Here is a 144,179-nt window from a genome sequence, read left to right on the forward strand (position 1 = left end):
AATAAATATAAGTGATATAGTGCCCCCTTAAACATAAATGTTAGTGATAAAATCCCCCCCCCAAATGCACTGCATTGCACCTATCAAATACCATGCCCCGCACTGCACCCATACTATGCCCCGGATTGCATACTGTACTAATCCCTGCACCAAACACAGAGGATACACTTTAGCCAGCACAGACCCTACACTTCAGCTACAGATCCAGCAATGCGCCCAGCACATGCACAGCAGAGCCCAAAACAGCCTGCAGAGCCCAGGTCAACAGAGCCCAGGACAACACAGCAGAGCCCAGCACAGCCTGCAGAGCTCAGAACAATAGAGCAGAGGCCAGGACAACACAGTAGAGCCCAGGACAGCCCGCAGAGCCCAGGACAATACAGCAGAGCCCAGCACAGCCCGCAGAGCCCAGGACAACACAGTAGAGCCCAGGACAGCCCGCAGAGCCCAGGACAACACAGCAGAGCCCAGGACAACACATCAGAGCCCAGGACAGTCCGCAGAGCCCAGGACAGTCCGCAGAGCCCAGCACAGCAGAGTCCAGCACAGCCCGCAGAGCCTAGGACAACAGAGCCCAGGACAACAGAGCCCAGCACTGGAGCCATCATTGCCCGAGCTCTACTCTGTGCAGGGGATTGGTACGAAATCGTGGTGGTCAGAATCCCGGTGGTCAAAATCCAGACACCGGAATCCCGACTGCCGAAATCCTGACAAGGGGGGGAGGAGAGGATCACTCGCCCTTACGGGCTCGCGGAGCTTGCCATGCAGCGGGCCCAGGGCCTCGCTATGCTCGGTACACTAATTTATTCTTCCTCTATGGGTGTCGTGGACACCCATAGAGGGAGAAAGTGTTGGGATTTCGGCGGTTGGGAATTTGACTGCCAGGATTCTAACTGCATCCCATATGCAGCATTCACAGCCGCTGGGGCGCCGAGGCAGAGTGCTGCCAGTGCTCATGGTGCTCTCCACGCTGCTCCTGCTCCATGCACTCACTTGCCTCCAGGCGTCATGGGGGCTCCGGGCTGCTGAACGCTCAGAAGGCCACCACACATGCAGAGATGTGTGGGCCTTCTGAGCGACAATAACAAGCAGGTCTGTTATGTATGGCGGTCCTGTGGCGTCGCACATGCCTGTCACTGTGACACAACAACACACAGCGATAGTCAGCCACTTTCTGAGCGATTATGTAAAATCGCTCAGAAAGTGGCTGAATATGGCTGTGTGTAGGCCCCTTTAGAAAGTAAACACAGGTCTCCCTGTGTGTATGCCCCGGGCAATTATGCTATCACTTGCTAACTAAGTCAGTGCATGCAGTCAAAATCTGGTCAAATTGCTTAGCAAGTGATTGCAGATCTCTCTATGTGTACAGAATGAGCAATAGTGATCGCAATCTCTCATTCTGAACCACTACCCGGACTTTTTTTTTTGCTTATGCAAAATTGCTTAGCACAAATCTCTGCATGTGTATGTGCTCCCCATGGGCGCTCTGGACACGGGAATCAACTACCCTAAATACTGTAGCTTAGCAAAATAGCTTAGCACTCATCTCTACGTGTGCCACTTTAGAGTTGGGAGGGTTGTGTTCAAACTGAAATCTCTATTGCTGTGTAAAAATAAAGCAGCCAGTATTTACCCTGCACAGAAAAAATATAACCCACCCAAATCTAATTTTGCACTAGATGATATGCATGATAACTATATCGTTAAAGATATTATCAGGCAAATCTTCTAGTGTGTAAACACTAGATTGCTAACGATACGCAGTCCCATGGGTCGAGAACAATGTTCTCTGTCACCTTGCATGTACAGACGAGAGAGGTCTTTGTTAATGAGGATTCTGCAGCAAGGCCCTGCAACCACCCTTCCCCGCCTTTGCTAGTCGCTGCCAGCATCAGCAATGTGTCCCCAGCACCTCAGATATCAATGGGTACACACCTCTCTGCACGTTACATCTACCCCACCTGCAGTGCAACATGGTTTTTCCCCTTCTTTGATTTGCTAACAGAGCTAAATCAGACCCATTGTTTGTAATCATAAGAGGATGGAAGATGAGGCAGTTGACTCCTCAAATTCTGTTCCATGAGGCCCATTTAGATGTAATTAGATGAGAAGCTGTAATATTGTTAGGTTTGGTCATTTTTTTGAGAGCTGATAGCCTTAATGAAGACAATTACAGCAATGCCAATACAGGAAGCCGGATTCTTCACAGACCTGTAATGCTAATCATCACTCTAGAATCCAGCCCTCCCGCGCCTGTGTATGGACTCCTGGTGCATCACATTGCCGCGCACCTCCACTGTGGAGTCACATGTTCTCCAGGCCGCTTGTACAGTGTGTTATTTCCAATTTCTCTCCATTTTTTTTCTTTCTCTCTGCTGGGATCCTGGACCCTCTGCTTCTGCTGTAATTATATAATTACTTCACAACACGGCTGGTAGAAATAACCAGGCAGACAGCTAAACCACCACAACAATAACGACAACGGAAACATTAATTTCTAGAGTTCTCTTAATTAATTCATCAGGAGCCGTGCTGTGCAAAATGATTACGTTAAAGTGTTTAATTACAAATTTATATGTAATGATGCACTTTAATTACTTTGGACGGTTACAATATTATCGGGCCTTTTTCCCAAGATTCCTGGCACCGTGTCTGGGTTTTGCAGAGAACCGCCACAAACACTTCTGCCTCTCAATTATTTACATGGCGTGTGAAAAATCTGGCTCGGAATTATAAAAGGAAGCAAGAAAAAAAAACAACTCTTAAGCTGGATGGTAACTCAAACCACCCCCAGGAAAATACAGTCAAAGAGTGTCAGGTCAGGCAGAAGATTCTCTGTGCTAGAGCAAACACTAATCCAATAAAATGAGATTATAGGAACTGCAGGAACAAAACAACGTTTATTGGAAAGAATCAGGATACATGACATGTTTCTGGATCTGATAAAATACGCTGATACAATGTAATCCCTTCCCATATCTAATTACAAACTTTCTGTGCAGAAACATTTCTAAAATTGGTTTCTCGATATATGTACCATTTAAATGTGGAGCCTTTTGCAGCTTCTGTAGCTAGTGAATGTGCAATACTCGTTCTTCCTGTAACTATATTTCTATAGTAATGCAGAACAACACATGGGAATAAGGTATTTTACTTACATCCACCCCTGTATTTCTATTGGTGTATGGTCAATAGATAGACCAATGAAATCGGTCCACATGGCTAAGCTTGACAGGGTTGGAAGGTCAACACAAGCATTAGGTCGACAATGGCAAGGTCGACAGTCAATAAGTCGACATGAGGTTTTCACTTTTTTTTTAGCCAACATGTGCCGACCGGTGGTATTTCATGCCCTACCATCCATCCACTAGGGCGTGGAGGGAGAATAGAAGAGTGTGCGGAGCAGCATAGTCAGTGCAGAGTGCCGTGTGAGGGGGCGCAGTACACTTTGACGGTGTCCATGTCGACTATGTCAACATTTGTCACAAAAAATGTGAAAAACTCACGTCAACCTTTTGACTGTCGACCTTGCCATTGTCCACCTACTGCTTGTGTTGACCTTCCAACCATGTCCACTTTAGCCATGTCAACTTTCTGTGGTCTACCCAATGCATGTCAACCTAATATGGTACAATCAATGACCCATACCCTTTCTATTTGCCCAAGTACACCTATTTGGGAGTAAGACCGAAGTGCAGTTGTGGAACGTTTTAGGTACTGTAGCTTCCTAGGGGCATTAGTATCTGAGGAGTGCCCCTGAGTCTATCATAAAATTACGAAGGACTCTGAGAAAAGCATCATTGTTGAACTTAATCTAAATGGCAAGTGAGGTGACAACTTCTAAGATTCCATCTCCACCCCTTCAATTGAGGTTCAGCAACTTCTAAGATGCCACCTCCACCCTTTCAGCTGAGGTTCAGCAACTTCTAAGATGCCACCTTCACCCTATCAGCTGAGGTTCAGCATCTTCTAAGATGCCACCTCCACCCTTTCAACTGAGGTTCAGCAACTTCTAAGATGCCACCTCCACCCTTTCAATTGAGGTTCAGCAACTTCTAAGATGCCACCTCCACTCTTTCAACTGAGGTTCTGCAAAGTCGGTATTGGTGTGTGGTTGGTGGTGGGAGCAGTAAGCTGACGTTTTGCCCAGGGTGCCGATAAACCATGCACCGGCTCTGTATATCTATGCAGTGGCTGTCAGTATCAGCAATTTTGTAGGCATTCATTTTATTTATATTGGATTTTATATTTTATTCCATGGATTTTTTGAAGAGGTCATTCCATATTCCTAGTAATATTTGTACACACGAAATGTAGTTCAGTCTGTTTATCTTCCTCATGCTATATCTATATCTACCTACAATACCTATCTTTCATGGGGGGTCATTAACATTTCTGTTTTCTGCAATTTAGATTTTCTAGGCTACGGAGTTACTAATGAGAGCAAGAGAAGTTGCCACCCAGGAATAAAAAGAGACACCCACCGAAGCCATTGCAAACTCATTCGCAATTGCGTACACATTCACAGCCTATATTCAATAAACACTGGTAAGGTAGCAAAGCTGGTGCCATGTTTCTCTGTTTACATGATTGCAGCTAACTACATAATATACACGCAATGTGCCGTCCGCATCTTTGCCACCAATCCTTTCCCCTTGATCTTGATGTGAACTCGTTCAAACAGTCACTTCATGTCAATCACTTTCCCATGAAATCCTCATTGTTAGCCGGAAGGCAGCAGCACCTTGATTCATGCGCAGTCTGCCGATTGCATGAACATTGGCTGCACAACGGGCGTTACTAGATATTTGTAGGCCCCAAAGCAAATGTTTGTAAGGGTCCCCTATTAAGCAAATGATGGTGATAAATGTATGTAAAACATAATACTTTGACGGTAAAAATGGGCCCTCTTCAGCTCTGGGCCCCATCGCAGCTGCACCCCTTGCACCTTTGGTAGTTACACCCCTGTGCACAAGCATAAACTAGGCCCATTATCTGATCCACCATATCTATTACCTAACGTATCATACACTGTAAATGTTTTTTAGTATTGTCTAAATATATTTGTTTTTGTATTTTTACATGCACTTTATTGGGAAATTATCACATGTGCATTGACCTCACACTTCAGCTTCCTCTTCTTCACTGCAGATGTAATTTGTGATAAATGGGGTGATTCAGACCCATCTGTTTGGGTCCGAATTCGTCCCTGTCCGCGATGTCCGGGGTTTTGCCCCCCAGGTAAAATCTGCCACTGTAGTGAAGCTGTGTGAGACTGCACTGGCTTCACTGTGACTGGCAGTGACTTCCTATTGGAAGTCCGACCTGCCAGTCACCCATTGGGAGGTGTTCCCTCCCCCAGGATGCCTTTCTGTGAGCTGCCGTGCAAAATCGGCAATTGCGCATGCGCAGTCCCTATATCGGTACTGCACACACGCTGGTCCCGGTGCCTGTCATTTATATTGTACAGGTGCCGGGACCAAGATTCCTTCTATGGGCTGTTGCTGAAGCAGCCCATAGAAGCTGGCCACATGACAGGCGCTAAGGACGGGAGAGCGACGTCAGGGGGTGCCTGCGGCCAGAGGCAGCGCCCCCCCCCCCAAAAGGTAGGAGCCGCCACTGGTCTGGACTGACTTTTATTACTGGTGGCGAGACAATTCATTCGATGGTCAGATCAGGGAGGGCAGAAACATCCCCATCTGGTCCATAGGAGGTTTCGGTATCTATATGTTTGTAAATTTTATAATAATTAATGGCATATTAGAAAAGGTAAGGATTTGAGTTCAGTAGGGTGTTACTATCAGATCCATTTATTAAGCTTGTAACTTGTGCCAATCCATTATTAAATACTGTATCTAGTTCCTAACTTCTTATAGTTCCAGCAGAAAGAGATTAGATGCCTTTTTAAAAAAAATATATCTGGGAAATCCATTTAAAATCACTTGTGTACAATTCCAAACCTGAGTAAATGAAAGCTCTATGCTATTTCCTACCACTTTACTTAAGGAAATTTCTTTAAGCCTCATATTCCAAATATCAAACACCTCGTCTCTGCATGTCATCTGCTCTTTGTGTCTGTTCTATTATTGTTATACTAGTTGAATTCTTCACTGACTTGTCAGCCTACTGTGATCTTAAAGACACGCCACTGATATCACTACCGATGTCTCATACAAGACTGCGAGATGGTTTTCTTGTGTGTATTATGCCACAGTCTGTTGATTCCAGCTCACCCTTGAATCTGTCATTTCTCGTTACTCATGAGGAATGATCAGTGGTTACATCAGACTATTCTCTACAATGTAGAATCTGTATTAGCCATTGCAGATAGACTAAGAATAGAGGAACAACTTTACCATGAATAACGGTTCAGAAAAACAATATGCAATTATTTTTCATATCAGTCAAAACTTGCTTGACATTGAAACAATTATAAATATGTTATATTCAGTGAAGGTCATTTATGAATCAATTGCTCAAGTGCACCTTGGACTCTGCCAAAGAGTGTTGGTTTGGAAAGCAAGTTGGTGGCATTTGAGGGGGAGTGAAATCTTAAATAGGCCGAGTCAAGGAGTTGGATGAAGGGAATGGAGTTCTTGGCTAATTACGTAGTAGGCAGTATGGTTGTTAAAGCAGTCCAAAACTTAAAATACATTTTGCGGAGCTTGATTACTGAAATGATAGAGTATATATTTTTATGGGTGCTCCTCGCTATGTGGAAGGTCATATGTAGATGTTCATGCCTTCGGAACACATTGTTCAATGGGCACATTTTGTACTGCCATGTTTCATAAATTGGACAACTATACCTACATGTCCACTCCACTGCCATTTGATATACCAGTATAACAGGACAACAGTGTGTCTTGTGTAGGGCAATTATATATATATATATATATATATATATATATATATATATATATATATTAGAGATGTGCGGCGGCCACTTTTTCGGGTTTTGGTTTTGGTTTTGGATCTGGATCTCCCTTCGTGTTTTGGATCTGGATTGGTTTCGGCAAAACCACCCTTGCGGGTTTTGGTTTTGGTTTTGGATCTGGATTTATTTGGAAAAATGCTAAAAATTGCTAAAATAATAGTTTTCGGGCCTGTTTTTGCCCCTAAAGTGTTATTAAGCTCAATAACATTAGTTTCCACTCATTTCTAGACAATTTTGATCACTTCACAGCTCACAAAATCGTTTTCATATACTGTAGTAGGGCCATAAGGTTATCCCGAGGTAGCTGGATGACTAAGCTAGGCGACAGCAGTGGGCATCACATACATGTGGACCTTACACTTGTGGACCTTGTCACACTGGACACAGGATATATGTCGTCACACTGGACACAGGATATATGTCGTCACAGTGGACACAGGATATATGTCGTCACACTGGACAATGGATATAGGTCACGCTGGACACAGGATATATGCCGGCACACATTACATGTCACACTGGACACAGGATATATGTTGTGACTTGTGACACTGGACACAGGATATATTGTCGTCACACTGGCCACTGGATATATGTCGTCACACTGGACACAGGATATATGTCAGCACACTGGACAATGGATATATGTCACGCTGGACACAGGATATATGTCGTCACACTGGACACAGGATACATGTCGTCACACTGGACACAGAATATATGTCGTCACACTGGACACAGGATATATGTCGTCACACTGGACACAGGATATATGTCGTCACACTGGACAATGGATATAGGTCACGCTGGACACAGGATATATGCCGGCACACATTACATGTCACACTGGACACAGGATATATGTTGTGACTTGTGACACTGGACACAGGATATATTGTCGTCACACTGGCCACTGGATATATGTCGTCACACTGGACACAGGATATATGTCGTCACACTGGACACAGGATATATGTCGTCACACTGGACACTGGATATATGTTGTCACACTGGACACAGGATATATGTCGTCACACTGGATATATGTCATCACACTGGACACAGGATATATGTCATCACACTGGACAATGGATATATGTCACGGTGGACACAGGATATATGTCGTCACACTGGACACAGGATATATGTCGTCACACTGGACACAGGATATATGTCGTCACACTGGACACAGGATATGTCGTCAGTCGTCACACAGGACAGGACACAGGATATATGTCGTGAGTGACTTGTGACACTGGACAATGGATAAGATATAGGCCGTCACACTGGACACAGCCCCTTGTATTAATGCTGCCCCTGTACACAGTGTACTACTCAGCAGCACTGCAGCCCCTGTGTGTGAGCACTGCAGCACTGAGTTAGTTAGTTAAATCACAAAAAAAACACAGGGTTCAGGGCTAAATAAAATAAATCACAACACAGGGCTTAGGGCTAAATAAATCACATCAGGGCACGGGCCACAGGACAGCCCCTGGACAGTGGACACTGCAGCCCCTGCGTGTGAGCACTGCAGCACGACACAGGATATATGTCGTCACACTGGACACAGGATATATGTCATCACACTGGACACAGGATATGTCGTCAGTCGTCACACAGGACAGGACACAGGATATATGTCGTGAGTGACTTGTGACACTGGACAATGGATAAGATATAGGCCGTCACACTGGACACAGCCCCTTGTATTAATGCTGCCCCTGTACACAGTGTACTACTCAGCAGCACTGCAGCCCCTGTGTGTGAGCACTGCAGCACTGAGTTAGTTAGTTAAATCACAAAAAAAACACAGGGTTCAGGGCTAAATAAAATAAATCACAACACAGGGCTTAGGGCTAAATAAATCACATCAGGGCACGGGCCACAGGACAGCCCCTGGACAGTGGACACTGCAGCCCCTGCGTGTGAGCACTGCAGCACGACACAGGATATATGTCGTCACACTGGACACAGGATATATGTCGTCACACTGGACACAGGATATGTCGTCAGTCGTCACACAGGACAGGACACAGGATATATGTCGTGAGTGACTTGTGACACTGGACAATGGATAAGATATAGGCCAGGGGTCTTCAACCCATGGCCCGCGGGCCACGAGTGGCCCGCCGAGTTGTTTTAGGTGGCCCGCCAGTGAATTGCGTTTTTTTAATTAAATGCCGTGCTGATTAAAAAAAAAAAAATCCTTCCACGCGCTGTCCCCTTAAAATCCTTCCGCGAGCTGTCCCCTTAGCAGTGGGATGCAGCGGAGGTGGATGTGCTGGCTGGGGCGGGCAGGCGGGACTGTGCGCGAACATGCGCATTGTGTACTTCCTGACGCCGCGCACCCGTCCCGCCCGTGCCCTTTCAGACAGCTGGGAGACTGAGTGAGTGTGACAACCGCCGGCAGCCGCGCACCAGTCCCTGCCTGCTCCTTGGCTGTTAAGACAGCCGACGCCGCCAGCAGCAGCCCTCTGAAGGAGACCTCTGCAAGGGACACTAAGGCAAGTGTCTCATGAGAGGGTGATGCTGGCTAGCTACTGCGGTGCTGACTAGGGGGGAGGGAGGGCTGGCAGTGCGATGTGGCCCTGTGTATGGGGAGGGTGCTGACTATGGGGGAGGGGGGCTGGCAGTGCAATGTGGTGCTGACTAAGGGAGGGCTGGCATGCTGCGCAATGCAGTGCTGACTATGGAGGGCAATACTAGGGCATTTTGTGAGGGACACTACTGGTGGCATTTTATGAGGGACACTACTGGTGGCATTTTGTGAGAGGCACTGCTGGGGGCATCATATGCATAAGCAGGAGTATTGGGGGCCTTATAGTGCACAGTGCAATGGGCATCATGATGTGAGTCATAATGTGCAATGGGTGTCACGGTGTGTGGCATAATGTGCAATGGGCATCACAGTGTGTGGCATATTGTGTAATGGGCATCATGGTGAGTGGCATAATGTGTAATGGGCATCATGGTGTAATGGGCCTTCATGTTTATATGTCACTGTGCGGCGTTTGGACAGCCAACTTAAGCGTGGAAGGACAACAACCATTCCTGCGGTAACCAATGTCTGGTCATGCAGGTTGCAAAAGTGAGATGTCAGCTAATTTTTTTTCCTGCTAGTTCACACTCTTATAATTAGACCACACCCCATTTTGGGATACCCGTCCCGCCCGAAAGGGCATGGGCGGGACGGGTGCGCGGCGTCAGGAAGTACACAATGCGCAATTTCTTAAATACCAAATTATGTATGGGGGGGCTGCATTTTTCTGTTCGTACTGGGACCCTAATTGTTTAGAAATAGCCCTGGTGCAGACTATATATTGGGGGCAGGGTTTATATGTATGGGCAGCTGTGCCAACTATCTATGGGGGGGCTGTGCTGTCTATCTATTAAGAGCTGTGCTAAATACCACAGTACAGCTTAGTGGCCCTCGGGCTTCGTTGAATTTTTTAATGTGGCCCACACTGTCTTAAAGGTTGAAGACCCCTGATATAGGCCGTCACACTGGACACAGCCCCTTGTATTAATGCTGCCCCTGTACACAGTGTACTACTCAGCAGCACTGCAGCCCCTGTGTGTGAGCACTGCAGCACTGAGTTAGTTAAATCACAAAAAAAACACAGGGTTCAGGGCTAAATAAAATAAATCACAACACAGGGCTTAGGGCTAAATAAATCACATCAGGGCACGGGCCACAGGACAGCCCCTGGACAGTTGACACTGCAGCCCCTGCGTGTGAGCACTGCAGCACCTAGTTAGTTAAATCACACTACAGGGCTCAGGCCACAAGTCTACAACACAGGGCAGTGAGGGCAGGTCACGGAGCACAGCACAGCACGGAGCACATGGCACGGAGCACAGCACAGGGCAGTGAGGGCAGGTCACGGAGCACAGCACGGAGCACATGGCACGGAGCACAGCACAGGGCAGTGAGGGCACAGGTCAGGTCACGGAGCACATGGCACAGAGCACAGCACGGAGCACACGGAGCTTCCCAACCACCCTCTTCCCTCTCCAAGATTGGAGTGAAGATGGCGGGCGCGCGTGCGTCTTTTATAAGATCCCGCTCCCGCGAGAATCCGACAGCGCGATGATGACGTTCGGCCTCGTTATTGGTCCGGAATTCAGGCGGGAACACCCGAGCCGGCTCGGATCTGGCCCGGATCCCCGATATTCGGATCTGTCGGATCTCGGGGATCCGGACCCGCTCATCTCTAATATATATATATATATATATATATATATATATATATATATATATATATATATATATATATATATATATATATAGTGGGACACATTGGGGGCATGGCCTTATTCAGGAGGTGTGGCCAGAAAGCTAGCGCACTACTTATCAAATGTCCTGTATAATGCACATACTGTACATCTTCTCAACCTTCACTGTCAGTTCCTGCACACTGACACACCACGATTGGTGGATAGAACAAGATATTCGGCTGCTGTGAACGTCTTGATGTCATAACATGTGGCTAGGTGGTAGGGGTCTTGTCTATGTCACCAAAACCTTCACTTCCGTTCTCTCCTGAGTGCCTTGCCCCAGAACCGCTTATGCCACCCAGTGCCCTTCCCAGCTTGAAAGCTTCAATGCTTTCTGGAGCCGATTATGCTTTAGAAGTTTATTGACCAGTATTGCCTGATAAGCTAAGGTGCATACACACGGTGAGAGTTTGGCTATTTATGATATATGCTGATTCCCTTGAACCCCTGGAGCCCAGACCATACAATTTTGACTATATTTACTTGAGATTTTTTACTATGGCCGATTTTGACTATACTATAACACTAGTCTTTACACAATATTGTCTTGCCTGCATAGTCTATTTTTTCTCGCAATGCCGTTCCCACCGGGGAGAGCATTGGCATCGAAAGCTGTATACACATATTTGTGCGATTTGTGCTAACTTTTCTTCCAATTTTGACTTTAAAGGAAGCTCAAATCGCATCATGTGTTTACTTTAGACAAAAGTCGAGTATTACTGTTGTTTGTTATTTGGCTGCTTGTTGTTTTAGAATAAAGTCTTTGCTGGTTTTTGATTGATCACTCAATTGGTACACTCGCAATGCCACACCCCCTGCAGGATCCCCATAGAATCTCTCCCTCCAGGATTCCCCAGGATGGAGTCTCACAGTGTCAGTGACTATGGGCGGGATTCTCTAAAATCCGCAGCCCTCTTCGCCGGCCACCGCATTTCTAATGACCGCATATTCTCTAAAATATGCGGTCATTAACGCAAGGGACAGCTCTTGCAGTAAGAGCTGTCCCTTGCGATGCGGCGCCGTTGCTGGACTTCCGGGTCTATGACCCGGGAGTCCGTCTGCGCATGCGCAAACTGATGCGCCGGCCGCAGGGCATGCTGGGAGGGATCCGTGACGGATCCCTCACACACCGCTGCGGTAAGAAGCCTATAGGCTTCTGCAGGGAACCGCCAGCTTTTGCTGGCGATTCCCTCCGCAGCGGTGACACTGCGGAGGGAGGTTAGAGAATACAGAAATGCGGTAAAAACCCCGATAACGGGGTTTTTACCGCATTTCTGTAATAGAGAATCTCGCCCTATACCTCCTATCTGTCCTGATCTGTCCGACTTTGCAAGTGGGAGGTAGCTGTTTGGTAAATCTATCACACATCATTCTACATGACCTGTTTACTTTGGATGCTATTTTTACTTGTGTGTTTAACTTTACACATCTGCTTAAAATAATGCAAATCTGATTAGTTTATTATTTAACAAAAAATTATATTGTATGCCATTTTTATATCGCTATGAATATTTATTGAATTATTGATTACAAACACCATTACAAAATAAAATAATGACAATAAAAAAGCAAAATAAACTAAATAAATATGTGTACAGTTTCGAAAGCACATTGCTGTTACAGGGAAAAAAAAGAACCACCTTAGAACATTTATCTGTCAAAGGCAACATTTCACATGCTGTCATCCCATGGGCGCAAATAGTGAGTACAAAGGTTACAATTGTGGCACAGAGGCTTAGGGGGTCCTTCATCTGGGGTATAATGTTGCTTATCAATTTCCCAGATTTTCCTGCTGATCAGAGGTCTGATCTGATCCAGCCTGAATTGTTAATGTTATGATAAGGGGGCACTGTAATTTGTCTTCATTTTAACTGGAGGCCACTGTAATGTGTCATAATCTGATCTGCTTGTTGTAATGTGGAGGGCACTATAATGTTACATAATAAGAATTGGGGCACTGTAATGTGACATAATATGCACTAGAGGGCACTGTGATATGTCATAATCTGATCTGCTTGTTGTAATGTGGAGGGCACTATAATGTTACATAATAAGAATTGGGGCACTGTAATGTGACATAATATGCACTAGAGGGCACTGTGATATGTCATATCTGATCTGCTCAGTGTAATGTGGAGGGCACTATAATGTTACATAATAAGAATTGGGGCACTGTAATGTGACATAATATGCCCTAGAGGGCACTGTAATATGTCATATCTGATCTGCTCAGTGTAATGTGGAGGGCACTATAATGTTACATAATAAGAATTGGGGCACTGTAATGTGACATAATATGCACTAGAGGGCACTGTGATATGTCATTATCTGATCTGCTTGTTGTAATGTGGAGGGCACTATAATGTTACATAATAAGAATTGGGGCACTGTAATGTGACATAATATGCACTAGAGGGCACTGTAATGTGTCATAATCTGATCTGCTCAGTGTAATGTGGAGGGCACTATAATGTTACATAATAAGAATTGGGGCAATGTAATGTGACATAATATGCACTAGAGGGCACTGTAATGTGTCATAATCTGATCTGCTCAGTGTAATGGGGAGGGCACTATAATGTTACATAATAAGAAGAATAACGTAATGTCTGCAATAGGCATGGAGTGGGTTAAACATCCAAGACTGTTGTGTGACCTAGGGAAGCATGTGACTCGGTGGTCCAATAAGGACTTAGGGAAGGGCAGTGTTAGCTGGGATATCAGGGCAGGAAAGTGAGGAGTATTTCTCTCTTTCCTGAAAGTCCGGAGTTTTCTCGCTTTTTGCCTGAACTGACGGACTGAATTTGATCACTCTGATTCGGCTATAGTCTCAATTAAGAGTCCCTCAGCAGGTCCAGTCGTTTTTTCTCCGGCCGAGTACACCCGTTTTTTCCTTATACCCTTCCATTACCTTGCCCTCCCCCTGTTTGTCTCTTTCCATCTTTGTTTCCTGGTATGGCTTCAATTGGTATTGGAGCATGTCTTAAGCACCTAAAATTGTGCTTCAACAGAACAAATTTATTTTCTTTTTTGGCAGATCCTCCTATTATACTTAGGTCAACCCTTTAATATAAATACTACTAGTCTCCTCTTATAGCTTCTCCTTTAGAGGTATGGGGAAGGATAGGCTCAGAGTGTGCATAGTTGAACATTCATTTGTGTATTGGGCAGCCGGCTGGGCCTCATCTGGGGGTAGGCCGTTTGCGAATTCTCTGTTAGTCTGGTGGCTTGGAGTTCGAGAGCTGTACTGGTTTGAGTTTAGAGGCGTTCCTTGAGGTGAACGTCCGCCAGTGTCTGAGGTCTTTGGTACTTCAGCTGGAGGCAACAATTTGGGAAAATGTCCCGATTGAAGCTGTCGGCCTTGATCTTGAGTGATCTTGCAGCCATTAATACAGCTTGGTTTTTCTGCACCTTGGTTGGTCTCCAATTGTTTCCCCGACTCCGTTTTTGAGAGATGTTAGAAATGGTAAGGCTTCAAATAAGGCTCGGAAGCAGCTATATCGGCGGTGGCACAGTGGGTTCTAGCTGCCAGAGGTGCTGTTGACCCACAGGAGAGGATTAGGTTTTGGTGCCATCAGGTCTTCCTGCCTAACGGAGTGCATTTGGTTAGGGATGGTTCATTAATTTTGGAGGATCCATCTCTGGTTGTAGCTCAGTGCGTTAGATTGGTGGCCGGGCGGGGATTCTGGGCTCAGAGTCCCCGCTTTGGCGGGAAAGAACGGCAGGTGAATAGAATTAGTTCTTATTCAAATGATGATGCTACGTATATGTTTGCTTTTCGGTGCGCTTGCCTCTCATTGGCTTAGGCCTTCGCTCGATCTCCCGCTCGGGGGGCAGCGAACCCATCAGATGGGTGGGTAGTCAATGCAGTAGGTCGAGCGGATACCGCTTGTTAGGGTAGGCTTGATTACGTATGCAGATTGTGTGGGTGGAGCTTAGTTAACTAGCCGTTCTTTCTGGGCCACCATTAATTAATTAATTATTAATAAATTAATCTAGCTTAAAAGTGCTAAAATAAATCAGCTAACAATTTCTGCCAAACCTAAGTCTCCGAGTCTTTATTTCAGGTTTAGTTTGTAAGTTTTGAAATGTGATGTATACACATGATAGAGGTCACACACATCAGATGCTAGGATGTTTACTGGGACAGTGCAATGTGACATAATCAGACCTGCACTCTGTGACACAGAATGAACAAGGGGCATTATAATGTGGCATAATATGGGGACACTTTATAAGATAACATGAAATAAGGATACTGTGTGGCATAAATGTGTGCTTTGACATCATAAACTATAGAACGATGATGGTTTCATAAAATAAATGATGGCACTACTATTCAGCAAAATATTAACTAGGGCACTACTATGGTTCAAGACATAAACTAAGGCACTATGAAGCATACAATTAATAACTAGCATTGGGAATATGGAGCCCACCTAGTTCTGGTTATGCCCCTGCCCAGTGCATTGGACTTGCGGAACACCTTGCTTTGTTCTGGTAGAGTAGGGCTTTCATTACTCAGCCCTGCCGATCTCCAGGTGAATCTAGCACATATATTACCTACATAATCACATATGTATGGGTGTGTTTTATATGTGCTAAGCGTTCCCCCCTGCACTACTTAGTTAGCGCCACAGCCGCTGCTGGTGAGCACTGCACTACTGCATTAAAGTGCAGGTTGTGTCGTCTCCCATATCCAGAATTCCGAAATACAGAATTTTTTGAGTGTGACTGAGATACTAAATGTTTTGCTTTCTGATGGTTCAAACTTTATTTATTGAACACAATTATTATAAATCTTGAAATGAACTTCTCCATTTGTCTCAGGCACAAAGCAAGTTTAAGATTTGTAGGGACCACTACCACTAAACTGTCCATAGGATATAATGGCTATATTACTAAGAGTATAATGTGTAAACACACCCAGCACCACAAATGCATACACAGAAAGTCCAGTCCAAGCAGCCGATAAAGGTAAGTGTACACACTTACCAATCAGATGCTCAATGTGTCATTAGCAACACGAGCTGGGTGCGCATTTGAATTTGCCCGCCCAACTGTGGCTTCAGCCGCCCAAGTGTATGGGCAGTAGGTGGACCACCCTTACACACAAACAAATGACCGTATATATCTGCTAGGATCAACTGTGTTCTCCACCACTCTGGCAGCTTCCTGGCGACTCCTGCTCACGAACGGCCCCTGGCGCAGGACACAGCCCCCCAGCGGCAGGATGCTTTTTTTTCCTTTTTCTTGTCTACCTATTTGGCTGGTGCATTCACTATGTGGCACCACTGAATGGCTGCCTTGGTGCTGAACAGCTCAGTAAAATATAAGTTCCCCATGTCCATGTCCCCTATTAGAGTACATCTAGTATATATCTGTAGGTGTCCTATATCTGTACTGTTACTTGTCTACCTATCTGGCTGGTGCAATCACCATGTGGCGCTGCTGAATAGCTGCCTGGGTGCTGCACAGCTCAGTAAATATATGTTCCCCATGTCCGTGTCCCTCAGTAAAGTACATCTAGTATATATCTGTCCATGACGGATCCCTCACACAGCACTGTGGTAAGAAGCCCATAGGCTTCTGCAGGGAATCTCCAGCTTTTGCTGGTGATTCCCTCCGCAAGGCTGACACTGCTGAGGGGGGTTAGAAAATATAGAAATGCAGTAAAACCCCCGATAACAGGGTTTTTACCGCATTTCTGGGTTAGAGCATCCCACCCTATGACTCTTGGTTTTAGTAATGTAATTAAATTATGCATGTGACCTTATAATGCTTTGTACAAGATTAGGCAATAAGGAGTGGAGATGTTTCCCATATCAACCAATCACCTTTTAGCTATCATTTATTTAATACAGTCTATAAAATCACAGATTCTGATCGGTTGCTAAGGGCAACACCTGCTTTTGCACTATTTAGACAGTTTGACATCTCTCCCCCAGGGCCTTATTCTAGTTCACTCTTTCTGACAAAATCCTTCTTAGATGGACAAAACCATGTGCACTGCAGGGGGTAGATGTGCAGAGAGAATTAGATTTGGGTGAGTTATTTTGTTTCTGTGCAGGGTAAATACTGGCTGCTTTATTTTTACACTGCAATATAGATCTATATATAAATCTAATATAAACCCCACCCAAATCTAATTCTCTCTGCACAAGTTATATCTTCACCACCTGCAGTGCACATGGTTTTGTCCATCTAAGATGGATTTTGCCAGAAAGAGTGAACTAGAATAAGGCCCCCAACGAGGTTTGCTGACATCACTAGGATTGTAAACAATACAGCACGGGATCTGTCTTTCTTATTTAGAAAACGTTATGGAGGATGAGTTCCCATTATCCCTTGAAGATGAGGGGCAGGTTTATTAAACCTGCCGAAGTGATAAAGTGGCTGGGACTTTATCACTGACCAATGGGCTCCTAACTGTCAAGTTACAGACAGGGCCGCCAAGAGAAATCCTGGGCCCTGGTACAACAACTTCCTAGGGCCCTCCACGGACAGAGCTCCCCGCACACTCTGTTGACCCTTGTTATGCCACTGGTGGACACAGGGACAAAAATTTACACCTTAATGCCGATTACACATGTCACACACCCATTACATATAACACATGCCATAATGCTCATTACACGTTATGCCACACACTGTAATCTCTATTACATATAATACCACACATATTATGCCACATACTGTAAGTTCCAAATGCTCATTGCTATGGGATTTATGCTTGATGCCAGGGGTTAACATGCTCTACCAGGGGTTAAATGCTCGTTGCCACGAGTTTACATGCTCTGCCTGGAGTTACATGCTCTGCCAGGGGTTAACATGCTCTACCAGGGGTTAACATGTGCTTGGCCATGGGATTAACATGCTCTGCCAGGTGTTACATGCTCTGCCAGGGGTTAACATGCTCTGCCAGGGGTTAACATGCTCTGCCAGGGGTTAACATGCTCTCTGCTATGGGATTAACCTGCTCTGCCAGGGGTTACATGCTCTGCCCAGAGTTACATGCTCTGCCAGGCGTTACATGCTCTGCCATGGGTTACATGCTCTGCCCAGAGTTACATGCTCTGCCAGGCGTTACATGCTCTGCCATGGGTTAACATGCTCTGCCAGGGGTTAACATGCTCTGCCAGTGGTAAACTTCTAAATCACGTGGCGGGCTCTCAGCAGGCCCTGGAGTCGGAGAGCGGAAAGACCTCTGTGATGCTGCTGCCCCCATGCCGGCCCACATCCGCCCACATCTGTACTCCCAATGCTGTCACTGAAAAGTTGACTACGGCGCACTCAGACCCAGCACACTCGTCACCAAAAAAAAATAATAATTGTGTGTTCAGACCCGGGCCCCCTGACAGGCCTGGGCCCGGGTAAATTGTACCTGCTCCCCCTCCCTCTCGGCACCCCTGGTTACAGACAGGGGGCCAGAAGCACTAAGATTCAAAATTGATTCAAAAAGTTGATACAATGGAGAGTGATAAACAGCCAGCCAATCAGCTCCTGTCTGACATTTTTCAAACACAGACTGTGACAAAGTAGGTAGGATCTGATTGGCTGGCTGTTTATCATTCTCCATTTTATCACTTTTGAAGCTTAGTGCATCTGGGCCCCGGGTCTAAAAATGACAGTTAGGAGCTGATTAGCTGGTGCGTTATCACCGGCCAATTTAACACTTTACCAGGCTTACTAAATCTGCCCCATAGTTATTAAGGAGTGTACACACAGCAGGCAAAGCACTTTTGACTTAGCAGATTTTGGCTAAGCCCATGGGCGATTTTGACTAGGCCCATAGGCCAAATACTATGTGTATCCGGCTTAGTCAAAATTGCCTTGCCTGCACAGTCTATTTGGCCAGGTGATAGCAACGCTGTGCATCACTATAGCCCACAGTGTACACACAGTGCTATTCAGGCTAACCTTGCTAGGAAATTTCGGTACTTATGTAGTATCTGGGCGTCCGATTTAAAAATTGGATCGGATCGCATCGCATCGCATCGCATGCGACCAAATCGTATGCGATGCGATGGTCAAGATTTTTCCATAGGATTCAATGTTAAAATGGTCTGAGTCCATTTTAACATAGAATTCAATGGGAAAAAGGAGTCCTTTTCCTTTCCCCACTATCCAAGTGGGCATGGAGTTGGATATAAACCTGTGGCGAGCGTAGCGAGCCACCGAGCCCGAAGCGTGGCGAGCGTAGCGAGCCCCGCGAGGGGACACAGAATACTTTTTAAGAAATATGCGTCCCCTCGCGGGGCTTGCTTCGCTCGCCACGCTATATAAAATCAACTCTATGCCCACTTGGATAGTGGGGAAATGAACAGGACCTTCTTAACATTGAATCCTATGCAAAATCGCATTGAATCGCATCGCATCGCATCTGATTGTATGCCTTAAGGTAAGGCATACAATCACAAAATCGGACGCCCAGATACTACATAAGTACCGAAATTTCAACTATCTAGTCAAAATTGCGTAGCACATCATGACGTGTGTACGTGGCTTAATTGAACAGTGAAATAGAAGAGCATCTGTAGCTGATCACTCTAAAGCCACGTACACACACAGTGAGATAGTGGCTAATGGCCAATTTTGAGAAGAACAGATTTTGGCTAGATGCCCTGGAGATTTTGACTAAGCAATTTTGTCTAAATAATGATAGTCTAAAGACCTAATCAAAATGACCTTGCCTGCACAGACTATCTATGCTAGGAGATACTGACTTAAGGTCCATATACACTGGGCGACTATGCCCAGTGTGTATGAACAGCAATGATCACTATCATCGATGTGGGGAAAGCCGCTCAGTGCATACACACTGCCCGGTGCCTAAGGAGGGGGAGGATGACTTTACATAGCGCAGCGCTATGCCAAGCTGTCCTCAAAGCCGCTCATCTGCTGGTATTACCAGCAGATGAGCGGCTTTCCTGGAGATGATGCGGGAGCGCGCAGCAGCGCTCACCGTTCATCGCCGGGGCATACACACACTGGGCGGCTGTGAGCTGAAAGCCTCTTAACCCCTTCCTGACACAGCCAGTTTTTGCGTTCCTGACAGAGCCCTTTTTTTCAAATCTGACATGTATCACTTAAGTGGGGATAACTTTTTTTTGCTTTTACTTATCCCAGTGATTTTGAGATTGTTTTTTCGTGACACATTGTACTTCAAGTTAGTGGTAAATTTTCGTCGATACAGTCTGTGTTTTTTTGTGAAAAATACCAAAATGTCGGAAAAAAATGGAAAATTTAGCAATTTGCAAAATGTTAAATTTTCTGCTTGTGTGACAAATAATCATACCACTCAAAATAGTTAATAACTAACATAGACCATATGTCTACTTTATGTTTCCATCATTATTTCAACTTCCTTTTAATTTTTTTGGACACTAGGAGGCTTACAATATGAATAGCAAATTTTCAAATTTTCAAGAAAATTTCAAACACTGATTTTTTTAGGGACCAGTTCAGTTCTGATGTGACTTTGAGGGACTTGTATGTGAGACACCCCCATAAATGATGCCATTTCAAAAACTGCACCCCTCACAGTATTCAAAACAGCATTTTGGAAGTTTGTTTTGGAAGTTAGGTGTTTCACAGGAATTAAAACAAAGTGTAGGTGAAATTTCAAAATTTCATTTTTTTTGCAGATTTTCAATTTTAATACATTTTTCTAAGGAACACAGTACATTTTACTAGAGAAATGTGACTAAAAATTGATTCCCCCAATTCTTTTGTTTTCATAAATATCCTATATGTGGCCCTAGTGTGCACGTTGACCAAACCACAGGCTTCATAATAGAAGGAGCACCTACTTGATTTTGGAGCCTCCTTTTTATGAGATTATTTTTTAGGCACCATGTAGGTTTCTAGGCACCATAAGATGCTAAAAGTTAGGAACCCCCCCACAAGTGACCCCATTTTGCAAACTACACCCCTCAGGGAATTCATCTAGCGGTATAGTGTAAATTTCAAACCCCCAGGGGTTTCACCAATTGTGGTACAACTGGGCAGTGAAAATGAAAAATTAATTTTTTTACACAACAATGCAGTTCTGGCTCCAAATTTGTCATTTTCACAAGGAATGAAGGAGACAAAGCACCCCAAAATCTGTGCCCCAATTTCTCCCGAGTACGGCAATGCCTCACATGTGACCAAAAAATACCAGTTGGGTGCATGGCAGGACTCAGAAGGGAAGGAGTGATTTTTGGATTTTGCAGCTCAGATTCTGGTGGAATGTTGGTGGGTGCTATGTCGCATTAGCAAGACCCCCGAAGCACCAATACAGTGGAACCCCCCCCACAAGTGACCCCATTTTGCAAACTACACCCCTCAGGGAATTCATCTAGGGGTATAGTGTACATTTCAAACCCCCAGGGGTTTCACCAATTTTGATACAACTGGGCTGTGCAACTGAAAAATTACATTTTTTACACAAAAATGCAGTTCTGGCTCAAAATTTTTCATTTTCACAAGGAATGAAGGAGACAAAGCACCCCAAAATCTGTGCCCCAATTTCTCCCGAGTATGGCAATGCCTCACATGTGACCAAAAAATACTGGGTGCATGGCAGGACTCAGAAGGGAAGGAGTGATTTTTGGATTTTGCCGCTCAGATTCTGGTGGAATGTTGGTGGGTGCTATGTCGCATTAGCAAGACCCCCGAAGCACCAATACAGTGGAACCCCCCCACAAGTGACCCCATTTTGCAAACTACACCCCTCAGGGAATTCATCTAGGGGTATAGTGTACATTTCAAACCCGCAGGGGTTTCACCAATTTTGATACAACTGGGCAGTGAAAATGAAAAATTAAATTTTTTTACACAAAAATGCAGTTCTGGCTCCAAATTTGTCATTTTCACAAGGAATGAAGGAGACAAAGCACCCCAAAATCTGTGCCCCAATTTCTCCCGAGTACGGCAATGCCTCACATGTGACCAAAAAATACCAGTTGGGTGCATGGCAGGACTCAGAAGGGAAGGAGTGATTTTTGGATTTTGCAGCTCAGATTCTGGTGGAATTTTGGTGGGTGCTATGTCACATTAGCAAGACCCCCAAAGCACCAATACAGTGGAAACCCCCCACAAGTGACCCCATTTTGCAAACTACACCCCTCAGGGAATTCATCTAGGGGTATAGTGTACATTTCAAACCCCCAGGGGTTTCACCAATTTTGATACAACTGGGCTGTGCAAATGAAAAATTACATTTTTTTACACAAAAATGCAGTTCTGGCTCAAAATTTTTCATTTCCATAAGGTATGAAGGAGAAAAATCACCCCAAAATCTGTGCCCCAATTTCTCCCGAGTATGGCAATGCCTCATATGTGACCAAAAAATACCAGTTGGGTGCATGGCAGGACTCAGAAGGGAAGGAGTGATTTTTGGTGGTGGAATGAATGGTGGGTGCTATGTCGCATTAGCAAGACCCCTGAAGCACCCATACAGTGGAACCCCCCCACAAGTGACCCCATTTTGCAAACTACACCCTTCAGGGAATTCATCTAGGGGTATAGTGTACATTTCAAACCCCCAGGGGTTTCACCAATTTTGATACAACTGGGCAGTGAAAATGAAAAATTACATTTTTTTACACAAAAATGCAGTTCTGGCTCAAAATTTTTCATTTTCATAAGGTATGAAGGAGAAAAAGCACCCCAAAATCTGTGCCCCAATTTCTCCCAAGTACGGCAATGCCTCACATGTGACCAAAAAATACCAGTTGGGTGCATGGCAGGACTCAGAAGGGAAGGAGTGATATTTGGTGGTGGAATGAATGGTGGGGGAGGGGGGCTGGCGCTGCGGCTGGTGGGTGGGTGGGAGGGGGGGCTGCCGGGTGGGAGGGGGGGGGGGCTGGCGATCGGTGGGGATCGGTGCTGTACTTAACAGCACCGATCACCACCGATCACTGTGTTACCGAGCGGCTTAGCCGCCGGTAACACAGAAAACGCTGCAATTGGCTGTTCACATTTGAACAGCCAATCGCAGCGATCGGCGGCGAGGGGGGATGTCTGCTGTCAGGGACAGTTCAAAGCCATGACGTATATATACGTCAACGGTCGGGAAGTACCTCCCGACCATGACGTATATATACGTCATATGTCTGGAATATCTATCTGTCTATATATATATATATATATATATATATATATATATATATATATATATATATATATATATACATATATATATATATATATATGTGTATATATATATATACATATATATATGTGTATATATATATACATATATATATATATATATATACATATATATATATATATATATATATATATATATATATACATATATATATATATATACATATATATACATATATATATACATATATATATACATGTGGATAGCAGTTGTGGGTTGGCGCCCCTTTGAGTGACCTTCAATAATTAGATCTGTACAGCCTTTAGGTATAATTCCAAAACACAAATAAGTAGGTAAAGTCCAAAATTCATATAGATTTATTAAAAAGTCTTTTGTCCCACACTGTGGTGGTGGTTGAATCAGACCATAAAAAGTTCAGTGGTATATTTCATTACAGCACTTTAAAAAACGATCCCAACGCGTTTCGTCCCCACACGGGACTTCATCAGGGGTTCGCTACAAATGCAAACATACATACAATCATAGTTTAATATTTCGTATGACAATATAAACAACAGTTATATTAATAATATTTAAAAGAATTCAGAGGACTTTACTCAAATAGCATTTTCACAATATTGTAGGCAAAAATTCATTGACAAAACGTTGTTTAACAAAAAGATGGAGAACAGGTGATGAGAAGAAAAAAGAACATGAGAGTAAGGGTTCTGAATTTAGAAATAACTTGAGCTGGGAAGGTAGTTTTGACATACCAAAAAAAGGGTTAGGAACAATTTCCACTACTATCTTGGTGAAGATGTCTTCCACCCGGGTGGAAGACATCTTCACCAAGATAGTAGTGGAAATTGTTCCTAACCCTTTTTTTGGTATGTCAAAACTACCTTCCCAGCTCAAGTTATTTCTAAATTCAGAACCCTTACTCTCATGTTCTTTTTTCTTCTCATCACCTGTTCTCCATCTTTTTGTTAAACAACGTTTTGTCAATGAATTTTTGCCTACAATATTGTGAAAATGCTATTTGAGTAAAGTCCTCTGAATTCTTTTAAATATTATTAATATAACTGTTGTTTATATTGTCATACGAAATATTAAACTATGATTGTATGTATGTTTGCATTTGTAGCGAACCCCTGATGAAGTCCCGTGTGGGGACGAAACGCGTTGGGATCGTTTTTTAAAGTGCTGTAATGAAATATACCACTGAACTTTTTATGGTCTGATTCAACCACCACCACAGTGTGGGACAAAAGACTTTTTAATAAATCTATATGAATTTTGGACTTTACCTACTTATTTGTGTTTTGGAATTATACCTAAAGGCTGTACAGATCTAATTATTGAAGGTCACTCAAAGGGGCGCCAACCCACAACTGCTATCCACATTCTCCTTGTCCCCATCCAACAGGGGTCCGTGTGAGTTCGGCAGCCCTAACAAAGTTTACACCAGTATCAGTGGCGCGATAAGAGAGTCTGTTCCCCATATATATATACATATATATATATATATATACACATATATATATATATGTGTATATATATATATATATGATTTCATTTTATACATTTTTTAAGCGTTTTACATGCGGGGGGGTTGGAGCTGGGGGGGAGCGCTGCGGCTGCTTCTAGCTGACAGGGAGCGAGGGAGGGAGAGCGGCTGCCGGAGGGAGAGCAGCTGCCGGGCGGGTGGGAGAGCGGCTGCCGGGCGGGTGGGAGGGAGAGCTGCGGATCGGTGGTGATCGGTGCCAGCACCGATCACCGCCGATCCCTGTGTTACCGAGCGGCTTAGCCGCCGGTAACACAGAAATAGCTGTGATTGGCTGTTCACATTTGAACAGCCAATCACAGCGATCGCCGACCGGTGGGGGCATCCCTGCCCCCCCCGGGCGGCGAGGGGGGATGTCTGCTGTCAGGGACAGCATACATCTCCAAACTGTCACCGCGTCTATAGACGCGGTGACAGTTAGAAGCCATGACGTACATTTATGCCATGTGTCGGGAAGTACTTCCCGACCATGACGTAAATGTACGTCAAATGTCGGGAAGGGGTTAAACATATACTGTTTTGAGCGGCTTTCAGCTCAAAGTCGCCCAGTGTGTATGGGCCTTTAGCATCGGTGTCTAAGCAGAAGAAAAATTGGGAGATTTTGGCTAAACCTTCTAGTCAAAATCTCACTGTGTGTACACCCCTTAAGGAAAGCATGAGATTTCTGTTGCAATCTCATGTTAAATGGAATGCATGGGTTTTTCCAAGCTGTCTACCCTGATTTGTGCCACCCCAAACTTGGCAGCCACATTCAGTCTGAACTTTATAAAAGAACATTAAAACTGAGTGTTAAGCCATTGGCCACACATTAGTGTATGCTAACATAACCTAGACCATGTGTTTATGGAATTAACAATCTTGGTTGATTCTCACTTGGCTCCAGGACGTCCATCTGAAGCTCCACTATTTCCTGTTGGTCTGGTGTATGTAGAGCCTCTTCTGCTAATGTAAAGGGTGCTGCTTACAGCCTGCGTGTGTTCTGTGCAGCTAATGAGCATAGAAGAGTGTCTGCCCATTCACATAATGGTTTCACTGGTGCTGGGTCTGCCAATGGCAGATGGTGTTTGCGAGCAGTGCCAGGTCCCAGTTGAGTAGTGCCCTGGGAGACACTAACAGAAGCTGCCTCTGCAGAAAGCACTGCCAAACGCAGTGGCATATGCTCCACTCTGCCCTACACCTGTCTATGGGTAGAATTCACACACAACTCTCATGGCACCGGCTGGAAGGAAAGGAGAAGATCTAGTATCCATCTGGAATGTGTTTAACAGATAAACAAGCAAAAAAAAAAGACAAAGAGAAGTATGTCCTCAATACCAGAGCTGCGCATCAAACCCAAACTACAGAATTGTGTTGTGCCCCGGACAGTGTAGATGGGCTCCTGTCAGGCTTCGTGTTGTGCATTGTGTTTGCGTCAGGCAGATGCCCCGCAGTGAGGACTTGGATGTGGCATTTACTGACAACATGGCTAAGTTGGTGCAAATCTTTTGAATCAATGGGACTTGCGTCACCTATGAATGGAAATTGTCAGTGTGAGGGCCTGTTTTAAAGTGAGTCAGTCACACAAATGATCATCAGAAGTTTTTTATGTGTCATTTTGTATGGTTCCTCACCTGTGTACCTAATTCGTGGCTTGCTTCGCTCCCCCGCTTTGGTTAAAGTTGCTATTCATAATCATAGTGCACATGGCTGGTAAACCAAGGAAAAGTTGATAAAATGTGTGTCGACCGTATGTGTGTTGACCTTTTGTAACCCCTGACCTTTTGACTTGTCCTGCTTTTAACCTAAGGATCTTTTGAACCTGTTGACTGTCTATCTAGACAGTTCCTATGCATAGTCCAGAACCATGAGCATAGGCCCTTATTCAGATCTGATCGCAGTACAAATTTGTTCTCAAAATGGGCAAAACCATGTGCACTGCAGGTGGGGCAGATGTAACATGTGCAGAGAGAGTTAGATTTGGGTGTTGAAACTGAAATCTAAATTGCAGTGTAAAAATAATGTAGCCAGTATTTACCCTGCACAGAAACAAAATAACTCACCCAAATCTAACTCTCTCTATACATGTTACATCTGCCCCACCTGCAGTGCACATGGTTTTGAACCTATAACCAGTTCACAAGGAACCAGTGACATCATTGAGGTCTGAGGCTCATATGCCTGCACTTGTATGTATGTCGTCAGGAATCCCTCAATTACTTGTAACTTCCCAATAAAGCGACATTGACACACAGTGATGCGGTTGTTTTATTAATGTATAAATGGGAAGTTGCATTGATGTTGAACAAGCATATATCTCGCAGTATTCCCAATTAGAAAAACAGAACAAGACTATTGTGTCCCGTGTTTTCCATTTGGTGCTTAATGCAATGGATCCATTATTGGAGGTTATCGATTTCCACTAATTTGATTAACACAGTTACAGAAATGTCTGTTAATGCTTTCCAGCGGCAATAATCCCACATGGGAACCCGGACCAGAGCCCATGTATTTCACACTTCCTGAGTATGTGGTAATGCAATTTCTCCTGTCTGTTTTTTCCATGAGGTGTGTGATGTGCATTTCATTATGGACGCTGTTACAGCGAGTGCTATTACATAAGTGCATGCTTATTAAGGACTCTCTACAGTAATAGGCAGAGTAGATATCAAGATATCAAAGGGAAGGCGCTTTGAAATGAGTGTGTCTACAGCCAAGCAGCAGTTAGAGTAAATGGGTAGTCACTCCCAATCGTAAGTAAGAAGGTCAGGAAGGGTAAACTGCGCTAAACATACGTTAAAAACATATCAGTAAAAAAACAACATTTAATAGGTGAATGGCATCAGAATAAACATTGTATATAATAAAAAATGTTAAATATTTATAACAGACACTTGCAAAGTCAGTTGGGATAAACTTTATATGCACTCAGGGCAGGATCAAGGACCACATGGGCCTGGTGCTGAAAATATCCCAGGGCCTATTAGGTTAAGTTGAGGAGGTGAAGCCAATGCCATGTAGCCACTAGGCATGTAGAAACCATACACTATAAAAGGCCTAGCCAACATGTTGCTCTCCAGCTGTTGTGAAATTACACATCCCAGCATGCCTTGCCACAGTTTCAGCATACCCTAATAGCAAAACTGTGGCAAGCTATGAATTGATTTGGCACACCATGAACTAGACCATTGATGGTCTAACTGCAATTTTGTGGTGGGAAAGGGCGTTATCGCAAAGCTTGTTGTAGGAGAATGGTGGGGCCCCAGGTCAGCTGCTGAAGAAAAAAAAAATAGATTACCCATAATGCACTCAGTGTTTACCCAGAATGCCATAGTGCACATATGCAAATTAGTTGACCCATAACGCACTCTGATTTTAAACGATGTCAGGTTTCATCGTTCTTTTCCTTGTGTAATTAATAGAAATGGTGATCAGCATACAGTACTGTAAGTATTTTGCAAGACAGATATAATTAAGCACCCTCCCCCCGGGCACCCATGCCCCCCCCCCCACCCTGTGCCTTACCCCTTCGCTTAGCAACAGGGACCCGCAGATCTTCTCTGCGATGCGGTCCCGACTCCCCCTCCTGGCTACTGCTGCTTTGGAAACAGACCATCATAAAATGTCCGCCCCCATACAGCAGACTGTTCTATGAAACTGTCTGCTGTATGGTGGCAGACATTTTGTGAGGGTCATAGCAGCAGACGCAGATGGGGAGCCAGGACCGCACCGCAGAAAAGATCTGTGGCTCCCTGTTGCTAAGCGGAGGGGTAAGGCTCGGGGGGGTCATGGGGGGGGAGGGTTGCTCATTTTACTTGGGGGGGAGGGGAGGAGTTGCCGAAATGTTCGGCAGGGGGCGCATTTATTATAGTTACGCCACTGGGCGTGTGACAGTTAAAACTGCTGTTGGCTGCTGCTGGAAGCGCCTCATACATTAAGCGCTTTTGGATTAAATCACTGTTTTCTTGAAATACCTGAGAGCTGCTCCTTTACTTTACTTGGGCCCTGCACCAATTTTTTTAACCCTATTAGAGTGCCACCTTGTCCGCAAATCCAATATATATATATATATATATATATATATATATATATATATATATATATATATATATAAATATATATATATATATATATATATATATATATATATATATATATATATGTTTCCACATATTTTACACATACACAAACGTGACTGAAATCACAATATGGCAGGTGGATCTACAGCTCCAGGCCCTCCATTTATTTTGGGCCCATATAATTTCAATGGATTTAGGTATGGGGTACAGGCCAGTAAGCTGCCAAACAGCTTGCCCACTGTTCTATGTGCTGAAATGCTGGTTGGCTGTCCATGCACTTAAATTAATTACTGAAGGTTTTTTGACTGGTTTAACCCTTTAAATGCCAAGTGAATTTGTCAAAACAGGTGTGAAAATTGACAAGCAAACATTTTTACTCATCATAATAACCTGTAATGTTTACCTTATATTGGAAATATGAGGATTATGGGAGAGTTTGGCTGGTTATGGACTGTTACTATGTCTGATTTCAAATATCTACATTTTGGTAGTTATTCTTTAGTGATCATATGGAACCTGATTTATAGTAAGCTGTTATTTCTCTAGTACAGGGATTCCCAAAGTTATGTGGTAATGGACAGGATTCCCTTCTGTTTGTCCACAATTTGACTATTATAATGGACATAAAAAAACTTGAATTGGTCCTGCACCACCAACCCAGGGCACCCCTGCAAGTCCCCCAAGGCACTCCAGGGTATACTGTGGGCCGGCGTACCACCATTAACAAGGCAGGATCTGGTTCACTCGCAAGGATGAGAATTCGCATCCGAGGGAATGAACCTGAATGCTCTCCTATGTATATAAGCGGCACTGCTGTTTTTAATATGTTGTGGAATATGTAATTTACACAGTAAAGGAGTTCTCAGACTGAGGTAATTATGGTCCATGAATACACAGCACAAAGGTATTATACTGTACTGTAGCTTGTCTGAGTAACTAGGCTAAATTGTGGTCCCAGGTAATTTTGTCATTTTTTTAAGATTGTAATATTGTTTTATTCATGCAAATACGAGATAGCGTTCTGACAATTTCCTAGCCTGTATTTGACCTTCTGTTGCTGTTCTACAATCCTGGAAGCAGATTCATGTGTATTGACATGTCCACATCTGCATTTGTTACTTCTTCATAATAGTAAATACCAAACTGCAGAGTATATTGTTAGTGCCAGGGTCGCTGTTCTTATACATCTATATAGAGGGAATTTAATATTGTAGGTTTGAAACTGCCAGCTCCCTAGTATTTGTCACAGCGAGTTTGCCAATTTTGTTATAGCCACAATCCTCCCTTATGTTCGGGAGAGAACAAGCCAAAAATACAAGGCCTCATATAAACAGACACGTACATGTTACATTTACTGGCACTATATAGATGACAGAATCCGTGTCAGTATTTAGACGGCCCATTTCCTCTTGTACTATTCCTTTTTCTAACAAGCCAGAGATAACGGGGAGGTGCAACATCCTTAAAAACTTTTTCAATTAAATTTCTAGTATTAAATGTTTTGTAATATTCAAAGACTTAACAAATATGGCTCCATGAGCGCTATCCAGCATTGGGGGCTTTTTACTGGAGCCTGATTAAGATGGAAGCAGAAGCCTACGTTACCTTATGGATGTCTGTCTGTGCTTTCTCCTACTCTGTACCATACTTGCCTGCTTTTACTTTCACCTCTCCGGGAGAAGCCCGGAGAGGCAACCCGTCAGGGGGAGGGGGCAAGGCTGACATCACTCTGCCCCGCCCCCCCCATGTAAAAAAAAACCTCAGTGATTCGCGGGCTGCGATGAGGGGGCGGGGCTTAAATGATGCTTAATGCAGCGATCGCGTAATTTAAGTCCCGCCCCCTCGCCACGGACCCGCGATTTGCGCTAATTAATCCAGTGGGCATAGGGAGGAGCGGGGGCTGTGAACAAAAAAACGGGAGACTTGCCCACCTTCCCGGGAGGGATTTTCGGGAGGCTCCCGGCCATTCCGGGAGGGTAGGCAAGCCTGCTCTGTACACATGTTCATCTAACAGTTTGACAACCGATACAATCTATAGTAGTTAAGAGAAGCATTACATAAATGAACCAGTCCACAAAACATGGCAGAACTTAGCAGTGCTCATCTGCCCAGGTTCTTATTCATTTATAGCTTACATCATTAAGGGAAATGTTATTGCTGCGACAATTGCCAACAAATACTGAGAGAAAGGGGGTCTATTCATACATTGGTCCCTTAGCCCCTAATTAAGGCATTAGGAACGCCAGTAGATAGAATAAGAAGACCGGGTTGTGAGCTTGGATAAATTGGGTTATTCTGGTTGATTTGCTTGGATGCGAATTCGCACCCTTGCGAGTCAACCAGAAACTGCCCTAAATGGTGGTACGCCCGCTCCCCCTCGCTGCGTGTGTTTGCACGCAGGGCCTGCCAATGGATGTTTAACATAAAGATCCATTCGCAGCCTGTGGGTGATCACCCACATCATTCGATGGTCGCCGACCATCGAATGATGTGGAACGTGAATGCATATCTAAGTGACTCTCAGGTCACTTAGATTTGCATGCACCTGCCCGCCCCTGGCACCAACGTCACTGGCAGGGCCGGCGCCACCACTAGGCAAATCTAGGCATTTGCCTAGGGCACCGGCCACTGGAGGGCGGCATTTCCCCCCCCCCCCCCGTGCCGCGGGGGTACCTGTCCTGCGGCTGTGTATATAAAGCTTGCGGCGGCGGCAGCGGTGGGTACCTGCAATCAATAAGAATTTAATAATGAGCGCTATCCGCCTGGCTACGCGGAAGCGCTTCTGTTGTGGAAACACTGGCCGCACGCTGATTGGCTGAGATTCAGCCAATCAGCGTGCGCCGTGCGGCCAGTGTTTTCACAACAGAAGCGGTTCCGCGTAGCCAGACGTATAGCGCTCGTTATTAAATTCTTATTGACTGCAGGGACCCCCAGCTGCCGCCGCCGCAAGCTTCATATACAATATACACAGCCGCAGGACAGGTACACCCCCCCCGGCACCGGGGCGCTCCGGTGCCTTGCACAGGCCCTGGTCACTGGTCAGTTACCATGGGAACGCCCAGCATTTACATGGGAACGCCCATGAATCTCTGGGCGTTCCCATGGGCGTGACTATTCCCCACCTCCATGCGCATCCGGCATATGCACATGCGCAGAAATTCGGCTGCGCATGCGTATACGCCAAACATCGGTCCCCGTGCGAATGAACGCTGGCTGCGAACGGACCAGAATAAGGTCCAAAGGGTATGTCGTCCCCTGGTCGACAATGTCTACGTTGACAGTCACTAAGTCGGCCGCTAATGGTGGACAGTGACTAGATGGCACCTAAGAATGTTCTGCATAGCCTAGGTCAACATTGACAGAAGGTCAACACAAGCTTGAGGTCAACATGGTAATGGTCGACATGAATATGGTTGACATAAGTTTTTATCTATCCAAGTAGAGAAATAGAGTGGTGACCGACCATGTTTATGTCGCCTTAAAGCTTGTGTTGACCTTCCGTCTGTGTCAACCTATGGTATGTCGACCATTCTTAGGTGTCGACCTAGTCACTGTCAACCATTAGTGGTCAACCTAGGCATTGTCTATCATCTATACTGTAACTGGATAAAGAAAGTTGAATGAATATTTGGGAAATGATTGCAAAGACCTAGAGCTCTAGTAAGGTGTGGTACAGTATATGTGTAATCTGGGGAAAATAGTTACTTTTTAGGGATTAAACCCTATGATGAGCCCTAAACACGGGGCGATATTCAACCATTTTCTGAGCGATTTCACATAATTTTAATAAATCGTGGCTCCTACACAGTGACAGGAGCCACGTGCTGCATGTACTGTTACGGCGCAGCACATAGCTCCTGTCACTGAGGAGGAGCCGGCACTTTTGTGTTATTATAGATAAATAGGTAGATAGATAGACAGACATATATTTTAGATATACAGTAGTGTTCCTGGAACAAGTGGCTCGGTAATACATATACTTATGCTGCATATTTCATTTGTTATAACTAACCCTTAGCCTGGACATTTACAGCTGACAGTGCAGCATGTCTGCTAAATGTTTAAAGATAATAATTTAGCTGAGCACTAACCTTTTGGAGCTACACTTTCTCTGACAGCTTCACGTCATCGCCATGTTCCTGAACCTGTGTCTATAAGGCTGCCTCTAAGCACCCCGCGATGATACCCTTCACTTTCACTTTCATTTATATGCAACTCAATGAGATAGAGAAAAAAGTTCATCCATCTTCAGCTTTTAATTTATTGATGAGTTTAAAACAACTGTTTAATGTGGAAAAGCGAAGCAGATCGATAGCAGGGAGCACAAATAAGTACTGCTATTGACACATCCGTATTTTAAGCCTAATTGCAGCCATATGCACTTTCTAAGGACATCTCACCCAGTAATTACGCCCTGGGGAATAGGTAGTTTATTGATGCATCTGTTTATTTTGCGCACACGTGTTCCTGATTATAGTCTCTGGGGGTCATTAGTGGAACCTGCAGTCCATCTTGTATTTATCTCTGAGCTGATATCAGACGCTTTAGCATCATGAATTTAAATTGTGTTCAGCCCAATTGTTTCTCCATTAAATTGTAAATAATTGTGGTGTGACACAGCTTCCATACAAGTTGTCTAGGATTAGTGACAACATTCCTACTGTGTTACAAAGAGCTGATGGAATCTATGTTTCACTATAAAGGTCTACAGTATAGAAACTTCTGTGTATGAGGTGGAATGGTGTCAACTTTGCTTTGCTTCTGTTCATCAAAGACTTTAACCCCTTCCTGACGCAGCATGTTTTTGCCTTCCTGACAGAGCCCTTTTTTTCAAATCTGACATGTATCACTTAAGTGGGGATAACTTTTTTTTGCTTTTACTTATCCCAGTGATTTTGAGACTGTTTTCTCGTGACACATTGTACTTCAAGTTAGTGGTAAATTTGGGTCGATACAGTCTGTGTTTTTTTGTGAAAAATACCAAAATGTCGTAAAAAAATGGAAAATTTAGCAATTTTCAAAATGTTAAATTTTCTGCTTGTGAGACAAATAATCATACCACTCAAAATAGTTAATAACTAACATAGACCATATGTCTACTTTATGTTTCCATCATTATTTCAACATCCTTTTAATTTTTTTGGACACTAGGAGGCTTAAAATATGAATAGCAAATTCTCAAATTTTCAAGAAAATTTCAAACACTGATTTTTTTAGGGACCAGTTCAGTTCTGATGTGACTTTGAGGGACTTGTATGTGAGACACCCCCATAAATGATGCCATTTCAAAAACTGCACCCCTCACAGTATTCAAAACAGCATTTTGGAAGTTTGTTTACCCTTTAGGTGTTTTACAGGAATTAAAACAAAGTGTAGGTGAAATTTCAAAATTTCATTTTTTTTTGCAGATTTGCAATTTTAATACATTTTTCTAAGGAACACAGTAGATTTTACTAGAGAAATGTGACTAAAAATTGATTCCCCCAATTCTTTTGTTTTCATAAATATCCTATATGTGGCCCTAGTGTGCACGTTGACCAAACCACAGGCTTCATAATAGAAGGAGCACCTACTTGATTTTGGAGCCTACTTTTTATGAGATTATTTTTTAGGCACCATGTAGGTTTCTAGGCACCATAAGATGCTAAAAGTTAGGAACCTCCCCCACAAGTGACCCCATTTTGCAAACTACACCCCTCAGGGAATTCATCTAGGGGTATAGTGTACATTTCAAACCCCCAGGGGTTTCACCAATTGTGGTACAACTGGGCAGTGAAAATGAAAAATTAATTTTTTTACACAAAAATGCAGTTCTGGCTCCAAATTTTTCATTTTCACAAGGAATGAAGGAGACAAAGCACCCCAAAATCTGTGCCCCAATTTCTCCCGAGTACGGCAATGCCTCACATGTGACCAAAAAATACCATTTGGGTGCATGGCAGGACTCAGAAGGGAAGGAGTGATTTTTGGATTTTGCAGCTCAGATTCTGGTGGAATGTTGGTGGGTGCTATGTCGCATTAGCAAGACCCCCGAAGCACCAATACAGTGGAACCCCCCCACAAGTGACCCCATTTTGCAAACTACACCCCTCAGGGAATTCATCTAGGGGTATAGTGTACATTTCAAACCCCCAGGGGTTTCACCAATTTTCATACAACTGGGCTGTGCAAATGAAAAATTAAATTTTTTACACAAAAATGCAGTTCTGGCTCCAAATTTGTCATTTTCACAAGGAATGAAGGAGACAACGCACCCCAAAATCTGTGCCCCAATTTCTCCCGAGTACGGCAATGCCTCACATGTGACCAAAAAATACCATTTGGGTGCATGGCAGGACTCAGAAGGGAAGGAGTGATTTTTGGATTTTGCAGCTCAGATTCTGGTGGAATGTTGGTGGGTGCTATGTCGCATTAGCAAGACCCCCAAAGCAGCAATACAGTGGAACCCCCCCACAAGTGACCCCATTTTGCAAACTACACCCCTCAGGGAATTCATCTAGGGGTATAGTGTACATTTCAAACCCCCAGGGGTTTCACCAATTTTGATACAACTGGGCTGTGCAAATGAAAACTTACATTTTTTACACAAAAATGCAGTTCTGGCTCCAAATTTTTCATTTTCACAAGGAATGAAGGAGACAAAGCACCCCAAAATCTGTGCCCCAATTTCTCCCGAGTACGGCAATGCCTCACATGTGACCAAAAAATACCATTTGGGTGCATGGCAGGACTCAGAAGGGAAGGAGTGATTTTTGGATTTTGCAGCTCAGATTCTGGTGGAATGTTGGTGGGTGCTATGTCGCATTAGCAAGACCCCCGAAGCACCAATACAGTGGAACCCCCCCACAAGTGACCCCATTTTGCAAACTACACCCCTCAGGGAATTCATCTAGGGGTATAGTGTACATTTCAAACCCCCAGGGGTTTCACCAATTTTGATACAACTGGGCTGTGCAAATGAAAAATTACATTTTTTACACAAAAATGCAGTTCTGGCTCCAAATTTTTCATTTTCACAAGGAATGAAGGAGACAAAGCACCCCAAAATCTGTGCCCCAATTTCTCCCGAGTACGGCAATGCCTCACATGTGACCAAAAAATACCATTTGGGTGCATGGCAGGACTCAGAAGGGAAGGAGTGATTTTTGGATTTTGCAGCTCAGATTCTGGTGGAATGTTGGTGGGTGCTATGTCGCATTAGCAAGACCCCCGAAGCACCAATACAGTGGAACCCCCCCACAAGTGACCCCATTTTGCAAACTACACCCCTCAGGGAATTCATCTAGGGGTATAGTGTACATTTCAAACCCCCAGGGGTTTCACCAATTTTGATACAACTGGGCTGTGCAAATGAAAACTTACATTTTTTACACAAAAATGCAGTTCTGGCTCAAAATTTTTCATTTTCACAAGGAATGAAGGAGACAAAGCACCCCAAAATCTGTGCCCCAATTTCTCCCGAGTACGACAATGCCTCATGTGTGACCAAAAAATGGCAGGACTCAGAAGGGAAGGAGTGATTTTTGGATTTTGCAGCTCAGATTCTGGTGGAATGTTGGTGGGTGCTATGTCTCATTAGCAAGACCCCCGAAGCACCAATACAGTGGAACCCCCCCACAAGTGACCCCATTTTGCAAACTACACCCCTCAGGGACTTCATCTAGGGGTATAGTGTACATTTCAAACCCCCAGGGGTTTCACCAATTTTGATACAACTGGGCTGTGCAAATGAAAAATTACATTTTTTACACAAAAATGCAGTTCTGGCTCCAAATTTTTCATTTTCACAAGGAATGAAGGAGACAAAGCACCCCAAAATCTGTGCCCCAATTTCTCCCGAGTATGGCAATGCCTCATATGTGACCAAAAAATACCAGTTGGGTGCATGGCAGGACTCAGAAGGGAAGGAGTGATTTTTGGATTTTGCAGCTCAGATTCTGGTGGAATGAATGGTGGGTGCTATGTGGCATTAGCAAGACCCCCGAAGCACGGTGAAATGATGAACCTAATAATCCATAGATGTGTGGTATATTTTAAAACACTCCTTTATACATAGGCCGGGTTTGTCGGGGCAAGTTTCACAGTGGAAAATAGTATCCTTTCTTATTCCCTTTTTATAGCAAACTTTGCACCTTTTTTGTGTCCTGCCCTTTCTTGCAGTGGAGGGGATTTCGTTCGGAAAATGCTGCCCTGGTACAATACGGGGGCCAGTACTAGAAGTACTGGGGCCCTCTGCCTGCTGGTTCCCAAATATTAGGCCCTTTATGACTTCCTCTTGAAAGTGCATAAATGTCCCCCTCTGGCTGGTAGAACGGAATAGCACGTAAGCGTTATACAGTGCCATCTGGATGATATACACGGCCAGCTTCTTGTACCAGATTTTTGTTTTCCGCAGGGGACTGTACGGCTTCAGTACCTGATCTGAAAGATCCACTCCGCCCATGTACTTATTGTAATCTAGGATACAATTAGGTTTTGAGGTGTGGGTACTGGTACCTCGTACAGGGATGGAGGTGGTACTGTCTCCATGAATTGTTGTCAGTATAAGGACATCCCTCTTGTCCTTATATTTGACCAACAACATATTTTCGGTGGATTGTGCCCTGCTTTCACCCCTTCTCAGTACTTGGGCAATGTGCGTTTTTGGGAGGCCTCTTTGGTTCTTGCGCACAGTACCGCAAGCTGCTGTACCTCTTGAACCAAGGGCCTTAAACAGGGGGATGCTATTGTAAAAGTTATCCACATAGAGGTGATAACCTTTATCCAGGAAGGGGTGCACTAAATCCCAGACAATTTTTCCACTAACACCTACGAGGGAGGGGGGGCATTCTGGCGGTTCAATTCTTGAATCCTTCCCTTCATATACCCTAAACCTGTGGGTGTACCCTGCGGTGCTTTCACACAGTTTATACATTTTTATGCCATACCTTGCCCTCTTACTGGGAAGGTACTGTCGGAATTTAACCCTTCCTTTAAAATGTATAAGGGACTCGTCGATACAAATAAATTTTTCAGGGATGTACATCTCTGCAAATTTGGCACTGAAATGATCAATGACCGGCCTGACTTTGAATAGCCGGTCAAAGGTGGGATCATCTCTGGGTGGGCACTGTGCATTATCGGTGTAATGTAAAAATTTAAGGATTATCTCAAAACGAGTCCGAGTCATGGCCATACGGTAAAGTGGGGTGCTGTACAGAACATCTGTACTCCAATATTGCCTAATTTCTGGCTTTTTTACTATGCCCATATGTAACACCAGACCCCAAAACGTCATCATCTCTACTGCATCTACAGGGGTCCACCTAGCAAATGATGACGTGGGGTTTTGAGCAATAAACTGCTGGGCATATAAATTACTTTGGTCCACCATTAAATTTATAAAATCATCAGAGAAAAATAATTTGAAAAAGTCAATTTCTCTGAGACCTGTTGAATCAAATTGGATTCCTGGGATGGCCAAAAACTCAGGAACCCGGGGCTCAAAATTGTCTGGTGGTGGGGTCCATACGGGATCAATCATTTGGGGGGGGGGTGTCTCAGCTGCTCTACGGGGGCGTCTTTGAGGGGTTCCCTCATCACTAGAGGAGGAAGAGGAGCTTAAGACGAATCCTTCAAATTCCCCGCTTGCATCACTGGCTGTGTCAGAGTCAAAGGCAAGCATGGCATATGCCTCCTCCGCTGAATACATTCTTCTGGATGACTGGGATGACATTTGGGATGACATTTGGGATGCCATTTTTATTTTTGTGTTTCTGTAAGTGTAATGTTTCAACACGTGTATAGTGTAGGGGGGGTACAAACTTTATTTCAACACGGGGGGTATGTAGTGTGTAGTGTGTATGTAGTGCAGAAAAAAAAATACTTTATACAGGAATTTGATCCCAATAAAAAAAAAAAAAATTGAAGGGGTTAAAAAAAAAAAAAAAAAGGTCCTGCGCCAAAAATTGAGCACAGATGTTGGTCAGTAACGTCCGTCACTGAACAGCGCTCAAAGGCAACAGGACACCCACAAAAGCAACGTGGGTGTAAAAACAATAAAAAAAAAATAAACCACAGCACTCTCCAAAAAAAAAACAATTACAAAAAACTGCAGAAAAAAAATGATATCAACCCTGTGCCAAAAATGCTGTTCAGTGATGTACGTCACTGATCAGTGGCCACAGGACACCCACAAAAGCAACGTGGGTGTAATAAACCACAGCACTCTCCAAAAAAAAAAACAATTTAAAAAAACTGCAGAAAAAAAATGATATCAACCCTGTGCCAAAAATGCTGTTCAGTGATGTACGTCACTGATCAGCGGCCACAGGACACCCACAAAAGCAACGTGGGTGTAATAAACCACAGCACTCTCCAAAAAAAAAAACAATTAAAAAAAACTGCAGAAAAAAAATGATATCAACCCTGTGCCAAAAATGCTGTTCAGTGATGTACGTCACTGATCAGCGGCCACAGGACACCCATAAAACAAAACCCCACTGCAATCCCCCCCCCCAAAAAAACTGCAGATCAGTGATGCAGTGATGCGACACTGATTAGCAGTGAGGGGCAGCAGGCAGACAACTGTGGGTGCAACCTGACAGGGTATATATAAAAAAAAAAACCCTGGACCTCCAAAAAGTTGCTGATCAGTTAATTAATTTAAACTGATCAGCACAAAAAGGGGGGGGGGGGGGGGCAGCAGTCAGTTGCACAGGCAGCACAACCTTTGGTGCAACTGACAGGTATATATATATAAAAAAAAAAAAAAAAAAAAAGTTGCTGATCAGCACAGATATACTGATCAGCACAAAAGGGGTGCAGCAGACACAAAATATAGCACTTTCTATCACTCTCTATCACTCTCTGTCACTCTCTGTCACTATCTGTCACTATCTCTCACGATCTGTGACTCTATGACACTGCAGCAGCAGGACACAGGAAGTCACAAGATCCAGGAAGCATCCAGCTGCTGGCAGCACGCTACCAGCGGTGATCAGCGGTGATCAGGTAAGTATCAGGCAAGGTTCAGGTATGTATATCACGACAGAGTGGCCGGTGACCGCTCTGCACGCAATTCCAGACCGGAATGGCGTCTGCAGCGCAGTCACCGTTAGTTTAAATGACGCGCCTTGGCTGTGATTGGTCCGTCGGTCCGACGGACCAATCACAGCCTTGGGGGCAGGTGGGGTGAGGTGGGGTGAGGTGTGGTCATCACCGGTGACCCCCTCATGCCCCCTCACACCCGGCGGTGATTGACACCTGTGTTACCGAGCGTCTGATTCGCCGGTAACACAGGAAAACGCTGCGACTGGCTGTTCACATTGAACAGCCAATCACAGCGATCGCCGACGGGGGGGAGGCATCGCCACCCCCCCCTGGGCATGCAGGGACATGTCTGCTGTCAGGGACAGTTTAAAGTCATGACGTATATATACGTCATGTGTCGGGAAGTACATCCCGGCCATGACGTATATATACGTCAAATGTCGGGAAGGGGTTAAATATTATGCATGGAAGCATGGGCGCCGGAATGGGGGGGCGAGGGGGCAGCTTGCCCCCCCCAAAATTACTGAGGCGCTAAAGTACCGTTGTCTGGGTCGCTGTCAGGGCCGGCGACAGGGGGGGTCAAGGGGGACATGTGTGATGGGCCCCGGCGATCTGAAGGGCCCCAGAGCCCGGCCGGGGCCCGTCTGTGTCTTGATGTATGTGTGAGGTCTTTTCTACACTCACATATCCTGCAGTTCTATGCGCGCTGGCGCCGCTGCGCCGGGTCTCTCCATCCGTCCTCCCTGTCAGACTCAGTCCCCTCCCTGCCGGTCGCCCTGCCCAGCGGTGTTTGATTGACACTTACAGTGTCCGACGCCGCGGCCGCCCGCCCCCTGCTGCTTCAGCGACGAGCGTCGCATGGGCATGGCATCCAGCATCCAGGTCCCCAGTGCGCTCCAACCCCATCCTGCTGCGGCCAGCGTGTCTGCCTGCTGTGTATGGGAGGGATCCAGGCAGCAAAACAAAAAAAGTAAGTTGAGGAGATCTCTAAACTTGCTCACAATTTGAGTTAATGTACATTGGGGATGTATTAAGTTATGGGGAGTGTGTGAACAATTGATGTTCTGGGCATATGAGTGGTGTGGGGACATGTTCTGGGCAAATGAGGGTTATAGGGACATGTGCTGGACATATGAGGGATGTGGGGGCATGTGCTGGACATATGAGGGATGTGGGGGCATGTGCTGGACATATGAGGGGTGTGGGGACATGTGCTGGACAAATGTTATTTTGTTACTAATAAAACTATAGTGTTTTTCTGTTACTCTATTACTATTGATGAAAACATATTTCATTAACTATCAGGGGGTAACATATAGCAATTTAGGGGGCGCCAAAATGAGATTATATCTTGCCCCCCCCCCAACCTAAAAACGTTCCAGCGCCACTGCATGGAAGATATCAGACAATAAGACATACAGCATAATGATCATTTACAAACCACTGCCCACAGAACATGGTTGGAGGAATTGTCTTGTTCTTCTTTTGACCTGCAGTGAGTCGCACTGCCTTTTATTTTGCCAGGAACGAACTATTGAAGAATAGTTGCCTTGCCGACTTGTGGGTGAGCTGCGGAACTGAGAGGACAGATGTGGGCATTCATTTTCATTTAATAAAAATAATAAAAATGCTTAACAGAACAGACAAAAAGAAACTATTTAAAAAAATAGGTGTAGTTTATAAACTCAACATCGGTATTCTTATGCATAAAAACCTTAACACTTAAATTAGCTTATCTAACTAAAATAACGACACGGACACAACTGCTGGCGTTTTAAATAATGAATGTCAAATTTATTTATGACAACTGACTATAAAACTATAAAATGGTGGCGGCACCAAAGAACGGTCAGAGGAAAGAAGGAGGGGGGGGGGTTGTAAGATCACCATAGCATTCACACACCGCTGGTGATCAACTCTCCCAGCCACCACCTGGGTCTGTCGTGGCAGCCATCTTCCGTGCAAAGAAGTATGGTTCCTGACAAGCGATGTCGGGAGAGCACCACCCACTATTTACACACTATTCCATCTACACAAATGACCGTTCTTTACCGCCAAGCTAGGCCCTAAGCCACAGCACCCCCACCAACTAACAAAACACGCTCAGCACCAAATTCTCAACCATAAAAATAAATCGGGCAAAAACAAAGCCAAGCCTTCCGGGCTCAGATGCACTCAATCATCCCTATACAGCTCTTCCCTCTAAAAAGACAATGCCATCATGGCAGATGACACCACCTCCAGTAGCCAACATGTAACGCTCCACAGCTGTATTCACTTTCTTACGTGAACTATCCACCCATAGGCAAGATCGTGCTGATCTCCATACTCGTCTGGGTATCACAGCAAACCACGCCAGCCGACAGGCTGGCCAAGCCTGCGCAATGATGTGCAGGTCCCTAATAATAAGGGACCTCAATTCCAAAGTTGTACACTGCCCGACATCATTGCCTCCTAGATGAATAATCAAGACCCTGGGGATGCCATATCTCCACAGGGCCCTCAACAACTGTTCACGCAAGGCACAGCAACGCATGCCTCTCACACCCAGCCACCTAACCAAGCTTGCTTCGGGATACATGCACACATTAGAAGCCAATGCCGACCTCAAGGCCCAATATATGAAGGAATGGCCCAAACGCTCCTGGTATCCTGTCGACTTGCAACATGGTACAAGAAGTTAACAACAACGGTAACAACGGCAAACTCACCACATGCATACACAAGGGTAAAGGAGAAAAGTTTTTAGGACCATGGCACCAGACCTTAAGGCACAAAACACAAAACCCCCCGGAGTAATCTATCAGGTACACCATGACAAATTATAAATTAGGCCGAATTGTGCCCCCGGGGGAATGTGAACACACCTCAAGACCCCCACAGTAAGTTGACGAGTGCTTATGCGTCCAGTGAACCATGACCCTATAAGACTGCGGAGCGCTATCGACCCAGGGACTGAATCTCTGCGTCGGAGCGCCCCCCGCAGTTGCAGACGTAGCAGCCCCGGTCCTAAAGGAATGCGACCCAAACTCCTTCGGATCGAGGCCCAAGGCCCCCAGTGCCCGGCCCAGGACATGACAGAACTGGTACTTAGTAAGCGGAGACCCGTCCTCGTGCATCAACCATGCGCCATGTAGGTCGGGACGCACCGAGGAGAAAGCGAAAGCGAACTCCACTGGGCACACCCCTTCCACGGCACACGGGAGCAAAGCCCGGTTCCCAGCAGCCGTGTCATCACTGAGCACCGCGTGCATGCGCACGACTTGCACCGGATGCCCGCCCGCGAACCAGCACGGCACTAACCTACCGCACCTGGCCGCGATGTCTCCCCCTGCCAGCCGCCCACTGCATCATTATCCGATGTCGGGGGCCCGCCGGGTGAGTCTGATGTCAGGGGCCCGCCGGGTGAGTCCGATGTCGGAGGCCCGCCGGGTGAGTCCGATGTCGGGGGCCCGCCAGATGAGTCCGATGTCGGGGGCCCGACTATTGCTGCTATTTTAATCTATAATGTTTGTAATTTCTAAATGCTGTTTTTCTCTTTTTATTATTTGTTTACAGTTTCTATGGCAACCTTCTTCTGTGGTCGTGGCCTGCAGTCCCTGACGGCAGAGGTGCGGATGACGCTGTGCGTGCAAGCGTGGTCGCAGTAATGTTGACACACTCGGGACGTCAGTATGGGGCGCCGGCTTGTCCGGTCTCATGACCAGGGTGATGTGCAGGTGTCAGATACAGGTGAGGGGGTTGCTTGTCATTATGGTTTGTGGGTGGGGATCTCTGAGGGGTATATTATGACGCATTGTTTCATGGATCTGGTTGTACTATATATATATATATATATATATATATAGATATAGATATAGATAGTTAGATATATATATATATATATATATATATATATATAGACTGTGGTGTGCGGTCCGGCACTCTCCCCTCCTGACAACAGCCCCGGTGCCTTCCAGGCATAAACGATATGAACACACAAGTAATAGGCGGCACTCCGAGGTCTTCTTAAAACAACTTTGTATTTGGATCAGGACACCAACGTTTCGAGGCTTACGCCTCTTTGTCAAGGTGAAGTAAAACAGTGAACAGTGAAGTAAAACAGTTCACTGTTTTACTTCACCTTGACAAAGAGGCGTAAGCCTCGAAACGTTGGTGTCCTGATCCAAATACAAAGTTGTTTTAAGAAGACCTCGGAGTGCCGCCTATTACTTGTGTGTTCATATATATATATATATATATATATATATATATATAGGTTGATCAGGCCATGGACTAAATAGATTTGGCCTCGTATGCGCAAAATTAGGCTGCTCTGTATTTGACCAATGTTGCTGAAAAGATACAATATCAGTTTTACTGTGAATGATATACTGTGTTATACAGCAAATTGAGAATAAGTAGCTGCGGTGTAACAGATTATATGGAAGGCCAAAGCCTGACATAAGCATAGCCAGTACTATTAATGTATGCCACACTTATACAGTAGAACTAGTGAATATGTTTCAGCAGTCAAGATACCAATTACACCTCTGCAGGTATCTGCAGCTAGTGTGGAGTGTTGATTGTATTAAATAGGAGTTAATGCTTCCTCTACTGTAGTCTAAAAGTATATTATAAGCTACAAAGAATTGAGGTGCAGGTCAAGTTACTATGCTAGTTACAGGGTCATTGCTATAATGAACTAGATAGACTATATTATTTATTCCATTACTACAATTGTGCATTTAGAATACATTAAATAATGCAGTGAGGAAATGTATTGGATGTATTGTTTAGTAAGTGGTTATTTTACAACTGAAATGTAAAATAAGTATTGGGATAAATATGAGGGTGCGGGCTGCGGCGGAGAGGAGGATGGCGCACCCTCATGCCTCCGCCCGCACCCTCCAGCACTTTCAATTTGAAAACATCTGGATGCGAGTTCCGGCGTTACTAAAAATCACACCTTCAGAATGTGCGATTTTGCGGCAAAAACCATTTGCCACTATTTGCCATTTTTTTCCATTAACTATGAGAATTTGGAAAAACGTACGATTTTGGCCGTTTTTTGCCTAAAAATCGTACAAATCACATTTTCGCATCTGATTAAATGTCACCCATTCTGTTCATATTATGCATCAATACAACATAATTTGGAAGTGTTAGACAAATGTAGACATACAGTACTAGGTTTTGAAGAGCAACTCAGCAGCTGTATAGAAAAGGTGCGAACATGGCGAATGTATGGGATGAGTATGTGTGATTGAGAATGTATTTATAATCAATGTGTTGCTCTTGTGACATCACAATTAACCATTTAAACATTATTATGCCCAAATATATATATTAATAAAAGTGTATAGTATGTATTATAATTTATTACAAAGTAACTTTGGGTTGGCAATAGCAGATGGGCAGCTATTATGCCACCTGTTAGCACATTCCCGCTGTATTAAAGTGAACCGCAGAGAGGGGTTCCAGGTTATGATTTTTTGCTGAATATTGCCTCACAAGTAACATTGCTTATTTCTCATGATGCTACTTATTGTAATGTATTTTCAGGGTTGACTATTTTGGGTGACTCCAGGAAACAGGCTCCGAAAAGAGGCCACCCAGACAAAGGCTATAAAGTGCCTATAATGCCATAATAGGTCATTGGTACGACCTCATTTAGAATACTGCATCCAGTTCTGGAGGCCGTGTCTCCAATATATAAATACTCTAGAGATGGTACAAAGAAGGGCAATTGAAATAGTACATGGCCTACAGTGCCTTGCATAAGTATTCACCCCCCTTGGCATTTTTCATGTTTTGTTGCCTCACAACATGGAATTAAAATGGATTGTTTAGAGTTTTGCATCATTTCATTCAAAGATCATGCCTACAAGTTTTTGTTATTATTATTATTGTGAAGCAAACAAAAATCAAAAATATGACAAAATAGCAGAAAACTTCAGCATGCATAACAATTCACCCCCCTTCCCCCCAAAGTCAGTATTTTGTAGAGCCATCTTTTGTGGCAATTACAGCTGCAGGTCACTTTGGATAAGTCTCTATGAGCTTTTTACATCTTACCGATGTGATTTTTGGCCATTCCTCAAGGCAAAACTGCTCCAGCTCCTTCATGTTGGATGGTTTCCGCTTGTGAAAAGCAATCTTCAAGTCTGACCACAGATTCTCAATTGGATTGAGATCTGGGCTTTGACTAGGCCATTCCAACACATATAAATGTTTACCCTTAAACCACTCGAGTGTTGCTTTAGCAGTATGCTTTGGGCCATTGTCCTGCTGGAAGGTGAACCTTCATCGCAGTCTCAAATCAAAGGCAGACTGAAACAGGTTTTGCTCAAGAATATCACTGTATTTAGCCTCATCCATCTTTCCCTTGACTTGAATCAGTTTCCCAGTATCTCCTGCTGCTGAAAAATATCCACCACCATGTTTCACTGTGGGGATGGTGTTCTTGGGGTGATGGGATGTGTTGAGTTGCGCCAGACTTAGTATTTTCCTTGGTGGTGGCATAAAAGTAAAATGTTAGTCTCATCTGACCAGAGCACCTTCCTCCATACATTTGGGGAGTCGCACACCTGCCTTTTGGCAAACTCAAAAGGTGCCTTCTTATTTTTAACACTAAGTAATGTTTTTTGTTTTTGCTGATCACTCTTCCATAAAGCCCAGCTCTATGGAGTGTATGGCTTACTGTGGTCCCATGCACAGATACACCAGTCTCTGTTGTGGATCTCTGCAGCTCCTTCAGGGTTACCTTTGGTCTCTGTGCTGCCCCTCTGATTAATGCCCTCCTTGCCCGGTCTGTGAGTTTTGGTAGCCGACCCTCTCTTGGCAGGTTTGTTGTGGTACCATGTTCTTTCCATCTGAAGATGATGGATTTGACTTGTGCTTCTCAACAATTTTGCCCCTGACTTGTTTTTAGAGCTCCTTGATCTTCATGGTGTGATGCCTGTTGCTTAGAGGTGTTGGGCCTTTCAGAAAAGGTGTGTTTATACTGACAGATCATGTGACACTTAGATTGCACACAGGTGCGCTTCATTTCACTAATTATGTGACTTCTTTAAGTAATTGTTTGCACCAGACCTTTTGAGGGGCTTCATAGCAAAGGGGGTGAATATATATGCACATGTTAATTTTCAGATTTTTTTTTATATATAGTTTTCTAATTTCACTTCACCAATTTAGACTATTTAGACTATCTTGTACAGACCCATCTCATACAATTCAGATAAAAAAAAAAACATTTAAATTACAGTTTGTAATATAACAAAATAGGTAAAAAGCCAAGGGGTGAATACTTTTGCAAGGCACTGTGCATCATAACACTTATTCAGAAAGGCTAAAAAATCTCAGTGTGTATAGATTGGAGCAGAGAAGGGAAAGGGGGGACATGATAGAGACTTTGACATATAGCGAAGGGTTTAACAAAGTCCAGGAGGGAAACATTCTGCAAATAAAGGGAAGTATTAGAACATGAGGACATGCACTTCAGAGGAAATCTGAGGAAAAATTACTTCACAGAAAGGGTAGTATATAAGTGGAATAGCCTCCCATCAGAGGTGGTAGAAGCTAGGACAGTAGAAATTTTTAACCCCTTCCTGACAGAGCCAGTTTTTGCGTTCCTGACAGAGCCCTTTTTTTCAAATCTGACATGTCTCACTTAAGTGGGGATAACTTTTTTTTGCTTTTACTTATCCCAGTGATTTTGAGATTGTTTTTTCGTGACACATTGTACTTCAAATTAGTGGTAAATTTGGGTCAATACAGTCTGTGTTTTTTTGTGAAAAATACCAAAATGTCGTAAAAAATTGGAAAATTTAGCAATTTGCAAAATGTTAAATTTTCTGCTTGTGAGACAAATAATCATACCACTCAAAATAGTTAATAACTAACATAGACCATATGTCTACTTTATGTTGACATCATTATTTCAACTTCCTTTTAATTTTTTTGGACACCAGGAGGCTTACAATATGAATAGCAAATTCTCAAATTTTCAAGAAAATTTCAAACACTGATTTTTTTAGGGACCAGTTCAGTTCTGATGTGACTTTGAGGGACTTGTATGTGAGACACCCCCATAAATGATACCATTTCAAAAACTGCACCCCTCACAGTATTCAAAACAGCATTTTGGAAGTTTGTTAACCCTTTAGGTGTTTCACAGGAATTAAAACAAAGTGTAGGTAAAATTTCAAAATTTCATTTTTTTTGCAGATTTGCAATTTGAATACATTTTTCTAAGGAACACAGTACATTTTACTAGAGAAATGTGACTAAAAATTGATTCCCCCAATTCTTTTGTTTTCATAAATATCCTATATGTGGCCCTAGTGTGCACGTTGACCAAACCACAGGCTTCATAATAGAAGGAGCACCTACTTGATTTTGGAGCCTCCTTTTTATGAGATTATTTTTTAGGCACCATGTAGGTTTCTAGGCACCATAAGATGCTAAAAGTTAGGAACCCCCCCACAAGTGACCCCATTTTGCAAACTACACCCCTCAGGGAATTCATCTAGGGGTATAGTGTACATTTCAAACCCCCAGGGGTTTCACCAATTTTGATACAACTGGGCAGTGAAAATGAAAAATTACATTTTTTTACACAAAAATGCAGTTCTGGCTCAAAATTTTTCATTTTCAGAAGGTATGAAGGAGAAAAAGCACCCCAAAATATGTGCCCCAATTTCTCCCGAGTACGGCAATGCCTCACATGTGACCAAAAAATACCAGTTGGGTGCATGGCAGGACTCAGAAGGGAAGGAGTGATTTTTGGATTTTGCAGCTCAGATTCTGGTGGAATTTTGGTGGGTGCTATGTCGCATTAGCAAGACCCCCCAAGCACCAATACAGTGGAACCCCCCCACAAGTGACCCCATTTTGCAAACTACACCCCTCAGGGAATTCATCTAGGGGTATAGTGTACATTTCAAACCCCCAGGGGTTTCACCAATTTTGATACAACTGGGCAGTAAAAATGAAAAATTACATTTTTTTACACAAAAATGCAGTTCTGGCTCAAAATTTTTCATTTTCAGAAGGTATGAAGGAGAAAAAGCACCCCAAAATCTGTGCCCCAATTTCTCCCGAGTACGGCAATGCCTCACATGTGACCAAAAAATACCAGTTGGGTGCATGGCAGGACTCAGAAGGGAAGGAGTGATTTTTGGATTTTGCAGCACAGATTTTGGTGGAATGAATGGTGGGTGCTATGTTGCACCAATACAGTGGAACCCCCCCACAAGTCACCCCATTTTGCAAAGTACACCCCTCAGGGAATTCATCTAGGGGTATAGTGTACATTTCAAACCCCCAGGGGTTTCACCAATTTTGATACAAGTGGGCAGTGAAAATGAAAAATTAAATTTTTTTACACAAAAATGCAGTTCTGGCTCAAAATTTTTCATTTTCAGAAGGTATGAAGGAGAAAAAGCACCCCAAAATATGTGCCCCAATTTCTCCCGAGTACGGCAATGCCTCACATGTGACCAAAAAATACCAGTTGGGTGCATGGCAGGACTCAGAAGGGAAGGAGTGATTTTTGGATTTTGCAGCTCAGATTCTGGTGGAATTTTGGTGGGTGCTATGTCGCATTAGCAAGACCCCCCAAGCACCAATACAGTGGAACCCCCCCACAAGTGACCCCATTTTGCAAACTACACCCCTCAGGGAATTCATCTAGGGGTATAGTGTACATTTCAAACCCCCAGGGGTTTCACCAATTTTGATACAACTGGGCAGTGAAAATGAAAAATTACATTTTTTTACACAAAAATGCAGTTCTGGCTCAAAATTTTTCATTTTCAGAAGGTATGAAGGAGAAAAAGCACCCCAAAATATGTGCCCCAATTTCTCCCGAGTACGGCAATGCCTCACATGTGACCAAAAAATACCAGTTGGGTGCATGGCAGGACTCAGAAGGGAAGGAGTGATTTTTGGATTTTGCAGCTCAGATTCTGGTGGAATTTTGGTGGGTGCTATGTCGCATTAGCAAGACCCCCCAAGCACCAATACAGTGGAACCCCCCCACAAGTGACCCCATTTTGCAAACTACACCCCTCAGGGAATTCATCTAGGGGTATAGTGTACATTTCAAACCCCCAGGGGTTTCACCAATTTTGATACAACTGGGCAGTGAAAATGAAAAATTACATTTTTTTACACAAAAATGCAGTTCTGGCTCAAAATTTTTCATTTTCAGAAGGTATGAAGGAGAAAAAGCACCCCAAAATCTGTGCCCCAATTTCTCCCGAGTACGGCAATGCCTCACATGTGACCAAAAAATACCAGTTGGGTGCATGGCAGGACTCAGAAGGGAAGGAGTGATTTTTGGATTTTGCAGCACAGATTTTGGTGGAATGAATGGTGGGTGCTATGTTGCACCAATACAGTGGAACCCCCCCACAAGTCACCCCATTTTGCAAAGTACACCCCTCAGGGAATTCATCTAGGGGTATAGTGTACATTTCAAACCCCCAGGGGTTTCACCAATTTTGATACAAGTGGGCAGTGAAAATGAAAAATTACATTTTTTTACACAAAAATGCAGTTCTGGCTCAAAATTTTTCATTTTCAGAAGGTATGAAGGAGAAAAAGCACCCCAAAATATGTGCCCCAATTTCTCCCGAGTACGGCAATGCCTAACATGTGACCAAAAAATACCAGTTGGGTGCATGGCAGGACTCAGAAGGGAAGGAGTGATTTTTGGATTTTGCAGCTCAGATTCTGGTGGAATTTTGGTGGGTGCTATGTCGCATTAGCAAGACCCCCCAAGCACCAATACAGTGGAACCCCCCCACAAGTGACCCCATTTTGCAAACTACACCCCTCAGGGAATTCATCTAGGGGTATAGTGTACATTTCAAACCCCCAGGGGTTTCACCAATTTTGATACAACTGGGCAGTGAAAATGAAAAATTACATTTTTTTACACAAAAATGCAGTTCTAGCTCAAAATTTTTCATTTTCAGAAGGTATGAAGGAGAAAAAGCACCCCAAAATCTGTGCCCCAATTTCTCCCGAGTACGGCAATGCCTCACATGTGACCAAAAAATACCAGTTGGGTGCATGGCAGGACTCAGAAGGGAAGGAGTGATTTTTGGATTTTGCAGCTCAGATTCTGGTGGAATTTTGGTGGGTGCTATGTCGCATTAGCAAGACCCCCCAAGCACCAATACAGTGGAACCCCCCCACAAGTGACCCCATTTTGCAAACTACACCCCTCAGGGAATTCATCTAGGGGTATAGTGTACATTTCAAACCCCCAGGGGTTTCACCAATTTTGATACAAATGGGCAGTGAAAATGAAAAATTACATTTTTTTACACAAAAATGCAGTTCTGGCTCAAAATTTTTCATTTTCACAAGGTATGAAGGAGAAAAAGCACCCCAAAATCTGTGCCTCAATTTCTCCCGAGTACGGCAATGCCTCAAATGTGACCAAAAAATACCAGTTGGGTGCATGGCAGGACTCAGAAGGGAAGGAGTGATTTTTGGATTTTGCAGCACAGATTTTGGTGGAATGAATGGTGGGTGCTATGTTGCACCAATACAGTGGAACCCCCCCACAAGTGACCCCATTTTGCAAACTACACCCCTCAGGGAATTCATCTAGGGGTATAGTGTACATTTCAAACCCCCAGGGGTTTCACCAATTTTGATACAAGTGGGCAGTGAAAATGAAAAATTAAATTTTTTTACACAAAAATGCAGTTCTGGCTCAAAATTTTTCATTTTCAGAAGGTATGAAGGAGAAAAAGCACCCCAAAATCTGTGCCCCAATTTCTCCCGAGTACGGCAATGCCTCACATGTGACCAAAAAATACCAGTTGGGTGCATGGCAGGACTCAGAAGGGAAGGAGTGATTTTTGGATTTTGCAGCACAGATTTTGGTGGAATGAATGGTGGGTGCTATGTTGCACCAATACAGTGGAACCCCCCCCACAAGTCACCCCATTTTGCAAACTACACCCCTCAGGGAATTGATCTAGGGGTATAGTGTACATTTCAAACCCCCAGGGGTTTCACCAATTTTGATACAAGTGGGCAGTGAAAATGAAAAATTACATTTTTTTACACAAAAATGCAGTTCTGGCTCAAAATTTTTCATTTTCAGAAGTAATGAAGGAGACAAAGCACCCCAAAATGTGCCCCAATTTCTCCCGAGTACGGCAATGCCTCATGTGTGACCAAAAAGTGGCAGGACTCAGAAGGGAAGGAGTGATATTTGGATTTTGCAGCACAAATTCTGGTGGAATGATGGTGGGTGCTATGTCGCATTAGCAAGACCCCCAAAGCACCAATACAGTGGAACCCCCCCACAAGTGACCCCATTTTGCAAACTACACCCCTCAGGGAATTCATCTAGGGGTATAGTGTACATTTCAAACCCCCAGGGGTTTCACCAATTTTGATACAAGTGGGCAGTGAAAATGAAAAATTACATTTTTTTACACAAAAATGCAGTTCTGGCTCAAAATTTTTCATTTTCAGAAGGTATGAAGGAGAAAAAGCACCCCAAAATCTGTGCCCCAATTTCTCCCGAGTATGGCAATGCCTCATATGTGACCAAAAAATACCAGTTGGGTGCATGGCAGGACTCAGAAGGGAAGGAGTGATTTTTGGATTTTGCAGCTCAGATTCTGGTGGAATGTTGGTGGGTGCTATGTGGCATTAGCAAGACCCCCGAAGCACGGTGAAATGATGAACCTAATAATCCATAGATGTGTGGTATATTTTAAAACACTCCTTTATACATAGGCCGGGTTTGTCGGGGCAAGTTTCACAGTGGAAAATAGTTTCCTTTCTTATTCCCTTTTTATAGCAAACTTTGCACCTTTTTTGTGTCCTGCCCTTTCTTGCAGTGGAGGGGATTTCGTTCGGAAAATGCTGCCCTGGTACAATACGGGGGCCAGTACTAGAAGTACTGGGGCCCTCTGCCTGCTGGTTCCCAAATACTAGGCCCTTTATGACTTCCTCTTGAAAGTGCATAAATGTCCCCCTCTGGCCGGTAGAACGGAATAGCACGTAAGCGATGATATACACGGCCAGCTTCTTGTACCAGATTTTTGTTTTCCGCAGGGCACTGTACGGCTTCAGTACCTGATCTGAAAGATCCACTCCGCCCATGTACCTATTGTAATCCAGGATACAATTAGGTTTTAAGGTGTGGGTACTGGTACCTCGTACAGGGACGGAGGTGGTACTGTCTCCGTGAATTGTTGTCAGTATAAGGACATCCCTCTTGTCCTTATATTTGACCAACAACATATTTTCGGTGCATATTCCCCTGCTTTCACCCCTTCTCATTACTTGGGCAATGTGCGTTTTTGGGAGGCCTCTTTGGTTCTTGCGCACAGTACCGCAAGCTGCTGTACCTCTTGAACCAAGGGCCTTAAACAGGGGGATGCTAGTGTAAAAGTTATCCACATAGAGGTGATAACCTTTATCCAGGAAGGGGTGCACTAAATCCCAGACAATTTTTCCACTAACACCTACGAGGGAGGGGGGGCATTCTGGCGGTTCAATTCTTGAATCCTTCCCTTCATATACCCTAAACCTGTGAGTGTACCCTGAGGTGCTTTCACACAGCTTATACATTTTTATGCCATACCTTGCCCTCTTACTGGGAAGGTACTGGCGGAATTTAACCCTTCCTTTAAAATGTATAAGGGACTCGTCTATGCAAATGAATTTATCTGGGATGTACATCTCTTCAAATTTGGCACTGAAATGATCAATGACCGGCCTGACTTTGAATAGCCGGTCAAAGGTGGGATCATCTCTGGGTGGGCACTGTGCATTATCGTTGTAATGCAAAAATTTAAGGATCGTCTCAAATCGAGCCCGGGGCATGGCCATACGGTAAAATGGGGTGCTGTACAGAACATCTGTACTCCAATATTGCCTAATTTCTGGCTTTTTTACTATGCCCATATGAAACACCAGACCCCAAAACGTCATCATCTCTACTGCATCTACAGGGGTCCACCTAGCAAATGATGACGTGGGGTTTTGAGCAATAAACTGCTGGGCATATAAATTAGTTTGGTCCACCATTAAATTTATAAAATCATCAGAGAAAAATAATTTGAAAAAGTCAATTTCTCTGAGACCTGTGGAATCAAATTGGATTCCTGGCATGGCCAAAAACTCAGGAACCTGGGGCTCAAAATTGTCTGGTGGTGGGGTCCATACGAGATCAATTATTGGGGGGGGGGGGGTCTCAGCTGCTCTACGGGGGCATCTTTGAGGGGGTCCCTCATCACCAGAGGAGGAAGAGGAGCTTAAGGCGAATCCTTCAAATTCCCCGCTTGCATCACTGGCTGTGTCAGAGTCAGAAGCAAGCATGGCATATGCCTCCTCCACTGAATACATTCTTCTGGATGACTGGGATGACATTTGGGATGACATTTGGGATGCCATTTTTATTTTTGTGTTACTGGTAGTGAAATGTTTCAACACGTGTATAGTGTAGGGGGGGGTACAAACTTTATTTCAACCAGGGGGGTATGTAGTGTGTAGTGTGTATGTAGTGCAGAAAAAAAAAATACTTTATACAAAAAAAAAAAAAATGAAGGGGTTAAAAAAAAAAAAAAAATTGAAGGGGTTAAAAAAAAAAAAAAAAAGGTCCTGCGCCAAAAATTGAGCACAGATGTTGGTCAGTAACGTCCGTCACTGAACAGCGCTCAAAGGCAACAGGAATTTGATCAAAAAAAAAAAAAAATAGATCAACCCTGTGCCGAAAAAGATGATCAGTGATGTACGTCACTGATCAGCGCACAGCGGCCACAGGACACCCCCAAAATCACAGTGTGTGTAAAAAAAAAATTAAAAAAAGACCCCACAGCAAACACACAAAAAAAAAAGGTGATCAGTGATGCGACACTGATTACCAGTGAGGGGCAGCAGGTGCACAACCTTTGGTGCAACTGACAGTGCAACTGGCAGGTATATATAAAAAAAAAAAAACCTCTGCACCCCTAAAAAGTTGCTGATCACCTCAGACATAGTGATCAGCACAAAAGGCGGGGGCAGCAGACACAAAATTTAGCACTCTCTATCACTCTCTGTCACTATCTCTCTCTATCTCTCTCTATCTCTCTCTATCTCACTATCTATCACTCTATGACACTGCAGCAGCAGCACTGACAGTTATATATATGAAAAATAACCCCTGCACCCCCAAAAAGTTGCTGGGGGTGCACAAAAGGGGGGCAGCAGACAAAATATAGCAGTCTCTATCACTCTCTGTCACTATCTCTCTCTATCTCTCTATCTCTCACTATCTATCACTCTATGACACTGCAGCAGGTATATATATATATATAAAAAATACCCTGCGCCCCCAAAAAGTTGCTGATCAGTTAATTTATACTGATCAGCACAAAAGGGGGGGCAGCAGTCAGTTATATAAAAAAATATATAGCACGATCTGTCACTATCTCTCTATCTCTCTCTATCTCTCTCTCTCTATCTCTCTCTATCTCTCTATCTATAACTCTATTACACTGCAGCAGCACAAAATATAGCACTCTCTGTCACTAGGCCTCTCTATCTCTCTCTCTCTATCTCTCTCTCTCTCTAACTCGATGACACTGCAGCAGCACAACACAGCACAACACAGCACAGGATGTCACAAGATGAAGCAAGATCCCAAGCAGTGATCAGGTAAGTATTGAGCAAGGTTCTGGTCAGTAAATGGCGACAGCTGGGCACGGTGACCGCACTGCACGCTATTCCAGACCGGAATGGCGTCTGCAGTGTAGTCCCCGTTAGTTTAAACCCCCCTCCATGGCTGTGATTGGTCCGTCGGTCCGACGGACCAATCACGGCCTTTGGGGGCGGGCGGGGTGAGGTGGGGTGACACCAGTGTCACCCTTACACCCCGCGGTGATTGGTGCTGTACTTTACAGCACCAATCACCTCCGATCCCGTGTCACCGGCGAACGTTATTCGCCGGTGACACAGAAAACGCTGTAATTGGCTGTTCACACTTAACAGCCAATCACAGCGATCGCCGACGGGGGGGCTGCATCGCAGCCCCCCCTGGGCATGCAGGGACATGTCTGCTGTCAGGGACAGCAGACATCGTCCCTCTGTCACTGCGTCTCTAGACGCAGTGACAGTTAGAAGCCATGACGTATATATACGTCATGTGTCGGGAAGGGGTTAAACATACATGGGATAGAGATAAGAATATCCTTACAAAAAATAAAGATCAAATAGGGTTTAATGGTAACAATATGGTTAAAAAGGGACAGAATAGATGGGCTGAAAGGTTTTTATCTGCTGTCAAATTCTTTGTTTCTATGTTTCTAAGTGATTCGGCCTGGCTTCTTTATTCCATATGCACAGCCTTCAGCACTTGTGGAAATGAAATCTATAGGTATAGCACCATCTTGCCAAGGGTTACATGCTTGTTGCCATGCGTTTCATGCTCATTGCCAGGTGTTTTATGCATGCTGCCAGGGGTCACATGCTCATTGCCAGCTGTTACATGCTCATTGCCAGGGGTTACATGCTCATTGCCAAGGGTTACATGCTCATTGTCAGGGGTTTCATGGTCATTGCAATGGGTTTTATGCATGCTGCCAGGGGTTACATGCTCATTAACATGGGTTACTGCTCATTGCCAGGAGTTTCTTGCTTGTTGCCAGGAGTTTCTTGATTGTTGTCAAGGGTAACATGCTCATTGCCAGGGGTTTTATGCTCGTTACCAGGGGACTTCCATGAAACTTGCTGCACTTCCCTTACAGTTGCTATTTATTTATTATTTATTAACAGTTTCTTATATAGCGCAGCATATTCCGTTGCGCTTTACAAAGGGGACAGTGATACAACAAAACAGGGTATTTACAGACAGTCAAAATGTAGGAGGGCCCTGCTCGCAAGCTTACGTCCAGTATGGATTTTGAAAATGAAACTTTCATAGACCACCTGGTGCCGGCTCCCCCAAGTCACCACTAGGGATGCAGTAGCATTGCTACCCCATTACCTATCATCTACTATGTGGTTTGCATGAATGTTTTGGATCATATCTGTCTTAAGACCCTAACAGTTTTATGATTTACTGTCCTTGGCAGTCTTATACTAATGTTTTACTATTGTTTATGGCTTATGATCACTTGTATTAATAGGACTGATGTGGCCATACGACCAATCACCCCATCGTCACTCAGTGCAGAATCAGTTCTAGTGAAGAAGAGCGTGCTGTATTAGCCATTGCCTCAGTTTCATATGTACAGAATGATGCTCATTTCTGCTCCGGTCTTTTGTTCTCTCTCTCTAAAGTGCATATTAGAAGTTTGTGCAGAATGCTAAGAACTTGTTTCATTTACAGAAATCCAGGCTTGAAAACAACTTAAAAAAAATAAATCCAAAGAGCATTAAGGTGCAAAAAGATCAAACCCCAGAGATATGTGAGCTTCAATTCACACCTTTAATTGCCAGCAGACACTAGAACAAAAAACACACAAGTGAGCAAATGACTGGCGGGCAATAAAACTCAGCTGACTGTAAAATGAGTCAGGATGCTAGCACAGAACCGTACTAGAAGTAACTTCAGGATATTCATCAGTCTCTTTAAATGAGCTATTTAAAGTTAAAATTCCCACCTATCAACACTTTGGGAAAGAAAGCGGGTAAAACACAATCTGCCATACATGAAACTCTATGCTTTGCCTTTAAGGCATTACAGTCCCATTCACAGGTAGACTGTGAAAGTTGTAATACTGGTGCGGGGTCGCTTAAAAGATCACAACTCAATTATTCCCATGTTGTCTCTTGTATCACCCTACAGTGCTGGCACTAGCACATTAGTGGTGCACATACTAGAAATGTAAATATGTCCAGGGAAGCATGCTATACACAAGGGCCTGACTCACTGCACTGCATCAGGTCCTTGTACAGATGGAGCGTGCCTCTTCCTTGCAGGCAGTCCCGTATCGCCGACACCTGCCCCCACCTCCCCGCCTAACCCTGCCCGTCTCCCTGAAGCGGAGACAGGCAGGGTTCCCGTCCCCCGCCACCAGGAAACTGGGACGCACGTGCATGTGGGACACGAGCGCGGCCCAGTCAGATGTAGCGCCGGCTCGCCAGTGGGGGCGGTCTGGCGAGCCACAGCACTGACTGAGCGGTGCTACATCTGTACACTACACTACTGTAACACACACAGCCGGGCATGCATATAGAATATATATATAGTTTCTATATGCAATGAAAAAGAATTCCTGGGGGTAATAGTTGGTTGCACTGCCGAGACACAGCCAGTCATGCATATAAATTCATATGCATGCCCGGCTGTGTCTCAGCAGCACGTCTGTCCATTACTCCCAGGAATTTCATTTTTAACCCATTTGGGGTAATTTACCCCTGTTCACTGACCACTGAGTTAGGGGATACTTACATATTGTGGGGTGTTTGGACAGATTTCATGCAAATTAGCTTTAATAAATATGGCCGCATATGTTCTAATGAAAGAAAAAATTAAAAATTCTTGGTATTCGGTTTGGATTTGAAATTTTAGAATGTATAGAAATAAAATGATGGGCACTACATATAGGAAGGTATCACACCCATAGAAATCGAAGGTGTATACATTGTATTTATTTATTTGGAAACACTATAACTATTATAAACTAGCGACCCGCCCCGGCTTCGCACAGGAAGCACTAATTATCTATAGCCAGATGACTTCGGATTTTTGTAGTTGATTGTTAGATTTGGGACTACCTTGTCGACAACGGCTTGAATATTCAGTTGCATTTGACGGGAACAAAATCTCATTCATGGCATGATCAATTAATTACCAAAAAAAAACCAAAATTTCTGTTGATCCGACCGCTACCAAACTTCACAGGATCACCCGCTGGGCTAATCTGAAGATTGCCTGAAAATGTCATCAAAATCAGTCATGCCGTTTTGGAGTCCATAGGGAACATACACACATACACACATCCATTATCTCTTATATATTTGACTACATCTGTCACTCAAAGTGTGTCTGGAGCTATAAAGCTGGGTGGAGCCTCTGACTCACATGACTGACTCACATGACAGAGAACCAGCCCAGTGAGCCCACAGACAGTGCCACTGCCAGACACCCTCTGCCTCTCCATGTTACACAGCAAAGACACAGCTACTCACCAGACACACCAGGTGAGCGCCCCACACCTCCATATCTCCCAACATGACCCTCTCCAGGAGGGACAGAATGCTCTGTTTGTGGACTTCCATCTTAATTTATGATTGTCATCACCTGTCATTTTAAACAGGGTAATTGATAAGAAAGGTTTTTAAGCACAGGTGATGGTAATCCATAAATTAAGAAGAAAGTCCAGAAACAGAGCAATGTGTCCCTCCTGGAGAGGGTCATGTTGGGTATGCACCTCCCTCCCCCCCCCCATTCACGGCATCCCCACGATTAAATGGCACATGCAAAACACTGACATGGCTATGGTCGACAATGAAAAAGGTTGACAAGATTTATTTTTCACTTTTTCAATGTTTTCATATTAATTCTCATGTGTCGACATGGACACCAATGAAGTGCCACACTTATGTCAACATTTACATGTGTTGACCTTTCTGTGTGATTTTTTCTTGTGGCGATTCGCGGCACCCCCCGCGACCCCCCTCCCGCGATTTGCAGCACACCCCCCGCAATTCGCGGCACCCCCGGTGACTCCCGCGATTCGCGGCCCCACCCCGTGACACCTCCCCCTCCTGCGATTCGCGGCACCCCGCGACCCCCCCTCCCACGATTCGCGCCAACCCCCCGAGCCCCCCCTCCTGCGGTTCACGGTGCCCCCCACGACCCCCCCCTACCGCGATTCCCCACCCCCTGACCCCCCTCCTTTAATTGCGTCAACCCCCCGCCCCCGCGACACACCCTCCTGCGATTCACTGCAACCCCCCGCGCCCCCCCATCCCACGATTCGCGGCACCCACACCCCCCCCGCGACCCCCCCCTCCCGCAATTCACGGCATCCACCCTTGAACCCTCCTCCCGTGATTCCCCCTCACCTCCTCCCCCCCCCACCCCCGCGCGCGATTCACGGCAACCCCAGGATTAAATGGCACATGCAAAACACTGGCACGGCTATGGTCGACAATGAAAAAGGTTGACATGAGTTTTTGAAGATTTATTTTTCTTTTTTTCTAATGTTTTCATATTCATTCTCATGTGTCGACATGGACACCGAGGAAGTGCCACACTTATGTCAACATTTACATGTGTTGAACTTTCTGTGTTGATTTTTTCTTGTAGCAATTTTTTTCCAGTGACAACTATGAACTATGTGCACGTCAACCTACACATCATCAACCAATTCTTTGTATAATATATAACACCTGTTCTGTTTTACTGTAGGTGTTTTAAGTCAGACCTTTTACTGCTACTATTACTGTTTATGTAAATGCATTCTGAATGACAGCAACATCCTACCATCCTTCTACAAGAATAGATAACCAACTAGGTGATTCATCGCGCCCCGTCCCCCCCCCTCCCGCAATTCACGGACCCCCCGCGCACCCCCCCTCTCGCGATTCGCAACCCCCCCTCGCGCAATTCACGCCACCTCCCACGCTTTGCGGACCCCGCCCTCTCCCGCGATTCGCCAACACCTGCGCCCCCTCCCTCCCTTGATTCACGGCACCCCCCGCGCCCCTCCCGCAATTCACGGCACCCCTAAGCCCCTCTTTAGTCCCCTGTATACTCACAGACCCCTATCACTACCCAGCTTCCTGCTCTCCTGAACCGTAACTTCCACCACTGGGGAGTCGCTGATGCTGTTTTGCCCACATGCCCCTATCATGCCTCTTAGCCCAGCCTCCTGCTCTCATGCACCCGAACTCCCACCCAGTAGGAGGAGACACTGACTAAGGGCCACCATCCTGTACTCCTGTACTGCCACGCTGGACCCTCACCCACTGGCAGAAGCTGCACAGTATCTCCCACCCTTCTCTTTAGTCCCCCTTATGCCCACACACCCCTATCACTACCCAGCCTCCTGTTTTCCTGTGTCGTGACCTCCGCCACTGGGGAGCCGCTGACTCAGAAACACCCTACTATACTATTGCACACACACACACCTAAACAACATGCGCACACAGCCCCCACACCCACAAATGTCACTGTACCATCCATACTATCAATGTACATCTTACTCTGTAACCGCTTTTTAATTAAACAAAACAATACACACCCCCTTCCACATCATATGCTCTCTATTTAGTACATTTCACCTATAACTCAAGTTGCAATACAGGCCATCTTTCATACAATTCTAACCATCTTTCTCATATACAAATGTTCACAAATTAAGGGGGCGCAGCCCCTTACGACGGTGTGAAGAGCGCCCGTAGGGCGCGATGAATCACCTAGTATATATATATATATATATATATATATATATATATATATGTCTCCAAGCTTTGTTTTACACTTCCCAAGTTATCTTAAGTGTTCGTTACTCCCTTGCCTCATTCCAATAACACATTACACACAAGACCACGTGTTTTCCAATCCGTTCATCAGTATCATTATCAATTTCAATAGCATTTTGCTTTCTTCTTTCAAGATTAATGTCAAACAAAAAGGTTTTTTCTTTTAACTAATGGTCATCGCTAACATCAAATACTCCAGTTGGACAAAAAAAAAAGTCTATTCTAAGATGCAAATAATTCTTCCACTGCAAATTCTTGTCCATTAGAGTCAATTTGAAGAATATTGAATTTAATACACTCGGTTGGGGAAATCACTTGTGTCCTGTGTAATCCACAGCCCAGGCTAATCGCGGCCATTACTTCGTAAGTGAAATGCGTTTTGCTCTCAGTAAAATAGCGGCGTTTTTCTTTCACTTTAACTAATAAACATCTGCCTGGTGCCTGGTGAAAGCAATGCTTTTTATAATAATCAACCAAAAAAGCTTCCCGATAAAAACCTGGGGGAGCATAGTATGTCCTTGACAATAAATCTAGCAATCCCTACACCATGATATCTGTGATCACTTTAGTTTAAGCTTTTTCCTCCAGGAGAAAAAAAGACTTAAGAATTGAAATGAATAACACAGAGCAGTGAAAACCTCTTAAACTCTCAATGCCTGTTCGGTTCCTTCCTTAAAAGGATTTTCTAGACACGGAGCTGTATTCCAGCCTGATGCAGGAGAATAGATAACAGATGCATACAGGAATGAATAGAGGACAGACACTTGCATTTGAATCACTTTTCCGTTGCCTCTGTGAATTACGTGCTTTTTCTTGCATTTGTAAGTGGAGGGTGGGACAGATGGCAGCGGCTTAGCCTAAAGTGATGTGTCTGTTAGGAAGCGACTGCTGCCAACTGAGTTTGAGTAAAGAAGGAGCATAAAGGTTCTGCGGATTCTTGTTACAGCTGGGAATCTTCCAGCCTCTGTTCTGTTCTGAGAGGGAAGCGTACGTAATACATACTTGCCAAATCTCCCTGAATGTCAGGGAGACTCCCTGAAATAGTAACAATCTCCCTGACTCACTGAAGAGTGTTTCAATCTCCCTGATTGTTCCTTATGTACAGTAGCTGTTATATACTTATGGGAAAAAATAAAGCAGAGATAGAAACATTGAAATGGGATTGTTATGATTATCTGGGGTGAACTTGGAGTTAACCCTCGCTCCGACTGGCAGGTCTGCAAGATGTTGATAACAGCCTGAATTGTGCTTCTGTGGCCGAGGAGCCACAGCAGCACCTGACCCTGACCCTAACTCTACCACTATACCCTGAGTTGGCTGGCAGTTGCAGAGGTCTTAGACTTTGCCACTAATACAGTAGCTGCCTTTCCAGGGCAGACTAGCTCCACCCTGTACTCGGATGCCACCTGTACTTTCGTGGTGACACAATGTCCCAACTGAGTCAGGGTACTAGGAAGAGAAAAAACTAACTAGACAACACAAAGATAAACTAGGCTCCGCACATGAACATAAACTAAAATATGCAACCAGGATTTGCGGCCTTTACCACTATAATGTGAATCCGTCGCAATAAACCAAACAAAAACTATAACCAAGGTATTGCGGATAGGTTTGTAACCTAACCGCCTATGTAACACCATCACAAGGCTAGACCAATGTCTCTGGCATCTGCCGTGAGACAAACAAACAAACAAGTAGCATGCGGTAAGGCCTGCGCCCTAACCACCTCCATTACTCTATCGCAGTACAACACCTATGGCTCCAGCTGGCGCTGTGGGAGTACCAGTGGCAGATAGTAATGAAAGGTGTGAACTCCTTCACAATGTGTGGGGAAGCCGCTGGTACTCACAGAAGCTGGATACAGACAAGATCTCACAGACTGGATGCAATGGTTCTCTGACACAGGCAGGATCTCACAGGATGCATGGCAGGTATGATTACTGGTATAGTCAGACTCAGGTTGGAGCAATCTAGGACACAGCTGCTACACTGAGGCCCAAGATACTGTATACAGGCTGGAATTCACTGAACTCTGAAATAATCTCAGACAGTAGTGTGCATGGAACTCTGAGAATCTCTGGGAACATTGAAAACACCAGGAACAAGGAATATAATAGCTGTTTCTTCTACGATCCCGATGGCAGCCAAGACCTTGGGATTTCATCCCTCTCCTCCTAGTTAGACAGGCTGTTTTTTTCCTTAGGACCTCCCCCTTCTAGTATAAATCCCAGCTCCTCCTTATCCACCTTGTCTTTTTTTCCTGTCTCCTTGTTAGTTAGAGATAGGCAGAGCAGGTTTTTTTTGTAGGAGCTTACCCTAGGTTCAGGGAGCACTCTGGGGGCAGAGCGGCATGGGAGCGTGGACCGAGGGGTTTCCTGCCCATTACAAAGCCTTGGGAGCGTGGTCACGTATGACTCCTGTCCAGGGGAGAATGAAGCACGGAGCTCCGGCGGTGGGTAAGTCTCCAGAGCTTCTAAAACTCCAGTAGCAAACAGCGTTCAGCATGGCCGGGACTTCCGGGGCGGCGCTGGGCAAACTACAGCTCCCAGGAAGCAAAGCGTTACAGACGCGACTTCCGGGAGCGGCTTAGATAGCCGGACACCAAGACCCATAAGCCTTTGCGCGTGACGCACTTCCGGTGCGGGCGGCACGAGGATTCAGCGTGTAGGCTATAAAAGCCTAAATGAGACTGACAGCAGCATGCAAGCGCTGCTGCAAAGAGAAGTTGCAGCATTTATACTGGTTCAGCGTTCTGAAGGTATTGTGGACTGTTGGGTTTTTGTTTTTTCAAATGAGTGAAGCTAATTGGGGAAATCTATTCCTAATTTAAAGTATTCATTCTAGGACTGCTCATACTGTATTACAATATGGATTCGCCTTCCCCCCCAAAGTCAGATAGTGATCCTGTGAGGTAAGCTCCGGTATTATTTTTATGTTAGGCAGAAATTATTTATTTTTATATATTTAGTGACAGGCATTTACTCTCATTTTAGTGTGTCTGCCAATCCAGTGGTACCAAAGAAGAAAAATATTGATAAAAGTTGCATTGCCTGTGATAGAGTCTTTTCTGGATCTCAGACAAAATCATTATGCGATAATTGTGACGTTCAGCAAATTCCCATTCCCGAGCAACCAAATAAGATCTTGCTAGATCTGATGGAATGGATGAAAAAATCTTTTGTGTCCAAAGAGGAATATATGGGTGCACAAGGTAAAATATCCAGGGATCAGGCAGGGTTCGATGATGATGAACAGAAGAAATCCCGGATCCGGATTATGTTTCCTCTGAAGAATCAGGCGAGATTAAAGAGGAGGTCAGAAGTTTTAGTTTTGAGAAAGTGGAAAGTGTTCTTAAGGCTATCTACAAGACGATGAACTTTAAAGAACCAGTCACTGCTGAAGCAGGAGAAAATATCTTTTTCGAAGATAGGTCCAAGAGGGGCAGGCTTTTCCCAATTCATAAGGTTATGAAGGATCTGATTACGAAAGAATGGTCTAATCTAGATAAGAGGCAAGGTAAACTATCTAGGATAGATCGAATGTATCCGGTTAAAGATGATCTTTTTCTGAACTGGTGTTCATTGCCCAAAGTGGACGCGGCAGTGGCAGAACTTACCTCTAGGACCACGCTGCCGTTAGAGGATGGGGCCTCATTCAAGGACCCTATGGATAAAATAATGGAGGGTGCCTTCAGGAAGCTTCATTTTTCATCGGCAGTGTCCCTTAAAGCTGGAGTGTCAGTAGCATCCGTTTCTAGAGCATTGAGACTGTGGGGAACAGAGTTGCAATCAGACATTGAGAAGAGAATCTCCAAGCAATGTTTGTTAAATAAATTAGAAACCATGCAGAAGGCTACTGAGTTTTTCTGTGAAGCTTCATTGGACATTGTTTCTTTTGCAGCCAGGTCGATGGCAGCAGGGGTTACAGCAAGAAGAACCCTATGGCTGAGATCGTGGGCAGCTGACGCAAACTCAAAAAACAGATTGGTAGCGCTTCCGTATGAAGGTTCTCATTTATTTGGATCCTAGTTGGATGCATTGATCCACAGGATTACTGGGGGAAAATCGCTGAGGTTACCTCAAGATAAAAGAAATAAGTTTCCATATCCGACCTCTTCCAGACAGCAATACATGGAGGCAAAATCCTACAGACCAGGGAGACCATATGGTCAAAGAGGTTCCTTTCCATTATCAAGACAGTCCTTTCAGCAGTCAGCAAGAAGAGGAGCTCGGCAATGACAGTCACAGTGTCCCAGAGGTAGGGGCTCGGCTACTACTTTTTGCCAACCTCTGGAAAGGTCTGATTCAGGACAAATGGGTGATGAACATTGGGAAAGAAGGGTACGCAATAGAATTTCTGAGAAGGCCAACAAGAGACACCTTCTGGGAATCAAGAAAACCCAAGACAGCGGTAGAAAGGTTGGAGCTAAGAAAGCTGATAAACCAATTGAAAGGAATCAAGGCAATAGAGTTAGTTCCAGTCCAGCAGGAAAAAAGAGGTTTCTACTCAAATATATTCCTGGTGAAGAAAAGTACGGGAAGTTATCGCATTATTCTAGATCTGAAAAGGTTGAACAGCTTCATAGATGTAAAAAGATTCAGGATGGAAACTCTGAAAACTATTCTGGCAGGAATAGAGAAGGGAGACTTCATGGTCTCTTTAGACCTAAAAGACGCTTATTACCATGTACCGGTCAGGATCCAGGACAGGAAGTTTCTAAGATTCATTGTGATGAAAGAACATCTTCCGTTCACATGCCTACCCTTCAGACTAGCCACATCGCCTCGAGTATTTACAAAAGTTTTAGTCACGATCATTGCAGTTCTGAGAAAAAAGAAGGTCCGTATCTGGCCCTACCTGGACGATTTGTTAATAGCAGCATCCTCAAAGGAGAACGTGTTGAAAGATCTAGGGCTAGTAATAGACATGCTTCAAGATCTCGGATGGGTGATAAACTTTCAAAAAAGTCAGTTAAACCCGACAAGGTCAATCCAGTTTCTAGGGGTCTTGATAGACTCAAGAAAATTCAAAATTCGTCTGTCAGGAGAAAGATGTCAGAAGATCAGGAATCTGGCGGAGGATATTATGGAGATGGAATCTTCACAACTGAGAACATGTCTCCAACTTCTGGGCATGATGATGTCGGCCATCGGTACAATTCCGTGGGCTCATTGGAGACTGAGAAAATTCCAGTGGGTGCTCCTACCACTTATAAAAAGAAAATGGCCTCTAACAAAGGTTGTCAAGCTAGAAATATCTGTGAAGGACTCTCTGTTATGGTGGACAGATCAAGAGATGGAGAACAGAGCAGTGTCCTTAAATCTCCCACGTTTCTTAGTAGTTACAACAGACGCGAGTGCCCTAGGCTGGGGAGATCATATGAGAGACCAAACGATCCAAGGATCTTGGACAAAGGAAGAAAGTAGAAAGTCTTCAAACTGGAGAGAAGCGGAGGCAGTCTGGAGAACCATTATAGGTCTAAGGCACAGAGTCAGAGGAGAACATCTAAGGATCTTCTCAGACAACATGACTGTGGTGTCAAACAATCACCAAGGGGGCACCAGAAGCTGGGCTCTGATGTCAGTAATGTCAAATATCTTGATGTGGGCAGAAGAGAATGTTCTATCCCTGACGGCAGTACATGTACCAGGGAAAGAAAATATAATAGCAGACTTCTTGAGCAGACGCGAGATCCTTCCATTAGAATGGGAGCTGAATGGGGAGGTGTTCCAACAGATAATCGGTCTCTTCGGGGGAACCAGACGTAGATTTGATGGCTACAAACATCAACAGGAAGGTGAAGAAATACTTCTCAAGGTATTATCTGCCTCAGACATCTGCTGTGGACGCTTTCTTGATACAATGGGACTGTCGACTGGGATACATCTTCCCTCCATTTCCTTTGATTCACAGAGTGCTCAAAAAGATAATACAAAATAAAAAATAAGTCATCAATATAACAGCCATAGAGGACCAGGCGTGCGCCGAGCTCATTCCCCCACACATGTTGGTCCTCAAATTGACCCATGTATAGGCTCGCATAGCTTGGTCCCCATGGCCGTTCCCATCACCCTAAGATCGTGTTTTCTTTGAAATAAAAGTGATTGCGAGTTAAAATAAATATGATGGCATCTAACAAAAAATTATTTTTTTCATCTGAAAGATCACCATCTTTTATTAAATGAGACTCTATTGCTTTCACACCAAAAATCATGTGGAATATTAGTATAAATACTTTGTGCGTGAAGAGTCAAATATGCATAGGACTCCTGCCATTTTATATTTTGAATTAAATTAGGAAAGTGGGTAGTGTCCTATATATGTGATTTTAACTGTGAAACCTATGATTGAAGGTGTGAATCTACAAAGTCCCAATTTTTGGCTAGCCGAAAAATCCAGATATGATTGAATACCCTTCTATGGCTACCTGCATTTTCAAAAAAAAATTCCCATGGTCACTTGGAAGTCAAACTTCAACAGCTTAGGTTTACATTTGGATACAGTTACATCCACTTTAACATGCCGCACTCATAGGTGTTGTATTCACAAGACTTTGGGGCTTGGATCTATCATTTTAAAGTGGAAATTCATCTGTAAAGCCATGTTCTCTTATTTATTTCTGGGTCTTGAGTCAATTTAACCGTAGGAAACTGATGTTCTCAGTATATTGCTATTAGATTCTAACACATTACAAATGTAAACTAGTAAAAAGTTATAAACTGAGCGCAAAAAAACAGGTTAAGGTCCAACCTGCTGTTGTTTAAAAGGGTTACTCAACACTTTTAGAAAACGAAGACAAACATTAATCTACAAACATTACAAATGTAATGTAACAAATTAATTCTCCTTTTTTTTTCTTTCCTTACTTATACTATCGTCTACTCCAGGGGGTGGCCAAACCTGTCCTCAAGAGCTACTTTACCAACAGTTCATGTTTTTCAGGCAACCTGTGGATCTAGTATAAATGAATGCAGCAGGTTTGAAAATGTGACAGGTAGTAATGACTACAACTGTGCACCCGCAAGGTGATCTGGAAAACATGGACTGTTGGTATATCTCGAGGACCGGTTTGGCTTGCCTTGGTCTACTCCATACGCCCTACAACGGCACCGGTTTCTCCCATCCTTATGCTTATTTCAGTTTTATAACCACTGGTGCAGAAATAATTATAGACCATGTACTTGCATTGCAATGCCTTGTGTAAATGGCTGTTTTCTTGTTTTGCTTATCTGTTTATGTACTTTTTTAGGCACTTTAGAAACCTTGTGGCACCAAATAGATAAATGCTGATAATAATAATAATAATAATAATACAAAATAATAATAATAATACTAATGTTAAGATAGGCCACAGCTTTCTTTGCAAATCTAGTATATATATACTACTACTACTACTACTGATACCTGGCCCACTGGTCTCTGCCCCCCCTCCCCCCCATTCTACCATAAGGCTGATCAGGGTTTTACATGGGCATAGAGTGTCAGTCATCAGTGGCCCAAGGCCTCCAGGAGTGAGGTAGATTGAGAATAGGCATGTGCTCAGGGTGTATGCACTTGTGTAGGGGTCATCCATTTCCCCTGTAGCTATGTTACACATTGTTTAGATGTAGCATTTACATTAAACTACTGCAACCACTTGGCAATCAGCATTTATAAGTCTAGTGTTAGGTATACAGTGGAGTGCAGATATTGCATCTTAGTGCAACATTAGTATTTTGGCCATAATGTCTCCTCAATGATTACACAGGTCCAAATTGCGGAAGGTCTCAGTACGAATGCTTACACCTTCGATTGCTGCCGAGGTTGGTGTAAATCACCCTGAAGCCAAACTAAATTATGATGTGTAAGATGCAAAGCCATCCATAACACTCTTAATTGAATTGGCCCCAGAGTCTTGTTGGATGACCTTGGCAGAACAGATCAGATCACCATTATCTCCTACCAGGGGTGCATGCACTCAATCAGCGTCTTTCTATGGGGAGAAATACTGTAAATCACTGGTGTAATCAATATGAGTGCACTGCTAATATAATTCATATGCTGATATTAACATATGTGTGGCCACCTCCTGTATAATCATAATGTGTGCTACTTTCCCATCTATAGGTTGTTTGCTTGTGATAATCATAGGCGAATCTAGGGGGTGGTCCGGGGGTGCACCGGATCACACATTAGCCAATTTTGTAGCTGAGGGATGGGGCTTCCAACGAGCCCAGCTCTGTGTCACTAGTCCCCTGGGAACCGGAGATACTGCCAGGAAAAGCTGGAACGTTTTCCCGATAGGATAACATGGGACCCGCAAATTCCGACCCCCACCCAGTTCAACGGCTGCCAGTTCCCCCTTCGGCATCACTGAAGTTCAAGGTTGATCTCAGTCGAACCCAAATCGCTGGGCCTTCAATCTGATACCAGGCTGGATTCATATGGGTTAATTGGTTCCAGGGATATTGAGGTTAAACCTTTTTTTTTCATTTCTTAAATGTAATTTCATGACTGTTTATGTTTTTTGAGGGCAGATTTCTCTGGAACCAAACAGCCCAGTTTCACGGGACCAAAATCATTCTAAGCCAACTCAAAAGTTCTTCAATATGATACTGGTCTCGTGTAAATGGGTCAGTTGGTTCCGAAGATATAGCTGGTTGGTTAAAGGGGGGTAGGGAGAGGGGAGTGGTTGTCTCTCCCCCTCACACTAGAAAATGTCCCTGCATGATCCTTGGACCATATTCCTGGGTAAATCCCTGCATTTTCTGTTGTGAAAGGGGTATTATTTCAAACAGCCGTGACCTGCAGTGCTCTGAATACAGCCGGGCAGCCCCCTGCTCTCTGCCCAGCTGTCAATGACTGTCACCCCTGCAGCTTCCGCTCCAATTCTTCTCCCCGCTTTCACCTCAGCCCGCCCCCCCCTTTAATCATGTGGTGCCGGCGCCCAGCGCACAACAACAGCGCGCACAATATTTCAAATGTCCACTCGGCTAGAGGGGACACCAGGAGGGGAGTGGGAGCGTGCTCTGCGCTGCGCTCTGCTCCTCTCCCCATAGAAGCAGCTGCACCGCTCTCCATCTCTCCCTGCAGCAGCAGCGAAGGCTCATATAAAAATTTACAGTAAGTGGCACTTTTGAAGGCATTGCTTAAGGGACGCTACAAGTGGCGGTATTTGGGGGCATTACGCATAATGTGTGGCTTAATGTGTAAGGGGCATTATGGTGTGCAGCATCATGTGTAAGGGGCATTATGTGTGCAGCATCATGTGTACACTTTTCTGACAAAATCTGATGTGCCTGTCTAACAAAATCTTATGTGCCTGATGTGTAGGACACAATCCACAATCCTGTGCCATTGGGTATAACCAAGAGATTGGAAGAAATTGAACCTCCTGCACATAGGATAAATCTCGAGTCAATCAGGATCAATTTGTTGAACAATAAGTTGAACAAGTGTAAGGGGGCCTTAAGGGACATTATGTGTGCAGCATAATGTGTAATGGGCATTACTGTGTATGGTCTAAAGTGTAATACCCAGGGTTGCCGACACTCCCGCATTTAGCGGGAGTATCCCGGTTTTTGTTCCTTTCTCCCGGTCTCCCGGTAATGTGTGCGATCCTCCCGGTTTTTTAGTGACTGCGCATGCGCAAATCACAAAGTGCCGAGGCAGACGCCGCGGCTGTCCGGCCGGGGATCTGTCAGCAGTGTCTATACTGCCTACAGCGGCAGCGCAGCAGGGGGCAGCCATCGGAGCAGGAGCAGCAGAGGGAGCGGCACAAGCAGCAGAAGGCAGCGCCGCAGATAAGATGGTAAGATAGCGGCTAGCTGCTTCGTGCCTCCCTCCTGCTTCTCTCCCTCTGCTCCTCACTATTTTTCCTTTAATTGGGTTCCTTCCTTTAAAAAGTGCTACGGTACCATCTCAAAATGTAATTTAGATAGCCACGCCCCATTTTTGTGCCGTAAATGGGGCAGGGCCATGGGCGGAGCTATCCAAATTACATTTGAGAGCTCCCACGCCCCCTAATTAGCTGCCCTCTGCCTGGTCTCCCGCAAAGGGGAGATGAAAAGTCGGCAAGTATGGTAATACCACACCCCTTTTTGTAATGCCACGCCTCCTTCCCATGAGGCCAGACCCCCTTTTTGTCGCGCGGCTACGCCGCACAAAGGTCCCCCTACTGTTATGTCTAGATCTGGGACCACCTATTACCATAATTCTAGATTCGCCTATGGTGATAATGTTGCACAAATGTTCCAAGTAACCAACTTTGACAGACATGTTCATTGCACATGATTCAAATGATCTCGAGCACCACTACCCATAGTAATTAGTTAATTAATAATACATTATTATAATAAGTTGATTATAATGCACTATTTTATGCAAAATCTCAGATTACAGCTTTATCATTCTCTTTGTTTTACTGAAATACCACAATGGAAGTTCCAATCCTATTTATATGGAGCTGCGCATGGAAAGCTTCCTATGGGGACTCGCAGTATGAATTTCTCTGTGTCTATTGTTCTCAGTGGGCTTTAATAATATCTGTACTGAGTATTACAACTGGTATCACTCTCATATATTAGCTTTATCATGACATTACCTGATAGTCAATGTTATCTTTAAAAAAAACTAAAACTTGGGAGCAGTAATGCTCGCTTGGAATAATTCCCATGTAAACTGCCCCATAGGAAATGTTGTGATACAATGTAAGTTCTGTTAGGTAACTAGATCATAGAAATTTCTATGTATATGGTGGCTAACTTACAACCCCTACAGTTAATATGTAATATTGTCTATATGCAGATTTATACACGTATAACCATTAACAATAATAGTACCAAGGACCTTATTCTGGTCCACAGGTTACGCTGCAAATTTCGCTGCGTTGTTGTGTGAATTAAATGCAGGGCGGTTTTTACCTATGGGCTGCAGGGTTGCAGCCCCCCCCTCCCCCCCAGGTAAAATCTGCCACTGTAGTGAAGCCAGCTGCAGTATGTGAGACTGCACTGGCTTCACTGTGACTGGCAGTGACTTGTTATTGGAAGTCTCACCTGCCAGTCACCCAAGGCAGTCCCATTGGAAGGTGTTCCCTCCCTCCGGCAGCCCATGAAATCCGGGGTCTACGCATTGGCAGTACCTACGTCGGTACTGCGCATGCATCGGTCCCGGGGCCTGGCATCTGTATTATACAGGCCCCGGGACCGTGATTTCTCTTATATAGGCTGTTGCCCATAAAATCTGGCTACATATGCAGTACAGAGGTAGGTAGGGACCAGTAGGAACGGCAGCGGCAGGGTGGGTGCCGGCATCGCGGCCAGCGGCAGCCCCCTCCTATCAAAAGGAAGCAGCCGTCATTGATTAAATGCCGCTCACACAGCCAACGCCCCCCACCGCATGGCTGCGGATGGATATTTTGCATAAACATCCATTTGCAGCCTTGGGTGCGGGAGACAAATCATTCGATGGTTGCCGACCATCGACTGATTTGAAGGTGCACACAAATCTAAGACACTCTCTGGTGTCTTAGATATGTGTGCTACCTGTATGGGAAGAATGTGGGCAGCTGACTTCCGCTGACAACAGCTGCACGCATGTGCGTCACAGCCGCATTAGCATGGGAGCGACCAGCGTTTTCATGGTAACACCCAAGAATGGCTGGGCGTTCCCATGGGCATAGCCCATCACCCCCTGCCCTACGCCCCCGCACTGCTAGGTGTGAACAGGACAGCAAACTAGTAGTTTGCCATTCCCGCTTGCACCCAGCGTCTGCACATGCCCATAAATGCTCATGTGCGAAACATCGATCCCCTTTATGAACACACGGAGGAGCGATGTAACTAGATTCAGTCCCCAAATCCAGGCTGGGCAATGTGGTATAGGAGGAAGACCAATAATACCTTACATACTTCTGGAAATCTATGGCAGAATAGAGCTGCTTTAGGTTAATATTTTGATGCTTGTACTGTACAGTACTGTTCAAAAGTTTGGGGTCACTTAGAAATGCACTTAACATTAAATTAATCAGAAATACACTCTATACATAGTTTTTTTGGATAAAGTCGGTTGTTAGGGACAAGAATAATTGTGGTACAGATGTAGCCTCTGTCATCCTTGGCCGGGGCTCGCCAGACCCTCCCCTCTGGTGAGCACCAGGGACAGGGGCTACACTGAACTTGGACACACGTGCGTCTTACACGCATGCGCGTCCAAGTCTCTCGACGGCGGCTCTGTGGGTCCCTGCCCGTCTCCACTTCAGGGAGTGGTCAGGGTGGCGAGGGGGACCAGCGGCGGTGGAGGAGGTGGTGGCAGGTACCCGAGGCAAGCTCAGTTGCCACCTCGTACACGCGCGACCCCTGGCGGGAGCCGGCAGCTGGTGGGGGCTGGAAAAAGTATCGCCAGCCCCTGCAATGAAGAGACCGGCTCCATCTGTACAGCATGATCATTAAATCACACCATGGACAGAATACATATAGCAAATATTGTGAAGATGTTAAATAGCCATTCACAATCCCACTGAAGCAAGGAATGTACTACCAGGAAACATACAGTAAACAAAAACAACAAAAAAATTGCGGTAGACGAAGAAACTGGTGCCAGCAGGGCTATATTTGTGGCGGAACGGTCCGGAACGCCGTTCCTGAAGTTCATTTGAAAAATGACCTCACCAGGAACGGCGTTCCGGAAGTTCAACGCCGGGCACAGGCGGCAGCACAGAGATTATCTCCAATCTCTGTTTCCACGGCGGCAAGGAAGATCATCCCTGCCTTGTCTGCTGCTGCCCGCCTGCTGCATTCTGTTCTAAGTCCTGACTGCGCTGCCCAGCCGTGGCTCATACAATATCGGCTGTGTGAGTCACGGCCGGGCGCCACAGCAGTCAGGGCTCAGGACACACTCCCTCCATGGTCCATCATGTACCCGGTCTCCGTCCCGCTGCACACGTGCCACAGCACATGCCCAGGAGAAGGTGCCAGCGGCAGGGACAGGTACCAGCAGCAGGAGCCGCTGGGAGAAGCTGACAGCCGTTCGGTGCTGTAACCCCAGGAGAAGGTGCCAGCAGCAGGAGCCGCCGGGAGATGCTGACAGCCGCTGGGTGCAGTAAATAACCCGAGGAGAAGGTGTCAGTGGCTGATTTAACTAATGGGCTGTGTGATCTAAATGGATAACTGTGTACAACAGTAAATGGCAAATCACACATAGGAGAAGCTGGTACCGGCTTCTATATACAATAGTATATTGCAAGTGTTGGTAGATAGTGTTGGGCATCTTGGTGTGGGCCATATGTTTGATGGGCATCTCTGTGTGGGCTACATGGGCATCTCTGTGTGGGCCTTATGTTAAATGGGCATCTCTGTGTGGGCCTTATGTATAACGGGCATCTCTGTGTGGGCCTTATGTATAACGGGCATCTCTGTGTGGGCCTTATGTATAATGGGCATCTCTGTGTGCGGCATATGTATAATGGGAATCTCTGTGTGCGGCATATGTATAACGGGCATCTCTGTGTACGGCATATGTATAACAGGCATCTCTGTGTGCGGCATATGTATAACGGGCATCTCTGTGTACGGCATATGTATAACAGGCATCTCTGTGTGCGGCATATGTATAATGAGCATCACGGTGTGGGGCATATGTATAATGGGCATCATGGTGTGGGGCATATGTATAACGGGCATCTCTGTGTGGGCCATATGAATAACGGGCATCTTGGTGTGGGCCTTATGTATAACGGTCATCTCTGTGTGGGGCATATGTATAATAACTGTTATGGAGCGGGGCATACTGTATGTATAATGGGCATCTCTGTGAGTGGCATATGTATAACGGGCATCTCTGTGAGTGGCATATGTATAACGGGCATCTCTGTGTAGGCCTTATGTATAACGGGCATCTCTGTGTGCGGCATATGTATAATAAGCGTTACAGTGTGAGGCATATGTATAATGGGCATCACGGTGTGGGGCATATGTATAATGGGCATCACGGTGTGTGGCATATGTATAATGCGAATCTCTGTGTGTGGCATATGTATAATAAGCGTGACGGAGTGAGGAATTATGTTTTTCCTTTTTAAATGTAATGCCCCGCCCCTTTTGTAGCTCCTCCCACATCACCGCCCACAGTTCCTGAACCTATTTTCCTACAAAAATAGCACTGGGTGCCAGCATATGTTAAGGACTGTGCGAAAACAGCTGCACGCGCACTTATGCATGACACTCCAGTTTGCATTTCTTCCCCCTCTCCCAAAACGAATGTAATCAGTAACACCATCCACGCCCCCCTCAAACCCCTCTGAAGAAAGTAACTAGCTGGATGTCTAAATATATCAATATCAATTGTGCTACAGAACCAATCATTTTAACCTATCGCTGCCGTAATTCACAAGTGGCTGGTTACCAAATAATAGGTACAGTATTCTATATGCTTAGTCAGTGTCCTCTTGTGTATCATACAGAGATTCCATCCATTTCAACCAGATTTTCTCAAATTTAACATTGGCTTGTCTACTCATATAGCTATATCACTCATGCTTGATGGTGGAGTTGACTAGAGCCTGGAAGGTGGAGAATGCAGGATCAGTGGAGGCCATCCAGGAGCCGACCTTAGCCAGAGCACATATACTTATAACATATAGCAAGTCTGCCTGAAGTAAACCCTATGCATTGTTAATGTGGTAAATGCCTATACTTGCTGCAAATGTCTGGTTTTTAAAGGAATATATACATAAGGGTATAGAGGCCCATTTCCAGCAACTATCACTCCAGTGTTCTAATGATACATTTTGTTTGCTAATCATGTTATAAGACTAATGGATGATTAGAAAACCATTGTGCAATAATGTTAGCACAGCTGAAAACAGGTTTGCTCTTTAGAGAAGCTATAAAACTGGCTTTTCTTTGAGCTAGTTGAGTATCTGGAGCATCACATTTGTGGGTACGATTATACTCTCAGAATGGATAGAAAAAGATAATTTTCATGTGAAACTCGACAGTCTATTCTTGTTCTTCTAAATGAAGGCTATTCCATGCGAGAATTTCCAAGAAACTGAACATTTCCTGCAATGGTGTGTGCTACTCCCTTCAGAGAACAGCACAAACAGGCCCTAGAGAGGCGGGAGCTCCCTGGTGCATAACTGGGCAAGAAGACATGTACCTGTACATTAGGTAAAATGGATTTTAAGTAAGGATGCCATACCCTGTGGAAAGCGCTTGATTTGAGCCAATTTCCTCCTCCAACAGGACAATGACCCAAAGCACACATCCAAATTATGCAAGAACTACTTAGGGAAGAAGCAGGCAGCTGGTATTGTGTCTGTAATGGAGTGGCCAGCGCAGTCACCAGATCTCAACCCCATTGAGCTGTTGTGGGAGCAGCTTGACCGTATTGTACGCAAGAAGTGCCCATCAAGCCAATCCAACTTCTGGTAGGTGCTTTAGGGTGAAGGTGGGGTGAAATTTCTTCAGATTACCTCAATAAATTAACAGCTAGAATGACAAAGGTCTGCAATGCTGTAATTGCTGCAAAAGGAGCATTCTTTGACAAAAGCAAAGTTTGAAGGACAAAAATATTATTTAAAATAAAAATCATTATTTATAACCTTGCCAATGTCTTGAGTATAGGTTCTATTCATTTTGCAACTCATTTGAGAAATAAAAGTCAGTTTTCATGTAAAACACAAAATATATATCTGATATACTGTATAGTGTTTACAGGAAGCTGTAAAACATTAAAGGGGAGTCAATTATCCACAGAACTCATGAGGTCTGTCCCCCAGGTTATGAGCATGGAGCTATTCAATTGCTGTCAGTGGTAATTACGACACTTAAGGGTGCCAACAGGGGAGTTTGCATTAAGTGCAGCCTCAGGGCTTACTGCATGCAGTATCTGCATAGATCCTGGCATTCAACCCAGAATCTTTGACTTACCACAAATTAGCCACATGGCTTACTGCTTGACATACTGTAGTTGAATGGCTGTGTGCATTTTACCTGGGAGCTAAAAGTCCTCAGTAATTGAATTCCCCGCTCAGGATAAGATATGGGGTGAGATTTAATAGGATGAGAGATTCAGAAAGTGAGAGATTTGGTAAGAAATCTCCAGTTTTTTTAAAGCGGCAATCATTTACACTGCAAAATCAAACTGGTTGAGCCGTGTAACTGATTGCTGCTTTAAAAAAACTGGGGATTTCTTCCCAAATCTCTCACTTTCTGAATCTCTCATCCTATTAAATCTCACCCATGGGGTCTGATACGGATTTGAAAGTAAGGCAGAAAAAGTATGAAAAGCCCCATGCACACTAGACAACCCACACCGCGGCCGATATTGTAATTGATACTGGCAATAGATGGACGATCTTGTTGAGTGACGGCCAGCTAAACATGCAGGTTGTTGGCAATGTATAAGCCAACATGTTCAACCAATCCTTGTTAATAATGCGTAGTAGTGCACATCATTAATGATATTGAGTGTACACAATAGACATTAATAAAAAAAAAAGATAGCACTCAGAAGGGACCAGTTTGTATCTGGAACAATCCATTTTGCAATGCAAGAGGAGGAAATACTTTATTCTATTTCTGTGAAGGGTAAACTCTGGCTGCATTTGCATGCACAGCTTTACACAGCAATTTAGATTTCAGTTTTTACACGCCCCACCCAAATCGAAATCTCTCTGCACATATTACCTGCACGTATCTGTCACATCTGCAGTTCAGCATGGTTTTGTCCAGTTGGCTGCTTCTACATCTGAATAACCCCCATGGTGCTTTAATAAGGTGGTAGTTTCCTCCAGAGTACCCAGAGGAAACCCACACAACCACACAGGGAGAATATACAAACTTTGCACAGAGAGGGCCATGGTGGGAATTGAAGTCATGACCTCAGTGCTGAGAGACAGTAATACCAACCATTACCTCATCATTCTGCCCAGAATGAAAGTAGAACCGAAACACAGGGTATTGGCACGCATCATTATTCTAATAATAATTATCATGCTACAGTATATATTTATCACATGTGATATAGGGTTTGTGGTCCATTAAGGGTCCCCTAGTGGCCAAGGTCATAACTACCATAGGTGCTAGGAGTGCAGCTGCTATGGGGCCCAGAGCTGCAGGGGGCCCATCTTTGCTGTTTAAGTAATATGCTTTACATATATTTATCACCATCAGTTGCTAAATAGGGGGCCCTAACAATCTTTTGCTATGGGGCCTATGAATATCTAGTTACACCCCTGCTAGTGGCTCTCGCGGCCAGTAAGAGGTAAGTGGTGACTTGTCATAAAATTCACCACTTGTCAGTACCTGGAATTTCTGTGGGCCCGGGAGACAACCAGGAACGGTTGCAGCTTTAAGGATAGCTGGGAGTATATAGGTCCTTCTCATACGGGTCCTGGGAGGATCTTGGAGCCTTGGACACTTAAAGAAGAGGAGTCTCAGGAGTAGCCACGGGAAGGATGATTGAAGAACAGGGAATTCACAGGAGTCAGGAACCAGTTGTAACCAGACTGGAGGTACACAGGTGTCAGTAACAGGTAGCACCCAAGCAGGGGGTGCGCAGGAGACTGTATCAGGCTGTAGGCAATCGGGAGGTACACTGGAGATTGCAGCAGGTTGTACCCAAACGGAAGGTACACAAGCGATGACAGCAGATTGTACCCTAACGGAAGGTGTACAGGAGGTTGCAGCAGGTTGCACCCAGACTGAAGGTACACAGGCGATGACAGCAGATTGTACCCTAACGGAAGGTGCACAGGAGGTTGTTGCACGTTGCACCCAGACAGAAGGTACACAGGTGATGACAGCAGATTGTACCCAAACGGAAGGTGCACAGGAGGTTGTTGCAGGTTGCGGGATGCAGTTACGATCCCGGCGGTCGGGATCCCGGCGTTCAGAATCCCGACGCCGGAATCCCGACCGCCGAAATGCCGACACTTTCTCCCTCCTGGGGTGTCCACGACACCCCTGGAGGGAGAATAAATTAGTGTGCCGAGCGTAGCGAGGCACCGGGCCCGCTGCGTGGCGAGCGCAGCGAGCCCGCAAGGGGGGCGATCCACGTCCCCCCCTTGTCGGCATTTCGGCTGTCGGGATTCCGGCGTCGGGATTCTGAACGCCGGGATCCCGACCGCCGGGATTCAATACTGAATCCGCAGGTTGCACCCAGACAGAAGGTACACAGGTGATGACAGCATATTGTATCCAAACCGAAGGTGCACAGGAGGTTGCACCCAGACTGAAGGTACACAGGTGATGACAGCGGGTTGTACCCGAACGGAAGGTGCACATGAGGTTGTTGCAGGTTGCACCCAGACAGAAGGTACACAGGTGATGACAGCGGGCTGTACCCGAACGGAAGGTGCACAGGAGGTTGCTTGCAGAATGCACCCAGACAGAAGGTACACAGGTGATTGCAGCAGATTGTACCCAAACGGAAGGTGTACAGGAGGTTGTTGCAGGTTGCTCCCAGACTGAAGGTACACAGGTGATGACAGCGGGTTGTACCCGAACGGAAGGTGCACAGGAGGTTGTTGCAGGTTGCACCCAGACTGAAGGTACACAGGCGAGCACCAGCCAAGACGCTGGAGGTGCACAGGTAATCAGGACTGATTGCACCTAGAAGCAAGACGCTGGAGGTGCACAGGTGAGCAGGGCTGATTGCACCTAGAAGCAAGACGCTGGAGGTGCACAGGTAGTCAGGAGAGCTCAGGATGCTGGTGTTCCCTAAGGAGTGACAAGCAAAGCACTGGCGCCAGCTTGTTTCAAACATAAGTCTTTTATCCCCCTGGAGAGTCTCTGATAGGCTGCTGACTTCAGCCCGGGTTGCTATTGGAGGACTCCAACAAGATGGCGCCTTTCTGCAGACGCTGCAGCTGAGCTAGTATGCCCTGAGTCAGTGAAGTCCCCACAGGCGGCTGGAAGCACTGCAAGTGCCGCTACCGCCATCCAGGGCGAGGAGACAGAGCCGGAACAGAGGCGACCAGCCAGAGCGGGCACTGTCACCCACGCACAATGGTGACTGCCCAGAGCCCCCTGGCGCCGTGCTCAAGCGTCAGAGACCACGCACCTGGACCAGATCCTGCCGTACTACCCGGACTGGTAAGCGACATGAACGGACTGTGACACCACTGGATTCAAATTGGTGATTTCTCTAAAGGATAAGCCAGGTAAGTTTTGTGTTAAAACAAAATCCCTGCTTTCCATGCCGAGGACAAATGTCCTCATTTGCCGACCCAGAGCCTATTGCATTCCAACCCAAGTCTACAAAGGGTCTAGCAATGCCAAGCTGCCAGTACTGAGCTGTCTCACTCTGGCGGTAAGAGAAGCACACCCATCACACCATGGGCCAGATGTACTAAGCCTTGAAAGGTGATAAAATGGAGAGTGATAAATCACCAGCAAATCAGCTCCTAGCTGTCATTTTTCAAACCCAGCCTGTAACATGGCAATTAGCTGCTGATTGGCTGGTGGCAGAGGGGCAGATTTATTAACCCCTTCCTGACAGAGCCAGTTTTTGCGTTCCTGACAGAGCCCTTTTTTTCAAATCTGACATGTCTCACTTAAGTGGGGATAACTTTTTTTTGCTTTTACTTATCCCAGTGATTTTGAGATTGTTTTTTCGTGACACATTGTACTTCAAATTAGTGGTAAATTTGGGTCGATACAGTCTGTGTTTTTTTGTGAAAAATACCAAAATGTCGTAAAAAAATGGAAAATTTAGCAATTTGCAAAATGTTAAATTTTCTGCTTGTGAGACAAATAATCATACCACTCAAAATAGTTAATAACTAACATAGACCATATGTCTACTTTATGTTTCCATCATTATTTCAACCTCCTTTTAATTTTTTTGGACACTAGGAGGCTTACAATATGAATAGCAAATTCTCAAATTTTCAAGAAAATTTCAAACACTGATTTTTTTAGGGACCAGTTCAGTTCTGATGTGACTTTGAGGGACTTGTATGTGAGACACCCCCATAAATGATACCATTTCAAAAACTGCACCCCTCACAGTATTCAAAACAGCATTTTGGAAGTTTGTTAACCCTTTAGGTGTTTCACAGGAATTAAAACAAAGTGTAGGTGAAATTTCAAAATTTCATTTTTTTTGCAGATTTGCAATTTTAATACATTTTTCTAAGGAACACAGTACATTTTACTAGAGAAATGTGACTAAAAATTGATTCCCCCAATTCTTTTGTTTTCATAAATATCCTATGTGTGGCCCTAGTGTGCACGTTGACCAAACCACAGGCTTCATAATAGAAGGAGCACCTACTTGATTTTGGAGCCTCCTTTTTATGAGATTATTTTTTAGGCACCATGTAGGTTTCTAGGCACCATAAGATGCTAAAAGTTAGGAACCCCCCCACAAGTGACCCCATTTTGCAAACTACACCCCTCAGGGAATTCATCTAGGGGTATAGTGTACATTTCAAACCCCCAGGGGTTTCACCAATTTTGATACAACTGGGCAGTGAAAATGAAAAATTACATTTTTTTACACAAAAATGCAGTTCTGGCTCAAAATTTTTCATTTTCAGAAGGTATGAAGGAGAAAAAGCACCCCAAAATCTGTGCCCCAATTTCTCCCGAGTACGGCAATGCCTCACATGTGACCAAAAAATACCAGTTGGGTGCATGGCAGGACTCAGAAGGGAAGGAGTGATTTTTGGATTTTGCAGCACAGATTTTGGTGGAATGAATGGTGGGTGCTATGTTGCACCAATACAGTGGAACCCCCCCACAAGTCACCCCATTTTGCAAAGTACACCCCTCAGGGAATTGATCTAGGGGTATAGTGTACATTTCAAACCCCCAGGGGTTTCACCAATTTTGATACAAGTGGGCAGTGAAAATGAAAAATTACATTTTTTTACACAAAAATGCAGTTCTGGCTCAAAATTTTTCATTTTCAGAAGGTATGAAGAAGAAAAAGCACCCCAAAATCTGTGCCCCAATTTCTCCCGAGTACGGCAATGCCTCACATGTGACCAAAAAATACCAGTTGGGTGCATGGCAGGACTCAGAAGGGAAGGAGTGATTTTTGGATTTTGCAGCTCAGATTCTGGTGGAATTTTGGTGGGTGCTATGTCGCATTAGCAAGACCCCCCAAGCACCAATACAGTGGAACCCCCCCACAAGTGACCCCATTTTGCAAACTACACCCCTCAGGGAATTCATCTAGGGGTATAGTGTACATTTCAAACCCCCAGGGGTTTCACCAATTTTGATACAAGTGGGCAGTGAAAATGAAAAATTACATTTTTTTACACAAAAATGCAGTTCTGGCTCAAAATTTTTCATTTTCAGAAGGTATGAAGGAGAAAAAGCACCCCAAAATATGTGCCCCAATTTCTCCCGAGTACGGCAATGCCTCACATGTGACCAAAAAATACCAGTTGGGTGCATGGCAGGACTCAGAAGGGAAGGAGTGATTTTTGGATTTTGCAGCTCAGATTCTGGTGGAATTTTGGTGGGTGCTATGTCGCATTAGCAAGACCCCCCAAGCACCAATACAGTGGAACCCCCCCACAAGTGACCCCATTTTGCAAACTACACCCCTCAGGGAATTCATCTAGGGGTATAGTGTACATTTCAAACCCCCAGGGGTTTCACCAATTTTGATACAAGTGGGCAGTGAAAATGAAAAATTACATTTTTTTACACAAAAATGCAGTTCTGGCTCAAAATTTTTCATTTTCAGAAGGTATGAAGGAGAAAAAGCACCCCAAAATCTGTGCCCCAATTTCTCCCGAGTACGGCAATGCCTCACATGTGACCAAAAAATACCAGTTGGGTGCATGGCAGGACTCAGAAGGGAAGGAGTGATTTTTGGATTTTGCAGCTCAGATTCTGGTGGAATTTTGGTGGGTGCTATGTCGCATTAGCAAGACCCCCCAAGCACCAATACAGTGGAACCCCCCCACAAGTGACCCCATTTTGCAAACTACACCCCTCAGGGAATTCATCTAGGGGTATAGTGTACATTTCAAACCCCCAGGGGTTTCACCAATTTTGATACAAGTGGGCAGTGAAAATGAAAAATTACATTTTTTTACACAAAAATGCAGTTCTGGCTCAAAATTTTTCATTTTCAGAAGGTATGAAGGAGAAAAAGCACCCCAAAATATGTGCCCCAATTTCTCCCGAGTACGGCAATGCCTCACATGTGACCAAAAAATACCAGTTGGGTGCATGGCAGGACTCAGAAGGGAAGGAGTGATTTTTGGATTTTGCAGCTCAGATTCTGGTGGAATTTTGGTGGGTGCTATGTCGCATTAGCAAGACCCCCCAAGCACCAATACAGTGGAACCCCCCCACAAGTGACCCCATTTTGCAAACTACACCCCTCAGGGAATTCATCTAGGGGTATAGTGTACATTTCAAACCCCCAGGGGTTTCACCAATTTTGATACAAGTGGGCAGTGAAAATGAAAAATTACATTTTTTTACACAAAAATGCAGTTCTGGCTCAAAATTTTTCATTTTCAGAAGGTATGAAGGAGAAAAAGCACCCCAAAATCTGTGCCCCAATTTCTCCCGAGTACGGCAATGCCTCACATGTGACCAAAAAATACCAGTTGGGTGCATGGCAGGACTCAGAAGGGAAGGAGTGATTTTTGGATTTTGCAGCTCAGATTCTGGTGGAATTTTGGTGGGTGCTATGTCGCATTAGCAAGACCCCCCAAGCACCAATACAGTGGAACCCCCCCACAAGTGACCCCATTTTGCAAACTACACCCCTCAGGGAATTCATCTAGGGGTATAGTGTACATTTCAAACCCCCAGGGGTTTCACCAATTTTGATACAAGTGGGCAGTGAAAATGAAAAATTACATTTTTTTACACAAAAATGCAGTTCTGGCTCAAAATGTTTCATTTTCAGAAGGTATGAAGGAGAAAAAGCACCCCAAAATCTGTGCCCCAATTTCTCCCGAGTACGGCAATGCCTCACATGTGACCAAAAAATACCAGTTGGGTGCATGGCAGGACTCAGAAGGGAAGGAGTGATTTTTGGATTTTGCAGCACAGATTTTGGTGGAATGAATGGTGGGTGCTATGTTGCACCAATACAGTGGAACCCCCCCACAAGTCACCCCATTTTGCAAACTACACCCCTCAGGGAATTGATCTAGGGGTATAATGTACATTTCAAACCCCCAGGGGTTTCACCAATTTTGATACAAGTGGGCAGTGAAAATGAAAAATTACATTTTTTTACACAAAAATGCAGTTCTGGCTCAAAATTTTTCATTTTCAGAAGGAATGAAGGAGACAAAGCACCCCAAAATGTGCCCCAATTTCTCCCGAGTACGGCAATGCCTCATGTGTGACCAAAAAGTGGCAGGACTCAGAAGGGAAGGAGTGATATTTGGATTTTGCAGCACAAATTCTGGTGGAATGATGGTGGGTGCTATGTCGCATTAGCAAGACCCCCAAAGCACCAATACAGTGGAACCCCCCCACAAGTGACCCCATTTTGCAAACTACACCCCTCAGGGAATTCATCTAGGGGTATAGTGTACATTTCAAACCCCCAGGGGTTTCACCAATTTTGATACAACTGGGCAGTGAAAATGAAAAATTACATTTTTTTACACAAAAATGCAGTTCTGGCTCAAAATTTTTCATTTTCATAAGGTATGAAGGAGAAAAAGCACCCCAAAATCTGTGCCCCAATTTCTCCCGAGTATGGCAATGCCTCATATGTGACCAAAAAATACCAGTTGGGTGCATGGCAGGACTCAGAAGGGAAGGAGTGATTTTTGGATTTTGCAGCTCAGATTCTGGTGGAATGTTGGTGGGTGCTATGTGGCATTAGCAAGACCCCCGAAGCACGGTGAAATGATGAACCTAATAATCCATAGATGTGTGGTATATTTTAAAACACTCCTTTATACATAGGCCGGGTTTGTCGGGGCAAGTTTCACAGTGGAAAATAGTTTCCTTTCTTATTCCCTTTTTATAGCAAACTTTGCACCTTTTTTGTGTCCTGCCCTTTCTTGCAGTGGAGGGGATTTCGTTCGGAAAATGCTGCCCTGGTACAATACGGGGGCCAGTACTAGAAGTACTGGGGCCCTCTGCCTGCTGGTTCCCAAATACTAGGCCCTTTATGACTTCCTCTTGAAAGTGCATAAATGTCCCCCTCTGGCCGGTAGAACGGAATAGCACGTAAGCGTTATACAGTGCCATCTGGATAATATACACGGCCAGCTTCTTGTACCAGATTTTTGTTTTCCGCAGGGCACTGTACGGCTTCAGTACCTGATCTGAAAGATCCACTCCGCCCATGTACCTATTGTAATCCAGGATACAATTAGGTTTTGAGGTGTGGGTACTGGTACCTCGTACAGGGACGGAGGTGGTACTGTCTCCGTGAATTGTTGTCAGTATAAGGACATCCCTCTTGTCCTTATATTTGACCAACAACATATTTTCGGTGCATATTCCCCTGCTTTCACCCCTTCTCATTACTTGGGCAATGTGCGTTTTTGGGAGGCCTCTTTGGTTCTTGCGCACAGTACCGCAAGCTGCTGTACCTCTTGAACCAAGGGCCTTAAACAGGGGGATGCTAGTGTAAAAGTTATCCACATAGAGGTGATAACCTTTATCCAGGAAGGGGTGCACTAAATCCCAGACAATTTTTCCACTAACACCTACGAGGGAGGGGGGGCATTCTGGCGGTTCAATTCTTGAATCCTTCCCTTCATATACCCTAAACCTGTGAGTGTACCCTGAGGTGCTTTCACACAGCTTATACATTTTTATGCCATACCTTGCCCTCTTACTGGGAAGGTACTGGCGGAATTTAACCCTTCCTTTAAAATGTATAAGGGACTCGTCTATGCAAATGAATTTATCTGGGATGTACATCTCTTCAAATTTGGCACTGAAATGATCAATGACCGGCCTGACTTTGAATAGCCGGTCAAAGGTGGGATCATCTCTGGGTGGGCACTGTGCATTATCGTTGTAATGCAAAAATTTAAGGATCGTCTCAAATCGAGCCCGGGGCATGGCCATACGGTAAAATGGGGTGCTGTACAGAACATCTGTACTCCAATATTGCCTAATTTCTGGCTTTTTTACTATGCCCATATGAAACACCAGACCCCAAAACGTCATCATCTCTACTGCATCTACAGGGGTCCACCTAGCAAATGATGACGTGGGGTTTTGAGCAATAAACTGCTGGGCATATAAATTAGTTTGGTCCACCATTAAATTTATAAAATCATCAGAGAAAAATAATTTGAAAAAGTCAATTTCTCTGAGACCTGTGGAATCAAATTGGATTCCTGGCATGGCCAAAAACTCAGGAACCTGGGGCTCAAAATTGTCTGGTGGTGGGGTCCATACGAGATCAATTATTGGGGGGGGGGTCTCAGCTGCTCTACGGGGGCGTCTTTGAGGGGGTCCCTCATCACCAGAGGAGGAAGAGGAGCTTAAGGCGAATCCTTCAAATTCCCCGCTTGCATCACTGGCTGTGTCAGAGTCAGAAGCAAGCATGGCATATGCCTCCTCCACTGAATACATTCTTCTGGATGACTGGGATGACATTTGGGATGACATTTGGGATGCCATTTTTATTTTTGTGTTACTGGTAGTGAAATGTTTCAACACGTGTATAGTGTAGGGGGGGGTACAAACTTTATTTCAACCAGGGGGGTATGTAGTGTGTAGTGTGTATGTAGTGCAGAAAAAAAAATACTTTATACAAAAAAAAAAAAATGAAGGGGTTAAAAAAAAAAAAATTGAAGGGGTTAAAAAAAAAAAATTGAAGGGGTTAAAAAAAAAAAAAAAAGGTCCTGCGCCAAAAATTGAGCACAGATGTTGGTCAGTAACGTCCGTCACTGAACAGCGCTCAAAGGCAACAGGAATTTGATCAAAAAAAAAAAAAAATAGATCAACCCTGTGCCGAAAAAGATGATCAGTGATGTACGTCACTGATCAGCGCACAGCGGCCACAGGACACCCCCAAAATCACAGTGTGTGTAAAAAAAAAATTAAAAAAAGACCCCACAGCACACACAAAAAAAAAAAAGGTGATCAGTGATGCGACACTGATTACCAGTGAGGGGCAGCAGGTGCACAACCTTTGGTGCAACTGACAGTGCAACTGGCAGGTATATATATAAAAAAAAAAACCTCTGCACCCCTAAAAAGTTGCTGATCACCTCAGATATAGTGATCAGCATAAAAGGCGGGGGCAGCAGACACAAAATTTAGCACTCTCTATCACTCTCTGTCACTATCTCTCTCTATCTCTCTATCTCTCACTATCTATCACTCTATGACACTGCAGCAACAGCACTGACAGTTATATATATGAAAAATAACCCCTGCACCCCCAAAAAGTTGCTGGGGGTGCACAAAAGGGGGGTAGCAGACACAAAATATAGCAGTCTCTATCACTCTCTGTCACTATCTCTCTCTATCTCTCTATCTCTCTATCTCTCACTATCTATCACTCTATGACACTGCAGCAGCAGCACTGACAGGTATATATATATATAAAAAATACCCTGCGCCCCCAAAAAGTTGCTGATCAGTTAATTTATACTGATCAGCACAAAAGGGGGGGCAGCAGTCAGTTATATAAAAAATATATAGCACGATCTGTCACTATCTCTCTATCTCTCTCTATCTCTCTCTCTCTATCTCTCTCTATCTCTCTATCTATAACTCTATTACACTGCAGCAGCACAAAATATAGCACTCTCTGTCACTAGGCCTCTCTATCTCTCTCTCTCTATCTCTCTCTCTCTCTAACTCGATGACACTGCAGCAGCACAACACAGCACAGGATGTCACAAGATGAAGCAAGATCCCAAGCAGTGATCAGGTAAGTATTGAGCAAGGTTCTGGTCAGTAAATGGCGACAGCTGGGCACGGTGACCGCACTGCACGCTATTCCAGACCGGAATGGCGTCTGCAGTGTAGTCCCCGTTAGTTTAAACCCCCCTCCATGGCTGTGATTGGTCCGTCGGTCCGACGGACCAATCACGGCCTTTGGGGGCGGGCGGGGTGAGGTGGGGTGACACCAGTGTCACCCTTACACCCCGCGGTGATTGGTGCTGTACTTTACAGCACCAATCACCTCCGATCCCGTGTCACCGGCGAACGTTATTCGCCGGTGACACAGAAAACGCTGTAATTGGCTGTTCACACTGAACAGCCAATCACAGCGATCGCCGACGGGGGGGCTGCATCGCAGCCCCCCCTGGGCATGCAGGGACATGTCTGCTGTCAGGGACAGCAGACATCGTCCCTCTGTCACTGCGTCTCTAGACGCAGTGACAGTTAGAAGTCATGACGTATATATACGTCATGTGTCGGGAAGTACTTCCCGGCCATGACGTATATATACGTCAAATGTCGGGAAGGGGTTAAGCTTGGAGAAGAGATAAACTGGAGATAAAGCGGAGAAAAGGTAAAAGGAGATAAAGCACCAGCCAATCAGCTGTGTTTGAAAAAGACAGTTGGGAGTGGATTTCTCCGCTTTATCTCCAGTTTATCTCTTCTCCAAGCTTAATAAATCTGCCCCACTATTTTATGACTATTCAAGCCTAGTACATCTGACTGTCGTCTGTAGCCATGAGCCAGATCAAATATATATTAGATTGTGATTTATAGATCACCAATGTTCAATTCATCTTATTTAAGTAGTCAATTAGTAAGTAATTCAAAAGACAAGAGAAGCAGATGATGTTTACTGGTAAATACTAGCAAACATCACCCTACAGCAGAGCTTAGACTCTTCTTCATAAGTATTAGGTGACCTCTTGTTACGCTGTGAAAGAATATCTCACAAACCGTGGCAAGAGGTCAGTTCTGCACTGAGATAAACTGACAGCATCCAGTCATAACATGGTAATAACCAGTAACAAAACGTGTATCCACGTGTGAGAAAACCATACACACACACGTACTGTATATAATGCAGAATACACATTTATTATATTACCATGTATAACATTTATAAAATAGCAAATATATATATATACACACACACACACACACACACACACACACAGTGGCAGCTCATGCCATTGGTAGGGGGGCTGCTGCTGTCCCGCGGTGCAGGCACTCCCCTGCCACTGCTGCTACTCCTCCTGGTCCTTGCCAGACACAGGTGCATCGTTCCCAGCAAAGGGAATGGGGGTAGGGGGGGGAGGGGGGGTTACACTGCGCTATACAATTCACAATAAAATAATTATATTGTTAGTGCCAATTGGGTAGAGATATTACATAATTATTTATTAAAAAACATATAAGACATGACATACCATATTAAAAAGGGGGGATTTGGCAATGAAATAGGGGAGTAATTCAATTCAGTCCAGTACATACGGTACCGTATTTATAGAATCCACTGGTTAATGGGTCCGTTCCTATAACGTCTCCTTGTTACCATTGGTAACCAATATGTCCAGAAGGGCCCGCGGTAGGTATTTTGTGGAAGTAGCACTCTCCCTTTTTGTAAATCACCTCTGTCCGGGTTGGGGCATAAATAAGCCCTGTATGGGAAAACACCAAGTGGTAGCCGCTGGTCATAGAAAGACTCTGGGTCTGGAGACTGGTCCGGATACAATAGGTGAGATAGTGGCAAGCTAAAGAACTTGGTGTGGGTTATCCTCTTGGTCCACCAACGCGTTTCGCCAGGAGCCTGGCTTTATCAAGGTGTGCAGGGTGTTGGTACTCCAGGGTTTATATACCTATCTAACAATGTCAATCACAAACCCAATTGGCACATGTGTAATTAAGGCAAATACATTAAAAACTGTCCTAAGACTTATATGAGGCGTATGAGCAAGAGGAAACTATTAATAATATAAATAAAGTATAAAAAACCGAGCATAATAAATACCATAAAAAAACAAAATTGTTTAATTAATAAATCGGATGTACAATTCCGGCACACAGTGGAACGCATATCGTTTCCGGAGTATGATGCGTGTCACACTCTGGGGTTTTGTAGGGACTGACGGAGGGTTGGTGGTCGAATGTACTGCCTTCTCATATACCAGGATAGAGGATGAACGAGGAGAACTTGGATATGATTGAAGAGTTTAATGAAAAGGTCTTAGCATACAATGAAATACGAATAATAGCATACAGCAAGTAATGACATGAATGAATGATAACAGTAGCAATGGTAACAGTTTGTATAATGACGAGACTATGATGAGAGACTTGTTAACACAACGATTATGAGATTAAAGATGATGAAGTAGTTTGGAGACCACTGTAAAAGTTCGTAGTAACGATAAAAGACCTTTGTAGATAGCTATGGCAACTTTGGAAGACGTGGAAGACTTGATACTGTGATATACTGTGAAGACTTGGTACTGTGGAATACTGTGAAGACTTGATACTGTGGAATACTGTGAAGACTGGATACTGTGAATACTTGATATTGTGGAATACTGTGAAGACTGGATACTGTGAAGACTTGATACTATGAAATACTGTGCAGACTGGATACTGTGAAGACTTGGTACTGTGGAATACTGTGAAGACTGGATACTGTGAAGACTTGGTACTGTGGAATACTGTGAAGACTTGAAACTGTGGAATACTGTGAAGACTGGGTACTGTGAAAGATTCTAGCACTTGACCACACTGAATACTCTTTAGTACTTTGAAGACACTGTAGATACTTTAGTGCTTAGATGGCACTGTAGACACTTTAGTACTTAGAAGACACTGTAGACACTTTGGTGCTCTGTCGACACTTTGGTATACTGTTGACACTTTAGAAGACACTGTAGACACTTTGGTATACGGTTGACACTTTAGAAGACACTGTAGACGCTTTGGTATACTGTTGACACTTTAGAAGACACTGTAGACGCTTTGGTATACTGTTGACACTTTAGAAGACACTGTAGACGCTTTGGTATACTGTCGACACTTTAGAAGACACTGTAGATACTTTAATACTTAGAAGATACTGTAGACAGTTTGGTACACTGTCGACACTTTAGAAGACACACCGTAGACTTTAGCATACTGTAGACTTTAGCATACTGCAGACTTTTAGCATAGTGTAGACCAGTGGCCCTAGCCCTCGAGAGCTACCAACAGTGCACATTCCAGACAACCTAGCTGCTGCACAGCTGCACTCATTAATCACTGACACATTTTAAAAGATACACAGATAGAGCTAATTAGCTCACTTGTGATTCTGTGAGGAGACCTGCACTGTTGGTAGCTCTCTAGGACTAGTGTTGGCTACCCCAGGTGTAGACTTTTAGCATAGTGTAGACTTTAGCATAGTGTAGACTTTGGAATACCTGGGTATTTGCTGAGAGCGTCTGAGGAACTTTGAAGGTAACTGAGAGGCACAGAACGGCAATCCCAACAGGAAAGAGGTGGGTCTGCTGCGGCACGCTGGAAGGTCACTGCGGTACTAGGACTTTAAGGTACACCAAACAGAAGCAGCAGCAGGTTAGGCAGGAACACTGTGGAGCACAGTCACTGAACCACTCTCCAGGAGGTAGACTGAAGCACTGGCAGGGAGACATGGGCCAGACCCCTTTTATCAAGGAAAGACATACGGGATTGGCTGGAGAAACCCCTGGCAGGGGATTGGAGAAACCTTGGTCTCCAACATGGCTGCCCCCACACTGGAGACACCACGAAGAACCAGGCACACCTCTCACAGCAACAGACATGTAGCAGGTCTGCCCCTCCACTGCACTGTGCTACAATGGCAGCTTCTGCTGCCGCACCACGCTGCCCTGAACCTGCCTCCTGTGCGCCCCTGCTCCCCGTCCTGACCATACCACGCGGCCAGCAAGACAGACAGCGCGACCCCTAACTGTGGTTAGCCTCTGAGCGCTGGCAATGCGCTTCCTGTATATGGAACGCACAACATTTCCGGATGGGCGGCCGTAGTGTGGGCGCCGAGTTTAGCACAGATCATAGCACTATTCCGCACTGTTCCGCCGGAAGGCAGGGGGTTTCTTGCGCTTCCTGTCTGTGAAACGCAAAGCTCTTCAGAATGTGTTCCACAGATGCATTATCACAATATAAATCAAGAAGCGCCACTCACTAAACACTTTAGTGTTTATCAGCAGAACTGGACCAATAATTCATATCCATAAGAGTGGTATTGGGGATTAAAAGATGTACACATATTTTTATAGTAGTTTGTGTCACTCGGTCCGGCCATGTGACCAGAAATAGAGAATCCGCCATCTTTGAAAAGGGAAAACAATATATAAATACACAGATATAGCCCAATTTCAAAATCCCATGATAGATAAATGGAAAGTTGTATACTATACATTTTAAATAGCCTATATTCCTAGATTTTTCATCGCAAAGTAACCACCAAATAAATATATAAAAGTATATAAAAATGAATTCCTAAAATATATAAAATATATATACTGTATAGATGAAAAATGTTTTTTCAAATACATATGTGTAAAAGAATTTGCATAAACATTTCTAATGCATTTTTGTCTTATTTCTACATTTTGAGAGCATCACAATACCACATATGTCTAGCAATATATATACTGTATCCTATTGATGAAATATGGTACAATAAGTTTTAGGGAAACATTTATTTACTGAAAAAGAGAGAGAGTGAGTTAACAAAAATTATCAGAATATACTGTATATACGTATATATTGTCTAAAACCATAGTTACGGAACAGTTTTCTAGCTAAGGAGGACCTACAGTAATCAAAAATATACAGGGTTTTACGAAGAGAAAAAGAGAAGAAAGAAAGAAGAGAGCAGCACAATATCTACGCCTGTTATCTATATCGGTTAGGATATGTATACGTATGTCCCTCAATCTATGATAGCATTTAACTCTATTGCCTCATTGAGCCCGTCAGGATATATAGTACAAAGGTTGTACATCCAGTAAACCTATTATCCACAGAGTCTACTGAAACGGTCTCCACCTCTAGATGTTCTTGTGATGTGTTCTCTTGGTGAGACCTTCTGGATTTCCAGCATGCATCTCCTGAAAATGTCTCGAGATACTGTGATTAACAAAATGTTTAGAAATGTTGCGATGATGTTCTAAGAAGCAAATTTGTATTTGCCTTGTAGCTCTTTCTACATATTTGAGTTGGCAAGGGCAGCTCAGTAGATAAATGAGGCACTCTGTATTACAGTTCATAAACCCACTGAGCTGTACTATTATTGCCCTCTCCATCTGTAAGAGTTTCAGTTGGGTGGACTTTGATGTGGTTACAAGTAATACATCTACTGCTCCCACAGCGAAAGAAGCCGTTGGGTTTGGGGCCCAACCATGTTAAGTTGGAAGGTGTTGGGTCTATTTCATTTAACATGCTGGGAGCCAGTTGATTTTTAGGAGTTCTGTTTTTTTTTTTTTTAACACTGGATCAGAGGGCAAGACATCCTTAAGTAAATAGTCAGATTTTAATATATTATAATTTTTTTAAATAATCTTTTTAATCTGAGCTGATTGTTCATTGTATTGGGAAATATACATCGCACTAGGTGATTCATCGTGCCCTACGGGTGCTCTTCACACTGGCGTAATTTGTGAACTTTTGTATTGTGAGAAATATGGTTAGAATTGTATGAAAGATGCCCTGTATTGTAACTTGACGTATAGGTGAGTCGGGGGGCGGGGGTGTTTTAAATCGCAGGAAGGGGGGTTGCGGGGGTCCACGAATCGCGGGAGGGGGTGTGGGGGTCCACGAATTGCGGGAGGGGGGTGCGGGGGGTGCCATGAATCGCGGGAGGGGGGTCCGCGAATCACGGGAGGGGGGGTTCGGGGGGTGCCGTAAATCATGGGAGGGGGGGGGGGGTGCGGGGGTGTCTGTCATCTGGTGGCTGTGGAGTAATGGTGGGTGGGGTGCGTGTACTGTAGCCCTGGCTGGACGGGGGAGGTGATGTCAAGGGGGTGGTGGTGTGTATAACACTGGTCTTTTCCCTAGGGGGGGCGGGTTTGTGTATAATGCTGGGCGGGAATGTCATACACACAGGGGATGAGTGACAGATCTGGCTAAATATATAAGAGATGAGTATCCCACCCTGTATTTTGCATTGATCTCTATGGGTGTGATGTTAAAAGTTGGGCTCTGTCCGTTGCTACAACTTCCTCGCATGCTTTGTTTAATAGGGGACTTGGATAACCCCTTTGTTTAAATGAGGTAATAATCTTTTTTTCCTGAGTTTCAAAGGTATTAAATTTGATGCAATTCCGATAGAGGCGTAATAGCTGGCCCTTCGGAATTCCTATTTTCCATGGAAGATAATGGGCGCTATTAAGTGGAGGTAAGCATTTGAACCAACTTCTTTTGTATAATTAGAAGTGACAATTCTATCTCCTATTGTTTCAAGGGTCAGATCCAGGAAAGAGGTCCATTTTTCGTGGTAGGAGTGAGTAAACTGTAAATTAAATTAAATGAAACTGTAAATACGGTACTGTATGAACTGGACTAAATTGAATTACTCCTCTATTTCATTTCCAAACCCCCCCCCTTTTTAATATGGTATATCATGTCTTATATGTTTTTTAATAAATAATTCTGTAATATCTCTACCCAATTGGCACTAACAATATTATTATTTTATTGTGAATTGTATTGTATAGCGAGGTGTAAACCCCCCCCCCCCATTCCCTTTTCTCTAGAAGGGGGCTAACTACCTCCCATTTTCACTGCAGCTTGGCAAGGCATCCCAGTTTACGGACAGCACCGCTGTGGGTCCCTGCCCATCTCCACTTCAGGGAGACGAGCAGGGATAGGGGGGACAGCGAGGCAGCGAGGGGCACCGGGGGAGGTGGCGGCCGGCGGAGAAATCACTGTAGCCACAGGGCGCGCGCTAGCATCTGATACGCCCCATCTGTATATATATATATATCAAACGATAATTTGGCAAGCTGGATAAACTGAGAAAATTCACTGGGGTGCCATGCTAGCAAGAACAAATAAGCAACAATAATAGTCGGCACTCCACAGTTTTGAAATAGTAGCTTTGATGAAGATTAAATGTGGTAATACATTACATATGACACCGTTTCATGGCCCACCGGCCATTTCATTAAGAAGCAGTCTGTATTAGGAAAGTGCAAGTGCAAGAGTGTGACACACTCTGTAATTCCATACCCTCCAACAGTACCGAATTTGCCGGTACAGTACCGTTTTTTTACGGTCTGTACCGGCAAATTAAACATGTACCGAATGTACCGAATTCAGAGCCGGGCAGCGCACAGACAGCAGTGAGCTGTCTGTGCGCTGCCCGGCTGGATTTAGTTTCTGCCCTCTGCTTACCAAAAGCGGCGGCAGCAGCAGCATAGTCTCTGCCGCGTAATTCAAGGCCCAGCCCAGGGCAGGCTCTTTCTCCCTAGGCTCAGGCTGGAGTCAGTGGACAGCTGCGAGCCAATAGGAGGTCGCGGTCTAGCAGCCGCTCATGATTGGCTGTCTGACCGCGACCTCCTATTGGCTCGCGGCCGCGGCGCCCAGCGGGAGAATTGAAAATAGTGAGGGTCAGGGACGAGGATGCTGCCGCTGCTTACACTATACAGCCGGGCAGCGCGCACAGCCTGCTCTCTCTGCCCGGCTATCATTTTATTCAATTGTGTGTGTCCGGCGGCTCCCCCTTGACAACGAGCAATCCCCCCCCCTTGACAAGAGCATTTTCTCCCCCCCTTGACAACGAGCAATTCCTCCCCTTGACAACAGCATTCCCCCCCCCCCCCCCCTTGGCAACGAGCAAGTCCCCCACCCTTTGCAATCGGCATTATAGCATTATATTCCCCCTTGGCAACATGCCATGCACTCCCTCTTGGCAACAAGCATGAAGCCAAATCCTCCTTGACATCAAACATGAAGCCCTGGCATCAAGAAAGAACCCTCTAGCAATGAGCATGTAGGTAAGCAGCATTTATGCATCAAATATGTAATGGGCATTATGGTTTGTTATTTAGTATGTAATGGGCATCACGATGTGTTGTACAATGTGTAATAGGCATTACGGTGTGTGGCCTTATGTGTAATTGGCATTACGGCGTTTACTAAAATGTGTAACGGGCATTACGATGTGTTGTGTAATGTCACGCCCCTTTTGTGTTGTGACACGCCCCTTCCACATGGCCACGCCCCTTTCTGAATGTGTACCTATTTCTGCCCTTCAAATGTTGGAGGGTATGCAATTCCTGTTTACCCAGGGCCGGCGCCACCACTAGGCAGCATTAGGTAAGTGCCACTAGAGGGCGGCATGAAGTGAGGTCATCGTCACCAGCACGCCGCCCTGACTGGAACTGGTGCAGGTGAGCGGCGGGTCTGCCTGCACCCCCCTCCCCCTAGCTGGAGCAAAGGGTCTGTCCGCACCCTCCCCCCCGATGGAGCAGCGTGTCTGTCCGCACCATCACTACTGCCCCCCCTCTATGCCTGGGGCGGTGAAAGGGCTTACACCGGCACTGTTTACCCGGTGGTTGAAATGATCGTAAAGGGTGGTTTGTCTCTTGGTTTCAGTTGTTCATTCTCAACAAAAAAATGAATCTCTTAAATACTGAACCGATAGGTTTATGGATCACCCTACTTTGAAGTAAAGCAAGGGGCCTTGCTTTTGAGAGAGAACCTTGAGGAACATGAGGACTTTTTTGAACCAATCAACCCATAGGCAGTTTTATCACAATGTGTTAAAGGTTGAGGGGACCCCCCCCCCTCCCCCCAAATAAAAAAAATATCAAATATTTTGAAAAACCACGGTTTTTGGTTTTCTAAATATTTTGGTGTTTGGAATACACGTATAAGGGAGACCCAACTTGTACTACCAAGTTCACTTCAAAATGCGGTGTAATTATACCTCATGAGTAACTGCCCCATTTTAAAATTCTGGTATTGGGAGAGATAGTTAGATAACAATTGTGTTGCTTAAATAGAGGATAACTTGAAATTCTAAGGTGCAAGGCCATCATGCAGTGTCACATTGCGTTAAATCCCCAGTATTAGGCAAGGAAATGCTTAATGTGCTTTTGGAGAATTTCTCAGTAATAAATGTCTGTTTCAATTGTTTCCCCTGTTCTTCTCTGTCTGTTCCTCTGCTCCCTTCCTGTGACTGATAAGTTCAGTGGTTCTGACAGAAAATTCATTACTTGTTTTTTCCCCCCTTCTCTTTTACCCAGACAGCTTCGCGCCTGATCTGTCAGCCTCTTCCATCCTGATTATCTGGAGACGCCAATTTCAAAGAGACATCTTAATAGTGATGTCAACAAATTAATTAGATGTGTTAATGAGCTAAAAGCAACTCAAATTAAATTAATGCAGTAATAAGCACAGACAGCAAAATTAGCTCCAATTTCTGTAAATGACTCTGAACTGTACACAACATATCATCCTGCTAGTACATTACCATCCCCCACAGCTAATCAAGAACTCCAGTGCAATTAACTGCTTAATTACAAAACACACACACAGCCTGGAGTTCCAAAGGCAGATGAGAGGCTGTGTTCTACCTGGGAAAAAGAGATATCGCAGTCAAAATTAAACAATGTTCTAACATTCCCCTTTCCGCAGAACAGCAGGGTACGTGGCGGTGTGGCTCAGATCTGAGGCAGGTTCTACAAAGCAGTTATATAGAATATGGAGGAATTATTTTTTTTTTTTAAATAAAATTCCTCTGTGGTACAGATAGAGACATTCTCATCTAGCCCTTTAATAGGTTTAAGTGGGCCAGAGCCATCAGATTATTCGTTTGCACGGGGTCAATGTTTTTTGATGCGTGCACCTTCCACATCTTTCGGCGAATATCAAAAGATGTGGGAGGGTCCCAGTGGCATGCGAGTGGATGTTTATGTGAAAAGTCCATTTGCAGCCAGTGCGAACGTACGCCTGCGCCTCAGAAGTCCGGAACCCCAATTTTGTTGTATAGTGCGAACGTACGCGCCTTGCGAATGGTGGGCCGGCGTACCACCATTCACAAGGAGGGACCTGGTTCACTCGCAAGGATGTGAATTTGCAGCGAATGAACTAGAATAACCCCCTTAATCCTATGCTAATCCCCTACTGTATTGTTCTATGTATTATATTGCAGCTGAGAACAATAGGCCTTGGTGAGCGATGGCTATACAGAGAAGGCTAGTTGAAGAAGGCTCCATCTGTATATCAGTTAGAATTGCGGCTTCAACACTCAGGGTCCATCAGAATCAGAATCAGCTTTATTGGATTTCGATGTAACCGAGGCCCTATCTGCGTAGAGTTTGGAGATTTTATTTTCAGTCACTCGAAATTTGCGCATATGTAAATGTACGTAATTTATTAATGACTTACAGTATGCAGGATTGTGGGATGTTACAGGACGTTTCACTACACTGTGAGTACGGGAATGGGTCATAGGGTCAACAGAACTTAGGTCGACATGCTCGTTAGATCAACACAAGCATTAAGTTGACATGGAAAAGTACGAGGTGAAAAAAAGTTGGCATGAATTTTTCATGTTTTTTTGATGTTGACTCAAGTTGACATGGACACCGTATAAGTGTACACTCGGCACACTAATATATTCTTCCTTTATGCCCGCTTAAATAGTAAAGTATGAAAAACCACCTTTTTAAGAAAGAAAAAGAAAAAAAACATGAAAAACATATGTAGACCTTTTTCATGTCGTCCTTTTACATGTCGACCTAATGGCAATGTCAGCCTAATGCATGTCAAACTATTTCCTGTGTCGACCTAGTGACTGTCAACGTTTAGTGGTTGACCTACTGACTGTCAAGCTAATGCTTGTAGACCTAGAGGCCGCATCCGGTGAGTACAGATGGACAACATTTTTGTTTTTGTATTTGCAGATTTAATAGAGGCTACATCAAAAGTACTGTAAAATCGTATATAGAACAACATCCCACGCAAAATTGAATTTTGGCAAAACATCTGTCATTTTACATAGATGAATATAGAATCTCCTGATTTACTAACAGTCAAATTTAAAATCTAGCACAAAATTGAACTGTAAATTCCCAAAATAATAGACTAATGACAGACAGCCGATTTGATCTTTATAGACAACATTCCATTGCCTAAACCTTCATATATCTGTAAGACTAGAGACGATGGACCCTATGGGGGGTATTATTTATTTATTTATTATCAGTTTCTTATATAGCGCAAACATATTCCATAGCGCTTTACAGAGTATAGTTGAACATTCACATCAGTCCCTGCCCCAGTGGAGCTTACAATCTATATTCCCTACCACATGTACACGCACACACAGACATTCTAGGGTTAATCTTGTTGGGAGCCAATTAACCTACCAGTATAGTTTTGGATTGTGGGAGGACAGGAGTAACCGGAGTAAACCCACGCAAACACGGGGACAATATACAAACTCCACACAGTTAGGGCCATAGTGGGTATTCAATCTTGGCCGCTATTTCTGACAGGCGAAATACCAACCACCGCCTAGTCAATGCTGCCGTTTCCAACAGCATTGTAGGCAGATTCTGACAAAACAGATCCACCTTTAAAACAAGCCGCGGATTGTGGAATTCAGGGCCATTTTTTGACAATCCCCATCCGTTTTTGCTGGTACATGGTACATGTCTTGTACATGCGCAGTTCCCCAGATCTGGAGATGCATCCAAACCAGAATTACAGAAACCACAACAGCTTCTAACATGTGATATATAAGGACCAGTAGGATGGTTATTATATAGGTGATTTTGTATAGATGATTTCAAAATGGAGTCAAAGTCAAACATCAAATTCAATTTTGAAATCTATTTCAGAATAAAATCTTAGAAAATGTGGGATTTGATCAGTAAAAAAGAATATTGATTTGATTGAAGAAAGGGAAACCTTACTTAGCGGTAGTGGATTTACCAGCTCGGCAACAAAAGCGGCCACTTAGTACCCTGTGGATCGCCAACAGAGATGTATTATATCGTTCTCCTGGCCCATGAGGATTGTAACTAGTAAACAAAGTTTGGGGGGTTGGTAACAGGACACACACATGATAACTTATATCAATAAGCTATTCTCTAGTTTAAGCACACTGAGAGATGAAATGATACATAATATATCATTGCATCTCTCAAATATTTTTTTTACAAAATGCTACATACAGACAAAAGGCAAAAGCATTGCCCCTCAAAAAACATTGAAAAAGCAATTTCTGCTCAGAGAAAGTCTGGGGATTATGGCTACAGGCAAAACCCCATCAACAAAAAGACACTATGCAGCCAACTCCTGGGTCTGTTGGAAGACTTGTCAAGTCTAAAACAAGAAGAGAAAGTTCAAGTAATGGTAATTGCACAGCCAAACCCGAGCAGCGCTGGGTACCTCAGCTAGTTATATATAAGTGCCCCCCTACAGCCTAGCAGGTTTACACAACTTCCAACAGTCCCTGACCCTTTGTCCCACCACAGTGCAATCTTCAAAAATTGGGGGGAGCACACACCTCTGCTATGCATTCACAGTACAGAGTGGGCCAGGGAGCATCTCAGGGAGTTGTAGGCATACCCCTAAAATGATGAGAACAGGGGTGTCGCAAGGCTCCAGTCCTTTTAATGATTATCTATCCCCTTTTTATGCATGCACAGTGGGGGTTATTCCGAAGGACTAAATCAGCCGCTGGTACTTGCATCAGTCTTGGGTCCATTCATTTGGTGATAGTGGGTGAGTAATGTTTAAATCCTCCGACCACATTTCTCTTGATGTCCGAGACTGGCCCTATATCCACTTCATACTTCATGTTGTCGAAAAAAGTTGGAATTGAAGATTTTTATTGAAGAGCAGACACCAATCTTTGAAATCAAATACCAGAATTATGTTTTTTTAAGTGTCTTAGAACCCAAAATATTTCTTCATCCGGAAAACATGCAGCCAGCGGCAATAATTTTACTCTCACACAATTTCTGCATTGGTTGAAACTGTTAGCATCGATGGTGCCTACCACTTAATGATGTATCTTTATACCAAAATGTTTGCTGAGCAGAAGACAGGGAAAAAGTAAAGTAAATGCCAGCCGGTTTATAGCAGAGACCTGGATGCAGGTTGTTTATCACTTACATCAGAATCTGAAGAGCATCTTAGAGCCTAATTGCCCAATATCACTGATTTCCCACCGGGGCGGAAAAATTAATAGCGCTGGAAAGCTGTGCGGGCTTCTGATTATGTCCACAGACACTAATTGCACAGAGAGGTTGAAGAGGGAAACAGTGCAATGATGACTATCATAGAAAAATGGAGAATTGATATTGATGACAATAATCGAACAGAATGTTGGGAAAGCATCACTGCATGGAGATTAATGCTCCCTGTAAAAGTAGCCGGTGGAATCTATTGTGTTGAGAACAGACAGGCAATGAATGAAAGCTCACTGCAACATAGTGTTTTTTATACATCCGTAAACTTATTTTTAGATTTTAAATTGGTTAAAAAAAGATAAGCATATTCAATGGGTGCTGGGTGCGCAGAGTGGGCCCCTTTGACCCATGATCCCATGTGCATCATTCATCCTGCACCCATTACGACAGTACGGATGGTGTAATGGTTAGCATTACTGCCTTACAGCACTGAGGGCATGGGTTTGACTCCCACTAACCCGGTTTTCTCTGGGTAATGTGGTTTCCTCCCACAATTCAAAAATTAATGATAGGTTATTTGTCTCACAACAAAAAAACTTAACCCTACCCTATGTGTACATGGGCAACTGGATGAGCCAAGATGTTGTTATCTGAGAAAGAAGTAAGAAGAAGAAATAGACATTGACATTGGCTGATATTACTACAAAGTATCTGTAGGATGGAAGAACTCCATGTATGTATGTTACAATTTGAAAGTTTCCAGACCCCCTGCACACTACATTTTTTTTAATGTAACTGTGGTTGCTATAGTAATTGTGTGATACTTATCAAACTATAGATCTTTCGTAGCAGTTTGAAGAAAAGCTTATTTTAGAAAAGCATAAATCTTTATTAATCTCCTAAATACATATGAAATCGTCTTCAAGTAGTCTCACAGCAATAACATAAAACAAGATAATGAAACATAAACCACAGTCTATAGCATGGGATTTTTATTGCAGTTAACAGTGGATAAATTGTAACCAATCAGCTCCTACTTCTATTTTATTTAGAATTTACTTGATAAATGCTGCCTTGAAGCTGATTGCTTACTATGGACAACTTCTAATTTTGTCCACTCTTTACACTGCTTGATACATCTCCCCCCATGTGATCTAGCTATCAAAATGATCAGAAAAGTACAATTTTTTGTAAACGTGAGACCAAACAATAGCAAGGACCAGGGCTGGTGTAAAGTTCTTGGATCCCTAGGCAAAACTTCAATCTACTGTGCCTCCCACCCCCCTCAACCCCACCAATACCCACTCTCCAACCCCTCAAATTAAATAGAAGTGTGGAAGTGGTGTCTAAGATGTTCCATGGCTGCCACCTGCATTAACATTTTGAGTGCCAATTGAATTTGTCAAAATTGGTGTGAAAATTGCCAAGCAAACATTATTACTCGTCATAATGACCTGTAATGTTTAACTTATATAGGAAAATATAATCTTATTTTTACACAAGTTTTTTATTTGAGTTTATATAACAAATGTGAGCGACGCCGGCATTTTTATCGGATATTTTGCACATCTCTCAAAGAGATGTTGGCACTTGAAGGGTTAAGTACAACAAGGAAGAGATACATGTTAATAACGCTGTTAAAAAAAAAATACATAACTGAACACAGTAAATCTAGCCAAGGTGGCACGTAAACTGTGAGTCCAATCCAAATGCCCCCTCTGCCCTGCCCTCAACTATAAAATGTAATATACCCATCATTATTGATCACTTCTGTCAGCCTTAGCACATTCTGAGTATTAAGACAAAGCTTTCTCAAAGGATGTTTAAAGTATCGGGATATATCATCTATGTGACAAGATTCGTGCTATTGATTTGGAGTTCTGTAATGTTGTTACTGCAGCTGTCCTATAGGCCTTTGAACACACAACAAAACTATGTCATGTGGGTCACTTAACCCTGCAGATCCCTGTCAGTTGGTGGCGACAAACATACATATGAGGACACAGGCATGGAGCCAGAAGATGTCTCCTTTTCTCTGTGTTAATTCCTCTCATCTCCTTCATGTTTTCCTTTTTTTCTACTGCAATTAGTTAGTCTGCTAATAGGCAAAGGATATTTTTAGTTAATTTCAGTTCCACCTAATTGATTCTAAGTGAAACCTAGCAACTGAGTTAATTGATCAGTGTATTACACAGTAACTGCGAGGTAACTCCCTTAGCAACCGCCATCCTTGGGACTCATAAAAAAATAATGATGAAAACAATGGATATACCGATGACAGGATAAACCCATAAAATTACTCCTGGGGTTTTCAAAGGGTGGGGGGGAGATGTTCGTTTGGCTTCCGTTCACGGAACAAAGGCTGTGAATATTAAAGTGAGGACAGAGGAAGGCATACTGTGAAGACATTTATCTCTGATCTTTAGACCTCTGCGGCATCTCTGTACAACCTGGGCATGCAAACGTACAAACCCATAATAGAAAATTTACATAGGGCAAAATATGGAGTCTCTGTGTAACCAGATTAAATTAATTCTATTGAGCATTTGACACCAAGAATGAGCCTGATCCTTATAATCCAAGAAAACTTGTTACATAGGGTAGCCATTCCCGGGATCGGGATTGGCGGGTCCCGGGATTTGGTCCCAAAATTGCCGGGATTTCTATCCAATCCCGGGATTTTGGGATTAGACTGCACATGTGTGATGTTCTCGGCTGTGCAGCTCTGCACAGCGTGATGTGGTCAGAGGTCATGTTGCAATGGACACACCACCCTCCCGCCTCACACTCTTCCGCATCACTCTGCCGGTTCCTGGCCTCAGCCGTCCACCTGGCTACTGGCCTCACCCGCCCATGTAAGTAACTATGCGGGCGGCCGGGATGTTTCAAGGGATTAAAAAAATGAGGCTGTTGTTTGTTTTGGTTTGGCACCATTGGAAGCATCTTTTGGCCATGATAAGAATAAGTCCCTTGTCATGTCTGCTCATAGGATCAAGAAATACAAATGTATTTTGTTTTTAATTTTTTGCATCCAACTGCACACAATATGCACCCGACTGCACCCAACTGCACACAATATGCACCTGACTGCATCTAACTGCACACAATATGCACCCAACTGCACACAATATGCACCTGACTGCATCTAACTGCAGCCAATATGCACCAACTGCATCCAACTGCAGCCAATATGCACCTGACTGCATCCAACTGCACCTAATAAGCACCTGACTGCATCCAACTGCACCTAATATGCACCGACTGCATCCAACTGCAGCCAATATGCACCTGACTGCATCCAACTGCACCCAATATGCACCTGACTGCATCCAACTGCACCCAATATACACCTGACTGCATCCAACTGCACCCAATATGCACCCAACTGTATCCAACTGCACCTAATATGCACCGACTGCATCCAACTGCACCCAATATGCACCAACTGCATCCAACTGCAGCCAATATGCACCTGACTGCATCCAACTGCAGCCAATATGCACCCGACTGTATCCAAATGCACCTAATATGCACCCATATCTCCCAACATGACCCTCTCCAGGAGGGACACAATGCTCTTTTTCTGGACTTCCTTCTAACTTTATGATTGCTATCACCTGTTTTAAACAGGTTAATTTATAGCAAAGGTGTTTCACCACAGGTGATAGCAATCTTATATTAAGAGGGAAGTCCAAAAAAGCATTCTGTCAATCCTGGAGAGGGTCATGTTGGGAGGTATGTGCACCTGACAGCATCCAACTGCACCCAATATGCACATGACTGCATTAGGTACAAAGTGACTAATAATGTGACAATTTCCAAAGAGAAAATTTTAGAAAAACAAATGAACATTTGATTGCAATCAGCCATGTCCTGGGATATTCTGTTATCTGGTAACATTTTCCTATTTCACATAATATACTGGAGTCATGTCTGTTCAGCCTGTTCCTCTCACTGTACTAGGATATTGCTCATAATAGTAATAAATATGGTAATTAATTCACACAAAATACATTATGGAATTAAACAGTATGAGTTACATTACGGGCTGCGGCACATTTTCCATTGCACTACATATTTAAAATTGTTTCAATATTTTGTACAACTGCATCTGCTTTCCTTATATTTCCATACTAATTTGATTATGTGATATGGCAGTGGATGGTGATGTAATTATTAAGTAACTTTATGATAAGAGAATTTGTGAGGTGTAAATTCAATCTTACTGTCTCTCCTTGGTATAACAGCGGTGAGATTGGAGGGTCGGGAACTGGGAAGGGGTAGCAGGAAATCTGAGACTTCTCTTTCTTGTTGAGACTGACAATCTGATTACATTCATTTCAAAATTATAGGTGGTCCCGTGATGTCAGAGCCGGCATCGATCCACCTGATCTCATTGCAACCACTGAGTAAGTTCAAGGGCTACTCGTCAGCTACGATCAGTGGTGACCAGTGGTAAATCATTCGATGGCGAACAGCTTGCGAATGGTTTTAATACTATTCGCACGCCAGCGATACGCATTAATCCCCAGGGGGGAATTAACTTTTTACAGGGAAAATATCACTGAAATAATTGTATTTTTATTAAAATATATAAATTAAAAAAATATATATAATTTGCTCGGCACGCCACAAGATTTAATATAAAAATGACCTATTTGGACTCCCGGTTCCGGAGCTGGAGGAGCAAGCTGCTTTAGCTTAGAGCTCCGTGCCTCCCAGCCTTAACATCGCCGGACCGGACCCGCAGACACCCTAGCAAGCCTGCCTGACACCCCGCTAAACATCCTGAGACGACCCCCGCCGCCAACCCGATTTGCCTGAGGCACGCTCCAGCCGCCCTGACACCGCGATCCCGGCTTCCTCCCGCAAGCCGCCATTGCTCTCAGCCGGCCGCGTCCACGTGACCTGAGACGCGGCGACTGCCTCGCTGCTGAGAGTGACAGGGGGAACGGACATTACCGGCGGGGCGCTCCGGACAATCGCCCTGCTTGAATCCATTTGCCCAGCGGCCCTGACACCGCGATCCCGGCTCCCTCCCGCAAGCCGCCATTGCTCCCAGCCGCCCGCGACCACGTGACCTGAGACGCGGCGGCTGCCTCGCTGCTGAGAGTGACAGGGGGAACGGACATTACCGGCGGGGCGCTCCGGACAATCGCCCTGCTTGAATCCATCTGCCCAGCGGCCCTGAATGAGACGGGCATCAGAGACCCGCACCCTGTGATCGGCCGCCATTACGCCTAACTGCCTACACCCAGAAGACCGGTGACACGGAGGAGCACGCATACAGCACTGCTGGGGGACCTGGAAAGGACTACACCTGTTGTACCAAGCACCCCAACCTCACCCCATAGAACTGTGAGTACCCCAAGGGCGGACGACATGCCATTACTGCTCCCTCCTGACTCCCCCTCCACCTCCCACTGCCAAGCCACTGAGAGACACAGAGCTCAACATACCCAGCCATCTCACTACCCTCATCCCCTGGCTGAATATTATAACAGCCCCGCTACAATGGCTGCCAACAAGCCTGATAAGACACAGGGAATCCCAGCTCTTGAAGATACCCCTAGGCACCGCTCCTCTAGTCGCAACACTAGAGACAAGATGGCGCCCGCCCCAACTACTCAGCCCCAGAGCAAGCAGCCACAGCCTACTGGCAGAGGGAGGAAGGGGGCAGACACTCTGGAGACTCTAGTGCCTGCACCACTATCCACGAGCGAGGACTCATCCTCGATACCAGACCCTGGATCACCTGCCCTTTCTAGTGCTGGCGATAACCCCCCCCCGACCCACAGGTGTATCCCCGCTTCCACCTCCCCATCAACAACAGGAGCCCCCTATAACATACTCTGCAATGGTGAAAGCCATCCAGGACACAATTAGTCCTATAATGGAGGCCCATGCAAACAAGGTAACACAGGCAGTGCAAGACTTAAAGTCACAATACAAGCAGATATCTAAGAGACTCACCACCACCAAACAAGTGGTGGGAGGAGTTTTCCAAGACGTCGCAGAGCTAAAAGATAAGACGACGCTTATGCAGAGAACACAGTATCAGATCCAGGCCAAACTGGATGACCTTGAAAACCGATCCCGTAGGAATAATTTGCGAGTGGTGGGCCTCCCTGAGTCTCTGAAGGGTCAGGCCCTCTTTATCTTTATCCAGACCACACTCCCTGAGCTCCTAGGAATCTCCGAGGAATGTGCGGGAATGACTGTGGAAAGAGCTCACAGAATAGGCCCGCAGAGACCCTCAGCTGACTCCCGCCCGCGCCCCGTAATATTCCGATGTCTGAACTTTGTTCATAAGGAGGCGTTGTGGACCGCGTCCCGACGCAAAAGAGATCTTACTTGGAATGATACAAAACTGTACATCTTCCAGGACTACTCGGCTGAGGTAGCCAGGGCAAGGAAGGAGTTTGCCCCCTTATGTTCACGCCTAGCGAGGAGCAACCGAAAATTTGCTCTGATGTACCCGGCCCGGCTTCGCCTGTTCTCTGGTTCAACGTTTAAAGACTTCTCCACAGTAATGGACGCGGAGTCCTTCCTACAAGAAGAGAACACCGGGCCGGCCTCCCCATCTTTGTTTTCCCAGGACCAGCCTGCTGATGAAAATAGTGAGGCCTAGGACGTTTTAGGGTTCATCTATCATCTAACGTTAAGTGTTGTTGAGATCTAGAAGTTACTTGAATTGTTGAAAATTCATATAATGCTGTTTTGATACGGAAATGTCGGAGTGGGAGGAGGGGGGTTGGGGGAATTCCCCCCCCCCCTTCCCAACTGAACATTATTAAGATAATTGTTTTTTTTTCCACGTTTAATTGGAAACAGGTTTGCTAGGATTATAGATTAAGCAAATTAATACATTGATAATTGATCGGGTCTGGAATGGCGGGCGAAAGCCCAAATTGACACCTAATGGGTGCCAAATTGTACCACCTTAATGAGGCAGAAGAGGCCCATGGTCTGCTGGCTCGGATCTTGGGGCGCCTGCCTGATCTTGCCACACCTGCCACTTCCCGGAGGTTACTTAACCGTAGATTGCTATATTTGTATTTGTGTTTATATGTTTGTTTGTCTGTCTGTTTATCTGTTTGTCTATAACAGACGAGGATGGTGAGAGGGCCTCTTGTGGGCCATCTTGCTGGCACGATAATTTTAACCACCCTTTCTACCCTCATGTTTTTTCCCCTCTTGTGTCAGATTCTGTCTAATGTCATAATTTTTATCCGTAGAATGTTCATGTTCACAACTAAGCTCATAATGTTAAGCTCAGAAGACGTGGTGGACTCCAGGACCTGTAAGTTGCCTCCCCCTCCCGACTGACAAATGACATTCATTAAGGTTGGTACGATTAATGTGGGGGGCTTCCACTCCCCTGCCAAGCGTAAAAAAATATTACTATACCTATCCAAACTGGCCCTAGACATAGTATTCATCCAGGAAGCCCATCTGATCCCAGCGGAGATCCTAAAACTAAATACCTTGGGATGGGCTGTATTATCTTCAGCCCCATACAACTCGAAAGCTAGAGGGGTGGTCACGCTGATTAGAAGAAACATTCCAACAACAACTCATTCAGCTCAGATAGACCCTGAGGGTCGCTATTCCATACTAGATGTAACTGTAAACAACTCCAGATACATTCTGGCTAATATTTACGCACCTAATACAAACCAAAGCCAATTTTTCATCACTCTAACGGCTAAACTGCTCCCTTACGCCCACCAAAATATAATTCTAGCAGGTGACTTTAACTCAGTGGCATCTGCTGCCTTAGACAGAAATACCACGTCCTCTACCAGACGTGCTAACCCCAAGTATGGGATCCAATACCTCCTCGCGCAGCTGCAACTAATAGATGTGTGGAGGGCATGCCACCCTATTGAAAGGGAATACACTTGCCTTTCGGCAGCACATGGCACTCTCTCGAGAATTGATTATGTCCTGATCTCCTCTTCCCTTTTCCCTGGGGTGGAGGGGTCAGAACTTGAACCCATAACAATATCGGTCCATGGTGTCTGCTGGATGGCAGTGGCAACATCTGTAGAAAGGGGACCAGTTAAACAGTGGAGATTCCCATCCCAGTTGACAGATACCCCATCTTTTTGTAACATGTTAGAAGCGTCCTGGATGGACTACACAAACAATAATCCCCAAACAGAAGAAGACTCCCCCTCCCTATTTTGGCAAGCCTCTAAACCTGTCCTAAGAGGAAATATCATGTCTTACACGGCTAAGCATAGAAAAGACTCCCAGAAGCTATATATTGAAGCCCAATCCTGCCTCACTGAGGCATACCACAATTTCCAGACCTCTCCTACCCTAGCAAATAAAACCAAATACACCGAGCAGAAAGCACTCTTTGATGCCCTACTGGTTCAACTAGAGACCAAACTCACTTTCTTGTCCCGGGCAAGATTCCATAGATACGGCAATAGGTCTAACCGACTGATGTCTAACTTGCTTAGAGGCCAACATCCCCCCTCGATCATACAAGCCCTACGCAGAAAAGACGGCACAGTGATCCATTCCGGACAACAAATAACTGAAACACTACATGATTTTTACGAGACACTCTACGCCCCCCCCACACACAGAGGAACAACAAAGAGCAACATTTTGGGAACCACTCTCACACCCAACACTAGATACAGACTCATCTAATACTCTGATAACCCCTATTACAGAGGAAGAGATACTGGCCACGATTCAGGCACTCAAAACAGGCAAGTCACCAGGTCCGGACAGCCTGTCCAACGAATATTACAAACTACTTGCTCCCAAGATTGTCAAACCACTTTCGGCCCTATTTAATTTAATACTACAAGGCTCCCCCCCTCCCCTATACTTCAATTCGGCCATCCTTAAAATTATCCATAAACCCGGTAGAGACCCACTACTCCCAAGCTCTTATCGCCCTATTTCACTCCTTAACACGGATTATAAAATTTTTACAAAAATACTAGCGGACAGGCTTAAATTCAAACTTCCCTCCCTGGTGCACCCCGACCAAACGGGATTTGTATGGGGCAGGCATTCTGCACTTAATGTGCGTAAAGCATTAACAGTCACGCAATGGGTGGAAACCACAGACAACTCTGAGCCTTGCGCTCTACTATCCCTAGACGCCGAGAAGGCCTTTGACCTCGTTACGTGGGACCACTTATTCTTTACTATGGAAAAATTTGGGCTTCCGGGGGAGTTCACCCGCACAGTTAAGCTACTATACTCGGGATCATCCTCCCAAATATTATCAAATAACTATATGTCTAGCCCCATACCACTATTTAGGGGGACCAGACAGGGCTGCCCCCTGTCTCCCCTACTGTTTGCTTTGGCAGTGGAACCGCTAGCTATAGCATTAAGAACTTCTGAGGACTTTACAGGTGTGCGGGTGGGCTCCTCCGAGGTCAGGCTAAGTCTCTTCGCGGACGATATATTATTATTTATATCTAAACCCAATACTTCCATCCCAGCGATCCAGCATATTATATCACACTTTTCCCATTTCTCTGGCTTTCGAGTGAATTATGACAAGTCTAGACTATTACCGCTCTCAACCCTTTCCACAACACCAGCCACATCTCAGCACACCTCGCAATTCACTGTATGCACACACACACTCAAATACCTAGGAGTCCTGATCCCAAGAAAATTGAAAGATCTCTATAACGCTAATATTCCCCCCTCCCTTATATCGGTCGACAAATTGTTATCTGGGTGGATGGAATTACCTTTATCATTGGCAGGCAGAATCACAGTAATCAAGACGATAGCCTTCCCTAAGCTGTCCTATCTTTTGCAGATGTTGCCACTTCAAATCCACAGCACGGACTTGCAGAAACTTAAAACCCTATACCTCAAATTTGCATGGGCAGGGAAGAAGGCCCGCATTCCATTTAGTAGACTTAAACTAAGCAAATCAGATGGCGGATTTGGCATGCATGATATACAAGCCTTTTCACAAGCAGCTCATTTTAGATACATCACTGACTGGTTCACCTCTAGATCGGAGTATACCATCCCCACATTAGAAAAGCAAATATTCAACCAGTATTCCCCGGCAGCTCTTTTACATGCCCCATTACGACTTATCCCCAAGACAATTAGAGAGTCCATCCTGTTCAAGGCGACTTACAGGTCCTGGAGGCAAATCAACAGGGCCGTACATAGACGGTCCACCTCCTCACCATTTACCACCCTCTGGGGTAACCCCTTGTTCCCCCCTGGTCTGGAGGGTGCGGAGTTTCTCGGCTGGAGGGACAAGGGCATCACAAGCATATGCAAAATATTTGACCCAGGGGGCGGAATACTCCCATTCTCAGCGTTGCAGGAGAGATATGAGCTGCCGCACCGACAGTTCTACATGTACCTCCAGTCGAGACACTTTGCGCAAACACACCTAAAACCAATGGACAGGGAAGCAGATGTAGACCCAATTTCAGATTTATTGAGACCAGACTGTGTACTGGGATATAGAATCAAATATTTATATTCTGCCCTAATAGCGACAGATAAGGAGGCACACTACCAACAACTCCAAACTAAATGGACCAAAGATATCCCAGACCTATCACCTTTAGTAACTATACTTAAAAAACTCCCAGTCACCATGAAGCACTTGCAGTCGGTTGCTTTACAAGAGACCCACACAAAATGTTTAAATAGGGCTTACATAGCCCCGGTACAGAGGGCACAGTTTGTCCCCAGTGACACGGGAAGATGTTATAAATGCCAAAAAGCAGATGCCTCGTATTTCCAGAATTTCTGGGAATGCAGGAAAATCAGAACCTTTTGGGACAAGGTAATAAATTTTGTCAACACTACATACTCTCTGAGGCTCCGAAAGCAACCGACTGCATGCCTCTTCCTATATTTCAGGGACTGGGACCTTGGTCCAAACAAGAGCCGGATCATCCCGACTCTCACTATTATATTAACGATTGCTAAAAAATTGATTTTAACACATTGGATACACAGGACATCCCCATCCATCATGGAGTTAAAGCAAAATATCTTAAACACACTGTTCTATGAGAGACAGGCGCTGAGAGCCGATCTTGAGAAAGGAGCAGTGCGCTTCAATAGAAAATGGGGGATCTATATCAACAGCTTAGATCATCCAACACAAAATAAAATCCAAAAAATGTTTGAGACTACGACCTGGTACCTGCTCAGGCAACTATCTACCTAAATGAAACTAGCTTGGTGTACCACCCGCGATTTCTTTGGCAACAAGAAGATAAAAGAGCTACGGCATTAGAACCTTCCAAACGAACAACTTAGATAAGGACTTTTGCTTAATTTGACTGTTGTCTGACGTCTCCCCCCCCCCCCCCTCCCCTACCCTCCCAATACCTTCCTACCCCATCTGCCCTGTTAGATTTATAGATAAGATTGAAAGATTTGTTGCTTTGTGAGACTGACAGTGCGAATTATAAGGATTATCACATCTAAGAATCCATGTTGACCCCATGAGACTTGGTCCCATGATTGCTCATAGATACTCTGACTATATTACAATTAAGTTTTGTAAGTAAGACAATTCTCTGGCAATGTTATGTATATTAGTGTATGTATCCCATGTCACCTGATGTTCTGAACAAAGATATACATGGATATACCTATATATTACCATATGGCGGTTATGTCTCACAATATCTGTATATTTTATTCCTTTTCTTATGTTCTAAATAATTGAAAAATAGGTACTTATGAGTTATCCGGGCGTCCGATTTTTAAATCGGGTCGGATCGGGACATCGCATCGCATCGCATGCGACCATCGGATGCGATGCGATGCGATGACCCGATTTTTCCATAGGAATCAATGTTAAAATGGACTGAGTCCATTTTAACATGGAATTCAATGGGAAAAAGGGTCCTTTTCATACCCCTACTATCCAAGTGGGCATGGAGTTGGATATAAACCTGTGGCGAGCGTAGCGAGCCACCGAGCCCGAAGCGTGGCGAGCGTAGCGAGCCCCGCGAGGGGACACAGAATACCGTCCCCTCGCGGGGCTCGCTTCGCTCGCCACGCTTCGGGCTCGGTGGCTCGCTACGCTCGCCACAGGTTTATATCCAACTCCATGCCCACTTGGATAGTAGGGGTATGAAAAGGACCCCTTTTTCCATAGGAATCATTTTAACATTGATTCCTATGGAAAAATCGGGTCATCGCATCCGATGGTCGCATGCGATGCGATGCGATGCGATATCGCATCGCATCTGATTGTATGCCTTAACTTAAGGCATACAATCAAAAAATCGGACGCCCGGATAACTCACAAGTACCGAAAAATACAATAAAAATGTTTATCAAAAAAAAAAAAAATGACCTATTTATCATGATAATTCAAAGGGGTTGATTGGATTCCACGCAGAGCTGATCCTAATTATATTGTGTATAGTTATGTATTAACTTGAACATCATTTATATGAGTATCCCTATGTCAGGAGTTCCCAATCTTTTTTGAATCACGGCACCCTAGAGTATCAGATTTTTTCCATGGCACCCTTAGGCCCCCCCAAAAATATATATATATATACAATGAAGTAGATTGTGTTTATATGCGCTTCTTAGGTTCAGTTATGTGGTAAAGGGCAGAATTTGCTTCTGATTGTACACAGATTTTATGATTGGCAGGCATCAGCACTGGATTTGTCCATAAATAACTGATCATAAATAATTTGAAATGGTCCTGGACCACCAACCCGTGGCACCCCTGCAAGTGTCCCGAGGTACCCCAGGGAGCCACGGCACACAGTTTGGGAACACCAGGGAAACACTGCCCTATGTGATTGTTACAAGCCGCCTCTGGTGGGTCTGGGTAACTGCAGCCTTAGTTCTGTGTGTGTTCTGTGAGCAGTCTCAGCTGCTGCACAATTAGCCCATTACCTTTGTGTCAGCTGCATTTAATCTGGGTATCAGGAGGCTTGTCATTTTCCAGCGATTCTGATTGGGACTTGCTTCCTATATAACCCAGCCTGTACTTTACCTTTATAGATTCTTGTCCTTGAGGTTCTAGTTCCGGTACTTGCTTGTATTCTGAGTTTTATTACTCCAGCTTCCAAGCTACCTGTCTGAGTCCCAGTTCCAGCTTGCAGGCTTCTGCAGCCTGTTTAGCTAAATCTTAGGGTTTTGATTCCTGTCTGTATATCCAGTCTGAACCCTTGTCCTGCTGTAGTTTTGAACCTTGAATTTCTATTATGCTGTAATAACATCCTATGCATTGTTGCGTTTAACCCTGCATTAATATTATAAGTTACACTTTGTGCAAAGTAGCAGTCATACTTATTAGTATCAGCATCTGAGTGAAACTCTGCTCTATCAGTGTCCTTCCCAGCATATACTGCACCTTTGTGATGGTTTATTGATAGGTAAAAGTGCTGTTTTTCTGAACTGGCATTCTCTATTGTTATTATTTTTATTTTTAGGTTACCTGTGTTAGTTTTAGAAAAAATATAAATGATACAGCGCTGGGGTTTTTCCGAAAATAATTTAATACAATGTATGAATTTAATGAATAAAAATATAGATAACAATATCACACATAATACATTTTATATGAGAATTCTCTTAAAATAAAAAATAAAAAATTGTGGAAAGTCAGTGAAAATTACTGATGGAATATAGATTTTCCAGCTAGCATTCAATATTATGGAGGATTAATTTTGTGTCCAAATCAACACCAATTTGCATATATTTACCATATAATATGGATATCCTTGTTTGGAAAGAAGTGGTGGATTCCCAAACGTCACACAATGGTAGAATGATGCAGTCCTTATGGTATGGCAATACCTGATTTTCTGTGGCTGCAGAGAAAATCTCAACTATGGGATCCAAAATGTTAGTGGTAAAAACTGGTCCGGATGAAGTTTGTTGTGGAATTCCAAGGATTTTTGGCTGAAGGAGGTGTGAGATGGAATACTCTCCAATGCTGGAACAGGTATGCTGTAGCTCGGAGCATACGGAGTCCCTATTCCAGCATTCAATTGGAGAGTTACATCATGTATAGCACCCCGCCCTACAGTATTTCTCTTCATCAGTCTGTTTTCCATGTGTGTGTGTGCTGCTGTTCCTACACCCCCACCCCAAACAAATATTTAAAAATAAAATACCAAAAATACAAAAAGCAAAAATAAAAATTCAAAAATACAAAAAAAAGTTGTGTGTGATGGTAACATTGTTTTTATTTTTCTGTGCTGTACAGTACCTTGTTACCTTTTCCCCAATGATTCGACTGTATCCCTTGTCATCAATGTGCTGTCAATAAAAGTGTTTCTTTCCAGTTGCGGCTGAGTCCATTGCGGCGCGGTGCATCCAGCATCTGCTATTTTCCTTCACTGATCTGTCCCCTGTGTGCATCAGTGTTCAAAACTACTGTACCCCCCCCCCAAAAAAGCAAAAAAATATACAAAAAAAACCCCACACCTCACCCCACCCTAAAGTTTTTCTCTTCACCGGTCTGTTTTTCATGTGTGTGTGTGCTGCTGTTCATACACTCCCACCCCAAACAAATATAAAAAAAATACCAAAAATACAAAAAGCAAAAAAAAAAATACAAAAAGCAAAAAAAAAAAAATGTTGTGTGTGATGTTACTATTGTTTTTATTGTTCTGTGCTGTACAGTACCTTGTTACCTTTTCCCCACTGATTTGACCGTATCCCTTGTCATCCATGTGCTGTCAATAAAAGTGTTTCTTTCCAGTTGAAAACAAATGCTGTAGGAAATCACCCATGGCAACAATCATGTACTGTACAGTAATCACCACATTAAAAACAAATAGGAAATCCCCCATGGCCACAAGCAGAAAATACAGTACCAATACTGTACAGTACTTACTTTCCCTTAGGGAGTCCAGCAGTTGGGGGTCCCGACGGACCAGGTCACTCCAACGGCGCTGCAGGCCCTCACCGTCCTGTCCCGACGGAAACGCTCCCTGATGGCTTGGCTTGCCTCCTGGTAGGCCTCGACAACCTCTCGGTTGGAGACCAGGGGCCTGTCCCGCCACGCCACCAGGATCAGGAGCTCTCCTCTTCCCGAAGGGCCTTGCTCTTCTGGACCAGCGTGCAGCCATCTCTGCTATCTCAGAAGACAATAAAAATGGCGCCCTGCCCACGTGCGTCCTGTGCGGAACAAGCGTCGCATTCTGCGCACCCGCCACTGAGTATTGAATACAGTAGTTTATCACTGGCCAATCAGCTCCTACAGTAACTGTGAATTTACTGTACTGCACATGCTTGGCTTGAAAAAATGACAGGTACTGTACAGCACAGTAATATACTGTACTATACAGTAGCAGCTGATTGACCACTGATAAAAACCAGACATTTTATCACTTCAACGAGCTTACTAAATCTACAGTACCACTGCATACAGTACATGACTGTGAATGTCATGACACCAAAATGTGGCCACCTTTAGAACGATATACTGAAACGCATTAGCGTCCGTGCCACTCCAGTATAGTACCCGTGTAGATGCTCAAGCGTCCGTGCAAATTTAGATGCCCGGAAAGCCTTATTGGTAAGCCGAAATCTTTTATGTGTGTTAAAACTACAATACTGTACTAACCTACTGTACTGTACATGTGTTGAAAGACCAGCACCTTTCAACAAAACCAATGAGACGTACAGTACAGTATAATGTAGTGTGATTCTGTACGCAATTCAATGTAATTTTATTTATTAGTGTGTACACTATCTACAGAACAGTACAGCTTGCTGGACACAGGACAGTAGTAGCAAAGTACTTTACTGTAGTACCCTGCCGTAATAACAACTCAGACGCAAAAAGCGTCTCATTCCTGGAGCGTCTCTGCAACTCAGCCGCAGGAGTGTCTCATTCCTAGAGCATCAGAGACGCTCCTGCGTGTCAAACAAATGGAGCGCCTCTCCGCCTGCGTCAGCATGTTCCACTCTCCGCCAAAGAGACGGGATAATGCTCGTGCCGGCGGTGTGAGAGAGGCGCTGACTAGGCTTGCCAGAGACAATAAAGTACTTTACTGTAGTTCCTGCGCTTTATGCACACGCTGCAGCACAAATTTCACGCATGCGCAATGAGGTTTTCAAAAGGTGACATCTGGTGGATGATCACTGGTATTGCATTCACCCGGAGATGCCACGGCGAATCGCCAAGCTTTAAAAATGTATTACGATGCCGCGCGCCGTGGCCCGCCATGGCCAGCTGGCGGTACAATTGCCATAGGTAGAAAGAATGAGACCTTCTCCATCTGTATGATAAGCTTGCCTGAAGAGGTGAGTTTTCAAGGAACGCTTGAAAGTTTGGATTCTGGAGTAAAGTCTTAATGTGCGTGGGAGGGCATTCCATAGGGAGGGTGCTGCCCGACGAAAGTCCTGCAATTATGAATGGGATCTAGTAATGAGTGTGGATGAGAGACGCAGATCTATATTTTGAGATAAAATGAGAGATGTGTGTTGGTGTAATCAGGTTAATGGGCTTGTATGCAAGTAGAAGCATTTTATATTGAATGCGGTAATATCCAGGCAACCAATGGAAGGACCAACAGAGCGGATCAGCAGACGTTGAACGTCTAACTAGAAAGATCAGCTGTGCAGCTGCATTATAATGGATTGTAGTGGTGAGAGTAATTTTTTTAGGAAGACCGGTAAGGAGACTATTGCAATAATCAATGCGTGATATAATGAGTGCATGGATTACAGTGTCTTGGTAAGATATGGATGGATTTTGGATATGTTTTTAGATGCATCTAACATGATTTGAAGACAGATTGAATGTAAGGAATGAAGGACAGTTCAGAGTCAAGGTTGACCCCTAGGCAGCGAGCTTGTGGCGTAGGATTAATTGTTGTATTCTCAACAGTGATAGAGATATCAGGTTGGTAACTACTCTGGTGGGAATATAATTAATTCTGTTTTGGAAATGTTGAGTTTGAGGTGGCGAGATGACATGGTAGAAAGACATTCAGAGACACGGAGCAATACTGATGGTGACAATTCCCGGGAAGATAGATAGATATGATTATCATCAGCGTACAGGTACAGGTACATACTGTATTAGAAATTTACTGCTATTTTTGTAGTGGTATTTTCAAATTTGAACTGATTCATAGATCTGTTGACTTAAGAATATGACTAATTACTGTAATATTGAATACTGTATTGGAAAACACAGAATAGGTTGATTAGAATTTTAAGGGGTAATTCAGACCTGCTTGCTAGGCTGCATATATTTGCTGCCTAACGAGCAGGTAACCGCTGCCTCGCAGAATGCATACCCACCCACCGCCTGAATCCCTGTGCTACTATGTGAGCAGATGTGTCTGCTTACCCATCCACTCACATGTGCCCGCCATACAATGATTTCTCCTCTGTTCGTTATGAAGAGTAAGCCTAGACTTACTTTTCATATGGACACTTTATGCCGAATTTAGGGCAGAAGCTGATGTCATGTGATGTCATCTGCCCGTCCCCCCCCAAGCAAGCCGCACCACATCTGGATTTGCTGGGGTCAGCCCAGCGTTTCCATGGGTGCGCCGTTTTTTGGGCATGCTTATGAAACGCTGAGCAGCCCCACCAACCATTTGCGAACGCCCCGGCAGGTGGAAAAAGACTTTCGCTCCGGGGGGGTTTGCACATTCTGATAAGCGACTCTGCGCATGCGCACTCCCCCACCACCATCGGAGACGGGGCCAAATTCAGTAGTACCGATCTGAATTTGGCGCCTCTGGCCCGATGGTCGGGATTTACACATTTATGCACATGTGCAAACCCTGACAGCGATCAGCCAAGGAGGGAGCAAGGAGGGAGGTTGGGGGGCGGTTGCAGGGCCGGACCAGGGAAATGCCCAGGGCATTCCCCTGGGGACACGGGAGGGTAGATCGCTTCTGGAGGAGGGAGGCTCACGTCACAAGACGCCAGCCGCCAGCCCAGTCTTCGTCCAGTTCAGACTGACTTTTATCTGTGAAAGCCAGGAGAAAACATTTGATGGTCGGTGACTAATGAATGACTTCTCCTGCTCGCAGAGGCATGTGAGGGGATGTGTGCTGTACACATCCCCTTGCATGTTACCGAGGGGATTGGTGGCGAGGGGGGGGGGGTGGACGGCAGGGTCTCCGGTGCTTGGTAAGCAGCTTACCAAGTCAACCTGAATTATGCCCAAAGTCACTGTTGTTCCTATATGTGTGCAAATTATTTTAAATGGCTACACACAAAAATAGTGTATCTATGGCAGAGCCATATACATCCCCAGATGTGTCCAGCTCTACACCTGCTTCATGTCATCATCTCCTGTTATAGGGAAGGTGCAAAAGTAACATCTCCTTACTGGTGTGTATCTGCCAGTCCGCATTATCCATGTTCCGTAGGAACATATCCTTTCTGTATTCTGCCTATGTCAGGCCTTCCCTTCCACCCACTATTTGCCTTTTCAGTTGTAACAAGGCAAAGGGCAATCTAATGCAAATGTGGCAGTTTATTTACTAAGATGGGAGTTCTATTGAAAATGAGATAATTACCATAGCAACCAATCAGATTCTACTCCAAATGTATTTAGCACCTTCTAGGAGAAAATAGAAAGAATGTAATTGGTTGTTCATAGCAACATCCAATCTTCAATAGAACTCTCATTTTAGTAATACCCCTTTTACACCGCCGCAAAAACCTGGGGTTTTCCCTTGTGAACCCAGGTCAGCGGAGTTGTAAAAGGGGTTAACCCATGTCCCTTTACATAAGACATCTACCCATGTCCTGACCAGGGTAGAACACGGGCAGGACCTGGGTAGAGGGCAGTGTAAATGGGTACGCCCGGTCATCCGACCTGGCTTCCCTTTACAGCAATGGGGGAAGCTCAACCTTCAGACCACAGTGTCCTGCGGTCAGTCTGGAGGTTGGGCGGGGGGCACTCACAGCCTCCGCTGCTGTCTGCTGTACTCTGCAGACAGCAGCATAGGCAGGGAGGAGGTGGACAGGGGCTGGGGGGGGGGGGGGGTGCCTGGGGGCTGGGGGCAGCCCAGCACCCTACCTTGGTTCTAGGCTTGCCCCAGCACGACGATCGGTGGTCCCGGTGCTTGAAGACTATGTCATCTCAAAGTGCGACCCCCGTTTACACTGTGGGTCGGCACCGCAGTGTAAACGGTGCAATTCCCGGATCCGACCTGGCTTGGAACCATGTTCCAAATACCGGGTCGGATCCGGGATTTGGTGTAAAAGGGGTATAAATCAGGGCCATCTTAAGAGCAGTGTAGGCCCATGGGCAAAGCAATGCACTGGGGCCCTTACCCATTCTCCCCTCCTAGGGGTGGGGGGTGCTATCAGCAGCTTTGATGTCCCACGGGTGGCAGGGGGTGCTCTATCTTCCACTCAACATGTAGGACCTGGAGCAGTAACTTCTGCTAATCACTCCTTTACTGCACAGGTGGTGGGAAGGAGAACACTAACGTGTGGAAGGGGGCACTGAGCCGAATGAAGGGTCCCTTGCAAATGACTTCCAGGGAGGTAGAGGGTGTTTTATACACAGGGGAGGGTTGGATAATGGAGTGGGCTTAATATTCGTCATTTTCCGGTGGAAGGGCAGCTTGTTTGACTGCAGATATCGCCATTATCTGGAAATAGATTTCTTAGCCTTCAATAGTATAAAAACCTAGAGTCCCACCTTTCAGGAGGTGCTGGGGACTTGGGGATCAGAGATCAGGAGCCAGAGCAATCCATTGACTAAAATATAAAACTGTACTCCAGACGTTTGGAGCTGGAGCATGGTCTGGCTGCTGGAAGGCTGATATCACTGGTTCTGGGCAAGATAGAGACAAGCGGATAGTGTTCACAGAAAGGGAAGAGTCCCAGATTTTAGAATATACTCTCAGAAAAACTAAGTCAGACAGAACCTGAGAAAACTGACTGGGAATTGCAATTAACAGGTCGGATCTGGACTGCTGCTTTGAAGTTGGATATCTCCATTTCCCCAGGGCTGATTTTCAAAATTTTGGTATCCCTGGAAAAAGGGGATCCTCAGCTATCCTCAGGATAGGGCCCTTATACACCTGGGGCCCCTGGGCAAGTGCCCATTAAGCCCATACAAAAAGGCGGCCCTGGTATAAATAATCCCCTTAATATCTGCAATGTTTAATGTTTCTGTAAACCTGTTCAGATGAATTTGGAATTATTTGGGAATGGACCTATTTATCTACAGTACAGAACACTAGGATAGGCGCCATTGTGCATAAGAAAATGTTTTGCTTCTTGCATTTTTTTCTTGTATTAAGTTTCACTCTGTAGAACAGCAGCAAAATCGACACATTAATTGTATAGAAAGGGTCAACCGTGCTGTCTGCGAAATGTTAATGCATTTATACAAGAGAATGTGCTTAATGGCAAATTTTAATTAAATTATAAAGACAAACTGCTCAGATTTCTGAAAGCTGTCTCATTTAAAAGTTAATAAGTTAATAAAGAGGAAATATTATTTTAGCAAAATAAGTATGTGCCATGCAGGTTATTCTGTTAATTAAAATTAAGGTATGTCGAGTATTGAGAGAATCATTGTTCAAAAGTAGCATTTACAATAATTTTTTGTACTCTAATTTCTTACATCCTTTGGAGTGAGGAAGGGTTATGTACTAAACACAGAGTGTGCAAAGTAGGAAAGAGAGGGAAGAAATGGAAGAAGGGAAGGGTAAAGGAAAGGAAGGGGAAGGAAGCGTGGCGGTGGGCGGAAGTGGCTGCAGCGTGGCTGTGGACGGAAGTGGCTGCAGTGTGGCGGTGGGCGGAGTCACCAAAGCCAGGTAAGTGGCATTACCACCACCCTTCCCTCATATAAGTAGCCCCCCCCCACCCCCCCCCGGACTGCTTCAAGATTTTTCCCGGGCCGGATTTAGTTACCAATCCGCTCCTGGAAGGAAGGTGAGTACAGAAATGGAACAGGGATTAGGACAAGGTTACAGAGGAGATAAGAGAAACACCCAAAAGAAGAGTCTGAGAGAGATAAAGTGGAAATAATTGGTCCAATAATTTTTCAGATAAACAATTATCTATACACAACTATTTGTGCTAATTGATAGATTAATGTTCTCCCCTCCCACATACCTGACCTGTCTGATCTGTTTGTTAAGCTCAGTGATGATGAAGATGTAGTACACGACTGTGCATACTCCAAGTGTTGGTTCCTTCAGAGAGGCTACAAATGACTTACAAAGATGGCCATCTACCATACTTCTGCACATGTGCAGTGCCAACTTTCACTTTATTAGATTGCCACAGCGGGAGATGGACGTCATCCACTTATCTCCAGGAGACCACCAATGGAACACAATGAAGCATACAGTTGGTGGTCCCCTATGTTTCACTGATATTTTTCATAGTGTATCCAATTAGATGTCCTGCAAAAATTACTTTTTTTTGTGCAAATGTACACAGTTTCAGTCAAACCTGTGTGTTTTCACCACCACAGTCACAAAAAGCTTGTACTTATCAGGATTTTGCTTCATCTGCCTGAGGCAGGTCTCGTGCCAGATTATCTGGGTGAATAGTATAGCCCCCAACGAAGAAATTACCCACAATAAATGATAATTGGATAACCCCTCATTGAGTAGAGACCAAGTATAGTTATTTGACATTAGTAACTCAGGTTGTGATAGATATCAGAGAAAATCTTAGCCAGGGATGAGCACATTTGGATCCTAGAGATCTGAACGCACCCAAACATACCTGATCCAAGGAGCATCCAAGCTGTTCGCTTCCATTTTTCTAAGCCAAAAATGAGGCTGAACGCCATCTTCCTGTTGGATTCTTGCGAGACCTGGTTTCTGGTGCCATCCTCAGTTCATATGTGAAATTCAGACAGCACGGATGTGTCCGTGCTGTCTGCAGAGGGAAAAGCTATCGGGGCTGCAGGGAGAAACAAATGGTGCACAAACTAATGGGAGAACTAACAGGCTGCCTAACTAAAAGGGGGCTGCTTAAGGAAGACTGATGGGGAAAACATCTACTAAGGAGGAACTACTGAGCGGGAACCTAGTAAAGGCCATGGTACAACTACTAAGGGAGAACTACTGGTGGAGGAACTGTACAACTACAACTGAGCTGGAAACTTTTAACGGCCACAGAACAACTAATAAAGGGGAACTACTGTGGGGGAAACTATACTAATGGGGAACTTCTGAAGGTACAACTACAACTAAGGGGGCATTACTAAGGGTACTATTATGGGGGCACTACTAAGTGGGGCTGCTATATGGAATTGCTGTGGGGGACAACTAAGGGACTCTTTGAAAAAAATGTTTTTTTTATTTTTACTGCAGGGCTGCTTGGTATCAGTCCAGCTGTGTTGCCCAATGTCCCATATCATTCTAACTGTGTTGCCCAATTTCCCGTATCATCCCAGAGGTGCTGCCTCCCCCCCCCCCCCATTTTTAAATTAAAATTAAAAAAAAGTTTGTTTTTTTTTCATTACTGCAAGGGCTGTTAAGTGTGTCGTATCAGTCCAGGGGTACAGTATCAGTCCAGGGGTGAGACAAATGTGATGTATAATTTATGGGGTGCTGATAAGTCTGCTGTATCAATCTAGGTGTGCTGTCCTTTTAATAATTTAAAGAAAAAAAAGTTTTTTTTTCTTTTACTGCAAGGGCTGTTAAGTGTGCCGTAAGTCTAGGGGTGAGCCAAGTGTACTGTATAATTCATGGGGTGCTGCCATTTTTTTATTAAAAGAATAAAAAAGTCTTATTTTCTTTTTTTCTGCAGGAGTGTCACCATGTGTGCCGTATAATTCCATGTGCGCTGTATCAGTCCAGGGGTCCCCCCATCTGTGCCATATAATTCCACCAGGTGCCACCAGGTGTGCTGTGTCAGGTCAGGGGTGCCACCATCTGTGCCATAAAATTCATGGGGTGAACCAAGTCTGCAGCATAATTCATGGGGTGCTGCCAAATGTGCCATATCAGTCCAGGGATGATGCTAAGTGTGCCATATCAGTCCAGGGGTGCTACTAAGTGTGCTGTATCAGTTCCAGGGTCATGCTAAGTGTGCCGTATCAGTCCAGTGTTTGTGTCACCCGCTTGTGTCGCTTAGCATAGTCATCCAGCTACCTTGGTGCAATCTTTTTCCCTAAAAACAATATTGTGAGGTGTAAGGATGTTCTGGATAGACTGGAAATGAGTGGAAATTAATGTTATTGAGGTTAATAATAGCATTCAAGCAAACAAAAATATTTTTTTTAGATTTGAGCAGGTTTGTTTATGTTTTTTTTTTTAAATCTAGTCCCAAATCCCAAAAGGGTGGTTTTGGCTAAACACAGCCAGACCCAAAACCCGAAGAAGTTCCAGACCCAAAATTTTAACCCCAAAAAATGGCCTCTTACAATATAGAAATACAGTGATACAGGGTTTTTATCAATCAATCTGTAAAGACTTTAAAAAAAAAAGAGGTTACATGAAAAAAATCTAATTTTGAGAGATGGGTAATTTAAGACTGGGCTATGGATCTTAGAATTATTATAAAACTGTCCAATAAGAGTGGAGTATATGTTATTTGTTAATAACTACAGCATACCAAGAAAGCATATAGACAAATGCAAAATACTATATATTATATTTTACATCTATAATACAATTACAGTTTCAGAAGCAGTTTAAAGAGATGTTAGATTTAGCGGTCCAAGTTGGAGAATATCCAGGGAAAACTCAATTTTTGTTTGTGCTCTATCCAATTATTCCAACATATTATTATTTGGCAAAAGTACATATACAGTATCATGGGATGTGGATTATTAGATAAATAGTAACTAGGTCAACAGTCATTAAGTCGATGATTATTGGTTGACAGTGAAGAAGTTATCTGAGTAAAAAAAATCAGGAAAACCTCATGTCGACCAAACTTTTGACCATGTCAACTTTTTGACTATGTAGACCTTTTGCCTGTCGACCAACAGTGGTTGACCTATTGACTGTTGACCTAATTACTTTCGACCTATAAATTGGAATCAGCATCACGGATACTCTACCAGGGAGGCCAATTATTTTAGGTGTCATTAAGCATCAAATTCACTTGGCTTATGGATTTCTTTTTTGCAAACTCCCTCAAGTCCTACATTAAAGACAAAACTAAATTTTTTTATTTGGTTCGAGATATAAAAATGAAAAAGATCGTTATTTGTACTTCCTGTACATCCTGTACTTGCAGAAGTGATTTATCACCAGTATGCCATTGCAGAAAGGTATAGAAGCGCTAAGTAGTTGGAATCAGATGTAGAACTGAATGAGGCCCAATATCATAGGTGTGCCCATTTTATTAGGGGGTGCACCATTGGAGGGGCGTGTCTATCACCACCTACTGGGCGTCAGTGCCGAATTTCCCATTAGGCAAGAGTGTAGGGTCGGCACATGTTTGGGGGCCGCACTTGGATGCTTGTGGTACTGTCAGCATGAATTGTACCAGTAGCTGCAAAATATTTCCACTGTACTGTACCATATTCCATCTTGAATAGAGTATAAATGGATAGGACATGCACATACTGCCCTTGTAAGCTGTCATATTTGTAAAAGTGTATATATAATGTAACCCCGAGTTAGATCTGTAAGAGGCTTGACAAGTTTACTGTAGTTGGGGACAAACCGTTTGAAGAAGTTACCAAACTCCAAAAATGACCTTAAGTCCTTCACTTTTGTTGGTCGAGGCCACTCTATCACTGCTTCTATCTTTGCCGGATCTGTAGAAATTCCATTCCTGTCCACAATATGTCCAACATACGTGACTTTGACTTGGCAGAAACCAAGCAGCAGCATTGAGTAGTCACAATGAGTGACTGCAGCAGGAGGCATGGTCACAGCCTGGGAATCAGCTCAGCAGCGCAGCATCGGGCACAGCAGGCAACCATTATGCCATCTAAAGTTGGCGTTATGTTTTTGTGACTAGTGGCAAAAAGTCAGTTGACAAAACCCTTTGCCACTATAGCCAGCTGTGCTGGCGGTCTTATTGGCCACGAGTTAGAATGTTCCCGAGAAATGTATGATTTCTCATTGGAACACCTTTTCATACATAGGCAGGGGCGGATTGGCCATTATAGCCACTGGGAAGATTCCCGGGAGGCCGATCACAGTGAGGCCGCCGCTGCCGAAATACAGTCCCCTCCCCGTGCTATATATCATTCAGCAGCAGCCCCGCTCAGCCTCCCCTCCTCCCGCCCGCTGTCCTCCTCTTCCGGCGCTGTCCCGCCTCTAGTCTAGAGGCAGCGCGGCTCCAGATGTCAGCTCAGCAGCGGCGGTTGTCAGCACACAGCACCATCTACATGTGCCGGGGGCGGGGCCGGCCGGGGATGTCAGCAGCAGAGGTGATCAGCGGCTCCTCGAGGCACCGGGGCTGCGCCACATCAACCCTCAGCGGTAAGATTGCCTCTTTCGTCGGTGTTGGTGCCCCTAGTAGTGGCTGTCTGGAAGGAGGTAGTAGTCTGTGTGCCATGGTGCGGGGGTGTATGGCAGCAGTGTATGTATGTATGTATGTATGTATGTATGAATGAGACTGTCAGTGCATGTATGTATGTATGTATGAATGAGGCAGTTAGTGCGTGTATGTATGAATGAGAGTGGTAGTGTATGTATGTATGCATGTATGTATGTATGAATAGAGAGTGTCAGAATCAGTGGCGTAATTAGGGCTCTGCAGCCCTAGCCATGGCAGGGGGAGCCGGTGCCACGGGGGCGCAGTGATCTGCCGGAGCCAATAACAGAAGGAATGTTAGGGGTGTGGCTGCGCTACTCTACTTATGGCCGGTCTAACCTGTGCTGCCGATCTGTGAGTGCGCCACAGTAGCAGAGCTGGGCTTATGACCCAAGAAGCTTTAAAACAAAAAAAATTACAATGAAAAGGCTGCAGTGTTCTCCCCACGCTTTACAGGCAGCTTTTGTGGGAGATGGTGACGGGCGAACAACAGGGGACGAGTGGGGAGCAGGAGGCCCGGCGGCGCCATATGTACATTGCAAAGCAGGAGGCCCTGCGGCGCTGTCTGTACAGGGGAGAGAAGGTGGATGCTGGCTGGCCTGTACAACAGAGTTGAAGCTCTGGTGCCGGAGAGGTGAGAGGTAGCCTTGCGGCGGTGCCTGTATAGCGCAGTGGAGCCCTGACGGCGGCACTGCTTATGTGCAGAGCCAAGGTGGCCCGGTTGCGGGAGACACTTATGAGAGACCCAACTCAGTCTGAAGGTATCTTACTGTGGAGGGGAGGGAGGTAGTAAAGATAGCAGAGGGGCTAAAATTGTACTACACAAGATGCCTGGCTCACTCTCTCCTCTCCTTATCCCTGTGTCCCCCATATCTCCCCCCCCCCCACCATCCACCCCCTCCATTGATCTCTCTCCTCTCTTTTGTCCCCTGTGCTCACACCCCCCCTCTCTCTCTCTACCCTGCACTCCTCTTTTTCGCCATACCGTGCTCCCCCTCTCTCTCTACACCTCTTTCACTGTGCTCTCTTTTTTCCCATACTGTCCTTCCCCTCCCACTCTCTCCCACCCCTGCGCTCCCTTCTCTCTTTTTTTTCCCTTCTGTGCTCCCCCCACACAATCCTTCTCTCCTTCACACTCCCCTTTTCTTTCTCCTGCACAGGGGCGATCAGTGCACACAGTGCCTGCAACCCATGACAACGAGAATGTAACCCAATGACAGTGAGCATAGAAAATCCTGGCAATGAGCATGTAGGTAAAAAAAAGTTGAATAAATGCATGGGGTGCGCCAGAAACTTTTTTGGCAGGGGGGGGGGGGGGGGGCAAAATTTCGAGTTACGCCACTGGTCAGAATGTATGTCTGTATGAGTGTGTCAGTGTATGTACAGTATGTATATATGAATGAAAGTGGCAGTGTATGCATGTATAAAAGCGGGAGTGTATTTATGTATGAATGAGAGTGGGAGTGCATGTATGTATGAATGAGAGCGGGAGTGTATGTACTGTATGTATGAATGAATGAGAGCGGGAGTGTATGTATGTATGAATGAGAGCGGGAGTGTATGTAGGTATGAATGAGATTGGGAGTGTATGAATGATAGCGGCAGTTTATGTATGAATGATAGCGGGAGTGTATGTATGTATGAGAGCGGGAGGGTATGTATGAGAGCGGGAGCGTATGTATGAGAGCGGGAGTGTATGTATGTATGATAGCGACAGTGTATGTATGAATGAGATCGGGAGTGCATGTATGTATGAGAGTGGGAGTGTATGTATGTATGTATGAATGATAGCGACAGTGTATGTATGAATGAGAGCAGGATTGTATGTATGAATGAGAGCGGGAGTGTATGAATGATAGCGGGAGTGTATGTATGAGAGCGGGAGGGTATGTATGAGAGCGGGAGTGTATGTACAGTATGTATGAATGATAGCGGCAGTGCATGTATGTATGAGAGCGGGAGTGTATGTACAGTATGTATGAGAGCGAGAATGTATGTATGTATGTATGTATGAGAGCGGGAGTGTATGTAGGTATGAATGAGATCGAGAGTGTATGAATGATAGCGGCAGTGTATGTATGAATGAGGCGGGAGTGTATATATGTATGAATGAGAGCAGCTATGTATGGACAGTATGTATAAGAGCGACAGTGCATGCATGTATGTATGTATGTATGTATGAATGAGAGCACCTATTAAGTGTAAGAGGGGGCCCTTAAAAATGTTGCTATGGGGCCCCAAAAGTTCTAGTTATGCCCCTGACAGCCAGGTACCCCACATTGCTGCTAATGACTGGTACCTGCTGCTTACTGCCATTGCTTATTAAGGAACCCCATGGATTGGAAGGAGGAGGCCCAGCACCACGGATCACAAGAAAAAGCCCGGCACCGCAAAGAGGAGGTTGAGGCTCTGCACCAGGGGACTGCAGACAAGAGGCCCGGCGCACCAGTGTGGGAGGAGGAGGAGGCCCGTTGCTGAAGAGAGGGAGAGCTGCCTGAGGTACACTCGCAACTTTGATTGAGGGGGAAGGAAGGATTAGGAGGCGCAAAGTAATTTCTGTAACTTTCAAACACCTGCCTACTTCTGCTCTTCCTTCTCTACAACCCCCTTCTCCGCCTCTACCACCCCTTCTCCTCCTCCTCTACACCCCCTCTCCTCCTATACCATCCCCTCTCCTCCTCTACCACCCCCATCTCCTCCTCTACCACTACCCTTCTCCTTCTCTACCACCACCCTTCTCCTCTTCTACCACCACCCTTCTCCTCCTCTACCACCACCCTTCTCCTCCTCTACCACCACCCTTTTCCTCCTTCTCCCCCTATACCACCCACTCTCCCCCTATACCACCCCCTTCTCCTACGTTCCCACCCCCTTCTCCTCCTCTCCCACCCCCCATCTCCTACTCTACCACCCCCATCTCCTCCTCTACCACCCCCCTTTTACTCCTCTACCACCACCCTTATCCTCCCTCTCCTCCTCTACTACCCCCTCTCCTCCTCTACTACTCCTATTTTCTCTTCTACACCCCCTCTACTCCTCTACCACCCACATCTCCTCTACCACCCCCATTTCTCCACTACCACCCCACCCCTCTACCATCCCCTCTCCTCCTCTACCACCTCCTCTGCTCCTATAAAACCCTCGTCTTCTCCTTTACCACCCCCTCTAAACCCCTGTCTCCTTCTCTTCCACCCCCGTCTTCTCCTCTGCCACCCCATGTCTCCTCCTCTAACCCCTGTTTCCTCCCCTACACCCCCCTCTTCTTCTCTATGCCCTCTCCTCATCTGTACCCTCTCCTGCTCTACCACCTCCTCTCCTCCTCTAACCCCAGTCTCCTGGGGGTATTGGTGTGTGTCTGAGATACCTTGCACCGGCCCTGCGGCCCCTCCCTCTCTCCTCCCATCTCTCTTTCACTCCCCATCTCACACACTCTTTATCTCCCATTCCTCTCACTCTTCCCCTCTTTCTCTCTCTCACCCACTCTCCCTTCCCCTAGCTCTCTTCCCCTCTGTCACCCTCCTCTCCCTCTCTCTCCACCTCAGACACTCTCCCTCTCTTTCTTACCTTTCTCATTCTGCCCATCTCTCACTCTCTCCTCCCCCTACTATAGTCCCGTCACTCACTTTCCCCTCTAATCCAACATCTCTCCCTCCTCTCACCTACCCCTCTCTTTCTTTTGCCACCACTCTTACCCCCTCTCCCTTACTTACCCCTCTCATGCACCCCCTCTCACTTTCTCTCTCTCTTCCCTTTCTCACTATCGCTCCACTCTCTGACTTCCCCTCCCCCTATTTAACCTGTCACTTATTTTCCCCTCACCCAATTTCTCCCCCTCTCTCTCTCTCCTCCTCTCACCTACACCCTCTTTCTCTTGCCACCTCTCTCACTTACTCTCCCCTCTCATGCACCCTCTCGTTCTCTACATTCTCTCTCTCTTCCCTATTTCCCCCCTATTTTTATGTCTCTAACTTACTCTCACCCCCTCTCTTTCTCTCTCACACCATCCCTGTCCCCTCTCTCTCTGCCCATTTCTCTCCCCTCTCTATCTTCCACTCACCTCCTCTCTCCCCTCTATCTCACTATCCCCTCACTCTTTGTGCCTCACTGACTCACTCCTCTTCCCTCTCACTGTCCCCATCTCCTGTACCCCCTGTACCCTCCGCCCACCTTCCCTAGCTCCCTGTGTGTCTCCCTGTAGCCACCTTTGCCTCTCTGTCTCTCCCCTTTACCCACTGCATCACCATCTACCTCTCCACTGTGCTACTATCTCCCCATTTTCCTCTCTCTCCTGTCACTCTGCCTTTCCAAGACATCACCCTCTGCCTCTCTGTTCACTGTTACGCACTGTCTCTCCTTGTCATTAACTTTGAGGCCATGCCCTTGTTTCGAGGCAATGCCAACTGTTTTTTGAACATGCGCATATAAACCCTCTCCCTTCCCTGTTATGGTGTCCCCTTGTAATTTTGTTGTGGAACCACCCCTGATGGGCAATGTATCAGTGGCGGCAACGCTGCACAAGGCCCTGCTGCTGGATGCGGCCCCACCTCCTCCCACCCCACCTCCTTCTCCCCATACACTGCAGTAAATATAAGGCCCAGCACTGCTGGATGTGGCGCCACCTATTGTTATGCTGGCTCTCCCCACATGAGGCCACTTCCAGATATTATCCAGGGCCACTTTTAGTCCCCAATCTGCCCCTGTACATGGTGCAGGATTTACTAATAACATATGTACTGACACATGCCATTAGTAACGGAAAGGGCAGCTATCCCAATAAGTGCATAGCTGCTGGTCCCTGGATTTCTGGGTTTGTGACCCGGGAGTCACACTGCATACATATTGAGGAGCAGTGATAACCCTTTTTTCTTGAAACATGTAAAAAATGGGTTAATCCTGCTTGATACATCTAGCGCTTAGTGTGGGGTAAAGGTCACTTTAAAAGACTGATATAATGGATCTACTGTAGCAACCGGTGGATCTGATGGGACTAGTGTGAGATTAGTGCTGATCACGGGAACTTTAAATAGGTGGACTTAACAGCTTAATATTGGGCATTTTGCAAGCCTTTAATAAAGCAATAAATTGATTTTCACTTTGGAAAATGATGCTCGCACATTGGTACAGCAAGGACTGTGAAACAATACACTTTCTTATCTAGATACTTAGGGTGAGATTTAATGGGAGGAGAAATTTAGAAAGTGAGAGATTTGGTCAGAAATCTCCAGGTTTTTTAAAGTGGCAATCATTTACACTTTAAAATCAAACTGGTTTTGCAGTGTAAACTATTGCCGCTTTAAAAAACCTGGAGATTTCTTACAAAATCTCTCACTTTCTGAATCTCTCATCCTATTAAATCTCACACTTACTGTTTTCAGATATATTTCAGATGAATATTGAATATACACATGTATTATTCTTGCCGTATATGAAATACTTTGCACTTTCAGTGTATCTCCTTCAGAGCTGTGATTTACAACTGTAAATATATGTGTCAACAGTATGAAACAATTGTTTTATTAGAGAGAGGGAGAGAGAGAGAGAGAGAGAGAGAGAGAGGTTTGCTGGGGGTTCGGCACTCCAGCTCTCTGGTGCAACTTCCTAGGTGCCCTCCGGATCCAATAGGTAGTGACAAATAGCATGCAGACGGCTGCACTCAATAGGTTTTTTTAATCAGTGTAAATCAATCTCCAACGTTTCAGTGGCTAGCCCCTTTGTCAAGGTGCAAAATAACCCTATAGAATATATATATATATATATATACACACACATATGGATATATATATACAGTTGTGCTCATAAGTTTACATACCCTAGCAGAATTTGTGATTTTCTGGCCATTTGTCAGAGAATATGAATGATAACTCACAAACTTTTCTTTCACTCATGGTTAGTGGTTGGGTGAAGCCATTTATTGTCAAAAAACTGTGTTTACTCTTTTTAAATCATAATGACAATGGAAACTACTCAAACTACTCAAATGACCCTGATCAAAAGTTTACATACCCCAGTTCTTAATACCGTGTATTGGCCCCTTTAACATCAATGACAGCTTGAAGTCTTTTGTGGTAGTTGTGGATGAGGGTAAAACTGTCCATTCTTCTTGGCAAAAAGCCTCCAGTTCCTGTAAATTCTTGTAAATTCTTGGGCTGTCTTGCATGAACTGCACGTTGAGATCTCCCCATAGTGGCTCAATGATATTGAGGTCAGGAGACTGAGATGGCCACTCCAGAACCTTCACTTTATTCTGCTGTAGCCAATGACAGGTCGACTTGGCCTTGTGTTTTGGATCGTTGTCATGTTGGAATGTCCAAGTACGTCCCATGCGCAGCTTCCGGGCTGATGAGTGCAAATTTTCCTCCAGTATATTCTTATAACATGCTGCATTCATCTTGCCATCAATTTTGACCAAGTCCCTTTGTAGCTCACACATCCCCAAAACATCAGCGATCCACCTCCATGTTTCACAGTAGGAATGGTGTACCTTTCATCATAGGCCTTGTTGTCACCTCTCCAAATGTAACATTTATAGTTGTGGCCAAAAAGATCAATTTTGGTCTCATCACTCCAAATTACTTTGTTCTAGAAGTTTTGAGGCTTGTCTCTGTCCTGTTTGGAGTATTGTAAGCAGGATCCTTTGTGGCATTTTCCTAGTAATGGCTTTCTTCTGGCGACTCAACCATGCAGCCCATTTTTCTTCAAATGACTCCTTATTGTGCATCTTAAAAGAATCACACCACTTTTTTTCAGAGAATCCTGTATTTCAGCTGAAAAATTCATTTTATTATTTTTGAGCCTAATATCTACTTAATATTGAGAACTGTTTTGTCATGTCTGGTGAGATTGAGAGGACAGATGTGTGAATTAGTAAAAGTCAAATATAATGGGTAATATGGTGCAAAACACTAGTGGGTCATTTTGGAATTGCGTGCAACAATAGGACAACAAATAATGTACACTAATAATAATATAAACTAATAGTAATATATAACAAAAGAAAGGAGGAGCGCACAGGTAAGTATAATTGCACAGTGTTTACTGGAGAAAAGTGTAGGCTCACATACAATTAAATAAGCAGTAATCAGCATGTGTAGGAATCACCATCAGTACGTCAGCTTCATAGCACGGACACCGGAGGACATCCAGGGAACCGGCAGATGTAAACAGCTGCGGCGAAGACGGAGTTCCAGACACGAGGACTGCAAACAGACGGGAACCACAGTGGCAGAGATCCGATACGTCAGGTGACCACGCCCCAACGCGTTTCGTCACTGATGACTTCTCGCCTCCTGACGAAGTCATCAGTGACGAAACGCGTTGGGGCGTGGTCACCTGACGTATCGGATCTCTGCCACTGTGGTTCCCATCTGTTTGCAGTCCTCGTGTCTGGAACTCCGTCTTTGCCGCAGCTGTTTACATCTGCCGGTTCCCTGGATGTCCTCCGGTGTCCGTGCTATGAAGCTGACGTACTGATGGTGATTCCTACACATGCTGATTACTGCTTATTTAATTGTATGTGAGCCTACACTTTTCTCCAGTAAACACTGTGCAATTATACTTACCTGTGCGCTCCTCCTTTCCTTTGTTCTATGCACCTTACTGAGGCCGTGACAAAGCCTATTTGGAGTGAGCAGCACCACATTCTGGAGAGACGGAACCTATTGATTATGTGCTAACCTTGCGCAGATCCTTCACCTGTATGTAATAGTAATATATACTAATACCCTTATGCTGTGTACACACGGTACAATCCAGCATGAGATTTTGACTATATAGTTTAAATCGCATGCAGATCGCACAGGTTTTGTACCTTGCAATCCCGATGCACACTCCTGTGACAGCACAAATCGAAACCCAGATAGACAGGGCTGCAATGACTATATAGTGCAGATTGTATGAATTGTATGTAAAAAGTACAGAGATAGCAAAGATTGTATAGCAGTCTAATCTTAAGTCGAATAGCAAGGTAATCTTACCGTGTGTACACACCATTACTCTTATTGGAATATGTGTGTACAAGTGGTAGTAGTACAGTATGGTAAAGTAAGTGTACACATCAACGGATGTCTTTAACAACAAACAGTCCAGTTGCTTAACCATTGGAGTGATTTACTCTAGGTAAATGCAGTACAGCTATGCCACAGGTCCTGTGTAGCAAAGATTGTGCTTTTAGACAGTGACAAGATGGCACTGCCCATGAGTGCACATACAGACAGAGGCCACCTTGGAGAATTCATTGTAGCGCACTACCACCTCAACATACTTAGCCACCTCCCAACTCCAAAAATTTCCTCTAGCAATCCACACAATATTCTCATCTATTGTTTATTTTTATTTCTGCCTATGTACACAGCTACCGTGTTAATGAAATATCTATATCATATGCTAACAATTTAGATTTGTAACAGCATTATAATATATACACATCTGTCCTCTCAGTGACAGACCTGGATACTACGGGAGGCTTGATTCATTGTGTAGGCTGGGCCACTCCCCCTACATGAAGATGTAAAGAAAAAAAACAGCCAAGGAAGGGAGGATCAGTCCACTCCTGCACATGATGCCGGCAGAGAGGACAGGTAAGAAGGTGGGGAGGGGGGGGGGGGAAACATCTGGGCACCCCCAGCAATTACTACCCCTCCCCCCCAATAATTACTATTATCATGGGGTTTACATCATCCCATATTTTCCTTAGAAAATGGACCATTTTATTGATATTACTTTTGTCACGTAAGTAGTTTGGGTCAGACAGATTAAAAAAAAAACCACACAAATAAAATAAAGAGTGGAGTGGATTAACAAATTAGGCACTTGCCACCAATTTGTAGCTAAAACACAAATGGAATGAAACTCTCTGAAAATACATAACAAAAATGTATATTTCCAAAAACTCAACTGTATAGGTGTGATAATGTTAATTTACAAACCAAAATTGAATATAGGTATTAAAAAGTATTTTGTTTAACCCCTTCCCGACATTGCCTTTTATGGTAATTTATTTATTTTTTTTCCTCCTTGCGTTCAAATAAGCGTAATTTTTTTAATTTTCCGGCTATATAGACACATGAGGGCTTTTTTTTTGCGGGACAAGTTGTACTTTTTAATGGTACCATTTACTATACCGTATAATATTCTGGGGAATCAGGAAATAATTCAATGTGGGGTAAAAAGAAAAAAAAACGCAATTCCACAATTTTGCGCTGGTTACGGTTTTTTTGGAGTTCATAGTTCGTTTAAAATGATGGGTTATCTTTATTCTATGGGTCGTTACGATTCCGGTGATACCAAACTTATATAGTTTTCGTTACATTTTACCACTAAAAAAAAAAAAAGAAAATGTTACGGTTTTTCGAATTTGCGTCGCGTCGCCATGTTCTGCGGCTTATAACTTTTTTATTTTTCCACCTACGGACCTGGGTGAGGGCTCATTTTTTGCGGGCTGAAGTGTACTTTTTAATTAATACCATTATGGGATATGGGCGACTTTCTGATCTCTTTTAGCTATTTTTTTTTGGGTAGGCGATGCGACCAAAAAACGTAGTTTTGGCGTTGGGGATTATTTTCCGTTTACGCCTTTAACCGTGCGGGATAACTAATGTTATATTTTAATAGATCGGACTTTTAGGAACGCGGCGATACCAAATGTGTTTATTTTTTTTATTTTTTATTTATTTTTATTTGGGAAATGGGGAAAGGGGGGTGATTTGAACTTTTAATATTTTTTTATTTTTTTTTTATTTTTAAATTTTTTTTTTTTTTTTTTACTTTTACTACAAGGCCCCCTAGTGTACTTGACCACTAGGGGGCGCGATCGCCTGTACTAGGTTCAGCCATAGAGCTCTATGGCTGAACGTAGTGATTTTATGCACTTCCTATTACATCCTGCCTCAGGCAGGATATGATAGGTATGCAGACACGGCCAGCACAGGGGTCTACATTAGACCCCTGGCTACCATGGCAACCGATCGGCACCCTCCGATCTCGCTGCGGGGGGCCCCGATCGGCGCCGGAGGGGGGCGCCCCCCCTCCGATCAGCTATTTAAGCACTGCGGTCGCTTTGCCCGCGGTGCTTAAAGGGTTAAACGGCCACGATCGGCGAACTCGCCGCTCGTGGCCGTGAGAGCAGGGACCTGGCTGTAATATACAGCCATTACCTGCTCTCTTTCAAGCCAGCTCACTCCGTGAGCTGGCTTGATTCCCCCGCAACCGACATATGACGTAAATGTACGTCATATGTCGAGAAGGGGTTAATAATTATTTACAGTATAATACGCATCACATGAAAAAAAAAATTGCTGATAGACTCCCAGAGGTAGATTTACTAAGGCCTTATTCATTTCAGATTTTGGTTTTGTATTCTTTTTTTTTTTTAATTGATAAATTGAGATCCTCACAAATGTATTTCTGTGTTGGAACCAGTAACCAACCAGTTACGTTCTGTGTTGGAACCAATCAGTGGCCTGTTATCTTAGTTACAGGCCACTGGTTGGCTGAGAGTTAGCCATTCTCAGCCAACCAGTGTAATCTTTCCATGGTATTGGTTGCCTTTTAGATCCGGATCCCCTAACTTTAGATCTGTTCAGTTTTTGTGAACACTGAACCAGTCATCCCTAAAGGTGCCCATACACGGTGCGATGATTTCAGCCGTTATGGGCTGGATCGCATCGCATGCATTTTGCATGCAATGCGATCTGAGGGCAGCACATACTTTTTGTACTGTGCGACGAGATGCCCACGGGAGCACGCATCTCATTGCACGGTGATATTGCACCGTGTATGGGCACCTTTATACATATGAATTGTAATGTTCAAATTAATATCCTAACACAGACTCTTAAATTACCCCTAACACTCTAATCCTAAAGAGCAGACTGGAGGATTCTTATCTGTTGTCAAATACCGAAATGCAGCATGGCATCCCACGTCATTGATGGCTTGTTTCTGTCCCTCCTTTCATCGCAGCATATAACGGGTGCCATTCCGCCTGGTTACTACCTCTTGTTCTAGTTGGTGGAGTGACAAATGTCCATTTTTTGGACAGCACAGACAGCATCTTCTGCAAGGAATTAAATTATTTAACTAATCAATCAATCAATTAATTAATCAATTAATCACTCCTTCTTTTACAGCATCTTAGGAGTGGAAAGGCCATAAAAGAAGAATATTCCTTCATTAAGAATATTTCCAATGCCCCCCATTAATTAAAGTTTTTGGACTAAAAATTAAATTAGCTTACAAATCAATCCTATTTCTTGAATAATAAAAACATTCCTGGGTTCACTTCTCTATAGGGTCATATACTGTAGTTTATTAAACTGCTATCTTGTCTGCTATTGAACTGCCACTCTGCTACCGAGATGTTCCATGTTTGAAATTTGACTACTACCTGTTTGTGCGGGTGTGGTATAGGGGTTCCGACAGTCGGGATCCGGCAGTCAATAGACAGCAGTTTTTTTTTTAATCTTTGAAAAAAAGGGCGGTTTTGGCAAAACCAAAACACAAGGTTATTAATAGGGTGACGAATGCCGGGATCAGGATCGGCGGGATCCTGGGATTTGGCCCTAAAATCACAGTGATTTCAATCCTGGGATTGGAGTGTCCAATTCCGGTATTTTGGAATTAGACTGCGTGCATGCGCAGTCTAATGCCGGGCAGCGTCTGAGCAGTTGCTCAGACGCTGCCCAGCTGCTCCAGACCTGGCGAGCAGCTCTGCACAGCGTGACGTGATGACTGAGGTCATGGTGTGCAGGCTACACTCTAGCACCGCTCGCTTCCCCACCTGCCTGTTCAGTGCGGCACCCCCGGACCACTCCCCAGCTGTATCACCTGCCCTTCCCTGCACACTTAGGGGGAAATTTACTAAAGGAAATTTGTAAAAAATAGGTGTATTTTTATCCAGAAATACACTTATTTTTGACATTTACTATCCCGAAAATATGGCAATTCATATTCGTATTGATAGCAATATTTTTTTTTACAAATTTCCTTTAGTAAATTTCCCCCTTAATGCGGTACCTACGGACCGCTCCCCGGCTGCATCGCCTGCCACGCTCCCAGACCACACTGCCGGACCCACCATGAAGGTAATTGTTTCAGTTTGGGGGGCGTGGGTGGTTTTTTAAAATTAGGGATGCCAATCCCGGGAATCCTGGGATTGAGCATTTTTCAATCCCTAGTTATTAATACAGATCCAAACCAAACCACAACAAAGAGTGTTGGTGCACATCTTGAAATAACAGTAAATAAACCCCTGGGAATACAGGGAATATACATATAACATCAATTTCAATCTAGTTTTAAAGCATTTCAGAAAAGTGAATAATAATTTCTGCTAATTATATTATTAGCATTTGGGGATATGAATAAAATAAAGAAATAACCACCGTACATCTTTCCATGGAAATCACATTTCGCTACAAATAGTCACATAGTGATATCTGATCATAACAAGTAATGGATGTGCTACACTCATTAGGCAGGTGTAACGTAGAACAAATGCATCTAGGTGTCAGCGACCTTAAGGACACAGTATACAGGACTCCTTACGTCTAACTGCATAATGCTATACAGTATATAATGACAGCAAAGCAGAATAAATGTTATCATGTACAGTGTTGTACACATGAGGTTCTTTAAATCACTAAGAGTTTGTGTTTTCGGGAAACTCATATGTGGTGCTCGGGTCATTTCGAGCAGCTGATATAAATGGCACCCAATTCTCAATTATACGCAAAATTGAATTTACAATTTGCTTTTGGGCAATGTGTAAATTGCCACTTCATTGATTATTAATGAAGTGCTAATTGGTTTTTGCAACCAATTTTTATGCAAATGCCCTGAGTGTTATTTGCACAATTTTACAATTTGCAGCTTTTTGTTGCGCAGCAGCTTGTGAGAAGGAGAGGCTGCAGAAGACAGGTTGTCAAAAACTGCAACATATTATAGTAATTAGGAGGAGAGGAAATGAGCTAAGCCACATAGGCAAGTTCCTCCTCACTACTCTAAATATAACAGTATTCGCTCTGATGTCTGTAATCTGTGTTTTCTCACTTTCACCAATTCATGATCAGTTCTCCTTTCATGTATTATGAGAGATGTCACTTCCACATATGTACATTCTGAGATTCTAAATGCTTTATCAGTACTCGTATTGTAATGGGAAAAGGGATAGATTGCGAGGAATAAATATTCACTTAAAAAAGCAGGCAACAATTTCCTAGGAGAAATAGAGAAATAATGAACAATTTAGTGTATATATATATATATATATATATATATATATATATATATATATATATATATATGTCTAGAAGAAGGCAGAGAGAAGGCGCTTCATGGTGCAATAACGTTAAAAAGCTTTTTAATGGACAATGATAAAATCCAGGCACAGGCACATATAAAACTCGTACCATATATAAAAGCACTGTGGACTGGGTACCACAAGGTTTAAAATATAGCCAAAGGGCTAGACTGCTCACACTTTGGCGCTGGAACCGGATTCTCCTAGGACACCGCTATGCTGGTTTGCAGGGAAGCATGCAGGGGGCACCAGGAACCAAACGTCAGCTGTGAGTAGAAAGGAGCGTCGTAGGCCACGCCCTGACGCGTTTCGTCATGTAGACTTCGTCAGAGGGCGTGGCTACTACGTGCGCTCTAACAGTTTAAATAGGACAGGCACTGTCAATCAATAAAAATTTGCAAACGGCAATTGGTTGCCGGAAAAAAGTGGGCGTGAATATAGACAGATATGGGGCTGGCCTCTACGCTGTTTATGTAGGGCAGCCCTACTGTGATAGGTATTAGGCCGACCGCATCATATGACGCGGTGGGCACGGCAGCAGCGTCAACTTACGCGCTACATGGTGCGCGTCAGATGACGCGATGTACGTCAGCGTACTGACGAGCGGCAAATCTGATAGAGAACAGTGTCCGGAGACACGCTGCGTGCCGCGCATCAGATGACGCGAGGTACGTAAATACACTGACACAGACTTACCACCTGCCTAAGATACACAAGGGGGTTGTGCCCCCCCCTGGGCGCCCTATTGTCGCCGGGGTGGGCTCACTTACCTGTCGTATCTCAGAGTACGTCGATACGTTCATTAAGAAGTATGTGCCAGGCATTGAAACCTATATTCGTGATTCCTCACATCTGTTACAAATGCTTGATGTTGTAGAATGGAAGGAGGGTTTCGGTCTGGCGACCATTGACGTACAAGCCCTCTACACAAGTATCCCACACGATAAGGGCATTGCGGCAGTCGAGAAACGCTTGAGCCTTGATCCAGCCATTTCTGATAGTAGAAGGGTTTTTATTTGTGATTGCCTTAGGTTTGTGCTGCAATTGAATTACTTTGAGTTTCTGGGAGAGTGGTTCCTCCAGACATGTGGCACCGCTATGGGCACAATTTGTGCTCCCAGCCTGGCCAATCTTTATATGGCAGACTGGGAAACTAATACCCTTACTGGTGCATTGGTTGAAAATGTCGTCTTCATAAAAAGATATATAGACGACATTGTCATTATATGGATTGGTGACCAAATAATGTTCGAGAAATTTGTCGATAGACTTAATGATAACTGTCATAACCTAAAGTTCACTTCATCTTTTAACCAAAGTAGGATTGAATTCTTGGACATCGTATTGGATGTGAAGAATTTCCCATCTGATAAAAAGATACAAACCTCTACATTCTTCAAGGCCGTGGACGCGAACAGTTACTTGGAATACTCCAGCTGCCATTTGGGGGCTTGGAAGGATAACATCCCATATTCCCAATTCCTGCGGCTCCGTAGGAACTGTTCGTGTGCCACGGTTTTTGAGGAACAGGCCTTGGTGTATGTTGAGAGGTTCATCCAAAAGGGTTATCCCTTGGGCATCATACACGGTGCACTTCAACGGGCACGGAGTCTTGACAGAGAACAGCTCTTCCAACCTAAAAGGGTTGAACAATTCCCTCATCAAAATGCCAACAAAATTACCCAATTTAATACCCACGAAAAAGAACTGAGGGGTATTTTCAGAAAACACTGGGGCGTGCTTCAACTTGACCCCATTTTGAAAGGACATATCTCTGATGTACCGAAAATGGTGTTCCGTAGGGCCAAAACAATTAAACAGCATGTCTCTAAGAGCCAACTTGAGAACATTAATGATAAAGGTCCATCTGAAACTTTTCTTACTATCAAGGGGTGTTTTCCATGTGCACATTGTAAAGTGTGCCAATATATGAAAAAAGGCCCACATATTGATGGCACTGATATAAAAGTTAATGACTTCATCAATTGTAATTCCGCATCCGTAATTTATCTTTTGACTTGTGGTTGCGGTTTTAAATATGTGGGAAAGACAAAAAGGTGTCTCAAGATTAGAATTCTTGAGCACCTTCGGAATATCAGACATGGGGTGCTTAATCACAGTGTGCCTAGGCACTTCAAGGAGGCCCATAACTGTGATCCGCGGTCTTTTACTTTTAAAGGTATTGAATTGGTCCATAATAGTAAAAGGGGTGGTGATCACGAAAAGCTTTTACTGAAACGAGAAACCACCTGGATTCTCAGGCTCAATACCCTTGCCCCAGTGGGATTGAATGAGGGTTACGAGATAACCCCATTCATTAACCAATGAGGGTGGCTCTAACTTTACATTAGATGTTGCACTTTGATCCCACTCGTCCCATTTATAATATTGTTGTCGCCTTTCTATTTTGTTTTGTTTTTTTCATGTTTCATTCATCTGTTTACTTAAGGTGACATATCTCACTCATTATCACTGAGAATTTTTATTTTTATATATATTTCTTTTTTAAAAAAATCGATGAGGAATATTTCTGTACATTGATCTGTTACACTATTGTAATGTGTATATATATGCAATTGTTTTTAGGAAAAATGTGATATTATGTAAAGCTGGGGCTAAATTGCTCACATCTGGCGCACCTTTTTTCATTGTTTCATTTTTTTCTTTCTATATACATGTGCTATAAGTGTTCAGTCAACCTTTAGTGTGATTTAGATCATACAGGTGATTGTCCTGTACTATTTTTATATATATAAGGAGGTTTTTTGTCATGTCGACATCAACAGTCGACACCCTATTTAGTTAACATACTCTAAATAGTTACATCGATACCTGTATTTTTTCTACCATTTTCTAATTTGGTAGTTATAAAGTGGCAATGCATTCAGTTAACTTCTGAGGTGTATTAATTTGCTACGCTCTATCATGAGCGTTATATTTTTATTCACTCTTCCGTCTAGTGGCCTTCATAGCTGACAGAGGTGACATTTGACCCGCCTCCCCTTGTCCATCAAAGATGTAGGTGGTCCATCACGCCAGTCACTTGGTTGCGAGGCCCCTCCCATTAGCATCACTTGACGCTGTATGCGTCATCTGATAATGTAGCCATACGCACACGTGGTTACGCTGACACTGTGCTCTATGAGATCAGGCCTGTGTCAGTGTATTTACGTACCTCGCGTCATCTGACGCGCGGCACGCAGCGTGTCTCCGGACACTGTTCTCTATCAGATTTGCCGCTCGTCAGTACGCTGACGTACATCGCGTCATCTGACGCGCACCATGTAGCGCGTAAGTTGACGCTGCTGCCGTGCCCACCGCGTCATATGATGCGGTCGGCCTAATACCTATCACAGTAGGGCTGCCCTACATAAACAGCGTAGAGGCCAGCCCCATATCTGTCTATATTCACGCCCACTTTTTTCCGGCAACCAATTGCCGTTTGCAAATTTTTATTGATTGACAGTGCCTGTCCTATTTAAACTGTTAGAGCGCACGTAGTAGCCACGCCCTCTGACGAAGTCTACATGACGAAACGCGTCAGGGCGTGGCCTACGACGCTCCTTTCTACTCACAGCTGACGTTTGGTTCCTGGTGCCCCCTGCATGCTTCCCTGCAAACCAGCATAGCGGTGTCCTAGGAGAATCCGGTTCCAGCGCCAAAGTGTGAGCAGTCTAGCCCTTTGGCTATATTTTAAACCTTGTGGTACCCAGTCCACAGTGCTTTTATATATGGTACGAGTTTTATATGTGCCTGTGCCTGGATTTTATCATTGTCCATTAAAAAGCTTTTTAACGTTATTGCACCATGAAGCGCCTTCTCTCTGCCTTCTTCTAGACATCCTTTGCTCTGTGGATTCCAGAGTCCTCACCCCATAGAGAGAAGCAGCAGCAGTTGGAAATACTAACTTTGGTGCTAAGCATCCCCTTGTCTAGTCACTGGGGCTTTGCATTTACTGGTGACTTTCTTTGAAATACACTTGGCGCAGGGGTTCACGCCCACTCCATATATATATATATATATATATATATATATATATATATAT

General features: G+C 44.5%; 1 long non-coding RNA gene across 1 annotated transcript; it reads left to right on the plus strand.

Moving 5' to 3' along the window:
- The first annotated feature begins 28,550 nt into the window (after positions 1–28,550).
- LOC146019447 (uncharacterized) lies at positions 28,551–97,614 on the plus strand. The gene is made up of 3 exons (XR_014450547.1): positions 28,551–28,625; positions 43,524–43,697; positions 97,522–97,614. It is a non-coding gene; the product is annotated as an uncharacterized LOC146019447 (long non-coding RNA).
- The last annotated feature ends 46,565 nt before the right edge of the window (positions 97,615–144,179 follow it).

Source organism: Crinia signifera, chromosome 7 (assembly GCF_055691185.1).
Source record: "Crinia signifera chromosome 7, ASM5569118v1, whole genome shotgun sequence".
Lineage (NCBI taxonomy): Eukaryota > Metazoa > Chordata > Amphibia > Anura > Myobatrachidae > Crinia > Crinia signifera.